The 142,972-nt window shown below is 36.3% G+C and overlaps 2 protein-coding genes across 15 annotated transcripts; one reads left to right on the forward strand and one right to left on the reverse strand.

The window, feature by feature from the left end:
• Positions 1–6,043: 6,043 nt before the first annotated feature.
• Positions 6,044–24,359, reverse strand: Idh1 (isocitrate dehydrogenase (NADP(+)) 1). 2 transcript variants are annotated; one of them, XM_046463070.2, is made up of 10 exons: positions 24,191–24,359; positions 23,064–23,133; positions 20,533–20,670; positions 17,722–18,013; positions 15,270–15,375; positions 13,547–13,724; positions 12,227–12,378; positions 9,528–9,668; positions 8,551–8,713; positions 6,044–6,971 (listed from the first exon to the last, which is right to left on the reverse strand). In XM_046463070.2, the coding sequence occupies exons 3-10, from the start codon at positions 20,652–20,654 to the stop codon at positions 6,881–6,883; spliced, it is 1,245 nt and encodes a 414-aa protein (XP_046319026.1). In that variant the 5' UTR covers positions 20,655–20,670; positions 23,064–23,133; positions 24,191–24,359; the 3' UTR covers positions 6,044–6,880. The 2 variants fall into 2 exon arrangements, with proteins under 2 accessions (XP_046319026.1, XP_046319027.1); XM_046463071.2 differs by lacking the exon at positions 24,191–24,359 and adding an exon at positions 23,231–23,602.
• Positions 24,360–32,147: 7,788 nt separating this feature from the next.
• Pikfyve (phosphoinositide kinase, FYVE-type zinc finger containing) lies at positions 32,148–119,433 on the forward strand. 13 transcript variants are annotated; one of them, XM_058578139.1, is made up of 43 exons: positions 32,148–32,179; positions 35,559–35,739; positions 37,065–37,214; positions 37,469–37,504; positions 42,304–42,422; positions 43,357–43,528; positions 57,212–57,419; positions 59,297–59,386; positions 67,087–67,225; positions 68,698–68,855; positions 70,007–70,118; positions 71,247–71,394; positions 71,921–72,088; positions 77,831–77,890; positions 79,475–79,604; positions 80,026–80,206; positions 80,848–80,922; positions 82,856–82,963; positions 86,372–86,512; positions 87,132–87,258; positions 87,506–88,659; positions 90,152–90,252; positions 91,581–91,652; positions 92,813–92,984; positions 94,903–95,081; positions 96,973–97,086; positions 97,479–97,587; positions 97,711–97,865; positions 98,906–98,996; positions 102,187–102,247; positions 103,087–103,224; positions 104,109–104,229; positions 104,924–105,019; positions 106,855–106,938; positions 107,768–107,865; positions 109,568–109,732; positions 110,954–111,013; positions 111,669–111,845; positions 112,639–112,742; positions 113,488–113,616; positions 114,693–114,954; positions 115,663–115,737; positions 116,287–119,433. In XM_058578139.1, exons 2-43 carry the CDS (start codon positions 35,568–35,570, stop codon positions 116,400–116,402), a joined length of 6,327 nt encoding a protein of 2,108 aa, XP_058434122.1. In that variant the 5' UTR covers positions 32,148–32,179; positions 35,559–35,567; the 3' UTR covers positions 116,403–119,433. The 13 variants fall into 13 exon arrangements, with proteins under 13 accessions (XP_058434122.1, XP_058434120.1, XP_058434121.1 ...); XM_058578137.1 differs by having other exon boundaries at positions 32,173–32,267; XM_058578138.1 differs by lacking the exon at positions 32,148–32,179 and adding an exon at positions 32,287–32,419.
• The last annotated feature ends 23,539 nt before the right edge of the window (positions 119,434–142,972 follow it).

Consider the following 142,972-nt stretch of genomic DNA (forward strand, 5'->3'; position numbering starts at 1 on the left):
ACATTTTCTTAGAGAGCAACTTTCTGACTTATGTTTGAAAAGATTGAGGATGATGTGACTGAAATTGTGTCATTTTCTCGATAGCAAAGTAAGGGTTGTCAGGAAGGTAAGCCAGCGCTGGGGCGAAGGTTCTGGGCTTTGTTCCAGGAGAACATGGTCGTATGCCAGTCAAAGGGATTCAGAATAGGTTTCCTGGTACATTTTAAAAAACTTTTCATGTTCAAAAGAAAGAGATACAGTAAACCACACAAAATAAAGGTAAGCTTAGTAAATTACTACAAGGCACTCCAGGAATCATGACCCTTGTCAAGAAATAGAACACTGCCAGCTGCCCTGAAGCCCTCCAGGGCCCGTCCCAATCCTACTTTGCCCTGCTCCATGGATTATTACCTAATCATGTAGCCCACAGATGTTAGTTTCTTCTTCTTCTTCTTCTTCTTCTTCTTCTTCTTCTTCTTCTTCTTCTTCTTCTTCTTCTTCTTCTTCTTCCTCCTCCTCCTCCTCCTCCTCCTCCTCCTCCTCCTCCTCCTCTTCTTCTTCTTCTTCTTCTTCTTCTTCTTCTTCTTCTTCTTCTTCTTCTTCCTCATCCTCTTCTTTTAAAATATTTTTAGTTGTCAATTGACCTTTATTTTATTTATTTATCTGCAGTGCTGAGAATCAAACCCAGTGCCTCACACATGGTAGGCAAGCACTCTGCCACTGAGCCACAACTCTAGCTCCTCTAATTCATTCTTAAAAATAGAACTTTAAAAGTGGATTTCAAGCCTGGCATGGTGGTGCACACTTGTAATACCAGGGGCTTGGGAAGCTGAGGCAGGAGAATCACGCCACCCTCAGCAACTTAGCAAAGCACTTGGCAACTCAATGAGACCCTGTCTCTAAATAAAATATAAAAAGGGCTGGAGATATAACTCAGTGGTTAAGCACTCCTGGGTTCAATTCTCAGTACCAACATCAACAACAAAAAGTAGATTCCACATCTCTCCAAAGGGTCAGGAACTGGTGGTCCCAGCACCCTAGTATCCTCTTATGTTTCTAATCCAGACCTGACTTTTAATGCTACCTTTAAGTTTTTAAATAAGTCTGTAGTCTGGAGATCCCATCTTGAAAATGGCAATCTCCCAACAACAATTTTTGCTGAGCCACTGGGGTAGGGCTGGTGGGAGGTCAGATCTAGAAGGAAGGCAAGAACAAAGACATTTTACTGGTAGAAAAAGAAGATTGTGTGTGATAGCTCCTTTCAGAAGAAGTGTCAATTAAGAAAGTGGGTGATGATGTTAGGTGCCCTAATATATACAGAAAGTATTTTTCTCTTGTCAAATTAACTGCTTACAAAAAACTTAATGTTACAGTGCTGACAGGACCCTACTTGATGGAATTCACACCTGGCCAACTCTGAGCCAATTGAAACATCAAAATATATAATGATGGTGATGGATTACAGTTCATGGAATAAAATAAGAATCTGTGAGTACACACTAATGTCAATGAAGGAATAAATGGATAAATAGAGAAAGAAAAATCTGTTCATTACAGTGGAATATAAACACTGATTATAATTATATCATATGTAAACTATGAGTGAAGTTTGATGATGCATGCATGGCATCTCTGCCTACTATGTATGTTTACAAAGGGGAAAACAGTCCCCTTTGAGCAAAGATAACTTTACCAGTATTGGTGCAAACCAACACCATGCACCCTTCCCCCTTTCTCCCCACTATACACATTGGGGGTGCAATATTGCTTTGGTGCACTCTGAAAGTTCCTTTATCTACCTCATCTGATCATCCAAAAGAAGAGCACAATAATTATCTTTAGTCCTTCTACAGAAATATCATTAACCAGAGAAAACTAAACACATATGGTGGGTGTAAAGATTAAAGTCTGACAACACACTTGGGCAGACTTTTGTCATACTCCATTGTCCTCTACTTTGGATCCATGGAGAATAATTTACAACCCATTGTCTGTTCTGCAGGGTCAAGGGACTAGATCCCAGGTTATTGCATGTTCTCTAAGCCCATGGATTTTTTTTCCCTAAAGATGTTTCACTATCAACCATTCTTCACCTCCATCACCTTATATACCAGAAAAAGGGGAGTATATAAGTTTCTGAATAATGGAAAGTTTCTGAATAATGGACGAGTTGTTTATCTCATTCCTGTGATTTTTCTCCTTTTGTACGTTAAAAAGTTTGCATGCCTTTTCTCCTATTTAATCTGTCTTTTTCTGTTTATTTCAGTGAAATTTCAAAGAGCAGACAGGAAATTTTCCTTCACCTTACACTAGCCTATATTATTAAAACGATGTCAAGGTTTAGGAAGACAAAGAAAGGCTGAGGACCTATTTAAGACAAGTGGAGTATGAAAATAAAAAGGAAAATCAGGTGAAAGCAACACCAGAAGAGTTTTTGAAAATGGAGTGGAGGGAGGGCTGGGGTTGTAGCTTAGTAGTAGAGCTTGCCTAGCATGGGAAGTCCAGGGTTCAATCCCCAGTACTGCAAAACACACGCGTGCGCACACACCATTAAGGAAGTAGCACTCATATGCATCTCCAGATTATGCCTGAGAACCTGGGAATGTGAATTTTGGCCACCTCCACTCTTTGAGTGCAGGCATCTGAAATGACCAGATAATTATATCATGTTCAGAGACTCAAGATGTGTGTCAAGAGGTTATTGAGCTCTAGTTTCACAGATAGTTTTACTAAGCACATATATTCTTTTCTCTATCTTCTACCCATCTAACAGCACCCGTTCTTTCCCAGTATTCAATAGAAGTCTCCTGTGTAAAATTTTTTGCCATTTTGTCATAATTAGAACTGCTTGCCCAGGAAAGCTCCTTGCTTCCCTTACTTCTTTGAAACCATGATTTAGAACTGTCTGAGCTGTTTTCCAAATTGCAGTTCCTAAGATCCAAAATAAAGTATTCTTTAGTTTCTGGTTTTGAATTGATAGACTAGAAGCATGACAACTACATGCAACATATGATCCTGAAGGTGAACAGGGAAAGCCAGAAAGATCACTGGGGCAGTTGTTGAGATTTTAATAGAGACTGTATTGCATTGTATTAATGTTAGATTTCCCAATTTGGATAATTTCACTGTGTTTGTATAAAAGAATATCCTTGTTTTTTCAAGAAAATACACACTGAAGTATTTAGGAGCAAAGAATTAAAATATCTTCAAAATACTCTAAAGTAGCTCAGGGAGTGTGGGGGAGGAGGGGGAGAGTATGCGTGCATGCATGGGGCAGTGGAGAGAATATGATATATCAAATGGTGGAATAGTAAAAATTTCCTCATACTATTCTTGGAATTTTTCTGTAAGTTTGGAACAGCATCAAAACTAAAAGTTATAAACAATGCTACAATGCCTACAAATTTCTACTCCTGCAGAGCCTGAGATATCATGGAAATTCAAAGTTGTTTCTTTTTCCAGAGCAATTAGCAATTCAGAAGTTATTTTCCTTAACATTAAAAAATAGGGACTATGGAATAAAATCTCCAATATGAGAGAAGTGATAGGACTACAGCAATTTTACTGAGTGTTGATATAATATCAAGATTTCATTATTATTTTTAGATTAGCTTTAAACCTCTCTCTTTAACCAAGCTCTTAATTTCAGGGAAATTTTTATTATATAAAAATGTTGAAGTGGGAGATAGGAAGACACGAGTTGGTGTCTTAGAAAAAAATTCATGTAGCAGACAAGAACACAGGGGATAGCTGTGATTCTAATTGTTAAGATTAACACTTAAATATTTTCAGTTAAAAATTCCTCCCAAGGAACAGTATCTGCAACATTTAGAGAATTTCAAAGTCTGGAACTCTCTTCCTTTCTGTCCCTGGATCTTCCTACCATTAATGTTTTGCTAAAGAGCACATTTTCCAGGTCAACAATTTGGACCCTCTAGTTGCTTCAGAATCAACCAGTACCCTGTGGATGTATTGGTCAGCATCTGCTCGTCTGATTATTTTAGAACATTAAGTGGTTTTTGGAAGATGCTGATCCTGGTGGCCAGTGGAGCAGCACTCATCAACTCCCAGGATCTGTGGGTGATAGAGGGACTTAAAGATTATCCAATCCCATGCCATCATTTGTTGGCAAAAGAAAACATGAGATGTGTTCTCCTTTCAACCAAACCTGAAACAAGCAGATGGTGGAAAGAGCCCGATCTGTTATAGATTCCTAAGCACTAGTCCAAAATGGCTATCAATGTATTTTGCAATCTTGATCAAAGGCCCCATTTACCTTCCCCATGTAACGCTGAACAAACATGGGCTGCTATGTAGAGCAAAGGGATAATAGGGGATCAAACCCTCGTGCAAGCTAGGCAACCTCTGTACCATTAAGTTGCATCCCCAGTCCTGCTTTTTAAATTAATTCAAATCATATCAATGGAAGGGGAACTGGGTCCTCTAATATTTATGGTGGCTTAGATGAGAAGGAGAGTGCAAATATATTTTATTTGTCAATTTTTTAGATGTAAACTTTAAATGTTGAAGTAATTTGCAAGGCCAAAGGTTCAATAATATGAAGGAACTTAAGTTTCACCAGTTTGTTGGACATTAAGGGGCTTTAAGGGAATATCAGCTCCAACTCTAAGTTAATCAGTCTAATTTTCTGGTTTCTAATTAAAAATCAGTTGTACAATCTCTTAAGACTTCAGTGAGAATTAAATGCAAGTAGAGAATTATGTAAAAGAACTGATGTTCCTTGTCCTTCTAATCCAAATTTATACTATTAAACAAAAAAGATTTAGAAACATTAATGTTAAAATTGATTTGTTGGTATATCTTTATATTGGAACAAATACTAGCCAAAAAATAACTTACCAGTTTACAATGCCCTCAAAGCCAAACAAAATATCATGGCATGTTAATTCTAAATTTTGTAGAATCTTATTCATAACTATAGTTATAAAAACTTTTTTAAAAAATCTGTATGGGAGATGAAAACATTTATTGCCTATTTTTTGAATAGTTTTATCTGGATGCAATGCTTTTTTTCCTATTGCCTGAGTGACATGGTTGATTGTATGAGAAGAATGGATATCCCATTCCCTCATCCCTCAGGAGAGCTCATGTGTCTTGCCTTCTAACTTCAGTTTGACTGGAGATAAATTGCCCAAGACATAGGGCCTTACCTGCTTAATGATATTCTTCTGTGTGGGGCTGTTCAAGGCTCTTGAGCTTAGATTGGGGTGTACCTCAAGGGTAGCACTGAGGAAACTTGGTCAAATGTACATCTTGAGTTAGCTCTACCCCACAGGAGTCTGAAAAACTCCATGTGTTATTGGTCCTACAAGGGGGTATGCTAAGGAAGTGTCTGTGGCCTGACTCCAAGCTCGCCAGGAAATAGCCAAGAGATATCCACCCCAGCTTACTGAATTCTGAGGCATGAGAGTGCAAAACCTCACAGGGCTTCCCTCTCAAAGATGCTAGGATATGGACAGCCTTTCTCTAAGTATGGTACCAGCTAGGGAAGCCTCCTCGACTTGTTTTTCTCCCTCAGCCCCCATGTGCCCTGCCAGTACCCATTCATTCAACTTATCTCAGGGATTCATCCAGTTCTCAGTGCCACTGCTCCAGCTGGGTCTTAACTGTTTCCCACCTGCAGTAATCCAACAGCTTCCTAGAAGGTTTTCCTCTCTCCATGTGCCCACCATTCTACCCCTCATCACCCATTCTTTTTAAAGAGCTGCCTCAAGTGCTACTTTTAAAAATGAAAATATAATCATGTATCTTCCTTCTTAAAAGGCTTCATTGGCTCCCTACTAACCTTTAAGATAATGCCTGAACTCCTCAGCGGTACATGGAAAGAATCTATTGTCTAATTACTCCTTTAGTAATGACCTGTGGCCATTCTCATTCCTCTCCCTGTAGGATCCACCTCTGTTTATTTATCCATTCCCCCCCCCCGCCCCCAGTTAATTCTTGAGAGCAGAGATTTCCCCCGCCCCCCAACCCCAGATCAAATCCCTATGGCAAGGAGGCAGAATGTACTGGGCATAAGCATAAATAAAAACCCAGAAAAGAGTCATTAGCACTTGATTTTAATTAAAATTAACAGTTCAGATGAAGACTGGACTAGAATAGTGTTTAATATCAACCTCTGAGAAATCACATCTATATAAAACAAATGAAACAGGCCAGGAGAAGTCCAAAAAATGTACAGCTTACATTATTGCACGTGGATGAAATGCTATTTAGGGTAGCAAAATCCTCAGGCCAGAGGAGGAGGAAGAAAAGACAAATACAGAGGACAAACCTCTAGGAAGTATTTATTTTGCATTCTGAACTCTCCAGTGTCCTCAAAAGTATTTAGCACTTTGGACACATTCACTATGCTCTTGAAAAAAAATGACTGCAGTGACTTCAACATGTTTTAGTTACACTTACATTCTTTGTTCTAGTCATGTGCAAGTTCAATGTGTAGCTACCTCACATACTGGGACATCTGTAACACCAAAATTCCCAGTGCCCACAGTCATGGACAACAGGGAAAGGGAGTAAAGTACTATATTATACAGATTTTAGGGAACAATACTGTGGCTATTGTTAACCCTTTTGAGCACTCTTGATTTTGGTCATTTATATTGGAACATGTGAAGCAATAACATTGAATATGAAAGTAACTCCTAGGCTGCTTCTAGAAAATAAAACACAATTTAAAAACAGTTCCCTGCCACGTTCAGGAAGGTGGCAATTACTGTACATATAAGAAAAAGGGTGTAAACTTATAGAAAAGATCAACTCCAGCTTACAAACAAATTATAAAATTGATTTTGTTTTAACCTGTGAGTGTAATACAAAAAATGTAAACTTGTGGACCTAGTTACCAAGACCACTTATCCTCCTAAGCTCAGACATGAAATTAAAGTTTGGCTTGAGCTAGTTTTATCTTCAAGTTTTCTCCAAGTTTGTCCATGAACTCAAAGGTATTCAAGTAGTCAGAACGCTGTACGCTAAAAGGAGAGAAAAAAGAAAAGATGGAAATTTAGTTTGTTTCTAATATAGTAGGAGGTAGAGAAAAAATCCTAAAAACACTACTTAACATAGTATTTTATCTATTTCTAGAAGTCAACCGATTAATGTTACCAAGCTACAAGAATACAGACAATGACTATGTTCCCAGTTCATAGGGCTGACCCAGTCTTGGGCATCGTGCAGTAGAGGCTCAAGCACAAACATTCACAGTAGGTTCCACGCCATGTAGCTCTGAGGTTGAAACTATCAAGAGTTTCAGTTTAGACTAATCCAATGAGAGCAGACTCATCCTACTCCTTAATTCTTAGAAATAACAAAACATGTTGAGAGTATAGCCAAGCCTTTACCTACATTCCCATTCACTGTTACATGTTCTTAAAAAAGCTTAAATGCTCTTGTTTTCATCAGTGTTTTATTTAAGAAAAACAAAAAAGAATGGACTAACTGACATAATCCTGCTGGTACACGCCCATCAAATAGGCTGCAAAGATCTATAGATACTACATATACTGCACAGATTAGAACATTTCAAACATTGTATTCTCGATGGAAGTTCAAGTTAAGAAATTTGCAGTGACTGAGTATATGCACTTTATTGGGGTGTACTGAAATCTCTGAGGATATACCAGTTGGGACTTGGTATTAGTGTTAATTTTTTCTAAAATTTCTTAAGATGAGTCCTGGTAACTAACTCTGACTTTGAGAGAGTTATCTGATTAGCAGCTAATGCAATGGAATACTGGTTACCATGTCCTCAGAAAAGCCCAAGGCAATCAATGCACAATAAGTTCCACTGTACTGAAGGTTAGTGGAACTTAAGGAAGCGATAGTAATCAATGGACATCTTATACTTGTGCTACTTATTTTTCTTATTTGTAAATTAAAGAAAATAATGGGATGGAATTAGCTAGACTAGTTCCCTTTTTTTCTAATTGACTATCATTTTCTTAAAATTAAATAAGTTGTTCATTCAATTATTGTTAACTAGATCAGCAAATTATAGCCCAGCCCATAGAACAAATTTAGCCTGTAGTCTGGTTTTGTACACAAAAGTATAATTGGCAAATTGCTGTATCTATGCATCTCTGTATTATCTATGACCACCTTCCTGCCACAACAGCAGATGCCAAGTTTAGTATTTGCATAGTTCCCAAAAGACTGTATGTCCCACAAACTAAAATGTAGCTGGGCTTGGTGGCATATGCTTGTAAGCCCAGCTACCAGAAGATTGAGGCAGGAGGATCACAAATTCAAGGACAGCCTGGGCAACTTAGTAAGACCCTGCCCCAAAAAAACAAAAACAAAAACAAAAACAAAACAGCCTAAAGGTATAGCTCAATGATAGAGCATTCTTGAGTTCAATCACCAGAACCACCCTCACACATACACATACTCAATCTGAAATGTTCACTGTCTGACACTACATAGATAATGTCTACTGACCCCTAAAAAGGATGATGAATATCAATTTACATAATTATAAAAAACACTGGTGTTTTGAGGCTGGTGAGGATAAATGGCAATCTGACCACAGAGTTCAGGGCATCTTATACTTACTTGGGTAGACCTTTAATGCAAGCAGCCAAGTCCTTGGTCATAAAGCCAGCCTCAATGGTCTCAATGCAGACTTCTTCCAAAGCCTTTGCAAAGATGCCAAGGTCATTATTGTTATCCAGCTTTGCCCTGTGGGCTAACCCTCTGGTCCAGGCAAAAATGGAAGCTAAAAAAGAGAAACAGTCATCCCAGGTCTAAGAATTCCCAAATCTTTCACAGTTCCCCCAAACAGAATATTTTTAAAAATTTAGGTTGTGGGCTTTATTAGATGATATCCATATAGGGCAGAAGTTTTAGGAAAGCTGGAAATACTTTCCCAAATAGAAAACTACCCCCCCAGCACCCCAAAACCCCAGAGGAAAGGGACCAGGGGGTGGTGGGAGGAGAGAGGGGGAATGTGCTATGAAGTGATATTGGCCAAATTTTGTTGTTATATTTTGTGCATGTACAATATGTAACAACAAATCCCACCATTATGCAACTATAATGCACTAATAAAAAGTGTGGGAAAAAACACCTACATTTTAATGGTATGGTACTAGTGCTTGATGTTTAAGGCATTTACTGTCTTAGAAAAGGTCTCTATATCTTTTGTCTACATGTCTACATTGGTCTCCTCTTTCTAGGCTGCTATCTCTTTTTAAAGTGCTGTCCTTGACACCTTGTTGAAGGGATCTATCCATGTGACTTTTAGATGTGTAGCTTCCAGTGACATTTTACTGCTCCAGGGACAGTTGATACACTTGTTGATAATTTCTTTTCTGTAATGTATACTCTTCTACAAAATAGAAAAGCACATTTTCAGAACATTATTAAGCATGTTAAAATAGCTCCTATTAGTAGAATGCATTAGCTACTTGCTGATGACTTTTCACACAAAACACTGAGTAGCCTAAGGAATGTGCCTGAGTTCCTTTGGAGATCTCCTTTGGAGAACACTCTCTTGTCAGAAATCGATGTGGAAATAGACACCATCTTACCAATAGGATTGGTGGACGTCTCCTGTCCTTTCTGGTACATGCGGTAGTGACGTGTTACTGTCCCATGGGCAGCCTCTGCTTCTACTGTCTTGCCATCTGGACAAATCAGCACACTAGTCATCATGCCAAGGGAGCCATAACCTGTAGGTGGCAGAGCATTAAGTACTGGTCCATCTGCAAGAAGAGTGGTCTCTCAGCACTGAGAGCAAAAGACTCAGTCTTGTCAGGTCTTGGTAAGCATGAGCACATGGAGTCATTGGTAGCTCCTCTGCCTTTCAGAAAATGAGGTATCCAGATCTCAGAGTCAAAGGATCTGGAGAAGCTGAGCTGTTTCTCACTTATCTCTGGTACCTGCTTCATGATGGAGGGTTTGGGGTCTGACTGCCTGTATTTCACCCTATTCTGTGGCTTCATATCTGCTGTGACTCAGTTTTCCTACCTATAAAATGAGAATAATAAAAGGACCTACTTTACTGTGTTGTTGTGGGATTAGATGAATGTACATATAATTTGTGAATATATATTCATATTTCTTAGAAAAATATCTGCCACAGTAAGAGCTCAATATCTTGTTATTGTATGCAGATACTCTGCTATTCTGGGGAAATAAAGATTAGAGTTGTCTCCTGCCTTCAATTTACTATAAACTCATGGGGATGGGAAAAAGGCTCATAAATATAGGATGGGTTAGATCCAAGAACATTCTAATTGCTCTTCCTTGTTTTCTGTAATACCCTCAACAAAACAATTCTCTTCCATGGTTTCCTATTCAGAGAACCATATTCCAACAGTTAAGTTAATTCACTTAATTTTTTTTTATGTACACTTTTTCGCTTGAATTCAAGGGACCCTTTCTCCATTTGTGCCACCACCTATGAGTTCTCATTAAGTTAATAATGTAAACTTCCAATAAATAAACAAATGGCTACTTTTGTGTGGGCAGAGATGAAGTGGATCTCCTCTAATTTCATTTTAGTTTTTGGTCATCTTTAAGCCCAGTTAAGAAATTTCTGTGTGGAATTAATAGTTCCTTCCATATCACTGTATTTCTTTGAGGCTTCATAGATACTCAAATTAAATTGATTAGAGAATTCAGGACCATACCATGGTGAATTTGTCTATTTATTAATATTAGAATATAAGCTTATGCCATTGTCAAAACTGAGGACATAAATGAAATGGCCTGAGTCTGAAGTAGTTTGTATCTCTAGAGAAGAATGAACAAAAAGATAGCTGGGCTGGTTTTCATCTATTTAGCTGAGATCACCTGATCTATCAGACTCTGATCTTTTTTTTTTTTTGAATGCATTCTTTTTTTATTGGTTGCTCAAAACATTACAATGCTCTTGACATATCATATTTCATACATTTGATTCAAATGTATGAAATATGATATGTCAAGAGCATTGTAAAAAAAAAAAAAAAAAAAAAGAATGCATTCATTACAACAGACACTAGTATGGCAGACTCTGATCTTAAGTAGGTCTCTTATCAGGGCCCATGGTACTTCAGATCTCTTGCTTCATAGTCCTTTAAACTTTTATAACTGGACATTTACATCTGAAATATTTCTTTTGATACTCTCTTCTTATTGCCATGAGAACCTTTAAACATGGAATAACTTTGGGTCCCTCTCCCGGAACTTCAATGATAAGGAATAGCTCTCCTCATCTTCTGTGGAGTCACCACAAAGCAGTGCCCCTTTCTGTATGTACTTAGTACCAACCACCAAGGATCTGGAGACAGAGGGGGTGGGGTGGTGGTGGTAAAGAGTTGTGTAATTCAGTTATCTGATATAAAAGTAATCTTTGGGCTGGTCTACTGATTTTCAAACTGATTAGAGATGTTTAACTTTCAAAGAGAAAAAGTAGTACTTCCTGGGAGAAAATAAACATAATTAAAGCCTATGCAAACATTCATCTGGGGAAAGTCAAGTTCCTGCAGCTACCAAGAGTAACTGAAACTGAGCAGCAACTTGGTGCTGAGGAAAACAGGGAAAGGAGAATTTCTGTTGATTTGGCCAATTCTCCTGGCATGAAGTACCTGGTTCCTGGAATTTCTGTGAATGGCCCTGGACTTCTTTGCTTAATATTTCTTTGTACAATCCCCTTTGTTAAAAGCTAAGCAGTAAACTTAAATTAAAACACACACACACACACACACACACACACAGTAACAAAGCAGCCTGATTCAAGGCTGGCAGTAGGAGCATGATCAGGACCTGTTGCCAGGTGAATGAGCTCCTGGAGATACTGCTCACAGTTGCCCGACAACCCAGGCCACTCACTTTATTGCTCCTCCTTGCCTGAGTACACTTGGTTTCCATAATATCACCAAAGGGAAAATAAATACAGGAAAAGGGGGTGACTTTTGGACTAGGTAGTTGGCTACCTGTTGGAGGTTTTAAAACTTCAAGTGGGAACAAAGGATGAGGTGAGTTTAACCTAAGGCTGGAGCAAGCAATGTCAAACCCCCGCTTATTTCCTCTGTGACCTTGAATAATTCACTTCCCCATCTGAACTTAATTTCTTTATGTGTCAGAAAATGAATGATGGATCTGGGTGCTTTGTAGCACTAGCATTTCATGGTTTTACAACTAAGGACTACAAAATCCCTCTTCCCAAACTATAGATTTACCATGGAATGACCTCAGGGCTAGCAGGCTCCATCCACCTCCACCTGCTGCTCTGGCTCCTTACCTTGGGCCACGGAGTCTGACTGCACATCACCATCATAGTTTTTACAGGCCCAGATGAAGCCTCCCTCTGATTTCATAGCTTGAGCCACCATGTCGTCGATGAGCCTATGCTCATACCAGATCTTTTGGGCTTCAAATTGGGATTTGTACTGCCTAAGAAACAAGAGAAAAATTAGAACAATTAAAAAAGAAGTTGGCTTTTCAGGGCTGTCATCTGCTTCTCCCAAAGGCTTGGAAGGGGACAAGGAGCAGCCTTTTCAGTAGACGGAGCACAAATGTGGGACTCTAACACAGGCTAAATCTCTGCTCAAGCATTCTCTGGCTATGAAACCCCAATTTGGCCACCTGTCACACCTTGCAGGAAAGGTGTGATACAGTAGGCTATCCCAACTATTGCTTTGATTTCTAATTTTCAATATAGTACTGATCATATTCTTGAGACTCAGGTTCTTTTAAGAATGTAGCAAAGGAAGCTGAGTATATTGGTCTATTCCTGTAATTTCAGCAACCCAGGAGGCTTAGGCAGGAGGATTGCAACTTCTTGACAATTTAGCAAGACCCTCAGCAACTTAGCAAGACCTTGTCTCAAAATAAAAAATAAAAAGGGCTGGGGATATAGGTTATTAGTAAAGCACCCTTGGGTTCAATCCTGGTGCTGAAAAGAAAAAATAATATAACAAAGGGAAAAAAAGATATTCCAATGACATGATATCATTCAGGAAACTAGATGTACTATGGGACAGTTTTTAGGCTTAGTACAGATGGATAGTTGGAAGAGGGAATCAAAATGCCTTTGGAAAGATTTTTTTTTAATCCAGAAAAATCTGCATCTGAATAACACAGGAAGTGATGCTGTCTGAAGAGTTAACACAGGCTCACCTCACAGGTTGCTGGGCCAGAGGTTGTTATAAATTTATACTTAAGTTCAAAAGACCATGTAAGGTAGAGTTTCAATCATTACAATCAATGATTTTTAGAAAGAAGAAAATGGGCCTGACTCATAAACTGACATATTTGACAAATCAGAACTTTCTATCACTAACAGGGTACTTAAGTCAAATACTAAACAATCCTGGCTCTGTGGAAAAATTAAGGATGGGCCCTTTTTAAAAAACATGTTTATTTTCCAAAAGCAATTTAGAGTGGTTTTATTTTACTCCTGCTAAATCTTAGTTTTGCTCTTATCTAATTTAAGGATTATTGAAGATTTTCACTTGATTTGTCACAGAATCAAAGGGATAAGGAAATGCAAATTCTATACCATAAATGCCAGCTTACTTGGAAACAAAAGAAAGAAAAAGGAATAAAGAATGGCAGTTACTTGTCATATATCTCCTGAAAGATGTCTTTAAAGCGTCCATCATATTTCTTCAGAATAGTGTTTTTGGTGCTCAGATACAAAGGCCAACCCTTAGACAGAGCCATTTGGAAGGAACTGTGTGCAAAATCTTCAATTGACTTGTCTTCATTGTACATTCCCATGGCAACTCCACCACCCGCTGCAGGGAGTAATGAGAGAAAAAAAGAAAGTAAACGTGGGATAGCTGGAGCGAGGTTAAAGGAATCTCCACAACCAAAATACCAATTGTTGGCTCCCCTGGCTGAGCCTAGACTTCAAGTCCCTGGCAGCCTTCCAAACTGAACAGTTCAGGAGTTTTTGAGGGACAGGATAGGATGAAAATCAGTTCTAGATAAGAATAGTCTAACTTGTTTTAGAAGGGCCATGGAAATAAGAAAAACATATGGTCTTCAGGATCCCAAAGATACTAAAATACCAAAAACTACTAATATGGGGGCTGTGGCTGTGGCTCAGTGGTAGCACACTTGCCTGGCATGTGTGAGGCACTGGGTTCGATTCTCAGCACTGCATATAAAAATAAATATAATAAAAGTCTATCAACAACTAAAAAAATATTTTAAAAAACCTGCTAATGTGACAGAAAATATACTCACAAATGGGCAAATAATTTTGAATTTGTTTTTTATGTACTTTAACAATTTCCAACATGTATTTTGAACTTAAGGGTGTACTCAGCCCATAATTATTGAGAGAGATCTGCATTTTAAATACTAAATGAAAATTCTTGTAATTTCCAGAAGGACACTGAGCATGTCTACTGCAATTGGTGGAAGTAATTACGCTACATGTAATCATTCGTGTTTCACAACTTTTATTAGTTGAACTCTGTTATTACTGAAACTTGAACCCATGCCAACTCCCAGGGTGCTGAAACTCACAGAAGTAGATTCTATTCGGATGACATTATTTAAAGGAGGTAAGAAAAAAAAAAGATATATAGGTGTTATCTTTTTTTAAAATTTGTTTGTTTAAATTTTTTTAAAAATTTTTTAATATTTATTTTTTAGTTTTCGGCGGACACAACATCACTGTTTGTATGTGGTGCTGAGGATCGAACCCGGGCAGCACGCATGCCAGGCGAGTGCTCTACCGCTTGAGCCACATCCCCAGCCCTAAATTTTTTAAAATTTTTAAATTTGTTTGTTTAAATGAGTACTTTAAAGAACTTTTGGGTAGGATTTGCCCTAATGAAACTTTGAAGCTGCAGGGGAAGAAAAGTCAAAAAAACAAATATTTCACTTTCACAGGATAAATTCCCAGAAGGGCAAGGAGAAAATCTTAGCAAATAATGCAACCATTTCTAAATACAAACCCCACCAGAGCAAAGGGCAGGATTGCATGACAGATGATTTGGGGCTATTAATGTTTAATTTATACCATTTGTGCATAAGGTATTCCTGCCAATCTTCCCTCCATATTTTAAGACAAATGCATAAATGTCTCCTTGTCATTGCCTATATGCATTTCCAGTTAAGTGACTAACCCCTTCATGCCTTATTCATGCCAAGGGAGGGCATGGAACCAACTACTTTTTATGTTAGATTTTTGGTTCTGTAGAAGTGTAGAATTAGGTTATATTTTTAGGCAGTCACATAACTAATTTTGAAAAAAAAACAGTAATAATGTTTCTAAATCATTTGTTTTTAAAAAAAGAAGACGTAGCTTATGATGGACTCATACATACCTTCAAAGTTATGTACCAGGTATGTCACCTTCTGGGTTCCATCACTTGGTGTGTAGGTTATCTCTACTTTTCCAGGCCCAGGAACAACAAAATCAGTTGCTCTATACTATATAAGTAGGAAAAAGGTATTAAGAAAAGAAAAATACCCCAATAGGAATTATAAGGAAATATATATATCTGAGAGAGAGAGAGAGACAGAGAAACATACATGAGCACAAGAGGACACCAAGATAAACAAGAGAATATAGCTTGTCCTTTTTTTTTTTTTTTTTGTTATTAGGGATTGAATTCAAGGGTGCATAACCACTGAACTACATTCCCAGTCTTTTTTATTTAATTACTCTGAGACAGGGTCTCCCAAGTTGCTGAGGCTGGCCTTGAACTTGGGATCCTCCTGCCTTAGCCTCCTGAGTTGCTGGGATTACAGGCCACCACATCTGGCAGATATTTAAAGAGATAGAAATGAAGATAGTCCAGAGTTCCTCTAGTTAGTGGTAGTGCACATTAAAAAGTCAGTCAGTATTTATTACTAGGCTACCATGTATGTGACAGTTTTATGGGCACCGATACAGAGAACACAGAGAATAACACAAGATACTTTTTTTAGGAAGCTTACCAACCTAATCAAGACAATACTAAGTGAGAAGTGACAGAGAGTTTTCAAATGTCAGAAGGAGTCATAAACCAATAAATCAATAAAAATGCTGCAGGGTGATGAAGAGGTTCGACCTGGCCTGGCCTACGGGCTGAGGAAGCTGTCCTGCAGGGAGGATTATAATCCTACTTGTGCTGAAAATGATGATAGAGCTGATGCTTTGTCCTTACTATGTATCAAATAAGATGATCTCATTTGATTCTCATATCAATCTTACAAAGATGTCAGTGTGATATAATGGAAATAATGCATCCTGAGTCCAGAGACTTGGGATCCTTACTTAGACTTTCAGGGCTCCAGTTATCACTGTCCACATGAAAAAAATCATCTGGAAGCTGCTGTGACAGTTGATGAACCCCCCAAAATCCTGTTCACCTCCCTCATGAGCATAAGCCATTCCAGTGGAGAAATGTGCCTGGTATACATGAGGTATTCACAAGTAATTCGTGCACTGAACCTTACTCAAAGATTTGGGTTAATTGGGAGACTTGGAGTTAGGAATTAACAAGAACCAGCCACACCTATAGGTTTATAGTAATACTAACAGTAGGTAAAAGAGCATTCAGATAACAAAAAAGATTAAATATCTACTCTACAAAGAACACTTATGACATATAAAGTCATTCACTATGGGTTGCTGATTTGTTTCCATTTCTCAAAAGGAAGAACTGAGACCTCAAGGCACTGTAAATGCTTTGCATAGGGTTTATGCACATTTACACAGCAAATCAACCTGGCATTTGAAAATTTTAATCTTGACTTTAAACAACAGATTGTCCATTATTACAAATGACTGATGCTATAATTAAAAAAAAAAAAAAAGACAGACTGAATTGGTAAGAACTGCCACCTATGCATCCTTGCTTGGGACTCTGGTATCTGTGAGGGGCCTGGCCAGGATGAAGGGACAGTATGAGCCACAGGGTAGAACAAAGTTAACCAACTCCTTGGGGACTGAGCTGGCAACTCTGTCCCCAGAAACATCTTCCCTGGCCACACTGTTTACAGGGATGACTACATAGAAGTGCGGATTTTGGATTTTAGCATTAGGGAATTCCTGTTTTTAAGGTTCTTGTAAGACATAAGCTTCTTTCTATGAAAATCTGAAACCTGTCTCAACACAATTTGGAATTTGTTTAATTGGCAGCTTTTCTGCTTAACTTGGCAATGAGTCTATTTGTATAGAAATACAGAATCCATTTTTGTTTTTCAAGTAGGAAAGAATGTTCTAACTTGATTGCTTTTGAATACTAAGCCAGTTATCATGTTTAATATCATATTTGGTGGTTCTCAACCCTATCTGTACATTAGAATCACTTATGGAACTGATTCAAAAGCCTGAATTCAGATTTCATCTGGTGGAGATGGGACTCAGATATTAGACAAAAACCAAAAAGGTAAAGCTAAACCAAATCAAACCAATGAATCATTCATAAGTGGATCTTATTATGCAGCCAGCATTGAAAACCACTGATCTGGTTGGAACATATGATACTACTAAAAAATAAAAAAATTAAAAAATAATTGCCATTTGTGTGATATAACTAACAAAAGGATAAAGATAGAAAAAAACATGTTTGGCAAAAATCATGTGTTGAGATGGGTATCTACAGTAAGTTTATCTGTATTTACCTCTATCTAAATGTGGGTAAATATACAGCTATACATACTAGAATTTCTAAATTTTGCAACTTTGCTTAATGGGTGTAGACACCAAAAGATAAGGATAAAACCCATATAAATCAGAATTGCTGGGTCATGTAAAAATATATGGGAAATTATGCCCAAATGACTTACTTGGTCCCCATAAGCATGACGGCCTATGATGATGGGTTTTATCCAACCACTCACAAGTCGTGGGATATTTTTGCAGATAATTGCTTCCCTGAAGACAGTGCCACCCAGAATATTTCGGATAGTGCCATTTGGTGATTTCCACATTTGCTTCAACTTGAACTCCTCAACCCTCTTCTCGTCAGGGGTGATAGTAGCACATTTGATACCAACATTATACTTCTTTATAGCTTCTGCAGCATCCTTGGTGACCTGGTCATTGGTGGCATCACGATTCTCTATGCCTAAGTCATAGCTAGAAAGGGAAAAAACTATCAATACTTCAGGAAAATGAATAAAAGTAATAGCTAGAAAGGGAAAAAAGTATCAATACTTCAGGAAAATGAATAAAAGTCATAGCTAGAAAGGGAAAAAAGTATCAATATTTCAGGAAAATGAATAAGTTATAATCCATGACCCCACTGGTGACAGGCAGAGGTTGCTATGCAGAAGATAAAGGCCTCAAAGACACCTAAATCTGTCAAGTTTTAGCACTGATGTCCCCTAAACATAGAAGATGACTGACAATTCAAGAAGGAAGTAAAGAGTCAAGAGGACTAGGCTAGTGGGCAGCTGTCTCTCCGGAAATTGAATGGAAAACAACGAACTCTGCCAAATTGCCCCCTATTTTTCACCATCTTGAGGCAATAACAACACATGAACAACCCTTTGGCATGGCTTCCCTCCATATAATTAGCATACAAGTTAAACCTAAGCACCACCTAATTTTCCCTTAGTAAATATTGTGCTTGAAAAATAAAGGGGTGGAAGGCTTAAAGGATGTTTTGTATTCTGACATTAAAGTGGTGAAGGGTATAGAGATTACTGTTGTGCAAAAAATGCTAATGACTGCTTCATTTATGCCAGTTAGTCATAAGGTGAACCTTCCCCTAATTCTTGGGCAAGTCTCTATGTTCTGGAAACAAGCCTGCAGTTTATTGGATAAGTAGTAGAACCCATCAACAGTTTCATATGCACCAGAAAGTTTTAGCTCAACGTACACCAACACCCATACTGCGGGTCATTCAGAGCTGAATGCATGTTAGCTGTTCATGGAACACAAAAACATGATTTTATGGAAAGTAGTAAAAACAAAATAATAGAACAACTTATTTTGTTCTCTAAGAATTTAAAGTTTTTCAGCTCTCAAAAATTGCTAAACCAAATAGTCTCTAGATTTCTATTCTTAGTTTTCACATCTTCTTTCCTTAGATATCCCAACTGCTGATGCAAACACAGAAATAGCAATCTTGATTGATTCGCAAATAAAAAAATGTCTAATGCTTCAACTTTAGATAATTCACATAAATCTAACAAAGCCATATACTTTCTTATCTTCCTGCGTAGGAAATGCTGAATATAGACAATGTCTAATCCCAACTCCACAAGAAGGATGGCCACAGTTTTCATGTTCCTAGGTATGATTCTCATCAGAAGAATCTACCAGAAAATTAGTGGATTTTCTGCTTCCCTTAACATTTCTAAAAGAAAAGAGAAATAAATAGCCAGGACCACTACTGAGTCTCCATAAAAACAACAACAACAAAAACAAAATAAAAAATAAAAAACAATCAATCACTATACTTCTTTCAAAAAGAAGCAGAAATAACAGCAATTCTGGAACAACTTAAAACTTATTTGAACTTGCAAGAATTCTTTAGTTTGTAGCCACTGACTCTTTTTTTTCTGCCTAGGCATAAAGACACCCCTTTAAAAGGCCTTATGAGTCTATACTAAAGAGGCTAGCATTATTATTCTAGACCCTGTAAACCCCTGCAAGTTCACATAATGTCATGCAAAGTTCTGAAACAGGAGAGAGTTTGTGAAATGCTTCTTCAACCCACTTTGAAACTGTTTTTATGCTCTGTTCCCTGTATGTTTGATGGACTCCTACAAGCACAGTCTTTACACCACATGGTGGCTGCAATACAGACATTATCAGCAGCTTAATTTTAGAACAATTAAAAAGGGCGTCTAATGACAGCATGAGAACTGAAAGTCTAAACCAAAGCAAGTTAACGGGTCCTCAGGACACATTCTGAATACTTCTGGATGGAGGCAGACACTTAATAGTTGCCAACAATTTGTCTGAAATGTGTTGCTCTATATTGTACTATACCAGGCTTTAGCCACTTCACCTTTTTAAACATTCTGCCTCTATCTAGTTTGAATGTTCAAAAACAAAAGCCACTTATAAAAAACACAAGGAAAAAATGAGAGAATTACGAACATACTTTCACATCTGCCCCCAAACACTGTAAAGACAGGGCAAAGAGACAAAGATGACCTAAGGGAACTGGGGCTTGAGGTGGGTGTCTCAGAGAACCACGAGGGTTCTTTCAGTGCAGCAGCTGTATGAAAGGGCGAAAGGTCAAGAATGAAAAGGAAACATCCACGGACTGATTAAGAGAATGACAGAAAATTGAGATTGAATGGATAAAATTTAGTTTACTGTTTCTTACATCCTCTCGTTTTTTCCTCTTCCACAAATAATACATTGTGCTACTCTTGAGCACTGATTTATTACAAATAAAACCATCACTGGAATCAAGGTAAGCAAGCCCTCAAAATTTGTTCCCCTTATGATTCTTCAGTTCTAGATAATGATAAATCCAGTTTTTCTACTAGAATGTTAAATTAGAAGGTTCATTAGGTATATTTAAGCCTTGTTCACAAAACATGACTACATCTATTTTTTAAAGCCAATTGCACCCTGAAATAACTTAGATTAAACTTTCTGAATCGACTAGCTTCATGGAGGAATAATTCATTTACCTATGCAGATCCAATTCCACATAAGGAAAAATGAGTTTTTCTTTAATCAGTTCCCAAATGATTCGTGTCATTTCATCTCCTTGCATCTCTACCACAGAACCGCCATGGATTTTTTGGGACATTTTTACTTCAGTAAATCTAAAAAGAAGAACAGATTGGATATATGCCTTGTCATTATTTCATTATAAAGTGGAAATGAAATATAAACAATCTGGTGACTACTAAAAGAACAGTTCATAATAGTGGTTACATGCAAAGCAAATAACAATTATATTTACCATCAGAATCGAGAATTTTCTCTGTATAAAGCATTGTGTTGTGTTCTTTATATATGGTTTGTGTCAGCCCTATTAGTCAGCCCTATAAGATGGAAATTGTTTAACCATTTTACCTTTAGAGAAAACTAGCTTTGCCCAAGGCCACCTTGCTAAAGGGTAGGGGTGTCTGACCTTGTACATGTCCTTAATAATGCAATCACTATTCTCAACTATTGGTTTGTCTTATGAAATGAGATTATTTTCACAATATCATCCTATTTGAACATTTCTATCCAATTCAATTCCTCATTTTATTGGGCCCATAAGATAAGCAGAACGGCAAGTGCTAGTATTTCTCCTAAAAGGCTGTTTTGGTGAAAATAACTACCATGGAGGAGATTCAACTGGTTCTTATGACCCATATTCCAGATAACTTCAGAAGTGCAAGACAAAGAATTCCTGGTGGAACTGTGCAAGATAAAGAATTCCTGGTAGAACTCTGCTTTCCTAGAGACAACACAGGCTTCAGAGATGTGAAGCTAAATACAAAAGTGACTTCTCAATTAGAGAAATCTGAATAGGAAAGGTCCCCTGCCCAGGACCCAAGCATGTCCCTGTCTTGTTCTTCAGTATCCTAACTCCTCCATGGTTCCTCTGGCCCTTCACAGGTGAGGATAAGCTGCTAGTGGGTGGGATAGGGGAAACAGCATTGTTTTAGGGAGGCATGGCCCTTTAAAAAATGGCATGTGGGGGTACAAAATACCAATTAATCTAATCCCATAAAGGACAAAGCTGGATCCTTTGGAAGAAATGAAACTGTGAGCCTTCAAAGAAGACCACGGTTTATGCTTGTTCCCGAAGAGACAGAGGCCTTGAGTCTGATAAAAGAATCTGTTCCTTCTCATGACACTTTAATAGAAACTTTGCCCAGCAACACAACTGCAAATTACTTTTAACCCCTTAAGTTAGAGTGAGGACTGAAAAGTCAGGAGAAATCAATTGAAAAAAAAAATACAAAAATAAATAAGAAGATTAGATCAGAAGCTGAAAAACAGTCTCTCTTGAACAGTTGAGCTAAAGCATTATGGCCTTTAAATAAAAAATTATAATACTTAGTAAGCTGTAAACCTTAGTTTCTTGTGATAAATGAGGATATAATCCCAACCCCAGGCGCACTTTCACTTCTCAAATTTGTAGTTCTAGATTCCTGCTTATTAGTATTCAGGAGGCTCCCTATATCTTACCAGGGAACTTAGAATTCAACTAGAATAAAAGAAATGAGCAAACTTGTGGATGAGTTAATTACTTCTATCAGTTATTTCAAGAACATTTTATAGTATAGCTTTAAGTGTATGAATCTGTCATGCTTAATCCTACTACCTGTCTTTGCTTTAAAACATGACAAATAAAAGCAGCAGCAAGCTTATCTTGGTTTTGATAGTACATTTTCATGGCTATGTTCTTACACAGTATTATGCAATAGTTATGACTGGGCTATTTTTCCTTGATGGCAAATACAGTTAATAGATCAGACTCTGTACTTAAAATGTCAAAACTAAAGAACAGTTTTTTTTTTTTTTTAGTTTCCTTCTCAGTGAATGCAAACATACTCTCTGCAATAATTTTTCTATGTGTTATAATGCATTACTGAACATTTTAAGTTTTCCCTGCATTAATTATGTATTAAATTTTTACCATCTTTCAACAACAACAACAACAAAGCATTATTGTTACTACAATGTAAGGCATTAGTGTGTTTCTTCTGGATTGGATTTTAATGCCCTGGGCTTTAGATCTCACTGGATTCACTGAATTCTTGTACCTCTCTGATTTTCTGTCTCCATCCAACCCCAACTTCTGAAAGAAGGGCTGTTTCAAGCCCAATAAATGAACAGCCACCAGTTCATTTATTTAATCTGAAGGTAGTTGAATTCCAATCTCCTGACATACTAGTGTAATTCCAGAAAACAAACTTGGAATAATAATACAGGGTAGTTCAAATAAAAAGAGCCACTTGCTCTATTTTATTTTTATTAACCTCAAATTTTTAGCCAATTTTTAAAGGCTATGTTTAAGAACTACAATAATTGCTGGCCAAATATAGTCTCTTGCAGATCAGAGAAGACGCTAGGCTAAAAGAAATAAAGCGGTTTCAATTTATCATTGGAAATATTCTTGACTCATTCCATTGCAGTACCTTAGCTTGCCCTCAAGACTAATTAAAGGCAGGATGGCCACATCAAAGAAAGTACAGAAGAAATTATGAATTCTCACCTTTACAGTGAACGGACTTCTAGTCACACCAACTCCTCTCAATCTTGTGGACTCAACTGCAGTTTATCTCCTAAAACACAACAAAACCGGGAATAGAAAGTCTTAAAACACACACACATACACACACACACACACACACGTCAGGAGGATTTAGCTGTTTTTAATACCAGTCAGGCTGCCTGATTTATCTGGTTTAAAGTACAGTGCTGAGTATCCAGAGGAGCAAAGGGCAGCTTTGGGTCCACGTCCACCTTCCAAATAAAGATTGAGGGTGTACAAATCTTTCTGTGTGCACACATCTGAGGGTGCGTCCGAGGGTGTGTCCCTGGTCTGTAGTCTGTTAGCTGGCCTAGGGGTTTGTACGTCCTCGGTGACGCTGTGAGCTTGCAGATGTTCCTGTGGACGTTGTGCAAGAGGGCTCCAACGGAATCTGGACGGGTTCCTCTTTCCAGATTTCCACTCCTGATGTTCCCTATCGGGTGCCGGGACCTTTAACACCCAGACACTTGGAGCTGGCAGAGTAACGCCTTCCTAGAACTTGAAATCCCGTCTCAAGGGAGGAATGCTTTCCCGACCCCTACCGCGCCCCGGGGTGTCCTAGGGAACAGTCTTCGGATCCAAACCAGAGCCCCGCCCCCTCGCGCCCCCAGGCGGACGCAGCCTATGTGCCACTGCCAGTCCCTCGCAGCCTGAGTGCGCTGTCTACGCCCAAGTCCTCAGCTTACACCCTTCTTTGCACCCATTTCCCCACAGTCGCATGTTTTCTTCCTATTATATCCAAGACGGTCTTCTATGCATCTTTGAAACCTCCTACAGCAAGATTTTACTTTCCGTATGCAGATCTGGTCTTCCACTTGTCACTGCATCCAACTTCCTCAGCGCCCAATTTCTTCCTCCCATGCCCAAGAGCAGGTTTCCCTACCTCCAGCACCCTCTTCTTCCCTTTTTTCCCGTTCCCATGCTGAATACCTGGATTTGTCCCTACTTGAACTTAGGCCTTGCCGCTAAGTTCCTCCCTTCATAACCAAGACCTGAGCTTTCTTTCTTTTCCACATTCCAGCCTTTTATGAATTAAAGCCTCCCACAGCAGCCAGGGACCTGGGCCGCCCCTCGAAGCCTGAGGTTACCTGCAGGGGAAGGTACGTTGGCGAGCAGCCGGAGGCGCCACAGTTATTCACACGCTCAAACTCACACGCACACACAGGCAATCCTAACTGGGCCCAGCTGTTTCAGCCTGTGACACACCACCTCTGTACAGATCCAGGGACCAGTGGGCGGGTCAGGGCTTTTCCTCTTCCCGGCTTTTGTCCCCTCCCAAGCCCCACCTCCTCAGCCCACCTCCCGGGGCCCCGCCCCTGTCTCCAATCGCCGCGTGCCGACTCCTCGGGTTGGGCGGGGCCAGGGCCTAGGGGCGGGCCCAGAGAAGCTGGGGCTCCGTACTTGGGGCGACCTCCGTGTCCTCCAGGTGGGGGAAGGGGCTTCCTTGCAGCTGGGATTCCTCTCCAAGCCCAGCTGCCGAGGAACGTGAATGCCACCTGCAGGCCGGGGAGCTGGCCGCACTGAGGCTGCGGCACCCCGGCCATGTAACAATCTTGAGCACTGTGAAGCGTGTTTTCAGGTCCGCAGTAAAGGCAAACAGGGTACCGAGCACCCAGACCAGCACTTCGGCGGGTCCCCTACCCGCTGCTGCCGGATGGTCTGTAGATTGGAATGTGCTTTGGAAGGAGAGTGTTCCAGCCAACATGGGGTTGCTTTGGGGCTGCCAGAATGCAAAGGATGCAACAGATATACAAGCAACCCTGACTGCCTCAGTAAATAATTTCCACCACAACCAATAACGAGATCTTCAGGGTTTTATGCACCTATAATTCCAGTTATTACCATATACTATAAATAAGCCCCAATTACAATTTGCATTAAAACATAATGAAAAAGATGATTATCCGGGTTCCAAGGTAGCTGCACTAAAGATGTGAAGCCTTAGAAAACAGTGGATTTTTTAAAATTCCATTTCCTCCAGAAATTCATTTTTGTATGTGTATTTCTTAGTCTAGAAAACATGGGGAAAACAGTATTTTATGTTGCTATTTGTAGGATAATAGCATGATCAAGAGTCAATGTTTGAAATTTTATTTTTAAAAATAATCTTTCATTGGATTATAATGACAAGCAGGGCAAAATGCTCAAGGTGCATTTTGGACGCTAGAGGGCACTAGCATTTTTCCCACGAGAAAAAGGAGAAGAAAGCAAAAACCCAGCCAATTTATTAGTTTTTAATATGGATTAACAGATATTAGCATCCACGTCTACTTATTCCTGAAAAAATGGTTATAGAAGAGTGTAAGGGTGTATCTGCATCTCAAATCTCAGGTCTTTGGTCACCTGAGATTGTAAATTTTACTCCATGTCACATCTGGTTCACATGGTTTATTATCCCTTGCTGATTATTAAAATTAAGCATTCATACCCATTCTTATTCAGGGCATCCTTCAAGTTACCTAAAATATAGTTTCATAAAAAATGTTGGTAATGGGCTGGGGTTGTGGCTCAGTGGTAGAGTGCTTGCCTCTGGCGCATGAAGCCCTGGGTTCCATCCTCAGCACCACATAAAAAAAAAATAAAATGTTGTGTCCACCGAAAACTGAAAAATAAATATTAAAAAATCCTCTTTCTCTATTTAAAATAAATAAATAAAAATAAAGGTATCTAAAAAATGTTGGTAATATATGAGGAAAATGAGGTAAAAATAAAATAAATATAGGATATTATACAGAACCAAGGTGAGTTTAATCATAAAAATATTCCATTAAATCATAAACATTTGCTAGAGAAGGGCTGCAAATTTGTCTCAAAGTCAATGTGATAGGAAAGATGACATGGGAATCTCATAAAACTGTTTCTTAGGCCACTAATATAGGAATGAATAGATTTCAGGTTGACTTTAAATATTATTTTCTTGTAGATTTCAGGTTGACTTACATTAAAATATTATTAAATATATATTGAAAAAATTAAATGTAATGCACCATATGCTGATAATTCTTACACAACTTTAAAATAATAAATCTTTAGACAAAATGGTTAGAAATAAAACTATGAAACAATAAATTACCATTAATAAAATCAATTAAATTTAACAATGGATGTTTGACTAAAATTAGATTGCTGCTAGAAATGTGAATATGAAGCTCCCTGCTTACATGCAGGCTCTTTTGAATTGAGCTGGCCTATTCTATTGGATGCCACATTATGATTAATTTAACCCACCACTTTCCCCAATTTGGTTAATATTGCATACCTTGACATCATTTGCCTTTCATTTGTCAATAAAAGAATCTAAATATTTTAATAATATCTAACCCCAAATACTGTCATAAATACAAACTGAAATCTGGGTCATGAAATCTCTGTTAGGATTTGGTTATGAGACTATCACCAAGATAATGAGATTCTTGTAAATATTCGAAAGCTGTTATATTTTCATTTTGCTGATCTTAGAGAATCTGAATATGAGTAGGGCTTGATCACTGCTTATTCATGAAGATTAAGGGAGAGACAACAGTGAAGGTGACTTCCTGATTTAGAGTTTGGGTGACAGGATACCCCCTTCAACAAGGAAGAAATAAAGATAGAGTTACAGATTTGATGACCAATATAATGAGTTAAGTTTAAAGTTTGTTGAATTTGAAATGCCTGTGGGACAGCAAGATGTTGATGTCTAGGAGGCAGTCATCTGTATCTGGAGTTCAGGAGGGATGTCTGAGCTGAAGAGGGAAGGAAATCTGGTAATCTTTAGCACATACTGATAATAGTTGAAAACAGCATATGAGATCATTCAGGAGTACAGAATCAGAAGAAAGCCTATCTCAGTGAGAACTGTGAGGAATACTCACATTTTTAAGGCCCATATAGAAGGAGTTCCCAAAGTAAATGGGAAGAAAAATCTGGGGGGCAGTAAGAGAATCAGCAGAGTTTTCATGTCATGCAATGTTTTCAAAAAGCAGGAAATACCACAAAGAGATAAGAAAAGACAGTCTGAGAATAATTTTGGCAAGCAGAAGGACCTCATGAATGCACATTTAGTAGAATGATTCTAAGAGAGTGATTTTGATAGAAATCATAATAAAAGAGATTAAAGTATGAATGGGAGGTATAAAAAAGGAGACACAAAAAACTTTTCAAGGAAGTTGATTATGCCACTTCTATTCAAAATGCTTTATAAAGTTTTAGTAAACATAATTTTCTGTTACCTGTATTACTTACATATCATTTGTCTTGGTTAGAACAGATTAGATCATATTAATTTCTTGTCATTTATGTTAGTGTGTTGTTTCCTTTTATTTCTTCATTTTATTGTTTAAATAACTATGACAGATATCTTTAACTTACCTTTTTAAAAACAGTTGAATCATTTCTTTAGGCTACATTGCTAGAATTGGAATGAATGGATAAAGGAATTTTTAAGGCTTGTTAGATCCACCAAATCATTCTATAGAAGGGATATAACAATTTATATAGTTATATAAAGGGTAAAAGGGAGCTAATTTTATTGTATCCTAGCCAGAACTGAATTTCATAATTTTAAAAAACATCTTTGCAGCTAGGTGCCATGGTGCATGCCTGTGATCCCAGTGACTTGGGAGGCTGAGGAAAGAGGATCCCAAGTTTGAGATCAGACTCTGCAATTTATGGAGACCCTGTCTCAAAATTTAAAAAAATAAAAAGAGACAGGGTCCCATTGAATTGCTTAGTGCCTTGCTTTTTGCTGAGGCTGGCTTTGAACTTGCAATTCTCCTTTCTCAGCCCTCCCCAAAACAAACAAACAAACAAACAAATAAATATTATAAATAGAGCTGGGGATGCAGCTCAGTGATTGCACTTCCCTGGCATGCACAAGGCTCCAGGTTCAACCCCTAGTACTGCAAAAAACAAACAAAAACATCTATGTGTTACCTGTTGAAGTGAGTTAGAGCTCTCTGTACAGAACTGACTGACTCCAGGCCACTGGACAGGGAAGTTCAAGATAAGCCTGCTGAGTCAAAAATTAGGAAGTGCTTTCAATGACAAATAACAGCTGACATCATACTCAATGGCGGAAAGTTCAAAGCTTTTCTTCTAAGATCAGGCAAGAATGCCTACTCTTGCCACTTCTATTCAACATAATATGGAGCAATTAGGCAAGAAAAAGGAATAAAAGGCACCCAAATTGGAAATGAAGACTTAAATTATCCTTCTTTGCGGATGACTTGATTTTACATATAGAAAACCCTAAAGATGACACAAAAAAACTGTTAAGGAATTATAAACAAATTTGACAATATTATAGGACACATCGACATACAATGATCATTAGCATTTCTATTCATTAACAACAAACCCTCCTGAAAATAAAATCTAAATAGTCTCATTTATGACAGCTACAGAATGAATTTACTTAAAAAGATGAAGGACCTGCACACTGAAAACTACAAAACACTGATGAAAGAAATTAAAGAAGACACAAATAAATGGAAAGACATTCCATGTTCATGGATTGGAAGATTTTAATATTGTTAAAATGTGCATATTACTCAAAGTGATCTACAGAGTCAATCTATATCAGTCAAAATTTTGATGACTTTTTTTAAAAAACAAAAATAGAAAAACAAAGCAATCCTAAAATTTGTATGGAACATGGAACTGTAAAGGCTTTGAATAGCCAGTCATCTTGAGCAAAAAGAAAAAAACTGGAAGCTTCACACTACCTGACTTCAAAATACACTACAGAGTTGCAGTAACAAAACAGCATAATACTGGCAAAGGAGCAGACACAAGACCAATGGAACAGAATAGGTAGACCAGAAATATATGACTTTGGATGTTTAGTATTATTTATGGTAAATGGGTTATTCAGAAAGTTGCCAAGAACACACTATGGGAAAAGGGCAGTGTCTTCAATAAATGGTATTGGGAAAACTGGAGGTCCATATGCACAAGAGTGAAAGTAGGCCAAGTGAATTAAATATCCAAATATAAGATCTGAAAATGTAAAACTACTAGCAGTAAATGTATGGGAAAAGGTCCATGTCATTGGCCTGGGCAATAAGTTTTTTTGGTTATGACCCCAAAATTTAGGCAACAAAAGCAACATAGACAAATGAGCAACATATTAAACCAAAATGCTTCTGCAAAACTAGGCAAACAATCAACAGAACAAAAAGACAACCTATGGAATGAGAGGATATTTGCAACCTTGCATCCGATAAGGTGCTATTATCCAAAATATACAAGGAACTTAAACAACTTAATAATAAAAAAATGAAAAACACAATTATAAAATGGGGAATGAATGTGAATAGAATTTTCCTAAGATAGTATACAAATGGCCCATAGATATGAAAAATGCTCAATATCGGGGCTAGGGATGTGGCTCAGTGGTAGAGCACTTGCGTAGCAAGTGAGGCACTAGGTTGGATTCTCAGCACCACATAAAAATAAATAAAGGGCCACCAACAACTAATAAAATATCTTTTAAAAAATGCTCAATATAACTAGCTATCAGAAAAAATACAAATTATAACCACAGTGAGAGATACCACCTCGCACCTGTTAGAATGACTATTATCAAAAGATAAGAAGCATTGCAGAGTATGAGTAAAAAAGGGAAGCTTGCATATTACTAATGTGAATGTAAATTAGTACACTCATTATGGAAAACAGTATGGAAGTACCTCAAAAAATTTAACATAGAACTACCATATGATTCAGCAACCCCACTTTTGGGTATATGAAATCAGTACATCAAAGATATATCTGCACTCCTATGTTAAGTGTAGCATGATTTACAATGACCCAAATTGAAATCAATCTGAGTGTTCATCAGGGAGGGATGGATAAAGAAAAAATGTGGTACATATGCATAATGGAATATCAGTGAGTCTTAAAAAAAAATCTTTGTGATAATAAAGATGAACCTGGAGGACATTAAGTGGAATGAGTCAGGCACAGAAAATTGATTAGCATCCATATTGATAGGAATCAATATAAAGAAAAAGCTATTTTCAGCAAAATGCAACTAAAATATGGGGAGAAATATAAATATAGTACTATAACAATAATCAATTTATTAAGAATTATAAATGGAGGCTCAGATGAGTTTTCTGGGAGGATATTTACACAAATCATCTCTCTACAGATAAAATTCATCTGGAATGACTTTGGATGTTTAGCATGAGGTCAGCATCTAAACTGATTTCTCTCCCCACCACCAAATGGTAACCAATTTTTCATCTTTTTGTCCCTACAGATTAAACTGTAAGTGAATACAGATATTGGACTGCAAAACTTATTGAGGACATGGACTATAATCATGTTCATAGTTTGATCCCTAGTGTAGTGCCTACTTAACAACACACATTGTTGGTGACTTGAAAATGTTTGTTACAGGGTGTGGTGGCACATGCCTAGAATTCTAGGTATTTGGGAGGCTGAGGTAGAAGGATGGAAAATGAGTCCAGCCTGGGCAACTTAGTGAGCTCCTATCTCAGAATAAAAAAAACATAAGGCTGGGGATATAGCTCAGCGGTAAAGCACCCCTGTGCTGGTGCTTTGTTGAATAGATGTTTTATTATTATTTTTTTAATCATACATGGAGTTTCTATATACATTAAGGTATTCTTGTTTAGAATGACTACTTTGTTCATATGCTCTCTGGGTCTATTTTGTACTTTATTTTAGGTTTACGAAATATTAATATATGGTGGACTGATTTAAGAAAGGGTTTTTTGTTTTTCTTCCTAGAAGGCAGAGACTTGAGCATGTTCATAGGCTGAGAACAAAGAGTCACTGGGAAAAGATTGGTTGAAGATACAGTGCAAGATACCAGGAACAGGAGAGTAGATTGGGTGCCAGGAGGATTGAACTGGGAAAGAGCAGACCTCTCTCTACCAGAGAGGAGGGATCCAGGTAGGCCAGGGTAGAAGTGGATATGTGGATGCAGAAAAAGCTGTGGCGGGGAGGTTAGGTTGTTAAGGATTGCACCCAAAGTAACCTTGGCTTTTTCACTTGGTTAGATAAGATTCTCTAGGGAATGCTAGTCAAGGTAATGTGTGTGTGTGTGTGTGTGTGTGTGTGTGTGTTTGGCACGGCAGTAACGAAGAATGAGAAGGGGAAGCTGAATATACTCTCTAGAATGATTGCTGAAGGGCCCAGTTGAGGGTAGTGACAAGGATTTGTACTAGTACAGATTTCTGTGGTACTCTCTAGCAGCTGAAAAGATCATCTCAAAGAAAGCTTGAATGAGGATTTGCCAAAACTCTTTGAGGAAAAGAATCCCCAGAATTGAATTAAAATAGAACCTCCCTTTATATTTCTTTCCCTTCTGTGCTCCTCTGCCAAGCCTCACAATTTCAGCCAGCAGGTTTTGGTATGTTTTCTACAGAGCCAAAGTGACGATCCAGCTAGCCTTAGCATCTGCAACTCAAAACCTGAATGAAAAGCTTAGAGCCAACATCGCTAACTCTGGGTGAGGCACTCTGCCAACCGCTTTTCATGAACTGTTTTACGTAATCTTAAAAAAAAAAATATGTGAGGTGGGTACTGCTATTATTAACTCCATTTTACACACCAGAGGTCTGACGCCTGAAGAAGTTAGCAATTTATCTACGGGAATACGAGAATACGCCTAGCTATGGTCGGAGTCCTGCAAGTCTGATACCGGCGTCTTCGTTCTCACCCACTGATCGGCGCTACATAAGTCAAAGTCCGGGTCACGAGAACGCCGAGCACTGTAACCCATTAAGAGTGCTCACGGTGTAGAACACATACGGTAACCGCGGCCCAGCCAGCACCCGTCCGGTGCCCAGGACACCAAGCACGCATCCGGTGACCCACACGCGTGACGCTCACGCGCGCTATGATCCTGGCTTCCTCAAAAAAGGCGGAGGCGGCCTAGCTTTGGCCAAGTGGTCCAAGACGACACTCTCTGGGCTGGACTCTTTCTGCCTGAGCGTCTGATCCGAACGTCGTGCGGGCGGGGAGGAGGGGGCGGAGTCGGCCCCCAGGAAAGATTGCGGATTGGTGGGGAGGAGGAACGGGGGGCGGAGCTTTGGGGGGAAGGGAGACGCCGCATCTACAGTGTAAGCATCTTCGCTTCCTGCCGCAACAGCCGGCGACTGGAGTACCCCTTCGCTGCGCTCCGGGGCGGGCTCCCTGCACCTGAGCGGGGTGAAGCTGGGGTTGGGGTGGAGGGAGGCCGGCGGGGCCGGGGCGGGAGGCCCAGATAAAGGAGAGGCCTGGGGTGTGGCCAGCTGGAGCTGATAGTGGGAAGAAGGCCGGCTTGGGTGCTGTGCGGGCCAGAGCGGTGGGGGAAATCTGAGGTGAGGGCTAGAGATGGGGCTCCTTCGCTGGGCTGCGGCCGGGCAAGGAAAGGCCAAGAACCTGTCCCAAGCATTAGCTGGTCTTCCTAATTCCAGGCTTCCCTTTGTCTGGCGAGTGGGACGGGAGTCGCGTAGGGCACTTCTTGAAGAGGGTTCCTTGAAACATTTGAAGTTCCCTTGCACCTCTTTTAACTCTCATGCCCGAACTTATTTAGGAGGAGGAATGCCCACTCCTCTTCCCTTTGAGTGGACGAGCTCTGGTCCATGTGTCAGAGGTACATCATTAGGCTGGAAAAGAAAGTTCATAAGCTACAGAACTGGTAACAACCTTGGGCTTTCAAATATGCGTATATCTCCTTGAAAGCTTGTTTCTGCCATTAAAGGCGATTTTATTTCAACTCAAAGTGTTTTGGGGAGACTTGGTTTCCAAATTAGTACTTCCCTTTCTTAAAGAATGTTCTCAACAAAAGGATGAGAATGAAGTGGGTGGATTCTTTTAGGAATATGGGGTCTTCTGCCTAGTTTCGAGTTTGTTGTTATTAAGACATTCAAGAAATATGAAAAATGCTAGAATTCTGTATCAAGCAGAATTGGTTATTTCCGTGTATCTGATGTGTATAATACGTTAAATTATTAAGATGTTAATTCCGTGCATTCATTTAGTAAAAATTAGTACAATGACAATACAGATAGTATTTTGGCATATTTGCAGTATTTTATTTCGGATTTATTTGAATCTCGTTTTCTGCCTCTCCAAAAGTCCTACTCTGTCATTATTCTTACAAAAAATATTCTTAGTTTCTTTTTCTTGAGTTTGGGCAGGTTGACTCCTCTGAGAGGCAAGACTAATTTCCTGGGAACTGCCTCTTTCTTTCTGGCAAGAGTAATATGGATCAGTTTTGGTATTCCTTTAGTATTTTTGTTGGCAAAAATTGAACAACAACAACAACAACAACAACAAAACTCTTTGTTGGTGGAAGCCAACACTACTAGTATTAAACTGTCCTGCATTATTGGATAAAATTTGAGTATTTAAAAAAAAAAAACTACTTAGAGATGACTAGGCTGATACTTGGATATTCTAACTAAATTTTTGATATTGGCTGATAGAGCAACTTATTTCCTACGTTTAATACCCCATAGCCTACTGATTAGCTTTACTAACAAGGTAATATGCATATACTACACTAACCTTGAAATGGAAAGAGGTGGAGTGCTGGTGATACATCAGAGGTCTTTGAGTAAGTAGATAAATACTTCTAATTACCTGTCAGGAAGGAGTACTAGTTTTTATAATAAGCAGTTATTGAGTTGTCAAAAAATTAGAGTTGTAATGTAGTTTTTTCACGATCCCAATATCATGTAATTATTATTGATAACTCCATGTGATTGTATTTATGTTGTAGAGACAATACTTGCTATATGTTAATATTGTAATTTTTTATCTTCATATCTCCAAAACCTAATAAAAGTTTCATGTTTAGTTGATCTTTAGAAGTAATTCAAGGTAATTCTAAGGCTCTTTATGCAGGTTTTTAACTCTGCTTCTGATATTACTTTTGTGAAAGTAGAATATAGGTTGTTTTCTGAGGCCTGAGGTTGCTGTTGTCATCATGTCCTTCATCTCTAGTACTCTTTTAAAAAATACAGAACAAAAATTTGAGTTTGTACTTAATCAGTCACCATCTTATTTTCTAAGTCTTGAAGCTGGAATATGGAGTGTCATGATACTTTGGAAGGATTATTAACTACTTTCCCCAATAGAAGATGATATTAAAGACTTTTCCCTTTTTCCTTCCTCCTCCTCCTCTTTCACTTTTCCCCCTTACTCTTTTTCTTTTCCTTCCTGCCCCAGCTTCTAATAAACATTTATTGCCAAAATTCTGTTTAAGTTAGTGGTTTCATTTGTGCTTTAATTAAAAGTCAATTAAATTATTAATAAAGCAAAGTCTTGCGTAGCTAGAAAATAGCTTATAGGCTAGACTTGGAGGTCTGTGAAAAGCTACAAAAATAATTTCAATCTAAAGAATTTTGTGGTGAGATTAGATACAGGTTCCCAAACTATCTTTGTGACCTCCCCGCGAGAAAAGTTATTTTAGGTTCAGAGTACCTTGGTTGCCTTGAAGATAAAAATGTAATGAGGACTGCTTTATGTACCTTCCAGGATTGTAAAAATAAAATGAGATGGTGCATATGATTTCAGAGAAGCAAAGCATTTACAAGAGTGTAATGTCCTCTTTTTAAAAGTGTAAATTATATTAGAAACTAAAGCATTTTAATGACTAACTAGAGGTATGCATGGTTCTTCTGGTTGAAATATAACTCCGAATAGCAAAATATAAATTGGTGCTTTTTTGGTAAACTCTGATGTGGTTAGATTTACTGCTTTGGCTGAATTATGATTTTTGGTAATGTAGGGGAAAAAGCCCTTTAGGAAGATCTTTATCTTAATATTTATATAGAGTTAAATTAGTATTTACTAATATTAATATTAATATATTTATCTTAATATTTATATAGGGTTAAAGGGGAAAATAGCAAGTTCATGTTCCTGGAAGAAAACATGATGGAGCATAGCTTGTTGATTTGAATAGTTGTCAATATTCAAATAAGGTGTAACTTGAGCTAATTGTTGAGTTTATATAGAAATGTCATTAAAGGATGACTATTTTATTTCCTTTCTTTAGGTAGATAATTTTTTGTTATACTTTTAGAGGGAAAAGCTGAAATAAGTAAGATGGAGGAATTTATATGTTGGCATAAAACCAGTTTCCCTGTATAACTTTAAAAAACTATTAAATACCTTTTTTTTCCCAAAATTTTTACAGATATGAAAATATTTTTCTTCTTTGCCTGCTCACATTTATGCCTTACCTGCAAATTTTTTAATTTAAAAATTTTAAAATGATTTTAATAGTAATGTTTGAAATTAGGTTGACCAACAGTTTTAGGTGTTGAGATTTGATTTAGATAGCAGTGTTTTTAAACCTTCACTTGAGTATGCTAAACTAAATTCACTGACTCTTTGGTTTTCATAGGTAAAAACTCTCACAGAATAGGATCTTCCAGATATATGCATATTGTTTGAAATTAACTTTTGGCTTCTGAAACAGTAGCATTTTTTTTTTTTCTTTTGCAGACTCATGAAATGGCCACAGATGATAAGACTTCCCCAACACTGGACTCTGCTAATGATTTGCCTCGACCTCCTACCAGTCCTTCTCATCTTACACACTTTAAACCTTTGACTCCTGACCAGGATGAACCTTCTTTTAAATCAGCATATAGTTCTTTTGTAAATCTTTTTCGATTTAACAAAGGTAGGACTTACTCTTAAGCATCAGAAAACTTACAGTTTTGATTCTTTATAGTTCCCTTATTCAACTTTCATGTTGTATCTTTGTGAGAAAGTGAAATATTAACAAGGTGCTTTATTCATATATCACCAGATTTTTCTGCTTAAGAAGAAAAAGCTAGATTTCTTTTTTTTTTTTTTTTTGGGTACTGTTGAACCCAGGGGTGCTTAATCACTGAACACATCCCCAGCCCTTTTTTATATTTTATTTAAAGACAGGGCAAGAGCTTGTCTTGCTGAGTTGCTTACAGTGTCACTAATTTCCTGAGGCTGGCTTTGAACTTGTGATCTTCCTGTGTCAGCCTCCTGAGCTGCTGGGATCAAAAATGTGTGCCATTGAGCCCAGCCTAGGTAGAATTTTTTCTTTAAATATTGTTTTTAGCTGTAGGTGGATACAACACCTTTATTTTGTTTAACTTGTTTTTATGTGGTGCTGAGGATCGAACCCAGTGCCTCACACGTGCGAGGCAAACACTTTATCACTGAGCCACAACCCCAGCCCCTCAGTAGAAATTTTAATAGTTCTAATTAAGTTTATTAATGGTTAGGTTTAAAGTACTGTAAAAACTTATTACATTTTTAAGATGATACTTTTTAAAAAATAAGCTTTAATTTTTAAAAAAGTTTTATTAGATTTATAGAAAAATTGGAAAGATAATGCAGAGCATTTATGTTTACCCCTACATTCAGTTTCTGCTCTTATTAACATCTTAGGTTAGTATTACTGAACTAATGTAAAGATTTTACAATTTTCACTAACTACTGTATGTATTTTATTCAGAGTTTTTAAATTTTTACATAATGTCCTTTATAAGATTCCATCTAAGATATTATATTATGTAGACTCTTTATAAGATAATACTCTATTTATTTAGTAAACGTTTTTTGAGCAGCTACTATATTGGGTGCTGTTTCAATAGTACAAGGAATCTCTTCCATAAACACAGCAAAAATTTTGGGCCTTTGTGTAAAAAGCTTGCATTCTGTTTCCTCAAAGTTCAAATGAAAAGTAAAACAGAAAATCACGTATACCAAGGGTGTGATTATTGGCTTATAATTTTGCTCTAGTCTTTGGATTTCTTTCTTTTAAAAAAATCCAAAAGCCTAATTTTAAATTATGCATGTAATACATACATACATATATATAAGTATATATATATATGTGTGTGTGTGTGTGTGTGTGTGTATATATATAACTATATATTTGTCTGGAAAATTTCATGTTTTCTCTTTGCTGAATTCTTGTGTCTCAATTTTTCAAATAATGTCAACCTTTCTTTTGCTCTACAGAGAGAGGAGAAGGAAGCCAAGGAGAGCACCCTTCTCCCAGTGGAAGTTGGTCCAGCCCTCAGCTCCCTTCAAGGACACAATCAGTGAGGTCACCTGTTCCTTATAAAAAACAGCTTAATGAGGAACTTCATCGACGCTCTTCAGTGTTAGGTAAAACAGTGTTCTTATTTCATTCTTCTAAGATTTTTCCACGGTCATTGTGTTTCCCAAGTTATTTATTGACTTAACTTTCTTGTTGTTTGGAATAGTCAGGTACTCTCCAGAATAAATAAAACTATTACTTAGTTAGTGAAAGAATTTGTTGATATCTGAATAAAAGCTCTTAAACATGTCATTAAACTTTGATTTAGGCAAACAACAGACCTCTTGGCTGCTTTTTGATTAATTACTTGCTTGAGTTTCAGCAGAGAACAATTTGCAGCATCCCCAGGAGAACACAGGTTAGTTTCAGTCTTGTGAATGAATTCTGCGTCTGTATTTGGGTGCTAGTGAAATGTGATGTGCATGCCTCTGGCTGCAGAATTCTTCAACTTCATTGCTGGGCTGCCACTTGCTCTTGGCCTGTGTCCTTTGTGGGGTGCAAACTGTCAGTGTGGCTGTATAAGCTGAGCTCTTCTTGCCTGTTTATTCTCCATCCTGGTTTATTACACAGTCATCTCCTTCATTTTCATGCTCTTCTAATAAGTGCGTGCTAGGGATCAGTGAAGTGAAGAAACTAGAGAGAGTAAATATTTTATGCTTTATTTCTGTTAGCTTGCTAAACTCAGTAGAATGGTTTGCCCAACCATCTATCAAGGTGATAGAAGAAGGCAGTGGGAAGTGGTGTAATAGAGGCAAAGGGATACAGCGTTGAGAAATCAAGTGTCCCTGAATACCAGATCCTGTCGGCCCTGGCCAGTCTTCCCCATGAGAATGAAAAATAGGTGAAAGCAATGGTGTTTGGCAGAAGGATATTTTATTGCTAGTTGAGATTTGGTTTAGTGGAAGAGGCAAGAGAAATCAAGTCAGAAGAAGTACTGCTTGAAGAACTGGACCAGAGCTGGCTGTGTCATCTTTATAGGACTTCTAAGGCAGTGAGCTTTAACCCCTGGTTAAGAATTGGAAGGTGGGCAAAGGAAGAGAAAGAAAGGAGCTCTCCTTTTATTTTAAAACATCTCCACTTTAACCTCAATAAGTTCTCCTTAGCTCTTATACCTGGCCCATGGCCAACAGCCTGTTTTTGTTGAGGGAGCCCTTCTGACTAAATAATATTGAATGAAGACATTATTGTCTGAAAATTTTAGCTACCACCTTTTCTTTGTAGAATTATTGAGTCTTAGTTTTTCAAAATACCATGCTTTCCTTAGCTACAGAAAGAAGAAAAGGAGACCAAGGAGAGCAGCAGTCTCCATTTTAAGCATAGGATTTCCTCACTTGTTCAGTTGAGGAGTTGGAGTAGAAACTCATCTTTTAGTAGTGACAGACTGCCTAACTTTGCCTGTGGTGTTATGATACAATTGAATTTAAATATTTTTAGATGGAGCTTCTAATGTCTCATTTGTTGCAGTTCCTATATTAAAAAAAATTTTTTTTAAATATCTTTATTTTACTAATTTAGTTTTTTTATGTGGTGCTAAAGATCGAACCCAGTGTCCCACATGTGCCAGGCAAGCGCTGTACCACTGGGCTACAACCCCAGCCCCTCTACCTTTTCTTATTGTCTTTATTCTTGGATTCTACCTTAGATGCATTTGAACTTCAAAAGCCTGGGACTGTTTGGCCAAATAAGTTCCTTTCTTCACTAAAGGACTGTAATTATTATTATTTTTTTTTTCAAGCAGCAAAGAGGTGTTTATTGCAAGCTAGCTCGGTCCTCCGCACGCACACACAGCAACTGGTGACGCTGAGAGGCCCCGAGCCCAGGGTTTGCAGCATTTTTATACGTTTTTTGGAGAGGGCAGGGACTTCACATACATTATAGCATCCCTTAGCAAATCATCACACACCGCGGGAAAATCAAATAACAACTCTAAAACATGATTAGCATATTCACTGGCGGGAACAAGTTAGGTAGGGGTGATTGGTCAGTACAAAAGGGGTATTCGTTTGAACTGATTGGTTTGAGCCAAGAGGGGTGTACGTGCTGAACTACATGGTTTCCCAACTTGTTATCAACCACCATAAACCACTGGGAGGGTCATCTGGCATCCCAGGTATTTCCCTGTCTCATGCTGATTGGTGGCTGCTAGGGGGCTGCTATGGATCCCCACCTAGCCTGACTGAGTCAGGGACACCTGGCGCAGCAGATCTCTCCTGTTATTTGTAGATAAACAACTTAGCAGGGTGGGAATGTGCTTAGGAGTGCTCTGTGGGTGTTTCCGAGGACTAAGGTCATGTCCCTTCCTTGGACAGGCTTTGTTCTGAGGTAGAGGTTGGTTTTTCATTCCCCCTAAAGGACTGTAATTATGTACTGGCTTTATGACCTTAGGAAAGTAATTTAATTTTCTGGTATCTGTTTTATAAGAGAAGCAGCTAAGATTATTTGCCTAAGAGCAAAGAGCTAGACCAGATTTTCTCAGTGTCTGTTCATCTTAATTCAAGGGCACTAGTGCTCATTCGTGGTTCCAGGAAGAGCCTCACTCATCCTTTTCCAGTGGATGATGTTATTAATACTATCTTGTATTTCTAAGTAGCTAAATGCAAGGGGCTTCACAGTTTGTTATTGCCGGTATGCGGAGCATTGCCATTGTAATTCTCACAGCTTTGTCTCCTTTTTCAACTTATAATTCATGGATAGTTGCTTTATATTTTGAGACTCATGAATAATTTGGTCGTTCTAATACTTACATTTTAGTACCACCTCTGAGGTATTACTAATGCTAAAATTAAGATAAAAAGTTTTCAAAGTGTTTAAAAATAAGTACAGTTTAGATACAGTGATTATTTCGTTAAATTGTTTTAGGTAATTCTTTGTAAATTTGGATTTAGATATCAACCTCTCATTTCTTTGTAATCTTTTATTTCCCACCCAACTAAAACAAAGCACACCTAATATAAATCTGGCAAATAGTGAGTTTGAGGCAGATTTTCCATTTTATTTTATTTTATTTTTTAATGATTATTATTATTTTGTTGTTGTTGTTGTTGATGGACCTTTATTTTATTTATCTGTTTGTGGTGCTCAGAATCGAGCTCAGTGCCTCATGCATGCTAGGCAAGTGCTTTACCACTGAGCTAGAACCCCAGCCCCAGATTTTCCATTTTATAGTAGTTCCCATTATCTGCAGGGATATACTCTAAACCTCCCTTCTTTTCTGTACCAGTAGAGGCTTGAAACCACAGATAGTACCAGACCCTATGTTTTTTATCCCCATATGTACACATCTGTGATAAAGTTTAACTTGTAAATTAGGCATAGAAAGAGAGTAACAAAAATAACTATGACAATAAATATATTAAAAATTATGTGATTGTTGTCTCTTTCTCTTGAAAGAATGAAGACAAATGTTAAAATTTTTAGACTGCAGTTGCCTTTGGTTACTTGAAACCTTGGAAAGTAACTGCAATCTGTTTAGGTTAGTGGGAGCTCCATGGGTTATTAGACTAGAGTGTTTAAGCTAATTGGATGTTCATCTTTTTTGTCAAATCACCTCCTATTCACCCTTAGATTTTGAAACAGCTGGAGTGTCTTAACTTTTTGTCACTATGACCAAAATATGATAGGAACAACTTTTAAGAAAAGTTTATTTTGGGTTCATGGTTTCAGAGGTTTCACTCCGTAGTCAGCCAACTCCATTACACTGGGCCTGAGGCAAGGCACAATGTTAGAATAGAAGGAATGGTAGAGGAAAGCTGCTCAGCTCTTGGCAGTTAGGAAGTAGAGAGAGTGAGTAGCCAGGAACAAAATATAAGTCCTAAGGATATACCCCTACTGGCCTACTTCTTCCAGTCATGCCCCAGCTGCCTATAATTACCACCCAGTAATCCAGTCAGATTATTAATCCATTAAATGGATTGATTCACTGATAAGATTATAGTGTCCATAGCCTAAACATTTCATCTCTGAATATTCGTGCATTAACTAATGTGAGTTTTTCAGGAACACCTCATATCAAAACCATAACACTGAGCCAGGAATAGAAACTGCAGTAGTTTTGGTCCACAAGAAAAGTACAGTTACCTACTGGTGGCACTTTTGGTGGGCATCTACCATTCTGGTTACAAAGCTAGAATCTGGGCTTGTTTTATTATAGATAGATTTGTGTTTAGTATTGCCATTTCAGTGAAACAGCTGGAGTGTCTTAACTTTTTGTCACTATGACCAAAATACCTGACCCTTTCAGTTTGGAACTACAGCGTTGGGTTGGGTGCAATAGAGAAGGATAGGACTAGAGTTTTAGCAATTCTCTGGCAGTTATAATATGCTTGGACATTTGTCAGATTTTATCATGGTCAAATCTACCCTCCTGGATTTTTTGAATTCTATCAGAATCTTTTTTTAAAAAATATATTTATTTTTTAGTTGTAGCTGGACACAATACCTTTATTTTATTTATTTTTGTGTGGTGCTGAGGGTCAAACCCAGGGTCTCGCACATGCTCGCACATGCTCGCACATGCTCTACCGCTGAGCCACAACCCCAGCCCTTTATCAGAATCTTTAGGGGTGAATTATGTCTTTCTGATGATTAGCCCCAGAAGTGAACCATTTGATCCTATTGCTTACCTATATGACTATAGAGACTAAGCTAAACTAACCACATTTTTTTAACCTAAATTCTTAACTTTAATGTGGTTTATTTTATCAGTTTTTTTTTTTTTTTTTTTTTTTTTTGCTCCTTTTATGGCTAGTGTTTAACCCTCTGGAGTTGCTTTTTCTTCTGTTAAATGTCCAGCAGGTATTTATTATAGGTTGGGACCAAAGAGCAAAAGAAATCATTATTGAATTCTAATCATGTAGATGATGCTGCTGTTTTAGGCCTCCAAACCATCAGCTCAGATAGTTCTTGTCTTAGATAGCTCTTACTTGCTTGTGAAATAGTATTTTACATGGCAATAAGAAATACTTTCAACAGTCTGTTACCCTTATAAAGACCACCCTTAACTCTCAACCTATGTCACTGGTTGGGAGAATACAAGTAATAAAAGCACTTCACATCACATAGATGCAGTGTTTTATATAGACACAAGGAACCTTTAACAAGATTGCCTTTGTTCTTCTCTCTCTCTCTTTTTTTTTTTTTTTTTTTAATATGACTCAGATACAAGAAGGAAAGCAGAACCTACCTTTGGAGGTCATGATCCTCGTACAGCTGTTCAGCTTCGAAGCCTCAGCACAGTATTAAAACGTCTCAAAGAAATCATGGAGGGAAAAAGCCAGGTAATATTTAGATGCTTTGGAAGATTTCTTCTTACATACTTTTTGGGATCATACCATTCCCACTGAAAAATGACATAATATGATTTGAAAGAAAATGTATTTGTTAAGCTGGGTGTGGTGGTGCAGACCTGTAATACCAGAGGCTTGGGAGGCTGAGGCAGGAGAATCTTGAGTTCAAAGCCCGCCTCAGCAACTTAGTGAGACTCTGTCTCTAAATGAAATATAAGAAAGGGCTGGGGATGTGGTTCAGAGGTTGAGTGCCCCTGGGTTCAATCCCTGGTACCAAAAATAAAGAATAAAACGATAGTATATTTATTACTTATTTCAGTTGTGAAAACCACAATTTTTTTAACCTAAGTTCTTAACTTTAATGTAGTTTATTGTATCAGTTTTTGTTTTTTTTTTTTCTCCTTTTAAGGCTAGTGTTTTTTAAATAATTCTGTTTTAGTTTCAGGCCAGGATCTGTAGATATACCCCTATGATTCTTTTTAAGAAGCTTTATTATTTGTGTGAATAAATAGGGTCAAGTTTCCTTTTATTTTCATGTCTATTTGGTTATAATGGACATGAGGATAGCACCATAGTTTTTGAAAGACCATCTGTCATTGATTGTGCTATAAATCTTATCACAAAAATCATGTACACATTAGTGTATGCTAAGCTACTTTTTTCTGTTCCATATCTCCATTTTTTTTTGTCCTTGCACTAGTGCTATTTAAAATTATATAGCTTTTGAATAAGTCTTGATGGATGGTAATGTAAATCCTGTTTTATTCTTCAGGATTGTTCTTAGTCATTTTGGTCTTTTGCATTTCTTATGAATTTTAGAATTAACTTCTCATTTCTGTAAAAAAAATCTTCAAGGATTTTATTTGCCATTACAATATAAAAATCAGTATTTTCAAGAAGTCTTCACACATTTTTATTGTTATAGGATAGTGATCTGAAGCAATACTGGATGCCAGATAGCCAATGTAAAGAGTGCTATGACTGTAGTGAAAAATTCACAACCTTTAGGCGCAGACACCATTGCCGACTATGTGGGCAGATTTTCTGCAGTCGTTGCTGTAATCAAGAAATCCCTGGAAAATTTATGGGCTATACAGGTAAATGCATTTTATTGACAGTATTACAATTTTTAAAGGTCATAAGTATAAAATAATTATAATACAGGACCAACAATAAGCCAATTTTTATTTTGGGCCTTGTGTGTAAGGCGTGGGGATGCAATAGTGAGGGCGACAGTGCTTCACAGTCAAGTGATAAAGTAGATGGAAAGTTAAAAAATAACTAGAATAAAAGACAGTGTATCATAGATACGAGCAGAAAGCTCTAGGGATGTTAAAAGTTATCAGACAAGATGGTTAGAGTAGATTTCTAATTTATATTATTATGAGAGTTCTTATTTTTAAAGTTTTTTCTTGACTTATATGACACTGTGTTTTGGCAAATTGTATCTTACTCTTATTCTTCCATAAGGAACATAGTCAAATTTTAGCAATACTGAAAATTCAAGTTATTTGTTGAAACAGAAGAAAGCTGACAATGGTGTATAGATTTACGCAGTGATTTGGAGTGGAAGGTGGACTGAAATTACTCAAGAAAATGCTCTTGACTTCTCTTGTTATTTTTGTTATTGTATAGATTTCCTTTTGCTTTCATTCACTTGAAAAAAAAAAGAAACTAAAATTGCTACAGAGTTCATTATCTTTCATCCAGATTGACTAGAGCTTTTAAGAGATTTTCTTACCCCTAGTTTTCCCCTATCTTGAATTCATTTTTCATATTCAAGTCAGTATTTGTAGAATGCCAATTGATCATGTCAGGTTATTTCCCTGCTTAGTACTCTTAGGATAAATACCTTTTCAGAGTTACCATTACCCTTAGGATAAAATCTGTCTCATACGGTTAGGATTGATTTCTTTCCTTTTTATTGAGGCACTTAACCACTGAGCTGGATCCCTGGTCTTTTTTAATTTTGAAAGAGGGACTTGCTGAATTGCTGAGGCTGGCCTTGAACTTGTGATCATCCTGCCTCAGCCTCCTGTGTCACTGGGATTTTAGGTGTGTGTTCCATGCCTGGCTGGCATTTTACTCTCTTAGGACTACCATAACAAAGTACAGGCTGAGTGGCTTAGAACAATAGAAATTTATTGTCTTACAGTTCTGGAGGCCAGAAGCACCATAATAGAGGTTAAGGAATCAATGTATGGATTTTACCAGTTGCTGAATATGTCTATATCAATTATATATTCTAGAACTGATGAAATAACCACAGAATGGGCTTTGGGGACCCACTAAACTCACTGTCAGATGTACCTGAGCTAAAACTCCCATCAGTTGCCATGCCTCCCTAAGCCTCTGCTGTGACTGGTGAACAACAGTTATGTTTGAGTCCTTGGAATTAGTTTCAGTTTAGAGTTAGTGCTGGTAACCCCTGAAAAAGTTGACTGTTTCCTTGCTTTAATTGTATAGTCACAGGCCATAAATCCCTTTGGCCCCGATACCTGAGGATCCAGTTATCCCAATTGCATTTGGTTTTCCTGGTTCAGTGGTAGCAGTAATTTCTTATCTAAATAGAAAAGCAATAGCAGCCAGAGCTCTTCAGGGATTCTGAGTCTCCCCTCACAAATTTATGTTTCATGGTTGTGCTGAAAGGTATATCTTTCAGGGATAAGGGAGCAGGTCTTATATGGCAAATCCACTCTATTTTATGTGTGTGACCAAGTATGATTTATTATGGACAAATCATAGAAAAAGGTTACTAATATCCATAGATAAATTCCTTAAGTCATATGTAAAGAGAGACTATTATTAAAAGTTTACTTTAGTTTTCTGTCAAATCAAACACTACTATCACTTACAACTAGATTTTTTTTATGCTTTCCAAGTGTTAGCACAATTAGCATTACTTTATAAATAATCAAATCATAACTAGGTCCCAGTGGTTGTGTCCACATCCAGATTATTCAGGTTATCAGGAAGAAAGTCTTTTATTTGCTTTAGCTTTTAGTTCCTGATGATAGCTTCAAATACAACAGGTATGAGAAGCTTCTGCTTCCATAATTACGAGTGAGTATCTTGACCAAATAAACCCAGTAGCTGTTGAACAATGAATTGAGCTGTACTGAGTTCCTCTGCAGGTTTGGCTGTGTTAGCCAAACCAGTACACACCAATCCCTGTTTCATAATTGGCGTCAGGAAAAAAACCCCCAAAACCTGTTTTGGTTGATTGTAGAGGTACAAGGTCTAGGGTACTCCTCTGGTGATGTCTTTCTTGCTAGCAGAGCCCAAAGGTCATGCAGAGCATCACATAATAAGAGAGAGGGAGTGTGGTTATGTATGTGCAAAATTGACTCATTCATGTTTCCTAAGCTTATGTATTCCTTGCTCTGTAGTATATCAGGGAAGTTCAGGCATTTTATCTTCATTTTTAATATAAGCCACCTTTTAAAGATTCATATTTTAGCCAGTCAACTAAATAGACTTAAGAGCTTTTTTTAACTTCTCAAGCTGCAAGATTAAATCTGGAATCTCTACTTAGTGGACCCATATCAGTAAATTCAACTTGGCAAATTTTCTATCCACTCTTATCCTATACCCTCAATAGCCATCTCACACATTCCTTGGGTTTTTGTCTATATTAATTGGAAAAGTCATGTGGTTCTTCGGGTATACCGCATATATCCTCATTGGTCATACTTTGTACCTTACCTTTAAGACCTGGCAGGACTTGACTATGGGATGGAGGTACTAGGAATAGATCTTGAGGGGAATTAGTAGTGTCTTGCAAGGCACCTAACTCGAGGGAGGCATTACAAATTCCTGAAGCAAAGCAGAGTTAATTTCAGATGACTTGGAAAGGCTACTTCCGACAGGAGGTTCAGATTTGGGGGTTCAATATCCTTAGCTTCTTTTGGCTTTTCCCATATATCTTCATTCTAATTTTCAGGATCCCATTTCTTCCTAATCAGTGTCCTCACTTCATTAGCAGACATACTGCAAGATTGGTAATTTAAGTTATGTGTTTGATATTTTTTTTTTTTTAAACAACTGAAATTTGTTCTCCCATTTCTGCATTTCTGGGGGCCAAAAGCTTGGAGTCAAAGTGTTGGCAGTCTTGCTTCCTTCTGGAGGCTCCAAGGGAAAATTCATCCAGGCTTCTCTCCTATTTTCCGGTGGTTGCTGGCAGTTCTTCATGTTCTTTGGCTTGTGAACAGATCCATCACTCCTGTCTCTGTCTTTGTTGTTATGTGTATTAATTCAGCCACTTGTATTTTGAGAATTGGTTATATATTCAGCAATCTTAGCACTGAGGCCATAGGAGATAAGGGATTCTTTCAGGGACGACAGAAACTTTTAATTAGTTCAGTTCTTGAACTGGGAATTTGAATCCTGAGGTTATTCTTTTATTTCTCTACTTTGTGTAGTGCAATTAGGAACAATAAGTTTATCTTAATATACTTATTAGTTTGACAAAAATGTTCAAAGATATTAAATACATAGTAACTCATAATCTTTTTTTTTTTTTTAAGTTCAACAGACTTTATTCAATCTCCTCGGTTAACAGTTGTTGATGCAATAAAAAACATCATTTTTTTCAGTTTTGTTTTTATATGTTGTTTGAGCTTTTATTTTCTTTTTTTTATTTTTTATTGTTGGTTGTTCAGAACATTACATAGTTCTTGATATATCATCTTTCACACTTTGCTTCAAGTGGGTTATGAACTCCCATTTTTAGCCCGTATACAGATTGCAGAATCACATCAGTTACACATCCATTGATTTACATATTGCCATACTAGTGACTGTCGTGTTCTGCTACCTTTCCTATCCTCTACTATCCCCCCTCCCCTCCCCTCCCCTCTTCTCTCTCTACCCCCTCTACTGTCCTTCATTTCTCCCCCTTGTATTATTTTTCCCTTTCCCCTCATTTCCTCTTGTATGTTCTTTTGTATAACCCTGAGGGTCTCCTTCCATTTCCATGCAATTTCCCTTTTCTCTCCCTTTCCCTCCCACCTCTCATCTCTGTTTAATGTTAATCTTCTTCTCATGCTCTTCGTCCCTACTCTGTTCTTAGTTACTCTCCTTATATCAAAGAAGACATTTGGCATTTGTTTTTTAGGGATTGGCTAGCTTCACTTAGCATAATCTGCTCTAGTGCCATCCATTTCCCTGCAAATTCTATGATTTTGTCATTTTTTAATGCAGAGTAATACTCCATTGTGTATAAATGCCACATTTTTTTAACCCATTCGTCTATTGAAGGGCATCTGGGTTGGTTCCACAGTCTTGCTATTGTGAATTGAGCTGCTATGAACATCTATGTAGCAGTGTCCCTGTAGCATGCTCTTTTTAGGTCTTTAGGGAATAGACCAAGAAGGGGAATAGCTGGGTCAAATGGTGGCTGCATTCCCAGCTTTCCAAGAAATCTCCATACTGCTTTCCAAATTGGCTGCACCAATTTGCAGTCCCACCAGCAATGTACAAGTGTACCCTTTTCCCCACATCCTCACCAGCACTTGTTGTTGTTTGACTTCATAATGGCTGCCAATCTTACTGGAGTGAGATGGTATCTTAGGGTGGTTTTGATTTGCATTTCTCTGACTGCTAGAGATGGTGAGCATTTTTTCATGTACTTGTTGATTGATTGTATGTCCTCCTCTGAGAAGTGTCTGTTCAGGTCCTTGGCCATTTGTTGATTGGGTTGTTTGTTCTCTTATTGTCTAATTTTTTGAGTTCTTTGTATACTCTGGATATTAGGGCTCTATCTGAAGTGTGAGGAGTAAAGATTTGTTCCCAGGATGTAGGCTCTCTGATGATGTTAGTTCTGCCTATCCATGAACAGGGTATATTTTTCCATCTTCTAAGATCTTCTTCTATTTCTCTCTTTAGGGTTCTGTAGTTTTCATTGTATAAGTCTTTCACCTCTTTTGTTAGGTTGATTCCCAAGTATTTTATTTTTTTTTGAAGATATTGTGAATGGAGTGGTTGTCCTCATTTCCATTTCAGAGGATTTGTCGCTGATATACAGGAATGCCTTTGATTTATGCGTGTTGATTTTATATCCTGCCACTTTGCTGAATTCATTTATTAGCTCTAATAGTTTCTTTGTAGAGCCTTTTGGGTCTGCTAGGTATAGAATCATATCATCTGCAAATAGTGATAATTTAAGTTCTTCTTTTCCTATTTTTATGCCTTTAATTTCTTTCGTCTGTCTAATTGCTCTGGCCAGCGTTTCGAGAACTATGTTGAACAGAAGTGGTGAAAGAGGGCATCCCTGTCTTGTTCCAGATTTTAGAGGGAATGCCTTCAGTTTTTCTCCATTCAGAATGATGCTAGCCTGAGGCTTAGCAGAGATTGCTTTTACAATATTGAGGTATGTTCCTGTTATCCCTAGTTTTTCTAGAGTTTTGAACATAAAGGGATGCTGTACTTTGTCGAATGCTTTTTCCGCATCTATCGAGATGATCATATGGTTCTTATTTTTAAGTCTATTGATGTGGTGAATAACATTTATTGATTTCCGTATATTGAACCAGCCTTGCATCCCAGGGATGAATCCTACTTGATCATGGTGCACAATTTTTTTGATAAGTTTTTGTATCCGATTCGCCAGAATTTTATTGAGGATTTTTGCATCTAGGTTCATTAGAGATATTGGTCTGTAGTTTTCTTTCTTTGAAGTGTCTTTGTCTGGTTTAGGTATCAGGGTGATGTTGGCCTCGTAGAATGAATTTGGAAGTTCTCCCTCTTTTTCTATTTCCTGAAGTAGCTTGAAAAGTATTGGTATTAGTTCCTCTTTAAAGGTTTTGTAAAATTCTGCTGTATACCCATCCGGTCCTGGGCTTTTCTTAGTTGGTAGTCTTTTGATGGTTTCTTCTATTTCCTCGATTGATATTGGTCTGTTTAGGTTGTCTATATCCTCCTGACTCAATCTGGGCAGATCGTATGCCTTAAGAAATTTATCTATGCCTTCACTATCTTCTAATTTATTGGAGTATAAGGATTCAAAATAATTTTTGATTATCTTCTGTATTTCTGAAGTGTCGGTTGTGATATTGCCTTTTTCATCCCGTATGCTAGTAATTTGAGTTCTCTCTCTTCTTCTCTTCGCTAGCATGGCTAAGGGTCTGTCGATTTTGTTTATTTTTTCAAAGAACCAACTTTTAGTTTTGTCAATTTTTTCAATTGTTTCTTTTGTTTCAATTTCATTAATTTCAGCTCTGATTTTGATTATTTCTTGCCTTCTACTTCTTTTGCTGTTGTTTTGCTCTTCTTTTTCTAGGATTTTGAGATGAAGTATGAGATCATTTATTTGTTGGTTTTTTTCTTTTTTTAAGGAATGAACTCCAAGCAATGAATTTTCCTCTTAGAACTGCTTTCAATGTGTCCCATAGATTCCGATATGATGTGTCTGTGTTTTCATTAATCTCTAAAAATTTTTTAATTTCCTCCTTGATGTCTTCTATAACCCATTGATCATTCAGTAACCTATTGTTCATTCTCCAAGTGATGTATGCTTTTTCCTTCCTTCTTTTATCGTTGATTTTCAGTTTCATTCCATTATGATCAGATAGGATGCATGGTATTATCTCTACTCCTTTATATTGTCTAAGAGTTGCCCTGTGACATAATATATGATCTATTTTTGAGAAGGATCCATGTGCTGCTGAGAAAAAAGTGTAACTGCTTGATGTTGGGTGGTATATTCTATATATGTCAATTAAGTCTAGGTTATTAATTGTGTTATTGAGTTCTATAGTTTCCTTATTCAACTTTTGTTTGGAAGATCTGTCCAGTGGCGAGAGAGGTGTGTTGAAGTCTCCCATGATTATTGTATGGTGGTCTATTAGACTCTTGAACTTGAGAAGAGTTTGTTTGATGAACATAGCTGCACCATTGTTTGGGGCATATATATTTATGATTGTTATGTCTTGTTGGTGTATGGTTCTCTTGAGCAGTATGTAGTGTCCCTCTTTATCCCTTTTGATTAACTTTGGCTTGAAATCTATTTTATTTGATATGAGTATGGACACTCCTGCTTGTTTCCGAAGTCCATATGAGTGATATGATTTTTCCCAACCTTTCACCTTCAGCCTATGTATGTCTTTTCCTATCAAATGCGTCTCCTGTAGGCAGCATATTGTTGGGTCTTGTTTTGTGATCCATTCTACTAGCCTGTGTCTCTTAATTGGTGAGTTTAAGCCATTAACGTTTAGGGTTATTATTGAGATATGGGTTGTTCTTCCAGCCATATTTGTTTATTTATGTTACTAAACATGGTTTGTTTTCCTCTTTGATTATTCCCCCCCCCCTTTACTGTCCTACCTCCCACTGTTGGTTTTCATTGTTATTTTCCATTTCCTCTTCCTGTAATGTTTTGCCGAGGATGTTTTGAAGAAATGGTTTTCTAGCTGCATATTCTTTTAACTTTTGTTTGTTGTGGAAGGTTTTAATTTCATCTTCCATCCTGAACCTTAATTTTGCTGGATACACAATTCTTGGTTGGAACCCATTTTCTTTCAGTGTTTGAAATATGTTATTCCAGGATCTTCTAGCTTTCAGAGTCTGTGTTGAAAGATCAGCTGTTATCCTGATTGGCTTACCCCTAAATGTAATCTGCTTCCTTTCTCTTGTAGCTTTTAAAATTCTCTCCTTATTCTGTATGTTGGGCATCTTCATTATAATGTGTCTAGGTGTGGATCTCTTATAATTTTGCACATTTGGCGTCCTGTAGGCTTCTAGAATTTGGGATTCTGTCTCATTCTTCAAGTCTGGGAAGTTTTCTCGTATTATTTCATTGAATAAATTGCTCATTCCTTTGGTATGGAGTTCTATACCTTCCTGTATCCCAATGACTCTTAAGTTTGGTCTCTTAATGTTATCCCATATTTCTTGGATGTTCTGCTCATGGTTTCTTAACAGTCTTGCTGAGCTATCTATGTTCTTTTCAAGTTGAAATACTTTGTCTTCATTGTCTGATGTTCTATCTTCTAAGTGTTCTACTCTTCTGGTAGTATTCTCAATTGAGTTTTTAAGTTGGTTTATTGCTTCCTGCATTTCTAGGATTTCTGTTTGTTTGTTTTTTATAACCTCTATCTCCTTGATCCTTTGCTTCCTGGATTTGTTTGTGTAATTCCTTGTCGAAGTGATCTTTCATTGTCTGATTTTGCTGTCTAATGTCTTCCTTGATACTCCAGATCATCTGAAGCATATATATCCTGAATTCTTTATCTGACATTCCATCTGCTGCAGCTGTTACCTCTTCTAAAGTTGAGTTGACCTTCATTGCTTGTGGTCCTTTCTTTCCTTGTCTTTTCATACTGCTTGCGTTTCTTTCTTCTTGGTGAAACTGTTGTGTTTTTGAAATTTTTCCCCCCCTATATATTTATATTGCTCTTGTATAGTTGAAAAGTCTCCCTTGCGGGCGTGGCCGGGGGCTCTGCTCTGCCCCTCCTCCAATTGGTGTGAGGTGTCTACCACGCCCGCGGACCCCTGTGCCTGATCCGCCATTCTGTCGCAGGTCTGCCTACCTTGCAGGTGGGGGCGAAGGCTCTGCCCTGCCCCTCCTACCACGCCCGCGAACTGCCGGGCCTGATTTGCAGGTTAGTCGCCGGTCTGCCCACCTTGCGGGCACGGGTTGCAGTTCCGCTCCGCCCCCACTCCAATTGGGGTCACGTGACCACCACACAGGCGGGCCACTGGGCCTGATCTGGGCGCCGGCGAAGGTTCTGCTCTGCCCCTACTCCATTTGGGGTGAAGTGTGTACCACGCTGGCAGGCCGCTGGGCCTGATCCGCCGGTCTGTCACAGGTCTGCTTACCTTGCCGGCGCGGGCGGCGGCTCTGCCCTGCCCCTCCTACCACGCCCGCAGTCCGCTGGGCCTGATCTGCAGGTTGGTCGCAGGTCTGCCTACCTTGCGGGCGTGGGTGGCGGCCCCGTTCCTCCCCTCTGGCTCCCCGACAAAGCGAGAGAGACTCGGGTATCTGTGACTCACCCTCCCTACCAGTTGACCAACTGTTTCCGTCACCGCTGGCACCGATGAAGTTCTCTCCTCGGCCGCTCTCCGATGACATCAGATCTGTGCCATGCTGGCATCCCCTGTTCTATGGCTGAATCCCATTTTCTTCTCTTCCAATAGGTGGAGCTGTGCCCTCCGAGCCGAGCTTCTGCCCTCTATGTGCTGACAGAAATCCCTGTAAGGTCGCTCCTGGGAGTCTCTCAATCCTGTTAGTCCAGAGCCCTTTCACTTATCCGGCCCCTCCCCCTGTTCCTCCTGCCAGCCAGCCAGCCAGGTCCTGTTCACCGGAGGCGGTTCCCCAAGGATCTGATTACACTTGCAGCCCCACCGCGTGTCCTATATCCCGAACGATGAACACCCTCTCTGTCATTCATCTAAGCCCCAGTGCTGTGGTGGGGTGATCTGGGAACCAACAGTTTAATTTTTCCGGACCCCTTTGGTGGGCACGCCCCCAGAAACTGGCGGCTAGGATCTTGGGTGTCGCCGCTGGTGTTAAGGGGAGGTGGGGATCTGGAATCCCCTCTGCTTCCCTACAGACACGCCCCCGGAGAGATTCCCGAGGTTTCCTGGCTGCTTGTATCTGGAGGGGGTGGGAGTCACACACCTGCTAACGTGGATTCCGCTGGGAAGGAATTCCGTCGTAGAACTCTGGTGATGTCACCTGTCTGCTATGGCGGGCCCCAGGCTCCTTGCCGGAGTGTCCGAATGGAGGGGTGGGACTGGTCTGTCTCTGGTTGGTTTCAGCTCCCGGTTCGCTATTTCATGAAGGCTTGGCGAGAGACCTCTTCCTAGAGTCTCTGCACCACTCCTGCTGCGCTGCGCCGCGGAGGCTATCCTCCCAGACGCGGGGGGCTGCGTGCCGGGCAGCCGACAGTCGCTGAGTTGCGCGGGCAGCAGCTGGCGGGTCTGGACCTCTGCGCTGCGTGGCGGAGATTCACTCGTCTAGGGCAAACTGTCACCTCCAAAGATCCTACCAATTCCCGGCCGGTCTCTCTTTAGTGGAATTTTGCTAGGAGTTTCTCAGCAGGTCGAATCTAAGCGTATCCATGCGTCTCTCTGACCCCGTTGTTTCGGAGGTACTGAAAGCGCTGCCTCCCCACTCTCCGCCATGTTGGATCCCGTAACTCATAATCTTGCGTCTTATAAGTATTTGATTAGGAGTATCCATACATAGGTGATATTTTGCATGTTTGTATTGCTAAGCACACCATAGATTATCAATATTCTCTTTGCTGTTAGAAATAAAATCATTAGTGCCTTTCAGTCCAATCAGAGAACCAGTTCTAGAAACATAGAAGCCCATTCAGGAACCTTATCCTTAAAATTCTTTTCCTTTGGAACCATTCTTTTTACCAGTTCTAGTTATCTTTGTGTGTCTGGTGACCAAAATACCTGACAAAAACAATATAGAGGAGGGAAAGTTTATTTTGGCTCCTGGTTCCAGAAGTTTAATCCATGGTCAATTGAGTCCACTGCTCTGGGCCTGAGATGAGATGGAGCTTCATGGCAGAAGGGAGTGGTGGAGGAAAGCTGCTTAGTTCATGGTGGGGTCAGGAAGCAGAGAGGAAAGACATGAACCTAATGACCCACCTCCTTCAGCCACGTACAAGTTACCTACAGTTACCAGGTGGTCCATTTAAACTAGGCTAGACTGATCAGGTTACAGCTCTCACAATCCAGTCATTTCACCTCATTACTACATTACTACAGGAGCTTCTGAGGGACATCTCATATTCAAACATAACAGTACCAAAATCTACATTAGTGAGAATTCTTTAAAGAAACAGAATGAATGGAGTTATACACACACACTGAGCAAATGAGTGAGAGAAGTTTATCTGTATTTTAAGGAATTGGCTCAAGTGATTTAATGATTGTGAAGGGCTGGCAAGTCTGAAATTCTCAAGGAGGCTAGCAGGCTGAAAACTCCTATAGGATTTCTGCCTTGCAGTATTTCCTTTTTATTCTGGAAACTTTAGTCTTACCTCCTCAGACCTTTAACTGATTGAATGAGACTCACTGCCTTATGGAGAATAATTTGCTTTACTTCAGTATTTGTAAATATTAATCATACTCCCTGCACCCCTCAACCCCAGATAACTGTTTAGATTATTTGACCAAACCCCTTGTCTAGCCAAGTTGACCTAAGCTTAACCATCACAAATGGGAATAATATATTTAGTGCACAATTGCACATTGAGACCCTGAATAAATGTAGAATACCTGGAGCAATGTCTGGCACATATCAAAGGATCCATGAATATTAAGCAATTATTATGGTAATAGTAAAAGTAATATCTATGCATTCATCATGCAGCATTTTAAAATTATATATGTCCATCATCTCCAGTAAAGTGTGAGTTCTCTGGTGGCAGGACTGTGTCTCATCAGCCTTTATGTTTCCATCATATAATACACTTATATGTGTAGTGGCCTTTGCTGATGAATGTTCTAATGAAATGAAACTTTCCTGGTCAGGCTTGACTGTCTTTATTGGTTTGATAATTTTAGTTTTGAGAGCTGACTGGTTCAGGGAGATTTCCTTTAATAGTGTAAGAAACAAACCCGCTTTTGTAATGGTAAACTGTAGGTCTTTTAGGAAGGAAGTAATTTCACATCCTCACTGTAATTCTGCCTTGGTCAGTTAATGGTAGTTATCCTAGTGCTTTGATTATCCTAGACTGGTGTTCACTTTGTTACTGTTTTCTGGGGTCCTGATTGAAGTGGATGCAGATCTATTTTTCTTAATAGTTTTAATCAATTTTATCTTTTAAATTGTGGTGACAGAAATTAGTATGTCAACAACTGACATTTTATTTTGATTAAGATACATGTGTTGCCCTACAACATTATGATGGCTACAACATCACCAGGTGATAAGAATTTTTCAAGGGCCAAAGCTACAGATAAGTGGTAGTATTCTTGCCTCAGAAGTGTGAGGCCCTGGGTTTGATCCGCAGCACTGCAGTTTAATAAAATTAAGTATTATATAATAGTAGTTTTAAAATAAAACAGAGGTATTATTATAGTTGGTGAAATTATGGCAAAAGCAATACAGTGAACGTTTAGAAATCTTTTCTGTCACTTCAGATTTTTAGTAGTAATGGTAATAAATAATTAAGGTAGAATTGTTAAATTATATGTAAAGTTAAATATAGTCTTGTGTTGCTTAATGATGGGTAAGTTCTGAGAAGTGCATCACTTAGGTGAGTTTGTCTTTGTGTGAACATTATGGAATATACTTAAACCAACCTGGATGGTGCTGGTTAATAGATCCCTATGGCCCTTTTTTTTGGTAGGGTGGATTGGGTTTTTGGGGTCTTGCAGTTGCCCAGGCTGGTTTTGAACTTCTGGCCTCAGGTGTTCCTTCTATCTGAGCCTTCTGAGTATCAACATAGCTCCTTGAACAATTGAGAGACTGCTACTGATCCAACATGGTATACTGTTTTATGGTAAATTTTTTTATAAGTAAAAGGTTGTTCATTCTAAAATAATGATAAAGTGTAGAATCATAACGACATAAGTCAGTGACATAGTCATTTATCATCATTATCAACTTTTATGTACTATATGTAATTGTATGTGCTATGCTTTTATAAGATCTACAGAGTAGTAGATTTATTTATAACAGCTTCAGAAACATTAGAAATGTGTTGCCCTACAACATTATGATGGCTACAACATCACCAGGTGATAAGAATTTTTCAAGGGCCAAAGCTACAGATAAGTGGTAGTATTCTTGCCTCAGAAGTGTGAGGCCCTGGGTTTGATCTGCAGCACTGCAGATGGGGAGAACAAAATGGAGTTTTTCGGCTCCATTATGTGACTATTATTGTATTATGTGATCTCGTTAACCAAAACATTATGTGGCATATGACTATTTCACCTCCATATTTAATACACCAAATTGTTACGGAATCACACAAAACATTGTTTTAGAAAAACAAGGTAGAAAATAATATTTTGGGCAGGACTACATCCTAAAAAAAAATAATTTAGAAGTATTAAGTAATCTTGTTTGTTCTCCCAAGTACATTTCATTTCTATTTTAACTTTTCGTTATAAGAATTTCAGCAAAGTTTATTTCAATATATCATATTGTGTTTAGGCCATTTTCTTAGTTTGTTTCAAAATTGTGTACCCTTCTAGAGGCCACTCTTCAGGGCTTCATAATAGAAACTTTAATTTCCTCACTTGTTGCCTAGGGAAATTGTGTTGTTTACATTTACATGGTTTATTTACTGTATTGAAATTTTTTTCTGCTTGAAATTCCTACCTTTGATAGATCCCTTATTTCATTTTTACAATTTTGAAAAGATATCTTACAAACACAGTTTTCCAGTATTATTGGGTCAGATTTTCTTACCTTGTTATAAATATTTGAAGTAATTTGGACACTTGGATAAATTTATTATAGTGATGATTCTTAAAATATTTAACAGAGTCAGCTGAAGTATTTTACTTCTTTAAAAAAATTTGGGAGGCTGGGATTGTGGCTCAGCGGTAGAGGGCTTGGCTCGCACGGGCAGGACCCGGGTTTGATCCTCAGCACCACATAAAAAATAAAGGCATTGTGTTGTATCCATCTACACCTAAAAAATAAATATTTAAAAAAAATTTTTTTGAGGGGTAGTCTTTTAAGACTTAAAGACATTTCCCTGTTATTAGATTATTTGTTAACCCAAGGATTTAAAATATTTTAAATAATATAGTATTGCTACTTTTTACTCATTTTCCTTTTCTCTCTCTCTTTTTTTTCCTCCCAGGAGACCTCCGGGCTTGCACGTATTGTAGAAAAATAGCCTTAAGTTACGCTCATTCCACAGACAGTAATTCCATTGGGGAAGATTTGAATGCTCTTTCAGATTCTGCTTGCTCTGTGTCTGTACTTGATCCCAGTGAACCCCGAACACCTGTTGGGAGTAGAAAAGCCAGCCGTAACATATTCTTAGAGGATGATTTGGCCTGGCAAAGGTACTGTCACTTGAATATAATTTTATTTAAACTTGAGAAATACTAAGTTTCTTGACTTATAAGTGCTTTTGGTTGACTTTTATTCTTTGAATTGTTTCAAATTCACCATTTTCTCCTTTCTCCTTGGTTCACTTCCAGCAGGATCATAGATGTTTATGGGTAGTGAGGTTATTGACCAATTAGAGTATAATCTCCTTAAGATGAGAGACTATATCTTTATTGTTCACTCACTGTTTTACTGTTGGCACCAAGAATAGCACATGGCATGTATATAAACTTCATGATATTTGATGAATAGGCAACAGAAGTCACTGAGATTAATAATTCCTAATGAAATCTTTTTATGGATAATATTCATGAGATTTGTATTCATATTTCTAAATGAAATTAGATTTTTTTCCTTCCAAAGGTACATTTCCTGTCTTTCTGCAGGTCTAAATGGACTGGTAGTAGGGGAAGTGACTTGGAAGTTACTTAGAATTGTTTGAATTAGTGTCCTAGGTTCATCAGTTTCTGATTGCTTTCTCTAGCAACATAATTTTCTTAAGCATAATACCAAATCTGACCATATCAAAGAGCTTGGAGTTTTAATCAACATTTTTCTGATGAGATATTTTCTCAGTTACATCTTAAGGAAGTGAGGAATTTTACTGTACATTATATTTAAACAAATAAAAAAATGAACCACTTACCACTATAGTTGAACATGTGTGAATCTTAGGGACATAATATAAAATGGAAAAGATGTGTCATATAATCGTACATCCACAAACCTTTCATTTATATAAACTTCAGAAGTATACAAAATAAATTATGGTGGGACCATAGGTACTTTGGAATCAGTGATAGTGTTCTTTTTTCTTAAATTACTTGATGAATCTTTTGATGTTTGTAGTATCATGATTTTTTATATCTTACATACCTATTATAAATTTAAAAAATTGATTCTATATTTAATAATATAGTACAAAGTATAGAAAGTCTTCAATTCTTGCTTATTTTAATTACTAATATCTTTTAATTGTGTATGATCTGGCTATAAATTTTATAAAACAAACCAGGTATGATAGCTTCCTGAGATGTGTTTGATAGATATCAAAGGTAGAATAATAGTTTTAGACTTTGTGCTAATTATTTAATATTCATTCTCTTTTATTCATTATACCTCTTTGGTAGGCACTATTTTTTCCTTTTGACAGATGCAGATGCTGAAGTTCAGAAAGATTAAATAATGAATTTGGTCACACAGCTAGTAAGAGGTGGAACCTGCTCTTAGACCTAGGTTTGCTTCTTATTTTGCTATTCTAGTGGGCTGTGGGGACAGAGTAAAGTTTTGGAACTCATATTTCCCAAATCATTTCCATCTTATATATATGTGATTTGGGAAGTTATCATGTAAGTCACTGATCCAATTAATTTCATTATTTTATTGTTATTTTGGGGGGGTGTACTTGGGATTGAACTCAGGGGCACATGGCCACTGAATCACATCCCCAGCCCTATTTTTTTATTTTATTTAGAGGCAGGGTTGCACTGAATTGCTTAGCTTCTCGCTATTGCTGAGGCTGGCTTTGAACTCACAGTCCTCCTGTCTCAGCCTCCTGAGTTGCTGGGATTACCGGTATGCACCACCGTGTTTGGCTATTGGTGTTCTTAATGTTTGGTATACTTAAAAAACTTTATCATTCTTTTGACATTTGATATGATAATCACACACAGTTTTCACCTTAATCCAAGCAAGTGCAAAAGTGACCCATAATCCCCCAATTTCAGGGGAAAAGATTTAATTTGCTTTTAAATGTTAAAGCATCTCCTTGGAATTGGGTTTGCCTTTTACTGTTCCAAGCGATCTCAATATTTTCCTATTTTCTTTATAGTTTGATTCATCCAGACTCCTCCAACACTGCTCTTTCAACAAGACTTGTATCTGTTCAGGAGGATGCTGGGAAATCCCCCGCTCGAAATAGGTAAATGCTAAATGGAAACACTGTATTCTGTGTCTGTTTTTTATTTCCTGTCATTGTAATAAAAACAAGCATTAAAAAAGGTGATTGCTTGTTATAATCCCAGCTCTAAAAGCTGAATTAAACTATCATTTTCTTTTTGTTGGTCAGCTCTTGCTTTCATTCTTTGAGTAGCTCTTTCCAGTATTCATCAGTGACTTAAGATATTGGGACCTACACCATCCTCTGTCTTCTAGTTTAGTAAAAAGACCTGAAGGATGTGAGAGAATGATGGGAGAGAACGAAACCTTGTGGACCTTTTGTGTAAGAGTGTACCAAAAAAACAAGAATGACAAGTTCCCAGCAACTAATAAGAAACAATCCTGTGAGTCTGAAGTAGATCAGTTTTATAGTTAATTGTCAGGACTTTTACTCTGAATGAGATGGGGAGAATGTTTTTTTCTTGAATTTTTAATTGTTTTAAAAAACTTTCAAACTTGCAGAAGATTTGCAAGAATAAGAAAATAAGTATCCATATATTCATTAAGATTTACTTATTTGTTTTTGCCTATTCTGTCATTTTACACATGCACATACATTTTTTTCCTGAACCATTTGAGAGTATGTTTCACACATTGTTATCTTTTATTTCTTTAGTTCATCAGATTTATTTTACATGGTAGTTTTAGGCTGATAACAAAATTGAGGAGAAAGTACAGAGGCCCTTTTCCATTGTTCTCCATATGCTCAACCCTTCACTACTGTGAATATCTGGGACCATGGTGGTATATTTATTATAGAACCTACACTGACACATTATCATCCAAAGTCTGTAGTTTCCATTAGGTCTACTCTTGGTATTGTAGGTTGTATGGATTTGGACAAATGCAAAATGACATGTATCTACCATTGTAGTATACAGAGTAGTAGTTTCACTGCCTTAAAAATTTGCTGTGTTTTGTCAGTTCATCCCTCCCTCTAACCCATGATAATCATTGATTTTTTTAATTGTCTCCATAGTTTTCCTTTTTGCCAGAATTATATACACAGAATGTATGTAGATTTTTAAGATTGGCTTCTTTCACTTGGTAATGGGCATTAAAGTTTTCACTATATCTTTTATGACTTGATATTTTTAGTGCAGAATAATGTTCTAATGTTCCATTGTCCAGTTGTACAGTATCTGTTTACCTACTGAAGGGCATCTTGATTGCTTCCAAGTTTTAGCAATTGAAAGAGTAAGATTACTATAAATACCTGTGTATAAGTAATTTTTACTTTATTCAGATAAATACCAAGGAGCTTGATTGCTTGATCATTTGGTAAGAACATGATTAATTTTTGTACGATATTTTCGAACTGTTCTCTAAAGTGTCTATATCATTTTTCATTCCTACCAGGAATGAAATGAGAGTTTCTCTTGCTCCACATGATACCAGCATTGGTGTTTCCAGTGTTTTGGATTTGGGCCAGTGTTATAGATGTATATTGGTATCTCATTATTGTTTTAATTTGCCATTTCTTAATGACATACGATGTTGAACATCTTTTTTATCTGCCTTCTTGTGGTTTGTATATCTTCTTTGGTGAGATGTCAAAATCTTTTGCCCATCCGTAATCAGTTTGTTTATTTTCTCATTGTTGAGTTTTAAAAAATTTTGTTTTATTTTATTTTTTTTAAATACAGCAAAAAACTTTATTGTTTTTAAATTCTCATTGTTAATTAAAAATTTTTTTTTTTTTTTGGCATTACTCACATTGAACATTGACTCCTGAGGTGCCTTCCTGCTGAGTTACATCATCAGCCCCCATGCCCACTGTTTTTCCATTTTTTATTTTGAGACAGTCTCACTAACGTGTGATCCTCCTGCCTCAGCCTCCTGTGTTGGTGGAATTAGAGGCATGTACTACCACACCTAGCATATTGTTGTGTTTTAGATAATAGTCCTTTATCAGATGTGTCTTTTGCAAATATTCTCTCCCAGCGTATGGCTTGTCTTTTCATTTTCTTGACATTGTCTTTTGCAGAGCAGAAGAATTTAATGAAGTCCAGATGATCAATTATTTCTTTCATGCACTGTGACTTGAGTGTCATATTTTTAAACTCATTACCATATCCAGGATCATATAGATTTTCTCTTATGTTATTTTCTAGGAGTTTTGCCTTTTACAATTATGTCTATGATCCATTTTGAGTTAATTTGTGAAGGGTATCAGTTCTTTTCTAGATTTATTTTTTTTTAATATGTGGATGGACAGTTGAGTTTTCAGATTGAAAACTTATTTGAAAAGATTAATTGCTCCTTTGTATTACTTTTATTCCTTTGTCAAAGGTCAGTTGACAATTTATGTGAGTCTATTCCTGGGCTCTTTTATGTTTTGTTCACCTATTTGGCTATTCTTTTACCAATACCATTGTCTTGATTATTGTGACTTTATAGTAAATCTTAAAGTCAGGTTGTATCAGTTCCCCAACTTTTTCTCCTTTTATAGTGTGTTGACTATTTGGGGTGTTTTGCCGCCTCTTATATTCTTTAGAGTTACTTTTTTGATGTCTACAAAGTGACTTGCTGGTTTTTGATTGGTATTGCAATGAATCAGATCAAGTTTGGAGAAACTAACATCTTGACAATATTGAGTTTTCCTATTCATGAAATATCTGTTTATTCTTTAATTTATTTTATTCATGTGTTGTAGTTTTCCTCATTTAGATTTCATACAAGTTTTGTTAAACATTCTTGCACTGATAATTCCAACATTTGTGCCGTACCCAATTTTTTCTCATATTTGTTCTATATCTCCAAACTGGGTTTTTTTTTGCCTTTTAGTATGCCTTCTGGGTTGATAACTAGACATGATGTAGTAGGTGAAAGAAACTGCAGTAAATAGGCCTTTCTTTAGTCATGTAATGATAAGGCATGGATGAGGGGAAGTATCTTCAGACTCCTTTGGTTAAGTCTCAGTTTTTTGGTGAGCCTGTGCCATGGGACTATAAACTTTTTAAGTACTTCCCTATCCCTCTGTCCTTGTCCCCCCTCCTTTGCCCTCCTTAGGTGGGACAGGATGGTTGGAAGAGGCTAGAGTTGTGTATTTCTCTTCCCCCATGTGGATGGTTTAGAGGGGGCTGGTATTGGGTATTTCTCTTCCCCTGGGGAGGGGGGAGTGTTTAGGTCTGCTATTTTACTAGGTTAGGCTCTAATAAAATAGTTTCTTCTCGGGGAAGGCCTTATTAAAAAGATCTGTCATATTCAAAATTGTATTTTTTTTCTCCCTGCTGGTGGGGAGCTGGAGGGCCTTTTTCTTTGACATTCACCGCGAGGACTTGGTAGCACTCCTGAAAATGAAACTCACAAATACATGCCCCACTCCCCAATACTTGGCCCACCTAGAGTTTTCAGGCTTATTTACACTGAGCTGTCTGTAATTTGTCAATTATAGTTCAGGTTTTTCTACCTAAAATGAGTTGTTTTTCAGGGAGGTTTCTACTTGTGAGTTTCTGCTCCAGTAAATTGTTATTCTCTGTACGCACCTGTCTCATTCTTATGATTGGAGTAGCAGTTTGTCCTGTGATCTCATTTGTCTGACAGATCTATGAAGAATTGCTGACTTTTCAGTTTTTTTAGCTTTTTTGGTTGTTGGGACAGAGTAAAAATTTCTAAGATTTTTACATGTCAGGCCAGAAACAGGAAGTCTTATTTTTTACTTATTAATATTTAAGTGTGTTCCCTTAGAACAAAAAATTAAGGTCCCTTACATAATCATGTATAAATTCTGGAAATTATAATGGTAAGAAATTTCTGTCATCTGATGTGTTGTATGTATTCTGTTTTTACCAATGTTCCTAATAATGATCTTTGTATACATTTTGAGTATAGACATAATGACATTTGCTAGTCAATTGAATGTAGGCCACAACAGGAAGAGAATTCAAAGATGACTCAGGTTTTTGACTTGAGCAATTGCAATCGCCATTAATTGAGATGGAGGAAGACAGGGATTAACAGTTTGATTTTATTTATTTATTTTGGTACTGGGGATTGAACCCAGGGGGTGCTTTACCACTGAGCAACATTCCTAGCCCTTTTTATTTTGAGACATGCTCTCACTAAATTGCTGAGGCTGACCTTGGACTTGTGATCTTTCTGCCTTAGCCTCTGGAGTTGCTGGAATTATAGGCATGTGCCACAATGCCTGACTAACAGTTCTGACTAACAGGTGTCAAGCTGAATTAGACACCTTCTAGAGATCCAAGAAAGATGTCAAATAGACAGTTGGATATATGAGTCCAGAATTTAGGGAAGAGGTACAGGCTGGAAATATAAACTTGAGTGTCATTATTATGTGAATGGTATTTAAGGTTATAAACCTGGATGGGGATCTTCAGCAGAGTGAGTGTGAAAAGAGGAGATAGGACCAAGGACTGAGATTGGGGAAGTGAAGAGGACCCAATAAAGAAGGAGATGGAGAGGCCAGTGAGGCGAGAGGAACACCAGACCAGGTGTGTTTGCCTTACTAGAAAAGTGAAGAAAGGTTTTCAAGGAGTTAAAATGCTGAAATGTTAAGTAAGATGAGTTAAAGTATACTAGGTAATTTCAGTGGGTTGGTTGGGGTTTAAAATAGGATGGAGGAATAATTGGAAATGGGAGTTTTGCTATAAAGAGAAGGAAGGAAATACAGCAGAGGGATGTGGAAAGTTTTAAAAAAATAAGATAAATTGTAGTATTCCTGTGGGCATGTACTCAAAGAGATAGCTGTGTTTACAATATATCTTCATGTGTTTTGAAGTAATTCTAAGTTTGATGAAGGTCTTTAGGAGAGATGTAATTTATTCAATGAGTGGCAGCCCTTATGCTTATAATTTTCATCAGCATTCTTGCCACTAGCATATTCATTAGCGCTTTTGACAACAAAATTAACTAATTTGCTTTTTTCTTACTGCCACTGTAATAGCATACATGCAGGATGGTTAGAACATAGACAAAGCAGAATGCATGAACTAATGCTCCAACTGGAAGAGATATTTTAATTGAGTAAGACATAGTGGCAATCTTTGAACTAAAAGAATATGCCAAGAAATGAATAGCTGATTATTTTTAAAAATATTGCTTAAAGGTTATTTGATATGTTAATCATTAATAGTGACTTTCTGCTAAATCTCTGAATAATTTCTTAAATTATTTAAAAATATTTTAAAATCTTTATATTGGAAAGAAGATGGTTTTCATTTGAGACCTAGTTTCTTTTTTTGGTGGGGGGGGTACCAGGGATTGAACTCAGGGGCACTCAACCACTAAGTCACATTCCCAGCCCTATTTTTTGTATTTTATTTGGAGACTGGGTCTACACTGAGTTGTTTAGCACCTCACTTTTTGCTGAGGCTGGCTTTGAACTCACGATCCTCCTGTCTCAGCCTCCTGAGCTGCTGGGATTACAGGAGTGTGCCACTGTACCCGGCTGAAACCTAATTTTGAATGGCAGCCCTCATTCTTATTAGCTGAGTTGCCCTAAAATTAACTAAAGCTCTGATTCTGGCTTTCATTATCTATAACAAGGAACTATAAATACCTACTCTACAGAATACAGTGAGGATTAAATAAGGGGTGTGTGTGTGTGTTGCCCTAATGAATGGGTTACATAGTATCTAACACAGAGATGCTTCTGCCTTTTATCCTTTGTTTGGAAGCTAAAATTTTGTTTCATTTTTCCTAGGTAGAAGCAAAGTAAATTTTTAGCTACATAATTTTTTTTTTAAATAGCTTGCTTGATGCTGTTGATAATACACTTATAAATCATTTAAGGGTATGTATAAGTACTTTTGTCATTAGAAGAAGCAAATATTCACTAGTTTTTTTAACTGATGAAATGAAAATTTAATAATAACTGGGGACAATATTTTAAATGTAGGTCTGCTAATGAGAAAAGAGGAATTCTTTTTTTGAACATAACATTTCACTTAGTTGGGGTTCAGAATTGGTGTTCCCTGAGCTGTAGAAAAACAGGATGGATTTGACCTCTGAACCATAGTTTTTTCTTCCTGATTTGTAATATTATTTCTACATTTAGTTACCATTTTTTATATTTCTCTATAAAACCCCCTAATTTTTAATATTTTTAACAAGTGTTTATATCTACTTCCTTTGAAATATTACTGATATATAACTATATAATTATTTTTCTGTAATATTTCCATAATTACTTTCTACTTTCTTTTAAACTTCTAAATGATTTTAGACTCACATAGAAATTGCACAGATAGTACAATTTCTGAGTATCCTTCACCTAGTTTTTCCCAATAATGACATTGTACATAATCATCATAACTACTTTTAAAAGTGCCTTTGAGAGCTTGTTTGGAGGTTCTAGGAGGGCAATGCAGCTACTAATATACCCTTGACTGAAGAACAGTCCTCCATTATTGGAGAAGGTCATCCTCTTCAATTGAGCACACAGTGGGGAGGACACACAAGAAGTGGTGAGCGAGTAAGGGGGCACCCACGTAGGCAGCCAAATCAGCTGAATCAGCTCTGGCAATCAATGGGCTAAAAGATGTCACAGCTAGATTGTCCTCACACCCATAAATGAGATGGCATCAAACTAAAAAGCTTCTTCACAGCAAATGAAACAATCAAGAGCATGAAGAGAGAGCGTATAGAATGGGAGAAAATCTTTGTCACCTGCACCTCAGATAGGGTGTTAATTTCCAGGATATACAAAGAATTAAAAAAAACTTAATACCAAAAAATCAAATAACCCAATTAATAAATGGGCAAAAAACTGAATAGACATTTCACAGAAGAAGAAATATGAATGGTCAACAAATATATGAAAAAAATGTTTAACATCTCTAGCACATTAAAAGGACACTGAGATTTTATCTCACTCCAGGAAGAATGGCAGTTATCAAGAATTCAAGTAACAATGAATGTTGACAAGGGTGTGGGAAAAGGATATACTCACACATTGATGGTGGGACTGCAAATTGGTGCACACACTCTGGAAAGCAGTGTGAAGATTCCTCAGAAATGGAACCATCATTTGACCCAGTTATTCCACTCCTTGGTTTATACCCAAAGGACTTAAAATCAGCATACTATAGTGACACAGCTACATTAATGTTTATAGAAGCACAGTTCACAATAGCTGTTATGGAGCCGACCTATGTGCCCTTCAACAGATGAAGGGATAAAGAAAATATGATACATGTACATAATGGAATATTACTCAGCCATAAAGAAGAATGACTTTATGACATTTGCCAGTAAATGGATTCATCTGGTCACTATCATGCTAATTGAAATAACCCATTCCCCCAAACCAAAGGTCTTTGATATGTGAACACTAAGCCACAACAGGGGGAGAGTAGGGGGAGAATAGAATTTCATTGGATTAGACAAAGGGGAATGAAGGATAGGAAAAAGAAAGACAGTGGAATGAATCTGACATAACTTTATTGTATACATATATGACCATACCACAGTGAATCTCACATCATGTACATCCATAAGAATGGGGTCCTAATTAGAACAAGATATATTCCATGCTTGTATAATTATATCAATATAAATTCTACTGTCTTATATACATAACTAAAAATCAATAAAAAAATAAAATTGCCCTTAACATTGGCAAGTAAGCATTTATTTAAATATGAATGTTTACTGTATTCTATTTATAGATGAATTTAGAAGTGCTATTTTACTTTTTGTTTGTTTGTTTGTTTCCAGATCAGCCAGCATTACTAACCTGTCATTGGATCGATCTGGTTCTCCTATGGTACCTTCATATGAGACATCTGTCAGTCCCCAGGCTAACCGAACATATGTTAGGACAGAGACCACTGAGGATGAACGCAAAATTCTTCTGGTACTAGTACACTGTCTTTGACCCATTGCTAGTTTTGATCATAAGGATGTCTATTTCATTGATTTTTTTTTTTTTAAAGAAACATAAATGAAATAGCATATCAGTTAAACAGAAATGATTAGCTTAACTTTTTACTCAGATCACCTGAGAAACTGGTCAGTATTCTTTCTCTACTTATTGCATTAATATTTTTTTTACCCCTTTCTTCTGGCAAGATCAGAATTCAGTTTCCTACATAATATAAGAGAGCTTAACTCTCGGGTTCCAGCTTGCTGTTTAAAATTTGAAGAATGTTTTTTTTTTTGTTTTTTAATAGAGAGAATTTTTTTAATATTTATTTTTCAGTTTTCAGTGGCACAGCATCTTTTATTTTATTTTTATGTGGTGCTGAGGATTGAACCCAGTGCCCTGCACATGCCAGGCGAGCACGTTACTGCTTGAGCCACATCCCCAGCCCCCTGAAACAAGTTTCTTATACACATGGAGAAGTCTTTGAGACAGTTTATTCAGTTTATGTGAGATAATATTTAGTTTCTTCCATTTGCTTATATATAAAATCATGTGTTAAATCCACAGAGTGATTCAAAGAAATGAAAGATATGGCTTCTATCCTCAACTTTTAATTCAGGAAGTAGAAATCAAATCAATAGAAAGGTTTTTAATGGTAAAATAAATACATATATGTCTTAATACTAAAAAAAGAGTGTCAAGAATGATATAAAATTTAAAAAATTGATCATTAATTAGGGTGTCAGAAAAGGTATTGAGCTTTATGTTTTGAAGGACGGAATGGATTTGGATAAGTAGTAAAGTGAATCTTATATATAGATGTAAGGAAAGGTATAGAGAGAAGAATAAGCATGGAATTTCCAAGGAATAAAGTAGGATTTATTAATTGGGAGAAAATTTAAGTTGGAGTGTGGGCATTGAGAATGGAGTTATTTGGGACTACCCAGTGAAAGGCAATGAATTTGGTCACTCAAGTTTAGATTTGAACCTGTAGTTGCTGAGCAATGGATAAAGTTTTTTTTTTTTTTTTTTTTTTTTAAGATTTATCTAGCAGTTGGGTGGTGCTGAAAAGGGTGGAATGAATATGGTGGAATGAAGGCTACCAGGAACAGTTACCTTAGATTATTGTGATTTGTCTGTTGTCACCATCTTCTACCATTCTCCAGTTTCCAAAAAAGAAGAATATATTTTGTACTTAACTAGGAGATGGATAATATGTGCCATTGATCCAAAAATATAGTACTTGGGATCATTGATTTTTAAGAGAAAAGTCATGCTTGGAATTAGATGAACTGAGTTAAAGTTGTTCCTCATGTATGCGTCATTTATATTAAATCATATAAATTAGTTGCTCTAAAGAAATGCAAATCAAAGTTCCTTTTATGAATGTGAAAATCACAGGAAAGCATCTGTACAGATAAATAGCATTCTTATGAGTAACACTTGCTCTCAATGTATTGCAGGACAGTGTTCAGTTAAAGGACCTGTGGAAAAAAATCTGCCATCACAGTAGTGGAATGGAGTTTCAGGATCACCGGTACTGGCTGAGAACCCATCCCAATTGCATTGTAGGAAAGGAACTGGTTAACTGGCTAATCCGAAATGGACATATTGCTACCAGGTATTCTGATCTTAAGAAAGAGGTTTTGATATTATTTGTTAATTTATTTTAAATGAGGACACATATTTGAAGATATAGGGATAACATTTCTTTGTAGATTCCCTTTTTTTAATGTATTTGATGGTTTGGGGGAACTAATTAGTCAACTTTCCTTCCATCTGGTTTTCACCAGTAGAGAATCGTTGGAAGGAGCCAAATATGGGGGGGGGGGGGTCAAAGTTTATCTTATTAAAAGTAGAAGCATATGGTAATTCCTCAAACTTAGAACTCTTTAGTAAAGCAAGATTGGAGAACGTAGCTAGATTCTAAGGTTAAAAGATTCTTCTGTTACTGTTCTCCAATCTAGACATTACAACCTGTGTTGAGAATTGGATTTATAAGCCATGTCTGGAGGATCACAAATCAAAAGAATAACAGAAAGGGCCTAAAACCTTTCAAACTAACAAACACATTCCCGTAGGTTTTACAACTTGCTCAGATGAGCTGCTTCTCCTCTTATGAGAAGAAACAAATGTTTAAATAAGAGAGAAATAACTTTAAACAGGGAAGAACTGGATTCCAATTTTTTGCTATATCTCTTTAGTTTTGTGACTTTAGTAAAATTATTCAATCTTTTTGTGACTTGGGCCCTTTAGTTCCAACATGGGAGAAATATTTTGGTCCTGTGAATAAACTTTGGGAAAGAAATAAATGTTGACTAAGTGCTTTATAAACTGAAATGCCACATAATAAAATGTGTTGAGTATGTTTCTTTCATACACAGATACACACATACATCATTTTATATCTATATCTGTAATATTTACTGTTTTTTCATCAAGACTGTAAGTTCTTTGTAGGAGGCATGCTATTTTTAGCATGTTTTTACTCTTCCATTAAGGAGAGGAGTATGTGCATGCATTGAGTATTTCCTGTAATTAAAATAAGGTTTTTAGGACTGCCTTACCATAGGTTCTCATCCTTTACTATGGTATCTAGAGGAATTTTTTAATTTGCATCCAGTCTCCCCACGCTCTTGTTTTATTCCTTATCTGACCAAGGATAATTTGAAATTTGAACTCTGAACTGGAAAAAAAAAAGATTATGTCTTATACTATAAAATTATTCTGACTGACTTTTAAAATATTTCATGTTTCTTGCTCTTAATTTAGGGCACAAGCTATAGCAATTGGACAAGCAATGGTTGATGGACGTTGGCTGGATTGTGTTAGTCATCATGACCAGCTTTTCAGGGATGAGTATGCACTCTACAGACCACTGCAGGTAATCTTCATTTTTTACTCCTAATGAGAATGTAACAAGCTTGTTTTGAAGTCTTTCTTCATCAGTGAGAATAAAAAGTAATTGAATTAACCAAAGAAACTTTTTTTTCTAATAGATTTTCCTTGCTGTTTAAGGAAAGTTACAATTTTTTTTTTTGTACTGCGCTATACCACTAGTCCCAATGCTGTTTTTTCCTTTTTAAATATCTTTTTTTTTTTTTTTTAAAGTAAGGTAGTAATGATGAAAACCTGCTATTAGGATTAAATACTTTATTTGGTGTGGTTTTGCTTAAACTTGGCTTAGTTTTATACTTATAGTTTATTTGTCATTTAATAGCTTTCAGTTTTACTGTTTGTTTTTAGAACTAAAAGTTGCATGTATAACAAAATGATTGAAAAATGGAAAGTAAATAGAAACAGATTTTGACTCTTTAGTACTATTAAACTGTGCACTGATGATAAAATAATATCTTTTTCTAACTCAAGGGAAATGAAAATTACTTAAAGATAGAAAATTTAAAAAATATTTATATAACCATATATGTATATTTATATATAAAGTACATACACACACTAAATATATATATAGTGTGTGTATGTTTACTATATAACTTTTTAAAAAATTTTTTTGAGGTATTATTGATTAAATGCATGTCCTGACCCCTGCCAGGCAAGTGTTCTACCATTGAGGCACATCCCTAGCACCTAAAATGAGAAACTCAGTAGTTAGAAATGACCCTGAAGACTGGTGTATATTTGTTAAAATATAACAGTTATTTTTTCAGGATGTGACCTAGAGTTTGTTCAGGATTAGACTAGATGCTGTGTAGTCTTTTCTGATAACTAAAGGATGACATAAAACCCTGTAAAATCTATATCAAAGAAATATTTTGTTTGTAACATGCTAACCTAAGACTTCTAGTTAATTAAAATTACAGTTTTAACAATGGAATTGCCTGTTTTATAATATTTTATAGCTTAGTTCTTGTTAATTTGTTTATTTTTCTAAATAAATTTACTCAGTTGTTATGTTTATAAAAATATTGGGTACAATTTATTTGTTGTGTGATACCCCCAACATCGTTGACATTGAGGGTCAGTTGCTTGGATCCTGTCTTGATACTTTCAGAGTACAGAATTTTCTGAGACACCTTCTCCGGACAGTGACTCCGTGAACTCTGTGGAAGGACACTCTGAGCCATCCTGGTTTAAAGACATAAAGTTTGATGACAGCGACACAGAACAGATAGCTGAAGAAGGTGACGATAATTTGGCTAGTGAGTTTTACTTTCTAACATTTTAGTTTTTAATGGATCATTATGTGTGTATGATAAAATGAGTGCCTTATTTATTTCGTTGAAAAAAAATTTGCTTTAAAATTTATGGCTTCAACCGTATGTAAACATCTAGTAGCAATCCTTGTCTTAGATACAGTATTTTCTTGAGATACTAACTTGTTAGGCAACTGATGTTTTCAGATTTTACCGTAGTCTATAGTTTGCAGCAGCTTAAAAATAACTCTGAGCAGATAACTTTCTCACCTCTTCCCTATGATATCAGACTTTCTTTCTGCAGAACCTCCAATATACTTATTCATTTTAAAAATTGATTTTATATTTAATTTTGTTCAAATTTTATTAAGTCTACACAGAAGTACATGAAAATACTGTATCCATTTTGGTATTGCACATTGGGCTTGTATATTAAAAAAAACATTTTTCTCCTTTCCTCCAATACCCTGATAAAACCCATTTTTACTCCCCTCCTCTCCCTATATTTCTTTCCCCTCCCCAACACTAAAAGATTCTGCCAGTCCTAGCAAGCGCACCTCAGTCAGCAGTTTCCAGTCCACAGTGGACAGTGACTCAGCTGCGTCTATCAGCCTGAACGTGGAGCTGGACAACGTGAACTTCCATATCAAGAAGCCCTCCAAGTACCCACATGTGCCCCCTCACCCTGCTGACCAAAAAGGTAGGAGGTAGTCACCATCTGGAATCCAAATAGGCTGGAGAGCTGGGCTCTCATGCCAGCTTGTTCTTCTGGCTTCCTCTGTTCCAGTATGGCTGAGGGGATTTGATGTGGGTTTTGTTTCACCCTTTCTCATTTTCCCCACACCTCCTCCCTACACCGTTTTGGTTGGTTCTTTTTGTTTCTTGTTTTCTCCCTCAGTATCACCATGCCCACTTTAAAGCTTGTAGTCTTTTAAAAGGACCTACATCTGACTGCTCTTCCCATAATGTGCAACTTCCAAGGTGGCATTTCTTTGCATTTATAACATGGATGTTCTGCTCTATTCTTTTCTCTGTCTTTGTTTAACATTTTAAAGCCTATTCACCTATGCTATTTTATAATAACATATTTCTTTAAACCTGTTCAGATGATTGAATTGGATTGGGGGAAATTATTCACACATTTAAAACATCTTTCTACTGGAGTTTAAAAGGCCTATTATACATATAGTATATTTACTAAAAAATTCTCTAATAAAAAGTGAATTAATTTGTTATTTTTAGTTATGTTGATATTAGTCTACTTATTTAATAATAATAATAATGGCCATATCCAAATTGCATTTGGTGTAAAAGGAAAAATTAGATAAATCATTTCTAAAATCTAAGATAGCAGTACATAAAAAATAAAATGCCTTTAAAAAAAATGGATGGTGAGATTTACATTATTGGATATAATTAAAACCAATTTAAATTATAGCCCTAACATGGCATTATGTAAAAGTACATAAATGAAAAAAAAAATGAATGAGTAAATGAATAATTATGGGAGTTTATTATGTCATAATAACTGAAAAGTCATTATTATAAAGTATTTTATTGTATGATTTTACCTGAAGTTTGAATTTTAAACATTTAGTTTTCTCAGGTCAGATTGTCTCTGAACTTAGATCTGGACTGCTTTCCTAATTCTTTGTTCCTCTCTGTTTTGAGCTTAAAAAAAAAAAAAAAGTAACAAATGGGAAGATTTTGAACTTAAATATCTATATTAAAATAATTTGAAAGAAATTTACATTTCTAAACCAAATTTTTCTTAATTGTCAATGTAAGTTATTATCAAGATGTGGTATTTTATATAAAAATAAGAAATTTAGAGAGTGTGGTATAGGAGAAGATTTGACTAGCAAGGAGCATAAGTAAGGTATACATCTTTATGGAAACCCTCAAAACAGAAATTGGATGAATGATGGAGAAAATTTGGGTGTGTATGAAAGGACAGTGAAGCAGACATGACACTTGTGTGAGAATTAACTGTCACCTGGAGGATATTATGATGCTTTTGAGTATTAATTTACAGATGTGGATCAGAGGCAGAATATACCATGACAGAGGACATCTGTTCTGACATATGTATTGGCAGTTTCATTTCACTAAAAGCAGAATATAAAATACATTTGTGACTTGCTGATGCTTTTACCTCTTGGAAAGTTAAGAAAGTTTTGAAAATCTTGAAGAAAGTGATCTATCATCATAGAATTCATAATAGCAAGGGGCACACTACTGAGCACAGTCACACGTGTATTTTAGGAAACCTAACTTTAGAGTGTTGAGAGGGGAATGGATCAGGAGGTTCCAATAATGCCTTTTTTTACAGCACAACCTCACATTTTTCAGGGAGAATAAAAAGGGAAGCACCTGAAGTTGAAAAAGCCATCATACTCCTCTGAAACTTCTTTGATCTCAAACCTTTAAAAAAGTTGTGAGTGGCAATGTTCTTATGATAATGAATCTAAAAGAGGGACCAGCACTCTTAAGGAAAATGACAGGATAGCGGGAGTCTAGATGGCACTAAAGATTGAGATGTCACTAAAGGTTGGAGAAAAGGCCAAGGATATCTGAGAAAAGATATATTGCCATAGCAAGAAAGAAAAATTAGACAAGTTATTTAGGGAAGTCAGTATAATATTGAAAGAAACTTTTCTTTTTCTCTGTCAAGATTTATCTTGTCAGGAAAGAACACATGGTTAAGGGGAAAGCAAAGCCCAAGAGAGAGAAGAGATAGAAAATGTCCTGCTATTTTCAGTGAGTCTGTTGCCAGGTTTAGGCAGACCACATGCCAGATTGTTGAAAGAATTTGGGTCTGAGGTCATGGAGCCAGAGATGATTATTTTGTAAGAATTGTGTAAGGTAAATACAGAATCTAGATGACTATTGATAGATGAGTTACATTTTTTAAGGTGGTTTCTTGATGTGGTATTGGGAGTTGGAAAAATTGTAGGAAAATTTAGTGAATTGGATGTACTGTAATATTTAGAAAAGGATTGTGGTAAAGGGCAGCTGCATTGGTTTACTAAAATAAGTCATTTTGAAAACAACCCCATTTTCATCTTATGTTAATATGAGGTCATTAGATAAAGAGAATATCATAGATACGATTTTATATGATGTTAGGCATTTGATGGTTCTCAAAAACATTTTAGACAACAATGAATTTTGCACTAGAAATGTATTAAAGAGGTAGTTGAAGGCGGTGATCATATTTATTATTTAAAGTACCGGTTTTGGAGCTTTTCAAAAATTGTAAATTGACAAATTATAATTGTATGTGTTTATGGGGAGCAGAGAGATGTTAATAACATGTATACAATGTAAGTCAAGTTAATTAACATATTCATCAACTCATTTACTTATCATTTTTTGTGGTGTAAACTTTTGAAATTTACTATCTTCTCAAGTTTGAAATGTTCAATACACTGTTATTATATTATAGTTATTATAGTCATCATTCTGTGTAATAGATCTCAAAAAACTATTCCCCTGGCTAACTGAAACTTTATATTCTTTGACCACTATCTTCTTTACACCCTAGAATTTCACATTCGCCATTGTACTATGGAATTTTTGTATGAGAAACACACAAATAGCATGATGTGTTTGGGAATGTAGGAGCTCAGCAGAGCCACAATTAATATTAGCATATTAATTTATAGCTTATTTTAATGGTCGGACAAAATGTTAAAAGGGCAATTAATAATTTGATAGCAGCAGGAAAGGGATGATCCTAAATTATACTATAGGGCTTTGTCAATTTGTATTTACTGTTGTACAGTACTTATTTTAAGTTTACACTATGATGGGATTGCAGAAATGTGCCTCTGTGCCCTTCTTTTCTTACTATTTTTTAAAATACTAAGAATTATTCTTTTTCCATTTACTTTATGAAGTTGAAATGTGATAAAAATATTTTGTTCTTTGTTGTTAAAATGATCCTATCAGAAAGTAAAGATTCCTAAAGTGAGCTGGTAATGGTAGTGCATACTTGTAACCTCACCTACTGGGAAGGCTGACACAGGAAAATCTCAAGTTTGAGGCCAGCCTGGGCAACTTAGTGAGACTCTGTATTAAAACAAAATAAAAAGAGGTAGAGATATATATCTCAGTGGTAGGTGTATATATATATATATATATATATATATATAATCTTAGACTTACCTAGCATGTGCAAGGCCCTGGGTTCAGGACCCAGTATGGAAAAAAAAAAAAAAAAAAAAAAAGAGTATGTGAAAGATTAGAGTTCTTCTGCCTGTTTTCATTCCCTTTAAATAAATACAAGTGGGATTAACTATGTTTGATTTTTTTCATTGGAATTAAAGGCAATGCTTATTAAATCTTTACCAATTATTCTCTATCTTTTATGACTGAGGAAATTTGGGTTTATAAAATATGTTGAGGCCTGGAGTTGTAGCTCAGTGGTAAAGCACTTACCTCGCATGTGTGAGGCCCTGGGTTCAGTCCCCAGCACCACATAAAAATAAACAAATAAAAATAAATGTATTGTGTCCATCTACAAAAAAACCGAAAAAACAAAAAACAAAAAACTTTGAAATATCTGCACTTAAAATATGACATTTGATTTGATTAATTTTTCACTATTGGTCTTAGAGAATTGTACAATTGAAATGTGTTTTATTATATGTTGCAAGAAGAATTCTGAGCCATTCTTGGAAAGTTATCACAAGTATGACCTAGAAAGAAAGAGAAAATAATGGCTTCCTTGAGCCTCCAGATATAATTTCCCATATACAGGAAAACATGGGGGAGAGATGCAGATTAAACATACCATGAAGGAATAGTTGCTCAGATCCAGATGTGGGATATTGCACAAAGACATATGGCCTTGGTTGCTTAAAAGTTCTTTATCATGGAAAAGAATAAAGGTAGGAGATCTGTTTTAGATTAAAAGAGAATGAGCAAGCATAGGGCCAAATATTATGTATGAACTTTTTTGGTTATATGTTTGAGGATATTTTGGGAACAGTTGGATAAATTTCAATATGGACCAGTTCTATGATATTAAGGTATTGTCAGGGGCTGGGGATATAGCTCAGTGGCAGAGCCTAACTTGCATGAGGCCCTGGGTTTGATCCTTAGTACCAGAAAAATGAAAAACACATATTGTCAGTTTTCTTAGTCTGTAAATGGTGGTGTGGCTATAAAGAAGCGTGCCCTTATTTTAAAAAGATGCATGTTGAAGTACTGGTAAAATGTGATGTGTGTAATTTTAAATGGGCAAGGGAAAAAGCATATGTATATGTGAAGAGAAAGATATGGCAAGTCCTTAGCAATTGTTGAATGTAGGTGGGGGGTATACAATATTTTCTGTATGCTTGAAATTTTTTCATAATAAATGTTTGGGAAAATCCATAATTTCTGGAGTCTCCTTTGTATTTAAGCTTTAGAGTGAAAAGTAAAACTTGTAAAAGACTTGTAATACATTAGTTGAACTAACAGGATTTAGCATTATTCATTTCTGCAAGGGAAATATAGAAATAAAGCATAACATTGTCTTTATTGTATTTGGCATGGTGCACTTGAATTTTCTAAATAAAACATTTTCTCTGCTTCCTGATTGGGAAGATGATCATAGTGGCTCATAAACATAGTTCCTTTTAAAGCCCATTTGTTTATAAATGAACTTAGAAAAAAATTTGTGGAGAACTTTCACCTTAAAAGAGTTAAATTGTGTTGTGGCTTGCTTTGCATAGTAGACAGAACCCCACTTGAGCTATGCTTGGTCACTCTCCTAGAGGAAAGTTCAAAGGGGAAGTAAAGAGTAAGTTTCACTTTAATATTTTTAAAAGCATTCAGAACCTGTTCAGGAGTTACCTCCTGGCAAATGGCAATGTTGGGTTAGAATTTTTGAAAAACAAAATCTAATTCAAAACTAATTAAAAATCTGATGAGTTATATCTTTATTTTTTTGCCAATGTCACTTTCATATGAATTTGTTTTATAGTTTATATTCTGCAATTTTAAAAAACCTTACATTGTTTTCTCAGATGGCTTCTCTGGGAACTACCTTGTATATAGACAAAGTCATTATGTATTAAAATACAGTTATATATGAGAAAAGCAATGTAATATTTTAGGTTTATGCAAATTACTAAAGATTTCAGTTTTCATAAACTATTTCAGTTTTGGTATCTGAATATTTACTATTTGGAAAAATGATGTTAAAAATGATCTGACATTTGAACTGAGGTGAACTGTTTCATGGTTCTGTTGAGTTATTAAGTTTATTAAGTTTAGTATGAAGTGCAAGTATAAAAAAATTTTAGTCTGAAGCTTTCTTGAGTTCGCAAAGCATTGATGGGTTTTATATGAGTAATACATTGTTGTGTGTGGGTGTGCTCTCTGTATAATTATGCCGGCCCATTATAGTCATATGTCTTTCCTTCCTCTCTGTTCTGTCCTTCGTATGCAGAATATTTGATTTCTGACACTGGAGGACAACAGCTCTCAATAAGTGACGCCTTCATCAAAGGTAATTTTATCCACAACTGTCCATGTGATGGTGTTTCTTTTGCTCAGGAGGGTATCCTTAGGGCTTAACACATTGACTGACAGAGAAGTACTGAAAATATGTTTGATTAGTACTACTAACACAATTTTAATGTTTTATAATGGCTTTGAGAATGTTGAAAGACAAGAATATAAATTTAGATTTGGTTTGAGAGAAGGATCTGAAAAGTAATTGTTTAAAAACTTTTAAAAAGAATTTGATTTTATTCTTTTAAAGGCATGGATAGTGTCCTACATCATGAATACAGTATTAAATATTAATATACGTATCATCAGGGATTGTTAGCTTTATCAAAAAGCTTATAGGCAGATTTCATCCATTTAAGGATGCTGCTTTCCCATGAAGAGTTGGGAAAAGAAATAGACAAAAGAGGCGAAAGAACTAACTTTGCTGATCAGTTTCTTGGGGAGAACAGGAATATAGAAGAATATAAGCCTATTATTACCCATTCCTTATTTAGCTTACTGTAGAGTAAGAACATACCCAGTTAGTTCACAACACTTCTTAGTTTAGGTCTTGAATATGGGAGATGTTCCCTTCCCAGTGTCTTTTTGGCTTCTGGAGTTTTGGATAAAAGAGAAGGTAGGGCAAGTTAGTGCAAGGGAACTGATCTTATCACTTGGCAATCCTTCTAAATAAGCATCTGGTTCAACTGGAAGTTTATAGACTGGCAGTTTATATGATTGAAATGTGCAGGTCTTGTACCTCCCACATCATGCACACATACTTTATGTAATGACTGTTGGACTGTTTAGTGGAAGTTTTTTGCTAGATTGGTATGCTTTAAAAGGGAAAAGGATTAGAGGATTTTTCTAAGCATTACCTATCTCCTTTCTTTCCATTTATTTAGTCACTTCAGTTATTTAGAGTAAGCATCTTTTCTGCAAAACATTTATTATCTGTTGAATTTGTCTTGATTCATTTTTACCCTTTAAAATATTTTAATGATTTTATAAAACTTTGTATAAATTGCTATGTATCATGTTTTAATATTTCTTTGTAGTTTATTTTCAGGTCTATCTTGTTAAAAAGTTTCTTTAAAAGTCTCTGCTAATATTGAAAAAGAAACACCATGAAGGATTGTCTATATAGATTTCTACGTTTTCACCTTCTGTTTTGGGATATCTGAGTTGAGCTTCTTTCTTGAAAGTTCAGTACCCCCACTATTCAGATTTCAGTTGAATGCAGTCAGTTTGTAATTTTATAGGGGAAATTAGCATACATAACTCTCTCTCTCTCTTTTGTGGTGCTGGGAATCAAACCCAGGGTCTTGCACCTGCTAGACAAGTGCTCTACCACTGAGCTATACACTGTCAATCTCTGCTTCTATATTTTTAATGTATTTATATATGTACATATGTTTATTATTATATATATTTTATATAATTTATGTATTTGTTTTACATCTTTGCCCTTTCATACCTGTATTTTATATTGGCTAACTTAAAAAAATTTCAAAAGAAGAGTTGGTAATTTCTAAATATGTGAGTAGATGGCATAAAACATGACAATAAAATACTGACTTCATATTTTATATTTACTTAGAATCCTTATTTAATCGTCGGGTGGAGGAAAAATCCAAAGAGTTGCCTTTCACACCTTTGGGCTGGCATCATAACAACCTGGAGCTCCTAAGGGAGGAGAATGGGGAAAAACAAGCTATGGAGAGATTGCTGTAAGGCAGAGAGCTTTTAAATTTTAAATGTCCATTTTTATGTTCAATGACTTAGCATATGTATAGTTCCTCTTCCTTATAAAGCAAAAAATACAAAGATTACTTAGAAAATAAAGCCGATTCTGATTTCTGATGAAATATCTTATTAAAAAGGGGCTTGTCTGTTCATATTTGAATTTATGTAGTGAAATTTCATTTCAGCAAATTAATGGGGAATATTAGTTGGATTTATTCACAGATTTTATTTATGTACAAAATCATTAAGATACAGATACACCGAGAAAATAAAAATTGACCTAGAAGATTCATCTGTGAGGTGTAATTGAAATGCTTATTTCATTGTAGACTGCTTGTGTATCTTTAGAATTATGTGTTTGGTTATATTAACTATGCACACTTCTTTCTTCTGACATTTTCATAGTTCAGCTAATCATAACCACATGATGGCACTACTCCAGCAGTTGCTCCATAGTGACTCATTGTCACCATCTTGGAGGGACATCATCGTGTCACTGGTCTGCCAGGTTGTTCAGACAGTTAGACCTGATGTCAAGAACCAGGATGATGATATGGATATTCGTCAATTTGTACACGTTAAAAAGGTAAGCTCTGCTAATACTCTGCCTATGCTAGGAATCAGTGAGGCAGGCCTGATAGCATTTTTGTCTTAATGGAAATGTAAAAAGAGTCATTACCCTGAGGATTGCTGAGTGTGGGAAGTTTGGTGTCTGCTCTGTTAGCAGTGCATTTAGGGGTCATGAGGGCCACTCAGAGGAAGTAAGAGGTGGACAGAAGGTGTGAGTTGGGTGGATAATCCCCCAAAATAGTTTCTCCTTTCTTGCTTCCTCTTCTTAAGAAAGAAATCAGTTATGAGAAAATCTTGTTTCAGATTACTGTCACCATTCTGAGGAAAAGCAGTGGGTAATTAATTTAATTAGATAGTAATGGAATACTTTGTATTTTTTACTATGATATTTAAAATAATAGTTTTAATTGCCAAAGCAACTAATTTATTCGATCAGTGAGTATGTTAGAGTACCAGCACTATATAAGAAAATTGGGAGTAGGATGATAATCATGCTGAGATGTCATTAATCATTGGTTGATAGGAAGATTTATATCCTAGAATTTCTTGTCTTTATTTGGATGTGTAGTAGAAAATGTTAGCACCATCTGGCTGGATACTAAGGATTTATCACTTAATTTTATTGTTTTTTTTTTTAAATTTTAATTATTCCATCAGATCCCAGGTGGAAAGAAATTTGATTCTGTGGTTGTCAATGGCTTTGTTTGTACCAAGAACATTGCACATAAAAAGGTAATGTGATTTAGTTCAACAGTGAAATTCAATGAACTGTGGCTCTGTGCTCTGTTAACTAGTCTTCCTGAAACATGGAAAAAAAGGAGAATAAGACATTGAGGGGCAACTAGTAATGTTTGTCACAGGGGTGAAAGTTTGGAGGTTTCTTGGAAGGTCCCTGTTTTAGTCAGCTTTTTCGCTGCTCTGACTAAAGGACCCAACCAGAACAACTGTAGAGGAGGAAAGGTTTATTTTAGGGCTCTCAGTTTCAGAGGTCTTAGTCCATACAAGACTGCTCCATTCCTGGGAGGGGGCGTCTCCAAGTGAGGCAGGACATCATGGCATAAGAGTGTGGCATAGGGAAACAGCTCATGATTTGATCAGGAAGCAGAGAGAGAATCCATTTGCAATATACAAATATATAACCCATAGTCACACCCCCAGTGTGACTCCAATTCCTCCAGCCATATCCCACCTGCCTCTAGCCACCATTCAGTTAATCCCATCAGGGATTAATTCACTGATTAGTTTAATGTTATGACCCAATCATATCTCCTCCAAACCTTCTTGCATTGTCTCACATGTGAGGTTTTGGGGGACACCTCATATCCAAACCATAACAGTCCCCCAGAGCTGATGATGAATGAACTGGAATTTGGATAATAGGCATTCACCAGATGGAAGAAGGAGGCTCAGGCTTCCATATAGGAAGGTTTCAGGTTTCCCTAGGGATACTAAAATCTGAGGGTGCTCAAACCTCTCATATAAAATGGTGTAGTATTTGCATACTTTGAATTATCTCTGTATTACTTATAATAACTAGTACAATGTAAACACTAGATTAATAGTTGCTGTACTGTATATTTAGGGAATAGTGACAAGAAAAAAATCTGCATATTTAGTTAAGTACAGTCCTCCTGCCCATGAATATTTTCTGTCTATGATTGGTTGAATCCATGGATGTGGACCTCGTAGATACAAAGGGCTTCAACTGTAAGGCATTTTACCTCTAGAGGATTGTTAGTGATCAAAGATAAGTAAAAGTTGCCTGAATTCAGTATTATTTTTCAGCAGTGGTCCAAAGTTAGTATTTACATATAGACACTTATTAAAGCGGCACATTACCTTTTAAAGTAGTGCTTTAAATCAGATTAAGTGGGGTTTTTTTGGTGGTTGTTATTGAATTAAGAGGTCAGTGTGTCATGCTGTTTTCAGGAACTGAAGAAAACCATGTGTAACTGTGGTAGAAATGTATGCATGAGTGACCAACTTGTCCTACTGACCATATTTAGAGAATCTTTAATTTGCTAAAAGAACCTTGAATATAGTTCCCCTGCTAGTGAGTCACTGTTCTCAGTACTGTTTGTCAGTTTGGGGTCTCTAAGATGGGTCAGTCTGAAATCTTGATTAGAGAACTCAGTCCCTTTTGCCTGTGACTTTAGTTGCAAGGTTGGCCAGACTCTGTTTTTGGACATGCTTGAAGACTTTCTCTATGAACTTCATGTTACCCAGTTCAGTTTGCCAACTTGTGATTGTTTAGAAATTTATTCCATTTTAAATGTTCAGGAGGCATTTTAATTCTTTTCTTCCTTTTCTATCTTGAATTAAATATGCTTCAAATTTGCTGATCTCTTTGAGTTTTTAAGATAGCCTATCTGTAAGATCCATTCCTACCTCTTCTTACAACATTAGGGGGAAAAGAGTTAAATTATAGAGGAATGGATTCAATTAGTGTTACAAAAGAGTAAATTTTTTAAGAATTTTTCATTGATCAGAAAAGATTACTTGTTTTTTAAAAAATGAAAGAATAACCCAGAAGAATTAAATTAATACTGATATAATGAGATATTTTAAATTAGCAGGAATTAGGAACCATGTGAACTTAATTATTAAAGAAGGTCTGTAAAGTGCAAACCTTTAACAGCTTTAACAGTCTGTTCTTTTTTTCTAGATGAATTCTTGTATTAAAAACCCCAAGATTCTTCTGTTAAAGTGTTCCATTGAGTATCTCTACAGAGAAGAAACTAAGTTTACTTGCATTGATCCTATTGTGCTTCAGGTAAGCACTCACTACTGAAAGTGGTAATTTCAAGGAATGGCTATGTACAATGTTGCTTATCTCAATTATTTTGAAAGGAAACTTGTTGCTCTTGTTTTATTTAAAATTTAGTTATAGAAGACACTTCTATGAATTAAACTTTACAAATAGCTTACTAAAATCTCTGTCATTATTTTTAAAGCTTCAGAGTGTTAAAGGGAAATGTACATGACTGGGAATTTATGGAAGAAAAAAATGAAAATCCAAATATTGTTTTCCCTGGACCATTGATTTACTGAGAGAGTGTCACCAACTTTTCAGATCTCTAAAAGACTTTCCAGTTTGTAATACAGTCATTTTTACTAAAACACATTTCTAGAACATAGCTTGTACGTAGTTAGAAACTTGGGGAATAGTGTCAGATGGAAGCTGCTGGTTCTGGGGCTGTTCCTAAGTATGGGGTTCCAGAATAGCTGAGTAAGATTATAGCCCTCATTTTGGCTGCCACATAAGCAAGAAGTCTCTCAGCTCTATTTTAAGAAATTGAAAGTGAGCATCTGTTGGCAGGACTCTCTCCCCAGAGAGGTGCACCTTCCAGCTCTGGGTGGCTTCTTGGTAGCTCTGCTGCTCTGAGCTCCATTTCCATTTGTACTGCTGTAGTTTTGTGCATTTAAAATTTCTCTTGAGGCAGCCTCCAGCCATGCTGAACTATGTACCTGGTCTGTCCAAGTTCTCTGTTAAGGTTCCAATTAGTGGTTTTGTTATTGCTGTTGCATAGGTTTTAAGTCTTCTGCCTCAACTCTTTTCTCCCATAAATACTATTGTAGTTTGTGGTCATTCAAAATGGAAAGTTTTCACCAATGTAAATATAATACTACAGGGAAACATTTATATTCAATTCAAGAAATATAGGAAAAGCATTTCTTAAAAATTCATGGATAATCACATTTTTCCAAGAGTCATAGGAACAATCACTTTTGTTCTAAATTCATAGGTATCACAGAAAAAGTGAGGAAGTAAGTTGTGCTCAAAGACACAGTGCTTTTATTTATTTATTTATTTTTATGGAGATTGATTAAATATAAGGCACTTAACCACTGAGCCACATCCCCAGCCCTTTTATACATTTTATTTAGAGACAGGGTCTCACTGAGTTACAGCCTCCCTAGGTTGCTAACGCTGGCTGTGAACTTGTGATCCTCCTGCCTCAGCCTCCCAAGCTGCTGGGAGGTGTGTGCCACCACACCCAGCACACAGTGCTTTGGAAACTCTGCTCTTTTACTTAATGAAGTGCGTTACCTGGAACTCTGTCATCTTTGGAATTCAGCTATGTTTTCAGTAAAATGGAGGGGTTTTGATTAGATTTATACCGGTCTTTCTAGCTCTGATTTACTGTGACTTTTTGAGATTTCAAAGAAAAAAAAATATTATTGTTCATGTAATCCAAGATGCTTTGATGTTGGGTTTTGGCTTCAGAGGATTAAACTCCAGGCCTTGCATTTGCTTATCACACCCTCTACCACCAGGCTAAAGCCCCAGATACTGCGCCGGAGGCTTTTTGGTCTCACAGAAGATGTCAGATGACTTTCACAGGATAATAATCACAATTTTATTGATTATAGGGATGTATCCTGATTGTAGACGTATTCAGATGTCTAGAATTGTATGACTTGGATCAACGAACTAGTGTAATTGAAACCAACAGATATTGTTTATAAAAATTTTATACTTCATCTGTTTTGTTAGTACTCCATTCTTTCAGTCCTATTAACAAACTAAAGTCTTTTCATATTAGAGAGGTAAGCTCTGGACAAATATGTAGTTAAGAATCATGGGTTGATTCAGATAACAGAAAGTGTCTTATCTTTTCATCAAAGCTTTTAAACATAGTTTAATGATACCGCTAACATTTTAGTTTGGAATTGATGGAAAGAAAGTACCAGCTGATATGATTTTTTTCCCCTCCTTCCTCCCTCCCAATTCCAGTAATGAAATTAGTAATCAGAGAAGCCTAAAGGTAGATAGTCAGAAAAAGGAACATACAAGGGCAAGAAGATAATTAGGCTGTGATATTATATTGTCTTTACAAGGCCAAACACACTAGGTCTGATGGTTTGCCATGTTCCCCTTTGTGTCTACCTCTTCTTACTCTTTTCTAGCTGAGCTTGGACCAGACCCCTTTTTAAATGCTGTTTCATGTACACTTACAGTAGTTGATTGGAATTGGGTGAATAGGAAATTTATTTGTCATTCCTATAGGAGAGGCAAAATATTTTTAAAAAATCAACTTATTTTAATTATGCTTTATTGGAGCTTCATAAATAACTTTAAATGCTATTAAATTATAAATTAATAAGCAGAATAGAAAATTAATACATTTCACAAAAGACATTCCATTTTGTTAATGATGGGAGAATTTGAAAATATATACAATAATGGAATTTCTCCTGAAATTCTCTTAAGCATAATTGATGGTTCAGAATGATGAATGAAATTCTTGATTGGGTGTGAATTAATTTGGTTACTGATTTATTGTGATAAAAACCATTTAGGTGAGATTCATATTAATAGTCAAGTTGTCCTGATATTTTAATATATCCTGATCTTAAATTGTATGAGGTATAAGGCTAAAAGGACCATACCTCCTAACAGGCAGGTTCATTAAAGGGAATAAACAATAAGCTCTTGCATTTTTGGTGGCTGTGAACATTATTATAGTCTTGCTCAGAAAATACTTTGGGCATATGGAATAGGAGTGGCAAGCTTGCTCAGTTTCAGTTGTCTGCCATCTGGAGCCCAGAAGTTTTATGAAGTAGTTAATGAATTGTTTTGTCTTAATTCTGGTTGTTGTTTTCAATGTTCATTTGCTTTGAAATCAAACATTTGTTATTAAATCATATTAAGCATTAGTTTTAGATCTCTGTAGCTATTCAGGGTGGAATCTGATCAGTTGGGAGATTGGAATTAGGAAAGTAGCTGAAATAGCGTCTGTTTGAGAGTCATTTATTCTGATATCTAGAAAAAGGGTGACTTTTGTTGGTTTCAAAAAAGAGGATTATAACCGTATTAAAAAAACTCAGTAAGTGGGAGCTGTGAGGTTAGAGTTTGGTTGGTCTTGCTGTAGTTTTTTTAAACTCTGAGAGCTAATTAAATGTATTAGTACTTATGGATAATGAAGGACTAAAAATCTTTCAAAGTAAAATTAGTTGGAGATTGCAGTTTCTCCTAATTTTTTTCAGCACAAGTAATATAGTTCAGAATGATTAATGAAATTCTTGGTTGTGTTTGAATTAATTTGGTTATAGATTTATTTGTGGAATAAAAATGTTTAGGTTGAAAGCAATTTTAATTGTCAAGTTATCCTGATATTTTAATATGTCCAGATCTTGAATTGTAACAGGCATAATATTTCTGATTTATCTTACTTAGGAAAGGGAATTCTTGAAGAATTATGTCCAGCGAATAGTTGATGTTCGACCTACATTAGTTCTGGTTGAGAAAACTGTGTCTCGGATCGCCCAGGACATGTTACTGGAACATGGCATTACTTTGGTCATTAACGTAAAGTCAGTGAGTTCTTATTTTTTTTATTTTTATGTCACTTAAATCCATAGCTTTTCACTTTATATTTGTGCATGGTAGGTCTACAGTTATCTTTATTTCTTTGCTGCACCGTAGAAGACATGGTAGGTATTTCATTATTAAGACTGAAGAATCTCAGATTAGAAGAAAATCTGCTTGATTATATGACATTTACTAAAAGTTTAATTAGCAAGTATTTGTTGGTCTTTTATTTTGTTTGGGGAATTGTACAGCAGTAAAAATGTTCTCTCCTTTGAAAAGATTACCCTCTGCAGAATAGAGGCCAATTCTAGGGAGTTTTTCTTTCTTTTCCTCCACAGTAGCTTGTGATAATGCATGATACTCAAATGCATTTTGATAATATTATTAGTATGGGTATTGTATTTTAGTGGGCATGTTTTAATTACTTAGCAACCCAGTGTAGACTTAACTCTGATTATTGTTTATAATGTTCGTTTGCTTTGAATTCTAGAATAAAAAACTGATTTTAATTATTAAAATTAAGGAAATTCACTATGAGGTTCACATCCCCATTACTTTTCCAGGTTAAATTCACTAAGGTTTTTATTTTTTTCTAATTTTGTAATACAGTGTTTTTCTCTTGTAGCAAGTTTTAGAACGAATCAGTCGGATGACTCAAGGTGATTTAGTGATGTCAATGGACCAGCTACTCACAAAACCACACTTGGGCACTTGTCACAAATTTTATATGCAGATATTTCAGTTACCTAATGGTGAGTGATCTTTGGCATAGATTCACTTGAGATTGGGGATTTCAGAGATTGAATGAACTCCTTAGTATTGCAACATTTAGTTAGTAGGAAATATCAAGCAGCAGTGGTTAAGTGAGTGTAGGCAACTGTAGTCTTATTCTTGGAAGGGTGGTTTTTGTTTTTAAGATGTTAAGGTAGTGAATTAATTCTGTTGGGACTACTAGATTATCACCTAAACCTTCTTAACTTTTTGTTTGTTTATTTGTAGAACAAACCAAAACACTGATGTTTTTTGAAGGCTGCCCGCAGCACCTAGGCTGTACAATCAAGCTCAGAGGAGGCTCTGATTATGAGCTGGCTCGAGTCAAGGAGATCCTAATATTTATGATCTGTGTAGCCTATCATTCTCAACTAGAAATCTCCTTCCTCATGGATGAATTTGCTATGCCTCCCACATTAATGCAAAGTCCTTCATTCCATTCTCTGATTGAGGGACAGGAGGAAGATGGGGCTGTGCAGGAGCAGTATAGCAGAACCTCCCTTCCCCGGGATCCTGACTACCCTCCTGAGTTTCTGCCCTCTGATGATAACACTTTGCTGGAATCCAGGATTATGTTTGAGAAGGGTGAGCAGGAAAATAAAAGTATTCCACAGACTGTTGCCTCTTTGAAGCATCAAGAGTATGCCACCTCTGCTTGCCCAGCTGGTGTCCCCTGTGCTCTTTTCCATTTGGTACCAGAATCATTGTTGCCACTTCATGTGGACGAACAGGATGCTGTCAGCAATCAACAGCCAGAGATTTTGCAGCAAATAGATGAGCAAGATCCCAAAAGCCAGATGAGAACCTTTAGAGACCCTCTACAGGATGACACTGGATTATATGTTACTGAGGAAGTTACCCCCTCTGAAGATAAACGAAAGACTTATTCTTTGGCCTTTAAACAGGAGTTAAAAGATGTGATCCTTTGTATCTCCCCAGTAATCACATTCCGGGAACCTTTCCTTTTAACTGAGAAGGGCATGAGATGCTCTACTCGAGATTATTTTCCAGAGCAGATTTACTGGTCTCCTCTTCTCAATAAAGAATTCAAAGAAATGGAGAGCAGGAGGAAGAAACAGCTGCTCAGGGATCTCTCTGGGTTTCAGGGCATAAATGGAAGTATTCAGGCCAAGTCGATTCAAGTCTTGCCCTCGCATGAGCTAGTGAGCACTAGGATTGCTGAGCATCTAGGTGATAGCCAGAGCTTGGGTAGAATGCTGGCTGATTATCGAGCCAGAGGAGGAAGAATTCAGTCAAAACATTCAGACCCTTTTGCTCACTCAAAGGATGCATTTGGTACTGCCAGTGGCAAATCAGGAAGCAAAACTGAGAGTGATGAAGAGAGAGGGCTAATTCCAGGTGATGCATTGTGGTCCACAAAGGTAAGCCACGGCACTGGCTTTACACTTTGCATTGTTATCTAGCTATGAAAGTGATCTTTTTCTTTTGTTTTCTAGAAAGAAAGATTTGTTTATGGTCACATTACTAATAATGGTAGTAATTAATGAAGAAATTTACTTTAAGATGAGAAAATGCAATTGCTTAATAAAAAAAGACATTCAGATTCATTCCTTATCAAGGAAATGCTAAATAGTAGTGGTGTTAAACAATTTTTTATTTGTGAGACTGGCAAAAAGATCCACAATTAATGAGGGTATGGAAAAAACAACTTGCATAAATTTCTATACACTTCTATAAATTTCTTGAAAGTGATAGGGAGGTATCTTAATGTATGGGTACATTTATATGCCTTTGACCCAGTCTTCCTACTCTTTATAATCTATTGTTGAAGAACCAATTAAATCTGTTTGTATAAGGATACTTGCATTTGGTAAGAATATATGTACTAGGATATTTATTGAAGCAATGTGTTTAGTTGTTTGTAGTGAAAACAATGATTTGGATTGCATTTAATGACATGGATAGAATTGGTGATACATTTTTGGTTTTTTTGGTGTGTGTGTTTGTGGTAATGGTGATTGTACCTAGAGATGTTCTATCACCAAGCTAATCCTCAGCCCCCCACCTTTAATTTTTTTTTTTTTTTTTGCAACATAGTCTAGCTAAATTGTTGAGACTGACTTTGAATTTGACAATTTTCCTGACTCAGCTTCTTGAGTTGCCAAGACTATAGGCAGACACTACGACATCTGGCTTTGTGATATATTGTTGTGTGTTAACAAGGAAGTTGTGTTTTAATATATGTAGCCCCATTTTATAATTTTTATAAAACAAAATTTTGTTTTATAAAAATTATAAAAAGTTCATACTTATGAGGGTATTTGTGTGTGTGGATGTTTTAGAGAGCTAGAGGATGGACATATGTTTTTAAACTACAAACCACTGAGCTTGGGAGGTGGGGTGGAAGGCTTCTCCTCAGATGCGCAGAGGCTTCGTGTATTTTAAGAACTTCTTTTTGGATTTCTGTAGCATAAATTTGAATTTCAACAGATAGAAGTTGCTACCTCATAGAGATCAAAAACAGGCATAAAATACAGGTGAGGAAATACCTTAGAATTTAGAATTCTGGGCATCTCTGATTAATGTTTTATTCAGTTATCAGGTCAGACTTTCATATGGACATTTTAGTTTCATTTTTCTCCCCAAATAATACAGTTTTGAAAGAGTATTTAAGAAAACAAACTATTTAGTATCTTTTTATATTTTAATTTAGACTTTTTAGATTGTCTTTCTTCAAATAGCAACTGTTCTTCTTCCTTAAATATAGTTTCTTGTAGTATTAAATCCTCAGCAGAACTCCTGCAGTGATGACAGGAGACTTTACCAATAGAGTGGAACATATTGTGTGTTAGAAGCAGGTGGAGTTGCGATGTATTTTGACTTCCAGTGGCTCATGTGTTCCTTCTCCTTCAGGTGGACTGTCTGAATCCTGCTAACCATCAAAGACTGTGTGTGCTTTTTAGCAGCTCATCCGCCCAGTCCAGCAATGCTCCCAGTGCCTGTGTCAGTCCTTGGTAGGATTCTTCTCCCTGTAAACTATTGCACTTAAGAACAGAATTCTAGCAACTGAAAAAAATGTAGACATTCATACTTGTTTTTAGGTAGATGACACATTGCTGGTAATAGCTAAGTTGACAAAACTCTGAAATTTGTAAATATGTAATTTGTTTATGGGTAGAAATAATTGAGAATAACCTGAGAGTGAAAAAAATGTGAGGGATAGAAGAGAAATTTGTACTTACAGAAAGAAAGTTGACACACGCAAGTTGAATTTTGATAATAACTGTTAGGCAAGTTTTTCTTCAGATACTATTTTTATAAAAGCAATCAGCCTTTTGCTTTATTGTTTTTATTTTTGGTGCTGGGGATTGAACCCAAGGGCTTTGCACATATTAAACATGTGCTCTACCATTGAGCTATACCCACAGCCCAGCCTTTTGCCTTATTAATGGGTTTTATTCTAAAGCTTAATTCTCTGTTGATTGACAGAAACACATTTTATAACGTTATAAATTATTGTTTCAAATCATAGGCACATGAACCTCACATAGACTATATAGTTTTACATGACATAGCTTACCTTTAGTTTAACATGTACCTTGTAGCTCAGTGGTAGAGTGTGTGTTTATTGTATGTGAGTCTCTGGGTTCCATCCCCAGTACCACACACAAAACAAGACAAAGTACTATAAGAATGTAATTGTACTTTCTGCAGTATTGTTTCCATGACAAAACACTTACTTCCAGAAGTGATATTCTGGAAGTGGGATAGCAGTGGTATAGGTCCAGTAGGCAGATTGGGGTTGGGGAAGCCCACAGGGATTTTCTCTGTAAGAAAAGGGACTCCTTAGGTCAAAATTTGAATAAGAAGTGGGGTTTTAAAGGCATATAACCTAACTCTCTCGTTTGTGAGCATTTGTAGATTAGATAAAAAGTTAGCAGTTGGATGCTTAGTAAGAAGAGCTGCTGTTCTCCATGCTCAGTAAAGGTGTGGACTAGAGAGCAGAAGACAGAGTCCTTTTTATGTTTAGGAGGCGTAAGGTTTTGTAAAGGAAACTTTTACCTCTTTCTAACTCAGATCAGTTTTACTTAATTAATATTATAGTTTAGCATCCTCATTAAATAATATCATAAGGTACTAATGGACTGGGAGTGGAAAAGATGGTATGGTGTTGCTAGTCCGAACTTGTTTTACAAGATGATGTAAAACCTGTTCTATAACGACAAATATTACCTCCTTTAATACTTCATTATAAGCCCATTTTATAATCAGAATGTGTGGTCTCATGAAGTGTATTTGCTGCGTGGTCCTTGTGTTTCTAAGAAGTGATCTCTTCTTTTAGGATTGTAACAATGGAATTTTATGGGAAGAATGATCTTACATTAGGAATATTTTTAGAGAGATATTGTTTCAGGTAAGAGCTAATTTCCTTGTGTTCCATTATGGCTTTTTGAAGACCAGAATTTCAACCTAAAACATAAGTATGAGTTTGGTGTCAAGTGTTATATGGTCCTCACTTTAACACCACATTAAACCATGCCATGCAAAGAAGTAATCTACTTCATATTCAAATTGGGATGTCTTATACGGCACTTTTCTCATATATTTATCAATCTAATAACCTTGCCATCCCTAGGGCTTTTTCAAATGTCTTGTCCATACAGTGATTCAAATGATAGGCAAGGGAAGTGTTGGAGTCAGCTAGCTAGACCTCATTTTAAATCTTAGAAAAACAAATGCCAAATGTCTTCTTTGATATAATGAGAGCAACTAAGAACAGAGCAGGGAGGAAGAGCATGAGGAAAAGATTAACATTAAACAGAGACGAGAGGTGGGAGGGAAAGGGAGAGAGAAGGGAAATTGCATGGAAATGGAAGGAGACCCTCATTGTTATACAAAATTACATATAAGAGGTTGTGAGGGGAAAGGGAAAAAAAAAAAAACAAGGGAGAGAATTAAATTACAGCAAATGGGGTAGAGAGAGAAGATGGGAGGGGAGAGGAGGGGGGATAGTAGAGGATAGGAAAGGTAGCAGAATACATCAGTTACTAATATGGCATTATGTAAAAACGTGGATGTGTAACCGATGTGATTCTGCAGTCTGTATTTGGGGTAAAAATGGGAGTTCATAACACACTTGAATCTAATGTATGAAATATGATATGTCAAGAGCTTTGTAATGTTTTGAACAACCAATAAAAAAAAAATCTTAGTGCTATCATTCCTCACTTATATGACAAAAGGCAAGTGATTTAATCTCTACCATTCCCCCTTTAAAGGGAATACCAGTCCCCCAAAATGTCTAGGTTTTAATGGATAAAATGAATCATCTTGAAATTGTTGGACAAATAGAAATGACTTAACAAGTGGAACCTGTCATCACACAGTAGTTGATGACAGGGGTTCAGCTGCAGCTCAGAGCAGCAGGAGTGCTGTACACTTTGCTCACTGATCATCAATACTCTAGCAAGAATGCTGCTCTTTATTGACAGTGGTTCTGAGTAACCAGTATTCATTATTCTTGGCTTCTATGTTTTATGCTTAATATGAGAAGGGCTCTTTTGTTTGTCAAAGGCCTTCTTATCAGTGCCCTAGCATGTTCTGCGATACTCCTATGGTGCATCACATTCGGCGCTTTGTCCATGGGCAAGGCTGTGTGCAGATAATCCTTAAGGAGTTGGATTCTCCAGTACCTGGATATCAACATACAATTCTCACATATTCCTGGTGCAGAATCTGCAAACAGGTAAATATACCTTGGTACTATAATATATGACATTTTTTTCTTTATTTGTATAGTTTTTTGGGGAGGGTGGTAATCTATATTATTTTGAAACTGGTTGTAATTGGGCTTTTATTTATTTTATCTTCCTTTGCTGTACGTTCAAAATAATGTTTATTTTTTGACAATTTCACTACTGGAATATATCAGTCATTAAGTAAAATTCAGGTGCTTTGTTCAGTAAATATATTGAGACTGTATCTTGACAGTTATTAATTATTTTATTTATTCGTTCAGCAACCACTCATTTTGCACCATCTGTGTGTCAGGAGGTACTGTGCTAGGTCCTAGGAATGAAAAAAGAATAGAGACTTTTCATCTAGGGGATAAGACAGATTTGTAAAGTAATTATTGCAGTATATCAGGATGTTTGCACAATAAATCTGAGCCTATATCAGTATTTCTCTCTGAAGAGGTATGAATGAGACAGTGTTGAAAGTGAACCCTAGTGATTTTCATGTACAATCTTGAAAAAGATATGAGTTTTATTTCTTTCATATGCCTTTCTTTACTTTTCTAACTCTGGGGCAAATATTTGGCAGCATGATCATGTTTTTAATACATATTTTTTTTATCCAAATTACAGTGAGTATATACCCAGTTTAACTTCATTGTTACCATGGCTTTTTTTGGAGTTTATTTTTGGAAGGAATATATGACAATTAGAAAATAATAGTATGACTTACGTTAATATCTGCTGTTAGGCTGGTATATTTGCTAATGCAGTTCCTTCTGCATTAGCAAATATACCAGCCTAAAATCATTCTACCGTTTATCAGTCTTACTTTCATATTTATCTTATAGGCCTTTAGTTCTCATTAGATAGTTGGTAATATTTTTTGTGAACTCTGTAGATTGATCATTGCATTAAAGGAATAACTTGAATTTGAACTTTATATCTTGCATACTTCAGTATATGCACTTTATTTTAAAGACAAAACTTTCTGCTTTGGGGATTCTGATAGAAAAGAGTTTTGTTATACAAAAATGAAGAACTTCTAGTATAAGAAAAGTTACAACTTAAAAAACCAAACATAAATATACTTAATATTAAATATATTAAATTTCTAGAAACCATGGTTATAGAAACAATAGGCAAAGAGCATAACATAGCAATTTAATACAAATGGACAGTAAATGTGCAAACAAATTTCACATTAGTAATCAAAGCAATGAAACCGAGTAGAAATTAAATAAAATGACTTTTTTTTAAAGAAATGGCATTTCAAATATTTATAATTCCTAGGATTGGTAAGAAAGTAGAGATTGGTATTCTGAAATACTGTTGGTACTGGAGGTTTTATAAACTAGTATACCTGTTTTGGAAGAAAGTGTGTCAAAAAGTATGAAAGACCATAAGAATGTTCATGCCCTTTGATATTTTATTATTTCAAGGATGTAACTATGAATATTTTTATGTGTGTACAAGGATGTTCAACACAGCATCATCCAAATAAGGTGAAAATTATAATGTCTTACATGCACATAAGTAGGGATTGGGTTTAATATTCTCATATAGTAGGATAATCCTACAGCCATTTAAAAAGTTGTAAAGATTATTTTATGTATAAAAATATTCATGATTTCTTGCTCAGTAAAGAATAAAAGCTTATAAAATTGTAGGAAAAGAGTTTGTACAAGTAACATTGACTGTGTAAATATATATTCATATATAGAAAGTAAACATACAGGTGTATTGCTGTTGGTGATGTGATTATCAGTGATATTGCTCTCCCTCACAACCCTCAGCTCCACCCACCTATAAACTTTTTTCTCCCTGTTTTCTGCATTCAGAATATATTGTTTGTATTAGAAAAGACATTTTAAAAAATGAAGTTCTCATCATTATTAGATAACTTAAATTATTTTTGTCAAATTCCAGGTAACACCAGTTGTTGCTCTTTCCAATGAATCCTGGTCTATGTCATTTGCAAAGTACCTTGAACTTAGATTTTATGGGCACCAGTACACACGGAGAGCCAATGCTGAGCCATGTGGTCACTCTATTCATCATGATTATCACCAGTATTTTTCTTATAACCAGATGGTGGCATCTTTCAGGTAAGGAGTCAAAGGGATCTTGTACATTGTCATATTTCCTGAAGGTTTTGCAACATTTCTACTATTACTGGATTGAATTAAATTGTACGTGTCATCTCCCACCTCCACCCTTGCAAATGCACAGAACCAGACACTGCTAAGAGCTATCTGTGTTAACTTAATCTACCTAAAAAAATGTATTATTATCCTTACTTATAGACTTTATAGACCTTACAAGTGAGGATAATAATATTGTATGTTCATTTATAGAGCTAACAAGTTTTGGGGTCTTGATTTGAACCCTGGTTGAACTATCGGTTTCACTCTTTTTTTAAAAAACTTTTTTGTAGTTATAGATGGACAGAATGCCTTTATTTTATTTGTTTATGTGGTGCTAAGAATTGAACCCAGTGCCTCACCTATGCTAGACAAGCACTCTGCCACTGAGCTACAGCCCCAGCCCCTTGGTTTTACTCTTTGTTTTGGCATTCAAGAAACTCTATCAGAATTTTTTCTAAGGTATTAACTACCATAAAGATAATCAAATACTTGTAATAAAGCTAAAATTTCAAGTTTAATAAGTAAATAATCAATACTGTGGTATTAAATAATTTGAGGAAGGGTTCAGGCTCTGGCTTCAGAATGTATCCAGGATCTGAACACTTTTCACTACCCTCAAAATTTAGTAGTCTCAGACAGTTTCCTTTTGGCCTTGTCCCACAGCCTGTGCTCAGTATGATCTTATTAAAGGAAAAATCAACCAAGGTCATTTCTCTACTCTAGATGCTGCACAGAGTCCCTGTTTCACCCTGAGTGAAGGCCAGAGTCCAATTTACTGGCCTATAAGTCCTTACAAGCTCTGTCTGTCTGCCTAGGGCCTATCACTGTCCCCTCACACACGTGCTAGCCCCTTGGCTCAGCCTCACCTGTGTTAGGTAGGTTCCTGCCTGGGAGCCTTGTGCTGGTTCTTCTTTCTCTAAGCTCTTCATTCACAGGTATCTGCCTGCTGTTTACTTACTTTGCATGAGTGTCTGTTCCAGTTTTCCCTACTCTGATCCCCCTCTCATGACTAGTATTCCCTTGCTTCTCTTTCTTGTTTTGTATTTCTCTGACACTTAGCACTTGTTGTATGTGTTTTAAATATTTATTTGTTTTTTTTTTAAAGAGAGAGAGAGAATTTTTAAAAATATTTATTTATCTTTTTTAGTTTTCGGTGGACACAACATCTTTATTTTATTTTTATGTGGTGGTGAGGATTGAATCCAGCGCCTCCCACATGCCAGGCGAGCACGCTACCGCTTGAGCCACATCCCCAGCCCCAATTTATTTGTTTTATTTTAAATATTTACTTGTTTTTCCTGAATCATGAGGAAATATCTTCAGTATCTAAAATAGCATCTGGGACATTTTAGACTCTCAGGGAACATTTGCTAAAACTTATTGCTTTTCTTAAGCAAGAGCTTTAACCGTGAAAGTACTGTGTAGGTGGGGCATATCATTGACTAGGCAGTACCTCAGGTGGAAAAGAAATATTCTCATGAAGATTTCTCAGAAGTGGAAAGGTAAAGAATATCTATACCTATACCTATTATAGGAAGGAGTCTCTTCCTTACTCATAGAGAAGGTTTATATCAAAATCAGTTTTGTTTTTATAACAAATGAGGATAACTTCAAAAGGATACATGATTGCATAACAGTGCAGTGATGAAACAAAACAAAATCTAAAATTGGGGAAAATATTTATGATTGAAATTTGTCTTCAGTAACTTTGATTTTTTTAAAATACAATTTTCTAGAAACTTTATTTTCTTTTATACCTTATCAGGATTTAATTGACCATCTAGATATATCTTTGCTCAAGGTATTAAAATATTTTTCATTTTTCTGCTGTTACTTGTATTTCTTCTCTCAGTTATTCTCCCATTCGGCTCCTTGAAGTATGTGTTCCACTCCCTAAAATATTCATTAAGCGCCAGGCCCCATTAAAGGTGTCCCTTCTTCAGGACCTTAAGGACTTCTTTCAGAAGTAAGTTTCAGTTTCTTTGGTGATCCTCTTTTTTTTAAAAAAGTCTGTGATGTACAGGTATCACGTATCAAGTATCAAGATTTGTTCATTTAACTGTCTTTGAAAATGTCGATAACTTTTTTGAATTGTATGTTATATGTGCTTTGTGGAAAAAAAATGTAGACAATACAGGAAAGCATTTTTTAAAACGTTGAACTCTGACAATGCAAACAACTGTTAAAATTTTGAAGTATATCCTTCAGGTCTTTTTTTGCACAATTATATGATTTTTAATTAAATAGGACTTTTTTCAGTTATGGTTTTGTGTCTAGTGTCTGCTTTTTTTCCTGTTTATGTGGAGTGGAAAATTTGATCCCACCTTCTTTAAAGTATGTAATGTTCTCTGGTTTTAGAGTTTCACAGGTATATCTAGCTGTTGACGAAAGACTTGCATCTTTGAAAACTGATACATTTAGCAAAACAAGAGAGGATAAAATGGAAGATATCTTTGCACAAAAAGAGGTAGTTCATTTCTTTAATAGAAAATCAAAAAGTCAATTGTTTACTTACTAGAAATTGTTTTTTGTGGGGAAGGGTTATCTATATATTGCCTATTTACTGAAATTTAATCTTGTTACCTGCTAGATGGAAGAAGGTGAGTTCAAGAACTGGATTGAAAAGATGCAAGCAAGGCTCATGTCTTCCTCTGTAGACACTCCTCAGCAACTGCAGTCAGTCTTTGAGTCACTTATTGCCAAGAAACAAAGTCTTTGTGAAGTTCTGCAAGCTTGGAATAACAGGTATGATTTTGCAATTTAATTAATATTATTGCCAAATTGGCTGTGCTGTGACATTTGAAAAATTTAAAGAATTTATTATAGACATTTCATCATATTTTTAAGTTATAAAGAAACTTCACCCACCCTCTCCTTTCCCTTTTTTAAAATCCTTTAAAATGTATGGTCTAACCTTTAGATTGCTTGTGAAGATATAAAAACTAAAGAAGGGAACAACCTTCAATATTGTTTCAAATGTGTATGCTGCTGAATGGAATTTGACAGAATTAGTGTGCAATGAGTAATAATTGGAATAATTAGTGTGCAATGAGTAATAATTGATATGGGGGTGTTTTAGTTAGCTTTTTTGCTGCTGTGACCAAAAGACGGACAAGAACAATTAGAGAAGGAAAAGTTTATTTTTGGCTCATGTTTTCAGAGGTTCTCAGCCATGGATGGCTGACTCTATTGCTCTGGGCTGGAGGTAGAACATCATGGCAAAAGAGTATGGCAGAGGGAAGCACCTCAGGAAGTAGATCCAGAAAGCATAGACAGAGACTTCTCTTACCAAGTACAAAATATATACCCCAAAGGCATACCCTCAGCGACCCACTTCCTCCAGCCACACCCTACCTGTCTATATGCCACCCAATTAATCCCTATCAGAGAATTAATGCTCTTATTAGGTTAAGGCTCTTATAATTCAATCATTTTCCTGAACTTTCTTGCATTGTCTAATACATGAGCTTTTGGGAGATACCCCATATATAAACCATAACCGGGTGAGAATTCCAAATATATTACTGTATTTATCTTATGTCATTATTTAAATATTTATTTTTAGAAATATTTTTCTTTATACTAATTTGCTATTTTATAATTGTAGTCATATCAACAAGAGCTCTTGATTTGTTGGTTAGATATGATAAGAATTTAGTCCTAGATAGGTACAACTTTAAAGTCTGTTGCAATCCAAATAGGAAACGATTGTAATTTCAGAGTGTAAAAAGAAAATTTATAAATATTCAAAGTGCTAAAAAACAAACCATATTCTTTGACTGCAGGTTGCAGGACCTTTTTCAGCAGGAAAAAGGTAGAAAGAGACCTTCAGTTCCTCCAAGTCCTGGAAGACTGAGACAAGGAGAAGAAAGCAAGGTAGGAAAATAAACTTTTGTCTTTGGTCCTTCACTATAATTGATTCCATTCATAACACTTAGAAGTGGTAGTTTAATACATAATTGATTAATATCTAATAGATTTTTCCATCTTGAAGTTGTGAGGTTTCAAGGAGATATAGGACTTGGAATACTTTTATGTACTAGCCTGAAATAAATGATCTGTTCTGTTTCATTTATTTGAAATATTTATCATAAATCTGTTCTCCACTGGAGTCACTGAGATACTCTCATGGTGATAGCAAGTGCTACAAAGGAAAAGATGTGGGTACTCAGAGGTATAATACAGTCCTCGTTTGTTTTACTATGAGTATTTATCTCTGTGCTTAAAATGAGAAGTTCTTAAGGTGTCTGAACTGGGTAAGTTCTACATCTTAATTTAACTGAATTAGTTTTATTTTGCTGGGGAACAAATTGCTATAGATTAGTGTCTAAAAAATATAAATCTATAATTTCATAGTTTCTGTGGGCCAGAGATCTGGCAAGCATAGCTAGGTTCTCTGCATAGAATTTCACATAACTGAAATGAAGATTTTGGCCAGTGCTTCTGTCTTACTTGAGGCTTAGGGTCTTCTTCCGAGCTCATTCAGATTACTGGCAGAATTCATTTTCTGGTGGTGATAAGAAGCAGATTATGCTAAGTGAAGTTAGCCAGTCCCTAAAAAACATAGGCTGAATGTCTTGTCTAATATAAGGTGGGTGACTCAAAATGGGGTAGGGAGGAAGAGCATGAGAAGAAGATTACCACTAAATAGGGAAGAGAGGTGGGAGGGAAAAGGAGGGAGAAGGAGAATTGCACGGAAGATGGATGGAGACCCTCATCATTATACAGAATACATGTATGATGATATGAGAAAAAAAAAAAAAGAAGTGTGTCACATCAGATTGGGTAGAGAGAAGTGATGGGAGGGGAGGGGAGGGGAAGGGAAGGGGAGTTAGGAAGCACAGCAGAATAAAATAGACATTATTATTGCTGTATGTATATATGTGACTGTATGACCAATGTGATTCTGCAACCTGTACACTCAGAAAAATGAGAAATTATATCCCTTCTGATTCAAATATATGATATGTCAAGATCATTGTACTGTCATGTGTAACTAATTAAACAAATAAAAAAAAAAGATTATGTCAGGCTGTGGAAATTCCCCATTAAAAAAAAAAAAAAAAAAAGAATGAGCTTCCCTTCTGTCGGTGGCTATTGACTTGGAGGCCATTCCTAACTCCTCGAGGCTGTCTGCATTCCTTGACCTGTTCAAAGCCTGCAACAATAGTCAAATCCCTCTTTGTGTTTCAGATCACTTACTTCCTCTGTCTCTGATTTATAGACTCTGTTTTAATGACTCATGAGATTACATCAGGCCCACCTGGAATTTGAGGTTTGAGGTCAACTGACTTGGGACTTTAATTACAGCTGCAAAATTCCTTCATAGCAGTACCTAAGTCAGTGTTTGAGTAGTTGGAAGAAGGTATATACACATCAGGGGCTGGTGACCATCTTAGAATTCTCATCATGCTGCCCAAATTTCACATCAGTTGGTATCAGTATTTTTCAGGGCCTCATGCTTTGATATCACAACAGCTTTGAGCAAGTGTTTTCTTTTTATGTAGTGTTTAGTATTTGTAAAGGAATATTTTCGTGCACTGATGGATCCAGGAAACTTTTGCTTTTTAGTAATATATAATGATTTTTCCTTTTGTCTCTTAAACAAATGTGTAGGAATCCTGTTCCCTTAAAGTTTAGGTGAGAGTAAGAAAAAGATTACTAACGATCATTTAAATTTTAGTATTTTCCAACTAGTTCAGGGCTATTAATAAGCACAAACCCCTGGTGACCTTTCCATTTGCCCACTGAACGCGCTGCAAAGGTAATGGTGTAAGATGTTGATACAGAATTGAAAAGATACCATCATTCAACAGAAAGTTATCTTTTTGAAAGATTAAAGATTGATTTGAAATTCTGTTGCACTGCCTTTATATTTAATTATTTGATAAATAGTTCTCAAGTGCTTATGATGTGCTGGGAACTTTTCTAGGTTATAGTGGATGCAATTAGGAATAAAGGTCATATAGTTACTGTCCTCATGAAATATTTTTCTAGTGAGTAAGAGACTGATAGTACACATGTGAACCTATAATTATAAAAAGGCTCTGAAGGAAGAAATAAGGAAGATAGTTTTGCTGAAAGAGTAGGTAGTGGTGGTGGGTTATTTTATGTAGGGTGCCCAAGGAGGTCTCTCTGATGTGATGATATTTAATCAGTGAACTTAGAAATGACTTTATTGAAATCATGTGGCACTGATAGTCATTCTAAATATATTTTATCCACAGATAATTAGGACTTGAGAAGGTTCAGTGGATAATAAAAGTTTACTAGTTTAATGATAATCTTATGTATTTCTAGATGCCTTAATGCCAAGAAGTAAGCTTCTGTTTAGAACAATATTCTCAAAGTGTGGTTCAAGAACTGTTGAGGGTTTATGACCTTTTCAGAGCTTCTGTAAGTTTCTCTTTATTAACCACATATCTGTATGGAGCCAGAACTTTAATCATAACAGTGTATTCATCAGATTAAATGCAGAAGCCAAATAGGAATCTAGCTAGCTAGACACTAAAGATAATTGAAAAAATGCAAAACAGTGCCACTTTTTCACCAATTGTTTTTAATTTTGGAAAATAAGTATTTTTTATTTACTCAATGTTTTTATACTTGTGCTAATATTATAATGGACTTATTATTATATTATTATTTTAGGGTACTGAAGATTGAATCCAGGAGTGCTTAACCACTGAGCCACATCCCCAGCCCTTTTACTTTTTTATTTTGAGACAGGGTCTTACTAAGTTGCTTACGGCCTCTCTAAGTTGCTGAGGCTGGCCTAGAATTTGCGATCCTCCTGTTTCAACCTTCTGAGCCTCTGGGATTATAGGCATGTGCCACCAAGCCCATCTTGGGCTTATTATTTTTAAATGAATAAATGAATATTATAAAATGTTCTCAGGTTTAATTTCTAATAAGGTAAAAGCTACATTAAATTATAAAGGTGGTTCTTCGTTATTTTTAGTATAACAGGTCTTGACATGAAAAAGTTCAAGATTCATTTGGTTAGACAGTTTTAAAAATGTGATTTTAATATTCCCTTAAGAATACAGTATTTATTTCTTTACAGATAAATACAATGGATGCGTCTCCACGGAATATTTCTCCAGGACTTCAAAATGGGGAGAAAGGTTGGTCCTTGAGTCTAGTGACCACTTGCCATTGGAAAGTTTGCATAAGTTGTTGTTTTATAACTGAATTAATTGTTTTTAACTGCCAGTTTTAGCATTTTTTTCCCAATACAATTATTCAGAAACTTTTAACCCCCTACTTATAGATCATTTGTAACTCTATCATCTTAAACTTATCATATGTTTTAAGAAGATAAGTTAGGAGACAAAAACACATGAAATATAGAGAGGACTGCTATTGAAGGAAGAAGGAATAGAGAACAGGAAATTGAATTTCTATTTTGCTCATTCCTGAATCCCCAGGTTTCACTACAAAAATCTTGTAACATTTAATTTATATTTTTAATGTCACTAAAATATTTCCTAGGCTTAAAATATCTTTTCTAGTATCTTATTAGATAATTTGGTGTTATTGTAGAAACCTTGTGGGAGAATTTACATAGACTATTTTTGTTGGGCAAGAGCTCAACTCAATTTTCTTGGTATTTTTCTATAATAATTATGATCTAGTATCTTTTCTCCCCCAGAATGAGCATCTGATTTTTTTCCATAGTGTCCTAAGACATTGTGTTATAGTGGAAAGAGTATTGTGTTAAATAGGAGTCAGATTTGATTGATAGTTATAGTCTCCTGAGATTTGATTGTGGTCAAGTCATATATGGAATTTTGTTTCCATTTCTGTGACATGAGCTACCTGACCTTGATAATTTTTAAAAAGCTAAAATTCTGTGTTTTAGCAATTAAAAATATGAATTGGCATTTAAAAACATTAATATTAAGTTGAAATAGTTAATATTTTTAAATGACTCTTAGGATTGTATTTTTTTTTTTTTTTTTAGAGGATCGTTTCTTGACAACACTGTCCAGCCAAAGTTCTACCGGTTCTACCCATCTCCAGTTGCCTACTTCACCTGAAGTCATGACTGAGCAGTCAGTGGGAGGCCCACCTGAACTAGATACAGCCAGTGGTTCCGAAGGTACAGTTTAAGTCACTTTTTCTATATTTCATTGACTCTAAGGCTGTTAGTTGTCTCTTTGGCTTATATGGGTCTCTGAGAAAGAAAAAAAACACTGCTAATTCTTTGACATAATGCTTTCTTAACCCTTAGAATATTTATTTTATACTTACCAAAAGTGCTTTTTAAGATAGAGCTTTTCATTCTATCACTTCTTTATTTAGTTGCACTACTTGACATGTAAGTATTACAATAACAAAATGTGATTCAGCTTTATCTACCTTCTGGGGCTTTTACTTTCGTAAGTTCCATGAAGTATAGGGTTGCTGCTTTGTAAAATAAAGAAATAAATAAATAAAAATAACAGAAATCACTGCCATTTCTCCCAACAAAAATATTTGCTTCCTAACAGTAAATTAGTGCCTTGTCCTTTCTTTCCTTGCTTTCTGTTTAAGTAATAAATTGCTCAATATAAAATTTGGAATTACTTTACAATTGCTACTAATCTCAGGTGTAATAGCCACAGTGTCCATTACTGAGTTGAACCTGAACTTCATCACATGAACAGTTGTAATGAAGTTCATGCATATTTGGGCAGTTATACCCTATGGCTACTCACTGTCTCCTGCAGCAGAAACCATTGATGATAGAATAATCTCATTTTCAGAGGTGCTAAAATGTAAAGAAGAAAACCTGTCTCTAGAGTCAATGATATATATGTTTCACTGTGCTTTCTCTTTCATTCCATAAGAGTCATTTTTCCTAGATTAGAAATTTTGAATCACATCTGATAATTATGATATTGATATATCTGTCAGTATTCCCCAAGGGGAAATAAAGTTGACACTTTAATTTTTTTATTCTTCCTGAATATTAGTATACAAGCGGAATATTTTTTATTCTAGATGTGTTTGATGGACATTTGCTGGGATCCACAGACAGCCAGGTGAAAGAGAAGTCAACCATGAAAGCCATCTTTGCAAATTTGCTTCCAGGAAATAGCTATAATCCTATTCCATTTCCTTTGTGAGTATTATACAAACTTTGTGTTTTTATTCCAGTCCAAACTCTACCATGTCTGTTTTTTCACCATTATTAATTTCTCACTTATGTAAAATGTTTTGTTTTCCTTAATGTCGTAACCTTGCCCATTAGGGGCTGAGTAAATAGCACCTAAATAAAATGAATGAATGTACCTTAACAGTACCTAGAAGAGTTAGAGTGGAAGTCAGGGGAGCAAAATTTACATTGAGAGGGAGTCACCATTGAGTTTTCATGTAATAACAGTAGAGTGGCTGGTTTATTCTTGTTGGACTACTAGTATGTCTTCTTCACAGTTTCTAGAAGACTTTTCTCTCAAGCTTATACTGGAACAAAGTATTTTAGACTTCTCTGGTTCTTTGGAAATTCTTTTTGAGATTAATATGGCCAAAATTTTGGTGTTATAGAAAGTTTTTTGGAGTCACTATTCTATAGTCCTGTGATTTGAAACCTAATTCTGATAATTTTCTGGTTGCCTTCAAATTTTTTTCTTGATCGTTTTTTTTCTTTTGATTCAAGTTCTCATAATTTGCATACATTTTTGCTTAATTAATTATAATTGTGTAGTATTTAGGTAAAATTGTCCTGAAATTTACTTACAGAGTGTTAATGGATTTTGTATTTGATTTTCTGCTAATTTTATTTTTATTTATTTAATGCATTTTAAAAATTTAAACAGTGATCCAGATAAACACTACTTAATGTATGAACATGAACGGGTGCCCATTGCAGTCTGTGAGAAAGAACCCAGCTCCATCATTGCTTTTGCTCTCAGGTATTGCTCTTGGGACTTTTTCTCCTATGGTTATATCTATGTATTTTATGTATGTCTATAATCCTATTTGGGAGATTGTTCACATAAAGCATAACAAAATGATTAATAAAAATACTTTTTGTTTCAGCATGGTAGTCTGTTCTCTTTGAACCTGAAAACCTTCTCTTTATTCAAATAATGGGGTATAGCATGAGTCTTAAGCAAGTTCCTAATAACTGAACTGACTAGAGAGTTTATTTACTGCCCCTTGAATCCTGTAATTGTTTAATTTGTACCCCTGTATCCCTTACTTTGATTTACTTATTAACATAATACGTGGGACATATTTTCCTAATAACAGGTGAATATCTTGTTTTTGTATTCTGCTCTCATTTCCTTTCTGCTTCCTATACACACTCAGTAAATTTTCCTACCTTGAGAATGCTATTTCTATTCCTTAAGTCATAGGTACATTTGACTTTCTGACATAGTTATCATGTGTCTTAAAGAAGCGACCCACTGGGCTGAGGTCGTGGCTCAGAGGTAGAGCGCTTACCTACCACCTGTGAGGAACTGGGTTTGATCCTCAGCACCACATAAAAATAAAACAAAGATATTATCTCTACCTATAACTAAAAAATAAATATTAAAAATAGAAGCAACCCACTTTAAAAATATTGATATGTCTAAAAAACCTCAACTTTTTAATCATAAAAGTATCTTGACAGTGGTTCAACCGTTTAAATAGAATCTAAGGTGTTGAATCAAAAATTTTTTTCTATTGTAAGGTGTTAAATTTTTCCTTTTGGATATTTGTTACAAGGTGTATATTTATTCAACAAATATTTGGCATTGTATATACAGGGGTAAACAAACTATTTTTTTTTTTTTTTGTATCAGGGATTGAACCCAGGAGTCCTTAACTGTTGTGCCACTCCCCAGGCCTTTCTTTTTTATTTAGATACAGGGTCTTGCTAAGTTGCTTAGGCCCTTGCTAAGTTGCTGAGACTGGCTTTGAACTTGCAGTCCTCCTGCCTTACCCTCCTGAGCCACTGAGATTACCACAACACCTGGGAAGATTTACATGCCTCTGTTTTTATGATATTTAGAGTTTACTGTTGGGATAATAAGAGTTTTTTCTTTATAAGATTTTATATGATAATTTTTAAGATCTTTGCCTTTTTATCCTTTGTGAAGATAGCATTTTATTCTAATTTACTGATTAATAATAGTATATCAATAGATTAGAAAGGTGCCAAAATGAAATATATATTTTGTACTATTAGGAAGAAAGTATTCTAGTTGAAGACATTTTCTTTCAATGTCTTAAAAGAATAATATACCCAACATGCCTCTTTGTTCTATGACATTTGGTTTATCTAAAGCATGACTCCCAGATTACTAGTCTAGGAGTCAAATGTTTTGGGCTAATAGAACATTAAAAAAAAAGGTTTTTTTCTTCAAATTTAGTACCTTTAAATAGAAAATCACTCTTAAGTTCCTTTATTCTATATTAATCAAATCCTGAGGATTTATTCTTTTAGATTACCTGTTCAGCACCCGGATTAATTTGATTTAAATTTTAGTAACTAGGTTCTTTTGATCATTGCTAAGGTTATTGGTACTGGTTGGGAGTCAGTGGGTCCTTATTTGTATCATTCTTTACAAATACATAGACCTTCCTTATGAAGCTTCTAATTGATCACTTTCATTAATTAACTGAAGTGCATTTGTTTAATCATAGACATTTAATAATGGTTGTGTTTCTATACTGCAAAATTTATTCTAAAGCTTATGATTTGTTTTTAAAGAAAGCTTAATGTTTAACATTTTTTTTAACCTATTTCTACCTTAAGTTGTAAAGAATACCGAAATGCCTTAGAAGAATTGTCTAAAGCAACTCTGTGGAACAGTGCTGAAGAAGGGCTTCCAACAAATAGGTGATTCATGATTGAGTAAACTGTATTTTAATTTAGTTATGTTGTCATTTTCTGTATCCTTGTGTTTCAGTTCTATCATAGCATATTATCAGTATTAAAATTTTTAGGATCCAGATAATGGCATTCAATTCAGCCAGTAATTGAGACAGCAAAATTAAAGTACAGCAAAAGACCTTAAATAGTCCCTTAGCATGTAGTTTTCTGTCAATTGCCATATAGTTCAGTGTATGTTCTAAACTTCCCAACATTTTCGGGGGGGAAAAAAAAAGATACTGTTTTTATTTTAAAAATGGTAACTTGTAAAAAGTACACCACTGCTTGGCTTTGTAATTTTAAGTGTTTGTGAATTTTATATACCTAACATTTAAAAAAAAAAAAAAAGCCCCAAACCAGGTTGTTCACTATTTTAGACATTTAAATAGAAATTGTCATAGTCTCATTATTAATGAAATAGGTTTTCCAATTTTACTAGTCTAGTTAAATTTGCTTGAATTATCACTATGAATAGAATGAGAAAAATGAAATTGTTATTTTCTGTAATTGTTTGGTGACAGATACAAATCTAACTCTAATTGACTTAGGGGAAAATTTTATAAAAGTCTGTGGCTTTTGTACATTTCCATACATTTTTATAGTTAAAGCATTTTACTTTCTTCAGTAGATATTCCAAAACTTTTTATTTAATGTTCTAACCTGTGTTTATGTAAATTATTAATCAGATTTCTGATTTTGTGGGTTGGCTTAGGTGTTAGTAGTTTAGTGTAGGAATCAGAATACTCTCTATGTTCTGAATAGTTTAAATTAATTTTTCGTTTGTCTTTCTTCTTAGTATTTTAGACAGCAGGCCAAAGAGTAGCAGTCCTATTAGATTACCTGAAATTAGTGGAGGACAGACCAGCCGCACAGCAGAAGCAGAATCACAACCAAGTATGATTTCAAATGGAGAAGTATTTATAATTGTTTTATTTGTGAATATGATTTGAAGAAGAAAACACAGAAATACCATTTGGAAAAGATTTACTATTTCTCGTCTTTGAGATATAGTATGGATTTAAACATTTTTTTTGAATATGCTTTTTAAAAATTTTTTTTCTTTTAGTTGTAGATGCACACAATGCCTTTGTTTTATTTTTATTTGTTTTATATGGTGCTGAGTATCGAACCCAGTGCCTTATACATGCCAGGCTAGCGCTCTACCACTTAACTACAGTTTCATCTCTGAATATCCTCTTTTATAGATGTGATTTTTAAATATAAATTCAAGTTATTGACCTTCAAATTCTTAGAAACTCCTTTTTCTATACAAAAAGAAAGAGTATCATCTTCCTTCTTTGAGCTTTCAATTTAAAATGTACATTCTAAAATAAAACATGAACTTATATATTTTTTTGAGTTCATAGTGTTAGTTGGCACCATGAAAATTTTACATTGTTTCTTTTAATCTCCACAATAAGCCCATAAGGATTATTTGACTTCCCTATTTTCAGAAAGGAAGTTAAGGTTTAGATTAAGTAGCTTGCTTGAGTTTTAGACAGTGGTGGAGATGGGATTTGGTCTTGGGTTTTATTGACTTTATCAGTTAGGAATGCATTTAGCTACATTGAACAAAAAATTCACTTGTCTATAAGGGCTTAAACATATATGACAGTCTACTTTTCTAAAATAGGTCAGCCTGGAGGTGGGCAGTTGCTGGCATTGGTCAAGTTGCTCAGCACTGTTATGACAACTGAGGGATACTTTCTCTTGAATACTCTTAAATTTTTCTCATATTAAATAATATTCCATTTTGTTTGCTTTTGAGGCAGAAGAAGGGCAGTAGAACCTGCAGCTATTCTCTTACTGAGGAAGCAGAGATACCCACTTTGGTCCCATTGGTTAGAACTGAGTCTTAGGGCCCCCTCTAACTGCTAAAAAAATAGGGGGAGCATTGTCCTGAGACTGCATACATAGCTGTCCCCCTAAATTTAAGTTCTCTTAGCAAGGAACTGGGTAGTAGTGGATATTAAGGAAGCAATAATAGTGTTTACCACTTTAAGTAAGTATTTTTATGACTGATATTTTCTGTTGATTATGTAAATGGTCATTTATTTTGGTAAACGATTAATTTATAGTATTAGAATCACAATATGCATGATTTAATGAAGGAAGCTCAAAACTAGGAATAAAAGAACAAGATAGTAAATTCTTGGCTATCCTATAGTATTTATTTTTTGCAAGATGCTGAAAAAGATCTCATTTTCCCATTTTAAGATTTCGCAACACAAAAGATGAAAAGACGTAAACTTTAACTCTGAATTCTTTTAGCTGTGGAATTATTGTTTTAGTTGAATTGACTGTATTGTAATAAGAACTTAGCTATAATTTAATCTTTTGGCTGAAGATGTGACTGTTTTTTGGAAGACAGTTTTGAAAGACCTTCTAGAGAATTTCTCACATTTTGACAGGTCAGCTAGCTGAGCATTGCTTTCCTTCTGTGTTTCTGATAGCATAAGTGCTTGACTACTCAAAAAACAAAAACAATAACATGTGGAATAATAATCTTTGCTAACACAGGAATAAGTTGAAAATTTTTATTTTCCACTTGCAGTGACCTATAATTGAAATTAATGTGTTACTTTTTATTTTTTAGCCAAAAAGGCTTCTGGAATGTTGTCCTTCTTCAGAGGGACAGCAGGCAAAAGCCCTGATCTCTCTTCCCAGAAGAGAGAGACCTTACGTGGAGCAGATAGTGCTTACTACCAGGTTGGGCAGACGGGAAAGGAGGGGACGGAGAATCAAGGCATTGAGCCTCAAGGTGTGTTAAGTAGACCATATGTGCTGGTTCCAGGCTCTAGTTTATTTATTTTGGTTTTTAAAGTTTTCTTATAGTACTACATAGGTAATTCTTAACTACTGAAACCAGGGCATGTGCACTGTTCTCACTCCTCAGCATGATAGTAGAAAAAGCATGGCATTTGAGGAGTCCAGCTGGTTTCAGATTTTGTTGCTATCATTTACTGTGTGATACAATCAGAAATCCTTAGTTGCCATACCTGTAAAGTGGCTAAAACAGTATATTCCAAGGTTTACTGATGACTTAGTGACATTACACACTAAAGCATGGGACAGAGGTTCCACTATGTAACTCAAATCCTCACGTTTTCATTCCTCTGCCCCATCCCCAAGATATTCTCTTCCTTTTCTAATTCCTGTAAAATTGTGGCTATTTATGCCCATCTATATTTTGATATTTTAAAACCATGCCTATCTGATTGTGTTTGTATATGGGTTTAGAACAGTATTTGGCAGATCCATTCGTTTATTTTTGTCTGCTTGATTTTACATTGAGTAGTTGCAACTGAGTAAATTAATTATTATCTGTCCCTTTAGAGAAATTGTTGAGTGACTCCTAGGTTATATCATGAATTAGTAGTTAAAATATAATAATTACCATAACAAATTTTGATTAGCAACTGAGAGATTTGTTTAGTGTTCTGGAGGTTGCAGTTGGCCCGCAGGTGTTTATAATGTGATCCTTGGAGAGTCTTGATTCTTTGGAAAATGATTTTGAAATGTGAAAACTTAGGGGACAATTTGTTCTTTTTGATACTAATATGTATTTCAAGTATACAGTAAACAGTGAATCTTGTAGGTTTGTCAGAAACATCAGTCAAATTAAAAAAAACAAACCTGAATTAGATTTTAATATTTGGGGAAGTATTATTCTATACATATCTGGAAAACTAGTCACTAATTGATAAAGAAGCCATGGAAGTTCTTGGTGTCAGAGTTGAGTTTGCTATAATAGGAGTTAAGTAAAATTATTCAAACCAAATTCTCTATTTCTTTAATCTAAATATTGAAACTTTTAAAATAACACATTTTATTGTAATTGTTTACAGAGTTTAATAGTGATTTTACTAGGTTATTTTTATTGTTGATTTACTAATTTTTGTTGTTATATCAGGGACAAAAGATAAAATGAACTGATAATTATTTAAAATTTTGCCTTTACTAATGATATTAAACCTTTTAGATGAGGTAGATGGAGGAGATCCACAAAAGAAACAATTCACAAATCCTCACGTTGAACTGCGTAAGTATAAAATAATGTGTTGTCTGCCTAGGGACAGGGACCATAATTAAGCAAACTGTTACTTGGGAATTGTAGCTTTATACTAGTTAAATATCCTGTTTCTTGAGATGAATATTAAAATCTGCCAACATGAGGTTTATTTATGTATAATTTAGTTTCTAAAAATGTATTGTTGAATTTATAAAGAAATTTAATTAAAGTTACAATTCATAAATTTATAAATTGTACTTTAATTTCTAATATTTAAATCTTTTCCTGTTGTATAATGGATATACACAGAGCTCGACAAGCATTTAGAATTGTATATGGGTACTAGAAACTTATTGTTTAGAATAGTATCATATACTATAAATTTTGTGATGTTTATAAAGAAGTTGTATAATAGTACAATGATTAAAGTACAATAACCAGTGTAAAGGTAGAACTGGGTTCTATTTAAAAAACATTTTTTTTAAAGTGTGTAGCAGTGATCATATGATTATTTTCTAATCTCCCCTGTGGATCATGTTGACAGCATGGTAATAAACAGGCATTTCAACTTAACATGAAAGATGCTTTCCTGGAGGAACCTACATGGTTGCATTTAGTGGTGGGAAAGGGAAGGAAAAGGTATTTTTTTGATTCATAAGAGATTTTTTAAAAAACTCTTTTGTAGAATTTTCTGATGCTAATGCCAAATTTTATTGTCGACTGTACTACGCTGGAGAGTTTCATAAGATGCGTGAAGTGATTCTGGGCAGCAGTGAGGAAGATTTCATTCGTTCCCTTTCCCACTCATCACCCTGGCAGGCCCGAGGAGGCAAATCAGGAGCTGCTTTCTATGCAACTGAAGGCAAGACTTTTTAATCATTTTTCTGGTTGAGTGGTCTTCATCTTTTCCCCTGAAATGATTTATGATACTTGAACTGAGGTAGTAGGGTATTGGCTAATGGCAAATGATGTTTTCTGACTTCCATTTTATTTTAAGAGGATTTAATAAAATATTTAAAATAATATACCTCTATGTGTTTGTAATGAGATTCAGGCATTGATCAAGTCCTTACCTTAGTAAACTCTAGTTCTGAGCTCTCCAAAGGTAAAGAGAAAGAATACTTCTAGAAAGCTCAAAAGGGTATGTCAGAACTGATGAAAAATGAATATAGAAATATTTTTAGCCTGAAAGTAGAAAGACCAAGTTCTTAACCTAAAAAGTTTGCAGAATATGTGACCATTGTGTTTCAGATTCAATTTGCTCTAACCACTGAAAGCAAAATTATTTAAGAGAATACAGCTGGAAATTTGTTGTTTGATAAATATTTTCATAACAGTGACTTAGTGGATTATTAACAATGGAATTTATATAACTTTATTTGATAGTTCTAAAAATTAGGTCACCTAGCAATGAATTTTGTGGTACAGAGATTTTGTGATACAGAGTAGAAGACTAGTGACTACATAAATCCTCAGGATCTCTTCTAGCCCTTCCATTACTTGAGAATTATGTTCTGATCAAAATTTTCATGGTAACATCAGAAAATATCCATTAAAAACATAAAATAAGGATGATTTGGGATCTCTGGAATGATTTATTATAGAAGATAGTAGATATTATGATTGAATAAATACTTGAAATTTCTGCTTTTTAGATGATAGATTCATTTTGAAGCAGATGCCTCGTCTGGAAGTCCAGTCTTTCCTTGACTTTGCGCCACACTACTTCAATTATATTACAAATGCCGTTCAACAAAAGGTAGAAATCCAAATCTTGAATCTTGGTCAACAATCAGAGTTTTACTGGGCTTTCTTTCATCCTGAGGGTTAGTACTAATGATAGTTCTCCCTGAACGGGACATGACTGGATCTCAGGATGCAATTGAGGTCTGGTGGAATGCAGATTTTGCACTGTAGTTTTCTTATCTTTGCCAGTAAGGAGTCAAGTGATCTTGAGCAAAGTGTTTTTAATTAGTATGTATATGAAAGTCAATTTAAATTTAAGACTAACAATGTTAACTGCAAATATTGTAATTTGTAATTTTGTTGAGACAGAAATTTGGAACATGTTGAGAAATCAGGATATGCCTCCTTTAGCTAGAAAAGCAGGAAGTCATTGGCCCAGGATGCCTACTTTTCATCGAGCAATGACCACCCTCCTTCCCCCACCTCCATAAAATTATGAATAGAATTTTGGGTGCTTTTTATTGTGAGTTATTAGAGGAAACTAGATATCATAATAAAGTGCTTGAATTTGAACAACTGTGAAGGATTGACCCTTTGGAGAATGGTAAGGGTCTAATATTTTCATTGGCTTCATTACTGCATGCACTTCTGAGATTCAAGGGTTTGAGTTACTTTTCCAGGACCTTTGGCTGGTTATATCAGCAATAAATCATGAAATAATTTTTACAACATGTGAATAACCCACATAATATAAAAAATAGTATTGGATCACAAATAATCCCTTTATTAATAGTTTGCTTTGATCTTTTCTTGATTAGAGGCCCACTGCCTTAGCCAAAATTCTTGGAGTTTATAGAATTGGTTATAAGAACTCTCAGAACAACACAGAAAAGAAGTTAGATCTTCTTGTCATGGAAAATCTTTTCTATGGGAGAAAGATGGCACAGGTAAGGGCACTGGACTTTGCGAAGCATTTAGCTATTGGAACTCTTTGTACTTTTGGTACTTGAATATAATGAATTCAAATAACTTCTTATTTTATAGTAAATATTTAACTTTGGTTACTAGATGAAATTGGACTTTTGACTTGGAAAAAAGAATAAAGAAAAATTATTGTTATGGACTTGTCCTAAAATGTAACATATCAATATTCTAGAATCATAGAATTGGTAGAATAAGAAAGCAGATTCCACCACCTGAATTTTAAAAATAAATTTATTGAAGCCCATAGAAATTGAGTAACTTAGTTATTTTTAGATCTCAAGTTGGTCTAGATTCTAGAAAAGTGCTCTTCAAAGTTCTGGTTCTTAAATTATTTCCAGTCTTCAATGAGTTAAGGAGCTTATGCCAAACTGTGATCCAGTGTACTTCTTCATGGAGAAAGTCTTCATCTGAGAAATAATGTTAGCTGAACTAAACTGTGTGCTTAATAGTCTAATGATTTATTTATATTCTGTCACTGGCTCCTTAACATCATCAAAAGCCAGGAGCAATTGACCAGCAATTGTCTATAAACTACACTCAAATCATACTGGTTCTCGCATTCAGGTTCTCTGTCCTTTGAGTGCACCGCTTTTCCTGCTACCCAATTATTCCTAAAATTATGCAGTTTTTTCTCCATTGCCATAGTAATTGTACAATTTTGATATCAAGACTAAGTTTCTTAAGAAAGTTAATTTGAATCCTTTTTTAATAATCCAATCATATATTTTTGGAATTACTTGTTAATGTACCATAAAGTTTATTAAATTGATCAGCGAATTTCTGAAATGTTTTAGTAATGAGTACCTAGGTATTAGTTTCATATGATATACTTATATCACCATGTATTTTATGCATTGTACAATTATTTCACTATAAATTTAATGACTATTTTAAAAGTTATGATTGAGTTTTTAAACTAAATTTAAAAGTATATAATTGTAACCACTACAAAAAGTCTGTCTGCCTTTTTAATTTAATTTCATTAATTAACCATTGTGGCAACTCATTCATAAATAACAAAGAATTTTCTTTCTGCTAGGTGTTCGATTTGAAGGGTTCACTTAGGAATCGAAATGTAAAAACTGACACTGGAAAAGAGAGTTGTGATGTGGTCCTGCTGGATGAAAACCTCTTGAAGATGGTTCGAGACAACCCTTTGTATATTCGTTCTCATTCCAAAGCTGTTCTGAGAACTTCCATCCATAGTGACTCCCACTTCCTTTCTAGCCACCTCATTATAGATTATTCTTTGCTGGTTGGGCGAGATGATACTAGCAATGAGCTGGTAGTTGGAATTATAGGTAAGTTAATAGATATATCCTACTTATAGCTCATGATTGAAAGAGAAAAAAATTGTAAAATTCTTTTGAGTCTTGTTAGGTTTATTGAGTACTTTAACAAACTTTCATTTGAAATTTTAAAAATAATAGTTTTTCATCCTAGTTCCTTCTATTCAATTTTCTCATCTCCATTTTCATTATTTTTGTCAAAAATACATAATTTCAGGCTGAGTTTGGTGGTACCTGCTTGTAATCACAGTGACTTTAGTGGTTGAGGCAGGAAGATTGCAAGTTTGAGGCTAGCCCCAGCAACTTAGCAAGATCTTGTCTGAAGATAAAAAATATAAAAAGGGCTGGGGATGTAGCTCAATGGTAGAGTGCTCTGGAGATAGATGTGTATCTACACATATATACACACGTACACACAAACACACACACACAAACTATATATTAAAAAATGATTTGCAGATTAGGCCTTGTGTCATTGTTTTAAGGATTAAGCAAATTAATTTGGAGAAAACCTTTAAAGTGATTTGCAGATTAGGCCTGTGTCATTGTTTTAAGGATTAAGCAAATTAATATGGAGAAAACTTTTAGAAAAGCCCTAGCATATTGAAGCACTCAATAAATGCGAAGTATTTTAGAAATAGTAGTAATAGTTATTGTCATTTGCTTATATTTATTAACATAACTTGATTGCTAATTGCACCTGCCTTTTTCAACTCTCAGATTATATTCGAACATTTACATGGGACAAAAAGCTTGAGATGGTGGTGAAATCAACAGGAATTTTAGGAGGACAAGGTGAGTAAAATTTTTGTTCTATTTGTTCTTTAAATTCTCATATATTTCTTATTATTTAAAATTTAAGAGCTATTAAAATTGTAAAAAATGTAGGGTTATTTCTGATTTCATTTCCAGAATGGCCAGATATTAAGGGGAATTGTGTAGGTAGCAAATGTTGGGTTTAAATTTGTGTTAAAATGCCAAAAGTTCTCAAAATAAGAGTTAAAAAGGAAGAAAAAGCTAGAGTTCTGAATAAGAGATTGTCTCTACTAAACATTTGATATTTTCTAAGTTCTTTGAGCACTCTAGCCTCATTTGTGCCTCTAGCCATCTCTCATCTCTAAGAAAGAACTTATCTTTTAGAATGAAAGCTTCCACCAGGAAGAACCCTGTCACATGGCAGGTGGCATAGTGGCTAACCCTACCTCCTCACTTAGACTGCTCTGCTTTATGTGTCTTTATGGCAGTTTATATGAAACAACATAAATGGTTGAAATCTGATACCCAATCAAATATATGTATGTATATGGCAGCTTTTTTCCCCCCTTTTCTGTTTCATAATTTTAGGTAAAATGCCAACTGTGGTCTCTCCAGAGTTGTATAGGACTAGATTTTGTGAAGCAATGGACAAATATTTCCTGATGGTGCCAGACCACTGGACAGGATTGGACCTGAACTGTTGAAATCAAGCACTTTTCTTGAAGTAGCCTGTGAAAGAAAACAGTCAGGAACAAGAGACCAAAAATAAGTGACATGTTTTATTTCTTCATCCCATTCACCTGTGTTCAGAAGTCCTTTTAGTTCTTTGGCTCTTTAGATCGTCCATGTCTGAAGGGTAAAAATTTCCTTCGATTTGCACTTTGGATTTTGATACCTGTGAATTAGTAGTCTGGAAGTTGCGTGAACATTTCCTCACTTAAGCTGGAATACAGATCATTTCAAAGAGCTAAGATTAGAGATGAGTCAATGGTGTGAGAAACTGAGTTGTATTTGTTAACTTAATTGGAGAAGAAAAACCATGTCTTATAGATTGTGACTATCTTGGCCCTACAGTTGACACATTCTTTCCTTAAAAGGCATTTGTAGTACTGCTGAATTTAATGTTACCTATTGTCAGGATTTCTGAAAACTTTAAGAAAAATTTTCATTTATTCCTCTAGTGGCCAGGTAAGCAGGTTTGCATTTTTTGAAGAATTTAACTTAAATCACGAATCCTGTCTGAATATTCTGTGTCTTCCCAATTTACCTTGTTTTCAAGTGTTCAATTTTATAATTCTGCCTTCTCTATTGGTGACAAGAGGATGCAGCCATTAACTTAAAGTCCTTTTTAGAGTACTTCTTAAGCTTGTTTACAACTTTTGACTAATCATTATGTTAATCTCCACTCATCTTTGTATGTTCATATTTTAGGTCTTGCCACCCCCCCCTTATTTTAGGGAAATAGTCATCATTAGTAAATTGGTCTGGAATAATTGAATTTCTAAAGGAAGAATTATTAACACAGGAATTTTATGAGTATAAAAAATAAATTAGATCCAATCCAAGAAATTGGGTGAGAAGGAAACACTTGGTTGCTTTATATAGGGGTGAAGTATCTTTCAGTATAACCAGCAAGTTCAATGGCATTTATTTCCAGGACATTCCCATTTTCCAGTTTTCTACACACTGTTTAGTTCTGCTCCTGAGACATACTAAGAGATAAAGTTATCTTACTAAGGAGCTTCTTTTTTAATGGCCAGTTATTTTGTTTGTTTTAAAAAGTGATTCGGAGTATTCAACTTTGAGGAAATTCTGATCCCAGAATGTTTCTTTTTTTGGCTTCTTTCTGTCATGAGAACAATTTAGGGATTTGTAAAATTTTTAGAATTTCATTCTTTTTCAGACTTCCTATAATAATAGTACATTAATTTTCACATAAAAAAAAGAAAGCAAGATGCATTCAGTTACAGTATGGTAAGTACATGAATGGGAACATTTTGGAAAGCTTGCTTTAAAGAATGAAAGCATTGGTTTGTATTTGGTGCTTATTAAAAATATAGTTAATTTTGAACTAGAAGCAAGTTGGCCAAGGACTTGAGACTTATCTGATGCTAAGCTTCCTCTCCCACTTAAATATGTATATGTGCCTTTTGAAGTTACACAAAACACTGATGATTTTAGTTTTGATACAGAAGACTAGTAAAGGAGTTGTGTAGACATGGAAGATGTGTGGAAGATGATTAAATTTTTATGTGTTTAGGGAAAAGAGATTTTGTGTCTGATTTGAAATACCAGTACGGTTTTGTCTTTGTTTATTTTTCCTATCAGGACACATAGGGTTATTTATCCTGTCAATTTCCCGTAGAAGTGAAAGATGTCCCCCACTAACCATTCTTTTAGTTTCAATACCATGTACACAACTGGAACGCTCCATGGGAATAGCTCCTGACAATAATGTGGCATACTGATTTTTCTTTACCTTGCTCATGACTTTAAAAATCATTTTTTAAAGTACTCCTGCCTAATGGGTAATTTGGTGGTTAAACATTCTGAAGCAAGAGTTGCTGCTTTGTAAGGACACTTTGTCCTTATAAAATTAATGTCTGAGCTGTATTCATGAAGGGAAAATGCACAGTTTAACTGTTTGGTTCCTTCCTGTTCCTCTTTATGCCACTATTAGATATATAAGGTGTTTCAAATTACTATGCCGGTCAATTTCAGCATTGAGTGACTATTTTCCTTTCTTGAATTCCCTTTCTATATTAATGCTGAAAAGTTAGAAATTAGGAAGAAATCTTAGTATTTCCTTCCTGAGAATACAGTATGAATCCTAAAAATAATTGGTAGTAGCATGAGAGAACTATGTCAACATGTTGCTTTGTATAAAAATCTCATTTATAAATGTGAAGCTTTTTGATTCCATCAAAATATATTTGAAAAATAGAAAGGATTTCTTAGCCTAAGAAAAATAAGGGAAATAAGCTAAGTCCTTTTGTAGTCTGTTGAATACCTTAAATTTATAGATAATCAAAATTTCCTACAGAATGTCTTATAATTTTTTTCTTGATTTAGTAGTGAGTGGTTTTCTAGCTTGGCTTTTATTGAGTATTGTAAATAGTAGGGTCATATTGGCATCTTTTGTGATGGCTTTGTGGTCATCAGATCTTGACATTTTGCCCATTACCAGTGGACTTGAATGAAACTTCCAAGGAGAATATATCTTCCTAAAGAAAGTTGGCTCAGTTTAAAGAGTAAAAATCAGTGTGATCAATGAGCCTGGTGGAAAATCAGATCAGGCCATTCATTATCCTGCAAGTGTTAACACTGACTTATGCAGTATTCATACCATCTAGTGCAATGGCTTTCTTTTCTTTTCTTTGGTAACACAGGTGCAGTGTATTATAGAAAAAATAGAAATTACAAATCATGAACAGTTTTATTAATACTACTGTGTCTGTTTTGTAAAATACAAGTGTATATTATGTCTTTTGACAGGTTGAATTTTAAACTAGAGAAATAATGTTGTAAATCATAATAGCTACTTTTAATTTAATATGAAAAACTCATTTAACAATATTGAAAGTTCTTAATGTATTATAATGTATATATTTCTCTACTTTGGTTCCAGCTGTTTTATATGATTGACATGTTATTTAAAAGATGACTGCCTTGACCTTTTAGAGACTTGTACTGTAAATAAAGAAGACTTATAATAAACTGCAATCTGCTTACTCAGTTTTGAATCTGCTTACTCAGTCTTTTTTTTTTTTTTTTTAAAGAGAGAGTGTGAGAGAGAGAGGGAGAATTTTTCAATATTTATTTTCTAGTTTTCAGCGGACACAACATCTTTGTTTGTATGTGGTGCTGAGGATCGAACACGCATGCCAGGCGAGCGCGCTAACGCTTGAGCCACATCCCCAACCCCTGCTTACTCAGTCTTGAATCCACTTGAGGAAATTACAAAAGTAAAAGGTGTTGAATGTGCACCTGGCCTGCTGGTGTTGCCTTCTGTTCACTCCTTTCCTCTTACTTTTCCAATGGAAGAATTTAATTCTTTCGTTGAAACCTGCGGTTCATTCTGGCCAGTAAGGGACAGGGCTGTATTGGCTTTCACATTCTTCTTGTGTTTTAGTTTTCCTGATAGGGCACTCAAGGAAGTCAAGCTCTTTACTATGTGGGATTGGCCAAATTTGCAGGTGGGCGGGGCTTTCTCAACCACAATTTCTTCCATGGCTTGGAGGCAAATCCCATGCTACCTGAACTGCATCAGTCTTTTGAGCCTAAAGCTACAAGGCCCACCTCTTACCTGGATTCACTGGGGCAACGGTGAGAGTGGCTGCTTCTGAGTATGCCCAGAAGTTGCTGGGCTGTGCAGGAAAATAGGTGCCTGGCACAGAGTGGCAAGGGTGGTATCTCTGGCTCATTTACCTCTTTGCTTTTCTCTTGTAGGGTGGAAGAAGTGGATGGTAGGGAAGAGGCAGAGTGAATTCTCTAGTCCCTATTAGCCTATAAATATCTTGTGTTGGAAATTAATTATTTTATAAAATTCCTGAATTAATAAAAGTAAGGTTTTTTAATGAGATTTTATTGTGATTTTAAAAATGTATAACAAGTTTTATTACCTTAACAGTTTTTAAGTGTATAATTCAGTTGTATTAATTATATTCACATTGTCTTATATAAGATATTCAGAATATTTTTATCTCACAGAACACCTGCTATCCCTTCAAGTCCCAGGTAACCGCCATTCTGTTTGTCTTTATTAATTTCACTATTTAAGATAGTTCATCATATCCTAGGGTGTTGTAATTTTGTGACTATCTTTTTCACTTAGCATAATTCTTTGAAGTTCACCTTTGTTGTGGCATGTGACAGAATTTCTTTTTAAAGACTGAATGATATTCCACTGTATTTATATACCATATTTTGTGTATCCATGAATCCTTCCACAAATGCTTAATTTTATGTGTCAACTTGACTGAACTAAGGGATGGCCAGATACCTGGTCAGACATTATTTCTTGGTGTATTAGGAAGGGTTTTTCTGGAAGAGGTTAGCATCTATTTTTCAATTTCAAATTTTCTTTTTAAAATCTTTTATTTGTTCTTTTTAGGTACATGACAGTAGAGCATATTTTGATATATTATTCAGATATGGAATATAACTTATTCTAACTAGGATCCCATTCTTGTGGTTGTACGTGATGTGGAGTTACACTGGTCATGTATTCATATATGAACATAGGAAAGTTATGTCCAATTCATTCTACTGTCTTTCCTGTTTCTATCCCCCTTTCCTTCTCTTCATCTCCCTTTGTCTAATCCATTGAACTTCTGTTCTTCTCCTCCCAAACTTTATTGTGTGTTAACATCCACATATCAGAACATTTGGCCTTTAGTTTTTTGAGATTGACTTATTTCCTAATACTTAGTATAATAAGTCTCCAGATCCATTCATTTGCTGGCAAATGTCATAAAGTAATTCTTCTTTATGGCTGAGTAATACTCCATTGTGCATATATGCCACATTTTAAAAAATATTTTTTAATTATTGACAGACTTTTTTATTTTATTTATTTGTATGTGGTGCTGAGAATCGAACCCAGTTCCTCACACATGGGAGGCAACCGCTCTAAAACTGAGCCCCAGTCCCAGCCCCCACATTTTCTTTATCCATTCATCTGTTGAAGAGCACCTAGATTGGTTTCATAGCTTGGCTATTGTGAATTGAGCTGCTATAAATATTGATGTGGTTGTGTCACTACAGTATGCTGATTTTAAGTCCTTTGTTTATAAACCGAGGAGTGGGATAACTGGGTCAAACGGTGGTTCCATTCCAAGTTTTCTGAGGAGTCTCCAGACTGCTTTCCAGAGTGGGTGCATAAATTTGCAATCCTACCAGCAATGTATAAGTGTACCTTTTCCCCCACATCCTTGCCAGCATTTAATGTTGTTTGTATTCTTGATAATTGCCATTCTGACTGGAATGCAATGGAATCTCGGTATAGTTTTAATTTGCATTTTTCTAATTGCTAGAGTCGAACATTTTTTTAATAAATTTGTTGCCCAATCATATTTCCTCTTCTGTGAAGTACCTGTTCAGTTCCTTTGTCCATTTACTGACTGGGTTATTTGTGGATTTTTTTTTTTTTAAGAGTTAAGTTTTTTGAGTTGTTTATATATCCTGGAGATTAATCCTGTGTGATACAGGTGGCAAAGATTTTCTTCCATTCTGTAGGCTCACTCTTCATGTTTTTTTTTTTGGGGGGGGGGGCAGGTACAAGATTGAACTCAAAGGCACTCAACTGCTGAGCCATATCCCAAGCTCTATTATGTATTTTATTTAGAGACAAGGTCTCACTGAGTTGCTTAGTGCCTCGTTTTTGCTGAGGCTTGCTTTGAACTCACGATCCTCTTGCCTCAGCCTCTGAAGCCACTGAGATTATAGGCATGCGCCACTGTGCCCTCCTGTCTTCATGTTCTTGATTGGATATTAACATTTGAATTGGTAGACTGAGTAGGAAGACCTGCCTTTACCAGTGTGGATGGACTAGAGTAGAATAAAAAGGTAGTCAAAGGGCAAATATTCTCTCTCCTTGAACTGGAACATGTATCTTCTGCCCTTGAACATCACAGCTCTAAGATTGTGGGCCTTTGGATTCTAGGAGTGGTACCAGTGGCCTCCATGGTTCTCAGGCCTTCAGATCCAAACTGGAAGTTACACCTCAGACCTTCAGAGTTGGAGTGAATTACATAACCAGCTTTCCTGGTTCTCCACTTGCAGACAGCGTATGGTGGGACTTCTTATGTAAGCATGTGAGTCAGTTCCCATAATACATCTTCTCTTTCTTTGGAGGACCCTGACTGATCGGGACTGCTTCCATTACTTGGTTATTGTGAATAATACATCTGTGAATATGGATATGCAATACCTATTCAACACCTCACTTTCAGTTCTTTTAGGTAAATATCCATAATTTGGATTTCTGGGTCATATAGTAGAACTAGTTTTAGGGTTTTTTTTAAAGTTTTTTTTTCACAATATCTATATTTTATTTTTATGTGGTGCTGAGGATCGAACCCAGTGCCTCACGCATGCGAGGCAAGCTTGCTACTACATGAGCCATATCCCCAGCCCCTAGTTTTATTTTTTTTAAGGAGCCTCCATATTGTTTTCCATAGTGGTTGTACCATTTTATAATCCCACACACAACAGTGCCCAAGAATTTGAATTTTTCTACATGCTCATTAACACTTGTTATTTTATTTAGTTTTGTTTTTTTTTTCCCCTTGATACTTGGGATTGAACTCAGGGCACTCAAACACTGAGCCACATCCCCAGCCATATTTTGTATTTTATTTAGTGACAGGGTCTCACTGAATTGCTTAGCGCCTCGATCTTGGTGAGACTGGCTTTGAACTTGTGATCCTCCTAGCTCAGCCTCCTGAGGGATTATAGGTGTGTGTAACTGTGCCTGGCTTTAGTTTGTTTTTGATAATAGCTTTTCTAATGGATGTGAGGTAATACCTCACTGTGGTTTTCATTTGTGTGTCTTTAATTATCGGTGATGTTGATCATCTCATGTGCTTGATAGTCATTTGAGTAAATGTCAGTTCAAGTCCTTTGCCCATTTTTAAATCAGGTTATTGATTTGAAAATATTCTCTCCCATTCTGTTTTTTTTTTTTTGAGTACTGGGGTTTGAACCGAGGAGTGCTGAACAACTAAGCTAAGTCCCCAGCCCTTTTTTATAGACAATGTCTTACTGAGTTGCTTAGGGCCTTTGCTAAGCTGCTAAGTCTGGCCTCAAACTTTCGATCCTCCTGACTCAGCCTCCTGAGTTACTGGGATTAAAAGTATGCATCACTGCATCCGGCATTCTTGTGTTCTTTGATGCACAGAAGTTTTTGTTTGATGTAGTTCTGTTTGTTTAATTTTGTTATTATTGCCTGTGATTTTGGTGCCACACCCAATACATTATTAACAATTCCAAAGCTGTAAAGCTTTTTTTTTTTTTCTATTTTCTTTTTGGAGACCAGTTGATCATATGTGCAAGGGTTTATTTCCGATATCTCTGTTCTATTGGTTTATATGTCTGTCTTTATGTTAATACCATGCTATTCTGATTTCTATAGCTTTGTGATGTTTTGAAGTTAGGAAATATGAGTCTTTTAATTTTATTCCTCCCTTTTGAAATTGTTTGACTCTTCAAGATCTCTTGAAATTCCCTTTGGATTATAGGATGAATTTTTCTACTTTATATCAAAGGCCCATAGGTTTTTGATAGGGATTATAGGGAATCTGTAGATCACTTTGAGTAGTATTGACATCCTAACAATAGTTAATCTTCCAGACTATGAATATGGGATATGTTTCTACTTATTTATGTATTCTTCAATTTCATTCAATAATTTTATGTAGTTTTTATCTCCTTAGGTAATTACTATTTATGTTTAATGCTGCTGTAAATAGAATTGATTTCTTAATTTATTTTTCAAATTGTTTATTATTAGTACATAGAATACAATTGATTGGTGGGCTGGGACTGTAGCTCAGTGGTAGAGTGCTTGCCTCGAAGGTATGAGGCCCTTGGCTTGATCCTCAGCACCACATGGAAAGGAAAGGGAAGGAGATGGGAAGAGGAAGGGGAGGGGAGGGGGAAAGTGAAGGGGAAGGGGATCCATCTATAACTAAAAAATTTTAACAAAGAAATACAATTGATTGGTGTGTTCATCTTACATCTGATAATTTACTAACTTCATTGATTAATTATAGTTAGGTTTCTTTAAAATTTTTTTGTGTGGAATCTTTTTATTAATTTTTTAGAAAATAGAAAAAAAAAGCTTTACAGCATTGGAATTGTTAATAATGTATTGGGTGTGGCACCAAAATCACAGGCAATAATAACAAAATTAAACAAACAGAAATACATCAAACAAAAACTTCTGTGCATCAAAGAACAAATTTCTAAAAAATTTGTTATGTATGACAACAGGATACGTTACAATTTATATTACACATATAGAGCACAACTTTTCATATCTCTGGTTGTACACAAAGTAGAGTTACATCCTTTGTGGTCTTCATACATTTACTTAGGAGTAATGATGAGCATCACATTCCACTGTCTTTCCTACCCCTATGCCCTCCTCTCTTCCCTCCCTGTTTTCCCTTTGCCCTAACTAGAGTTCATTTAATCCCCCCCTCCTGCCCCTGCAGCATATTATGAATCAGCATCCTTAAATCAGAGAAAATAAAATAATGGCATTTAGTTTTTTGGGATTGGCTAATTTAACTTAGCATTATATTCTCCAGCTCCATTCATTTACCTGCAAGTGCCATTATTTTATTCTCTTTTAATGTTTAATAATATTCCATTGTGTGTGTATACCACATTTTCTTTATTCATTCATCTGCTGAAGGGCATCTAGGTTGGTTCCATATAACTAGTGTGAATTGTGCTGCTATAAACATTGATATGGCTGTGTCCCTTTAGTATGCTGTTTTTAAGTCCTTTGGATATAGACTGAGGAGTGGGTAGCTGGGTCAAATGGTGGTTCCATCCCAATGGTACAGAATGGAGAACACAGAGACTAACCCACATAATTACAGCTATCTTATATTTGACAAAGGCACCAAAAACGTACGTTGGAGAAAAGATAGCCTCTTCAACAAATGGAGTGGGAAAATTGGAAATCCATATGCAACAAGATTAAATTAAACCCCTCCCTCTCACCATGCACAAAACTCAACTCAAAGTGGATCAAGACCTAGGAATTAAACCAGAGACACTATGTCTTTTAGAAGAAAAAATTGGCCCAAATCTCCATCATGTCAGATTAGGCCCCAGGTTCCTTAATAAGATTCCTATAGTACAAGAATTCATATCAAGAATCAATAAATGGGATGGATTCAAACTAAAAAGCTGCTTCTCAGCAAAAGAAACAATCAGCGAGGTGAACAGAGAGCCTACTAATTGGGAACAAATTCTTACCACACGCACATCAGAGAGAGAGCACTAATCTCTAGAATATATAAAGAACTCAAAAATCTTAACACCAAAAAACAAATAACCCAATCAATAAATGGGCCAAGGAACTGAACAGACACTTCTCAGAAGAAGATATACAATCAGTCAACAAATATATGAAAAAATGTTCAATATCTCTAGCAATTAGAGAAATGCAAATTAAAACTACTCTTAAGATTTCATCACACTCCAGTCAGAGTGGCAACTATTAAGAATACAACAATAAGTTGTTGGCAAGGGTGAGGGGGGAAAGGCACACTCATACATTGCTGATGGGACTGAAAATAGGTGCAGCCAATAAGGAAAGCAGTATGGAGACTCCTTGTGTGAAATCTTCTATATGTAAGATCAGGGTATCTGCAAACAGAGATAATTTTATTTTTTTTTTCTTTTCAATTTGCTTTTTATTTTTCTTTCCTAATTGCTCTGGGTAGTACTTCTGATACTATAGTGAATTACCTTGTTCCTAATCTCAGAGGAAAAAATTCAATCTTTTACCATTTGATTAGTTGTGGTATGTTGAGGTAATTTTCTCTTATTCCTTTTCTTCTTTTTAGTTGTTTTTTTTTTAATCATGAAAGTGTATTGGATCTTACTAAATGTTTTTTCCTGCATCAAGATGATTGAGTATTGTCCTTCATTCTGTTAATGTGTATATTACATTGATTTTTCTATGTTAAGTCACTCCAGGAATAAATCCCACTTGATCATGGTATCTTTTTAAGGCCCTTTAATATAGTGTTCTATTAATACGCTGTTTAATTTTGTAGCTATATTTTGCCGATGATTTTTATCAGTATTCATCAAAGAATATTGGTCTGTTATTTTCTTATAGTGTCTTCGTGTAGGTTTGGTATTAGGATAATAGTACCCTCAAAGAATGAATTTGAAAGGATTCCCTTCCTTTTCAATTTCTTGGAAGGGTGTTTTGAGGATTGTTATTAATTTTTCAAGTGTTTGGTAGAATGCTGTAGTGAAGTTTTCTAGTCCTAGGCTTTTCTTTGTTGAGATAGTTTCTCTTTTTTTATGATTCAGTCTTGGAGGGTATGTGTTTCTGGGAATTTATCCATTTCTTCTAGGTTATCCAGTGTGTTGGTATACAGCTAGCTGTTCATAGTATTTTCTTATAATCCTTCTCCTTTTGTAGGCCAGTACTTCCTCACTGGATAAGCAGAACAAAGAAGTGAACCTGTAACAAGTTATCTTTTGCAACAGAGTGTCCTTATCTTCTCCTCTTCACCTTGTAGCTCCCCTGTCTCACTGGTAAAGAAAAAAGGAACATTTGATTCAAGAGGGAATCAGATTTAATTTATGCAAGGTTTAGTTTCTATGAACTCCCTTGTGACTCCTCATCAGCCTGTATTTCTTCACCAAGTCACCATCCTTACCTCAATCCCTGCTGGCACAGGCTAGTTTATAATAGTTCATTTCTACTCAACTCTTTTCTTGATACCATAACAACCTGTTCCACAATTACTCTTCACATTCATATTTAAGGAGAAACAACTGACACAACCTTGAATATATCAAAGATATTGTGAGTCCCTCTATTTTTTTTTTTTTTTTGTGTGTGTGTGTGTATTGGGCATTGAACTCAGGGGCACTCTACCACTGAGCCCCGTCCCCAGCCCTATTTTGTATTTTATTTAGAGACAGGGTCTCACTGAATTGCTTAGCACCTTGCAGTTTCTGAGGGTGGCTTTGAACTTGAAATTCTCCTGTTTCAACTTCCCAAGCCAGTGGGATTACAGGCGTGTGACACTGCACCGGCCTCTCTGTTTTTCCAAGTTCTCAAAGCCAACTTATGTTGTATAGCATTTTCTCCAGATTCCATTCTTGCCTGTGTGTTGATGACCTTCTACTTTGTAAACTAACCCGAGTGCTCTTGTGGGTCTCTAGACTCCTGTAGGCACTGGTTGACTGAGGTCCAAACACCAGTAGGTACAGATAGTTGTTTCCTATTTAGGCCATGAAATATCTCAGTGTCTCAAATAAACCACACCAAAAAGCCTTGAGTCAATTTTTTCCATTGTTTTCTCAAAGACAAAGACACAGTATGTGAGTTTTTAAGAGCAGCTGACTGTTTCCACCAATGGATTCCCAGTTTTGCTGCCCTTGCCTAACTTTATATGCCCTTCTCTCAGATACAACCATGGAACACTTTGCTCTTTGAAGCATTGACTTCCTTGGAAGTATTGTCCTCATCCCCCATCTTTGAACTAACCAATATTGACAACCATTTTTATTTTTATGATCATAAAAACAGTGGGATTGCTGTGCATATTCTAGGAGTCTTTTTGTCACATAGCATATTTCTCATGTCCAGATAGGTCCCACGTCATATTTTCCACACCAGTTAGGCTCTGTATCATCCGGCATAATAAATACCTATGCATAGTAGCCTCAGCTACCTCCTAATTGACATGTTTAGTGCCCTTACATTATCCCCCTCTTCACCTGTGTTCCCCAAGCTAAGTCAGTTCTCTTATAAAAAGTGATAAAACACAATCTCTACTTGATAACAGACCATCGTCTATGAAGGGGCTCTATTAACCAAGTCCTCCATCAATTTGTACTGATGTAATATTCTAAACTTGGCTACTGTTTTTTCCCTGCTTGATGGTTATGGAGAATTGTGTTCCCTTGATTGCTTTACAAACAAGGAGGTGGTTTGTAAACCACGAGAAACCCTCTTGGACACTCCCTTGAGCAGTCCAAACTTACTCTTAATTTGTTGATAGCTCTTGTCAATGAAATTCTTAGGGAAAGGTAATAACCTCCTATCTTATTTCCCCACATAAAATATTTGAAATGTACTATTTGTCCACCAAAAAATTAGCCCATCACCAAACTCATAGCTCTTACTAGAGCTTTATACTTTGGCAGAAGGAAAAACCACTACTATTTACACAGACTCCTGATATGCTGTGGAGCCTGCCATGCTGTGATTCAGTTTGGAAGTTCCATGGATTCTTGACCTATGCAGATATAATTTCTATTGCAGGCTATTCATCTTCCAACTGAAGTTGAGGTTGTTCACTGCCTAGTATATACCAAGGTATATATAACAAGGAAGCTACTGTAGCTCCAGGAAATTGTAGGGCTGACCAAGCACTCAGTGGGTGGCTAAAAATAGATGTCCCATGCCTGCTACACTCAACTTGCAACCCAAGTCTTATTTCTGAATGACATTATTAACTCAGACAAATTTCTGCAATCTGAAAAAAAATTATCAAATGGATTGTATTTGGAATCAAATGGACTTTCTATATCTAAATACCATCCAACTAGGCATACTAATGCTACAAAAAATGGTAAAGAAACTAGCAACTGAGATTATTACTCATTTTTACTTTCCTTTGTAGATTATTTGGACCAAGAAACTAATTTTACAGAAGAAATAAGTTATTTGCTTTGTAGAGTGTCTGGGGCATTCATTAAAATTTCACACACCCTTTATCCCCAATCCTTACAGCAAATGGAATATAAAAATCTCAATATAAAGAGAACTGTAGGAAAAAATCAGTCAAAGAACTGGATTCAAATTTCCAGAAGCATTACTGCTGGCTCTCTTTTAAAGATCTGAATACTCAAATAAGAGAACATGGATTGACCACTTTTGAAATAATTATTGGCTGTTTTATGCCTATTGGCATCTCTAAGTCTTTATTCCTGTATTGCGCCAGCATCATGGGGACTTGAGGGAACAGTTCAATACTGTGAATAGGTATATCTAAGAACTAACATACTTGGACATATTTGTTACAGGTGAAAAAGGCATAGCCATCATGAGCAGACAAGCTCTGCCATACCTTTTACCAAGCAGTGAGCATACATCAATGTTTTTAGAAGAAAACACATACTGTCACCTTACTGGGAGATGTCCTAGGAAAGCACTTCCATCCACTTATGTATGCAGTCATCAAATTAAAGCCTACCTGAATTCACACAAGCTATATCTAGACCCAGATCATCACTATATAACAGAAGGTACAGCACCAACTTAAAGGTTTCAGAAACAGATGATACCATGAAGTAGAAAGCTTTACTCAAGGTCTCAGATGTAGAGTATAGTCTCCATCTATCTTTTCTCAAAGCTCTTCTCTCTTCCTTGACAATTTATTTTTATTTTTTTCCTATCATTTTAAAACAAAACTTGTCCCTTCTCATTTATAGAAAGAATGGCTAGAGATTACTTGTCTTAATGTATTTTATTCTTTCCCTTAACATATTTTATTCTCCTCCTTCCATGATAATATCCCTTTCAAAATGGGTTTTGCTTCAACTAATACACACTGGTTTTCCCACAATTATAGCAGGGAGATGACTGGGCTTAACATGGACTCAAATGAGACTGCAGTAGTGAACACTGGCCAGTAGAGGGCCCTAAAACTCTGGATTCTGTGATTTGCTGATTTGATCCTTAGAGCAAGCAAAGCTCTAGGGACCACTGGGAAGCCCAGTCCCAAAAATCTTTACCTGAGCCCTAAAAGTCATCCAGATTATTCTTTAACTATGTTTTGTTACATCTCAGAAATTTTAGTTTTAATTTAGAGACTTTAATAAATAATATTGTATTCAGAAATATATATTTTTTTCAAATGAAAATAACACTGAAAGCTTTATATTTAAAAGTACCACAGGTTTTATGTATACTTGATGTCCATGTGTCATTGAAATAGTAGATCCAAGGCTGTTTGTAAAACAGAATGACTGTACTTTTTATAGGAATAGCCCTAACTTAATGATGTTGATTTTAATGAAATTCAGTGGGAGTGGCTTTTTTGCCCTTCATTTTTACTATGCTATTGAAATACTCTCCCCCTACCCAGTTCAGAGAACCAACTGTTCTGAAAAACAGGCAGTGAAAAGAGGACATACAATCTGTGGAATCTGTGGGGGGATTATTTCCAGAAACACTCCCCTCACCCCACAGATACTAAAATCTGGAGATATAAATCTCCCCTATGTAAAATGGCAGTGCATTTGCATACCATCTATGTACATCATCATGTATCACCTCTAGCTTACTTATAATACAATGGAAATGCTGCATAAATAGTTGTTTAGGGAATAATGACAAGAAAAAAATCTGTACATATTCAACCCAAAATGTATTTTTGATCTGTGGTTGGTTGAGTCTGTTAAGTATGAACCCTGCAGGTACAGAGGGCCTATTGTGCTGCTGTTTCTGGTGGTTCTTTCCCTGGTTTTGGGTAGTTTTCTCACTTACGTGATCAGTATTCTGCTAGACACCTGAGTTGAGCCCTTGGCAAATCTTTGGGGTTCTCTTTCTCTGTGATTCTTACCAGGCTGGTACTCTCTCATATGAATTTGAGCTGCCTTGATTTCCCCAAATCTCAGTCCTGTCTTAGCCCAGGAAGTGGAACAAGTTTTTCTTAATTGCTCCCCTCTGTGCTTCACCTAGAACCTTCCCAGGTGTAATCTGGGACAAACAGGGCTCACCTTATTTCCCATCTCTAAAGGATTATTGTCCTTTCTAGGATGATATATAACTCCTTTTATTTATTTTGTTCGGTTTTCTTGGCTGTTTTTGGAGGGAGGTTAAACCTCCTGTTGCTTTGTCTTGCTCAGAAGTAGAGGCCTTCTTGGTAATAGAATTTTGGAAAGATTGGGTAAATGTTGTATTGAATATTTGATGTATTTGATACATTTTATCTGTTGGAGAGATAATTCTTTATTTGTAACTATTTTTAAAAAATCATTTAAAAATCCAGTCTCCTCTAATTGAAGTCCTTATTTTATGCAACAAATCAGAATTGACAATAACAAGAGAGGGATAATTTAGTCAATATACAAAAATATGCCTTAGGTACCATCAGATAGTCAGTACTGTAGACATGAATGCATGTCATTGCCTCAATAGAGCAAGCTCCTGGGAGTGGAGAACCTGGAATTGCTGCCAGCCTTGCATTTCACCTTCTTGTCTGGGAAGTACTGCTGAACTTCAGAGTTTTCAAGAATGTCCAGGTATAATTAGTTGGAGTTTAGCTTATTGGCAGCAGGTCTTTATCAGTACATCTAGATTTTTCCACATAGAATTTGATGAACATTTCTGCTGCAAACATGCTACTTTATCTGGGAAAAACTTCCTGGCAGTTTTAGCCACACAGGATCTGGCTTTCATCACACCTTTAGGAACATCACTTACACATAGCACTCCTGAGAAGGTGTGCGTAGAGTCTGCCTGGTGTTCTAAGTGATTCTTCTAAGCAACATTTGTTTGCCCGGCCACACCACTGCTCTTTAGGGGCCCTGGTTTATCTTTACTGTGCTCATTTCTAAATGCTCATAGGTGGAAATGTCGAGCATTAGCCTAATTTCAGAAGATTGCTCTTCTGTCTTTTGGAAGTGAATGCAAGTGTGACACTGAACAAACTGGATGAGACATCTTTGGGAAATCCTAGTTCTTTGGCTATGATGGGAGTTGATACTCGTTGTCTTAATGGTTAATTCAGGCATGGGAGCTTCTGGTGACACATTTCTGCCTGCCATAGGAGTAGGAATTTTGCCTTCTACTTGTCATTATGAAAGGATAAAAGAAACTGAAGTTAAAGACCAGGCATTGTAAAGCTTCTAAGCTGCAAAGCCTGAGTTAAAATGTAAAAGACCAGGTATTGTTAAGTTCCTATGCTACACTCAAAACCTGAAATTCCTGTAGCTGTTAGGACAATTCACGGGACTGCCCAGTAGATATTCCCCCTGACCATTTAGTTGTTAAATAACCTGGGCCCTGTGCAGTTTGGCACGTAGGCATTCTGGGCCCAAACCAATCAGTTTAAATGTGTACCCCGCTTTAGGACTAACCTATCACCCCCGCTCTACCCGTTCCCGCCAATGAATGTACTAATCATATTCGAGAGTTGTTGTTCGATTTTCCTGCGCCTCATGATGATTTGCTCTGATGTATGCAAAGCCCCCGCCCTCCCCAAAAAGTGTACTTAAGCACTGCTTAACCCCTGCTCAGGGCTCTTGGCCGCTCTCCCTTCTTGAGTGAGCACAGAGCCCCAGCATGCTGGATTTCAATAAACCCCCTTTTGCTGTTGCATGAGTCGGTCTCTTGGTGGTCTCTTCCTCCGTCATTCGCCGGTCCCTTACAATTAATGTGTGTGCTCTTCATAATGCTATTTCAGCAACACTTTTGTTGTATCCCCCTGGTGGATAGAAATTCCTTTAGAATAAATCCATCCATGGCTGTTTTGCTTCATATCATTTTAATACTAAGTTCTCTCCCCCCCCGCCCTTGCTTTCAGATTTTGCATTTTTTTTTCTAATTGCTGTGTGTGTGTGTGTGTGTGTGTGTGTACAGGGATATGTGATTCACTGGAAAAATTATCAGCATAGCCGGATAATTCTAAAATACTTTGTCTTTGTTCTGCTTCTAACCAAATTTACTTAACTAGGAAAACCTACATTGTGTATAATGGAAGCTATTTTTATGTTGATTCATGTAGTAATATAAATAAGTTGATGATTTTGAGATATTCATGCTTAAATTATCTCATAGATGAGATTTACAAGCTTTAATTTTGGTAATTATATTTGCTACAGCATTCACTGATTTTAAATATTGTAAACAAGAATCACAGTTCCTACCATTGTTCCATAAAAATATATACAAATGTACGAGTGAAGAATGTTTTTGTTTTCAGGGCAGCAATAAAATAGGTGAAATTTTTAATGTCTCCTCAGATTACTCAGAATATCAAGTAATACAAATAGTTTATTCACATTTGCATATATTTTAAATCACTGTGTGAACTGGATGTGTTTATTTTCACTTCATTTGTATTACTGGTAATTGCATCTTGAAGGAGGAAGAGTTCCTTCTGTCCAGGGTTCACAACTCCCCTCTTCAGCTTTTGATTCCTTACTCTCCTGTCTTATTGCCTCTTTTCCCAAAAGTGGCCCTTATTCTTCCCATGCTTTTTCATTTCTATGTCACTTTTCATTACAGAACTTTGAGAAGGCTCATGCCGCATTTACTGCTACCTTGTACCAACCCCCCCAACCCCCTACTCATTGCCTTCTACCCACTACTGATTTCTCCTTTGAAGATTATTTTTTATTTAACACACTTGTGAAATCTAATCGAAAAGACTTTTTTTTTTTTTTTTTAAGCAACTAAATCCAGGCAGTGCTTGCACTCATTCAGTCAACAAACTTGGCTACAAACTCTTGGCTAGATAGTAGTGCTGCAGAAATGAAAGATGCCACTACTTTCCTTAAGGAGCTTGCAGAACAGTTGTGGCAATAGCTGTAAAATAATCATGAGTGAGATAAAGACTGATAAAAGTCTGTTTTTTGTTTTTGTTTTTGTTTTGTTTTGGATGGCAGTAAACATTTTCAGAGAGTGTTGGTTCAGTTTTCAACATGACAAATTTGTTGACTTGAAGAAAGTTATCTGTAAATGAATTTAGAGATTTGTTTTCACATTTTAAATTTCAGACGATAATGTTATTCAAATCTTTGATTTTTTTAAATAGATGTAAACTTTACACAGCTACTTTTAAAGTGATATACCCCCTATTCCTCCTCCTGCCCCAAACTTCAAGGAGAAGAAGAAAATATATTTAACTTGAATACCTAATTTCAAGCATCTCTCACAGAACCTGATGTAAACTAAGGTAGAAGGATAATGCAAAACCCTTGTGAAGACAACCTACCTTAATCTTGCTGAAGACCTGCTGTGAGCAGCTCAAAACTATTTAATGAAGGCTAGTGCTGAGAGCCATAGCCAAGTAGGAATGACGCATGGCAATTTTTTTGTCAGCCTACCCAATGTTGCTTAGAGGGAGGACTCTCCATTGTGGAAATGGGCTTGCCTTGGACCCGGGTCATTTGCAGTGACATTGCATGAGTGTTTGAGAAAGGTGACCCTGCTCAAGGACCAGGGTGGATCCGGGTTTAGGGAGGATCCTGCTGGATTAGGGTGGGTCTAGGTTTAGGGTGTATCCTGCTGGGAATTGGGAGTATCCTGCTGCCTCAGGCGCCCACCTGCTCCTTGAGTTCCTGTTGAGTTCTCGCGGGATTCAGAGAGTATTTTGGGATGCAGAGCCTGGTGGAGGTGTGGATTTTCCCCAGAACATGCGTGTAGAGTGCCGGTGAGAGGTCGGGAATAAAGACTTGCTATTTGAATCTACAAGGCTGTGAGTGGCTCGTGATTTTGTGCCCAGCCAGACTGCGGCAGGCCAGGATCAACAAATACTTATTTTTTATTTTTTACAATTGTAGTTGAACTGTAGGCCAGTTGACTAGGCCACAGACCTTTAGGACTATCCATGGCAGTTTTCCTGTTAGAATAAAGAGACCATAAGCAATTTCTTTGTATAACTTAGACATTTTTTTTTGTCATGTTTCCTGATTACAGTGACCATTACTGGTTGATCCAACCCTTTCCTAAGCCCAAAGCAACTCTGCACACCGATATGCTGGAGACCGGCAGCCTGTGAGGCCATCCAGTTTGAGTTCTCTGTCCAATGAAAAGACTTTAAATTGGATGGTGCCTATGAATCTAATAAAATTCACTTTCATGGACTTTTTAATTTCCAGAGTGTAGAAGCAGTGTATATAAGCTGAGATGGTGGAGACAGAATCCGAGAGGGTTGAAAGTATAGTGGGCTCAGTAGAGAATAAGACAACTTTTAAAAGATGACTCGCTGCCCTGGCCCAGAAACTTCTGTGCGTTGCCCAGGTACCCTTCTCTTATGAATGGCACTGAACTTTCTAGTTCTTGACACAGCCCGATAGGTCCAGGGTTTCCTGTCTTCCTACATACAAACCATAAATGCCTGTCATATAATGAGGCACGGCTGCTCCTTACTGCCTGTAAGAATCTGCACTATATTTAGGCACCAATAATTCTAAAAGGAGTGAATGGCTGCTTCCCTGCCATTCCACACATCAGTGAATTGCAGGTCAGTTTGCCAGGCCATTAACAATTAGCCTTATGTTAGTTCACCGTTTTTTAGTAGCTAATGGCTGAGTTTGCTAAGATAATATAGTGTTAAATAGTATTGGCTGAGATCCTAGGCTTTTTAAATATGTAAACCAGTACTTTAAAAAAATATTACAAAGAAAACCAACCAGGTAAGCTTGAGAAAGAATTTTATTATCCACATTAGTTTAGAATAGTTCTAATATAAATTAAAGTGCCTACTGTTTTATTTTAATGTGTTTTACACATATAAATAAAATCTGGGCTAGCAAATATGTGATTTTTATCCATATGCTTTGTTTGAAGATTATTTTTGTAAAACGTTTTCTTTGCCGAGATTAAAATTTCATGTTACCATGTGAATCAATCAGTAGTTCATTTATAAAATGTAAATTAATTTTTAAGAGTACTAACATAGTTTAGCTATTATTTTTTTATTTGCTCTACAACCCACACAGGCAATTAAGTAATAAGTATGAAAAAAAGAAAGTCCTTGTCTGAATCATCTATTAAAATCTAGTTTCCACTCAATAGTAATATCATTTTATTTCATGTTCTCATAACAGTGAGCCTTGATCATACTCCTATCTATGTCCTCTCTTCTCTGCAGTACTTCAGTCCCTGCCTCTCAAAATGTGCTCCCTTGTACCCTCTTGAGTGGAAAAGGCCTCTTTCAAATAGCTCAGATAAGACTGATGTTTGCCCTCAGCAGTACCCACCCCACTCAATCCATATGTTGAAATCTTAACCCCAAATGTGATGGTGTTGGGAAACAGGGCCTTTGGAAGGTAATTAGGTCATGAAGGTCAAGCTCTTGTGAATGGGATTAATGCCATCATAAAAGGGACCCCAGAGAGCTCTCTTATCCTCTTTGGCCATGCAAAGATACTATGAGAAGACAAGCTATCTGTGAAGTAGGAAGCAAGGCCCTCAACGGACACCAAATCTGCTAGCAACTCGATCATGGGCTTCCCAGCCTCCAGAACTGTGAGGAATAACATTTTTGTTAAGTCATGCAGTCCTTGGCTGCCTGAATGGACAGTAGTGGGAAGGGAGACAGTTCTCCCAAGGAGCCTTAGTTTGCTTGAGGTGTGGAGCTGCCTTTCAAGGTGGTTGAGAGGATTAGAGAATGTGTGCATGCACTGGCCAGGACAGTGCCTGATGTCAGTACGTGGTGTATCTGGGGAGGTAGTTGGAGGCCAGAGTTAACCAGGGAAACATGTTCTATACATATCATATGGTTTCTTGGGCAACATCCAAATTCCCATTCTACAGTTTTACCACGCTTATTACCAAGTCGTTGACTTCACCGTATTTGAACCCAGTCTGGGTGCTAAGCTTTCTATTCACATGGCAAGAAAAATGTATATTAATAAAGTATAGAGATAATGTTCTTTGTTGAAATGTCTTTATTTTGGTACAAAAAGGAAAAGTCGGGTTAAATGTACACTTATACAGTTGGTGGCCAGAATCTTATAGTTATTTAGCTAATAATTCATAAAGGAAGACTTCTGGAGTAAGTGAATTAGTTAGTAACTAATTCAGCCATTGTTCTTCATAGGTAAACTTTAGTAACAGTTGCCTTCTGCTCATTGAAAAGATATTTGCTATGCTGAAAGTTGTCAAAGCAGCAAAGCAATGATGTTTAATACATTAGGAGTTTAATAATGGAAAACGGACCTTAAGTTCTACATAAAGAGACCTTTGGTAAGGAGTATTCTACACAAAATATTCTAGACCCAGTTTCTAGCATTGAAAAAATTCATCCCAAACCAGTTTCCCATTGGCATTTCCTGATACCATCAATGTGATTTGTATGAACATGTACAAGTTATTTGACCACAGAATTCTGTAATGTCTTATAGGACAGTAGTGAGGGTTCAGTGAACAGTGTGCATCAAGTTTCCCTGGCACAGAATAACTTTCCAGTCAATGTTATTTTCCTTAGCAAGTTCCTGTACATCATGAGAATTGATGTTAAATGTATGAAGAAACCTCAGGGAGGTACACAGCAGAGGAAACAACTGAAGATAATAAGACAAACTTTAAATTCACAAGATGCTTATATGTGAATTATGATAGTGCCTGACATAAATGATATTTATAAATTAGTCATCACTTTTTCTTCTCATCTTGAGCTTTATAAAAATCCTGTCTACAAGTTATACACATCAGGACTTTCATCTTCATGATTGAAAAATACTATGTATTTTATTGGAAATAAACAGTAGATTTTTATGTATTTAATTCAGCGTTTTGAGTTGCTATTGCATTGTTACTGCCCTTGCAACTTAAACAAAGACTTTTCCTAAATGCTCCTGGCCTTTTTCCCTGATTCTCTTAATGTCTTTGGAGATAAAAGTGAGTTACTGTGCTGGTAGGTGCAGCCACTGGTCAAATTTCACAAGTGTGGAACTTGTCTAATAAGAAAAAGCTCCACATGCAGGTAGGTCTCTCTGCTTTCTTCACCCAGGGCTTGTGAAGTGTGCCTGTTCCAGAGAATCCTCTTTCCCTTGTACAGAAGGACCCAAACCCTTTATTCATCAGGCAGGGATTGTTATCTGGTGGTCTTAAGTCACCTATCAACTCTTTATCAGTAGTAAAGGTGACAGTGGTCTCCATCTGCTAAACCCATGTGTACATGTTTTGATTGTGAGGAATAGAAAGCTGCTCCTTTTCTTCTTAAACCCCAGCACATCTCAAGAAAATCAAGGTTAAAAAAAAATTTGAGGGGCTGGGGTTGTGGCTCAGTGGTAGAGCCCTTGCCCAGAATGTGTGAGGCCCTGGGTTTGATCCTCAGCACCATATAAAAATAAATAAAATTAAAGTATAAAAACATTGAGAAAATGATCTGGGTTCACTTAGTAAACCAGACTCTTTGGACAAAGTCCTGTACACTTTGCAATATAGCACATGATCTATCTCATTTCCTTTTCGCATGTTATTTATTTTAAAACTGTTATATGTTGGGCCACCACTTATCTGCTCTGTGATATGGGGAGAGTTGTTTAGCCCCTCAGAACCTAATCTGTTAATACTGTTCATCTCACTGGGTTATTGTGAGAATTAATAAAAAATATATGAAGTGCCTATTTCAGTGTCTGAATTATTTCCATTTATTCCCCAAATATATTAAATCCAGTAACTCCACAGCATTTTTTTATTTCCTATTTTTAACACTTTCTTGAATTTGGCATAATTGATAGTAATAAAATACATAATTTATTTCATTAATTTTTATAATACAAAATAAATATTCTACATATTCTAAATATTCTTAAATTTTGAATAAATCACACTCATGAATTAACACGTGGAAGAGCAGTGTGTGGGAATGGAGGGCTTCATCGTTTTTGGAGGTAGAATTCTGCAGTGACTCCCAGTGGCCTAAGCCCTTGCACATGGCCTTGTACATCCCAGTGGCCTCCCCATTGAGTCACTTGCCCTAATCAGTTGACTTTGAGGTACTAAGAAGGGAGATTATCCTGGGTGGAACTAATTGAATCTGGACAAGAACACAGGGACTTCAGTCCTACAATCAGAATGTCACATGCATGGAATCTTCCCTGCACAGTGTGTCAGTTGATTGTCAGATCTAGGGCAGGAGCTTGAGTGTGAGTGGATGTGAAATGAAGGTGTACCCAGCATCTGTTCAGCTGCTAATGCACAACAAGGCAGAGATTTAGGGGAGTGGCACACACAGCCAAGGAGGAACAGTATGTAACCTTTTGAGTCTAATTTCTTCCAGTGATCATAGTGGGTTTGTTGTTGTTGGTACCAGGGATTGGACCCAGGGGTGCTTAACCATTGAACCACATCCCCAGACCTTTTTGTGGGGCGAATCAATGCTGCAGGTTGAGCTTTATGAACCAGGGCACACACAGCATTATGATTATTTTGAGACAGGGTCTTGCTGAGTTGCTTGGGGTCTCTTTGAATTTATCATCTTCCTGCCTCAGCTTCCCAAGTTGCTAGGATTATAGGCGTGCACCATGGCGCCCAACTGATCATAGTGCTTTTGAGGTTCATCCACATTGTTATATGTGTCAGTAGTTTTTTTTTAATATTTATTTTTTTAGTTCTCGGGGGACACAACATCTTTGTTTGTATGTGGTGCTGAGGATCGAACCTGGGCCGCACACATGCCAGGCAAGCGCGCTACCGCTTGAGCCACATCCCCAGCCCAGTAGTTTGTTTTTATTGCTGAGTAGTATTACATTGAAGGGATGTTCTTGTATTACTGTATGGACATTTTTGTGTTTATCCATACAGTTGTGGACATTTGGGCATTACCAGTTTTAGCTGTTCTGGATAAAATTTTTTTATAAAACATTCACTTAACATCTTTGTGTAGAAATAGATTTTCCTTTCTCTTGGGTAAATATACAGGAGTGGAATTGCTTTCCAAAATGGTTCTATCATACTCTGTCTTTAAATAGTTCTATAATACTCTATGGCTACAAAATAAGAGAATCTCATAATAGCTTCTCAGTCTGTCAGTGTAGGACTTGCCTACATAATACATGGAAGGTATGGATGGAGCAAGTACATATTGATGTGGCTTGGAGAGTTTTGCCTCAGCTTCCCCATCCCACCTCATTCCAGTCTCAGCTCTCCTACCTCTTGAAAGTAGGCTGTGGATTCTTCTTTTGCTGGGCCCTTTTCTTATATAGTGATGGAGCTATTCCAGGGAAGCTCTGCTATCACTCCATACTTATGGATCTCTGGATGGTAATACCCGTCACCCCAGATGCCAGTTCGATTGGGGTTTATTAGCCCCACATTGACTAGCACACTGCATTATTCTCCAAGGTTCACTTCATGCTGCTAGTGTGCCCTGGTTCATAAAACTTGACATGCTGCATTGATCCACCTCTTAGTTCTGAGCTCTGCCTTCCTATTGCTGCTCTGATGGAGATCTGACTTAACATTTTCATTATCATTCATCTGCTTTAAGTACTGTACCTGTGCACTAACCAGTTCAGTCTTTATATCTTACCCTCATGGGTGATCTAGGCCTGACCCAACTCCTCAATTTCTTTACCAATTCTTTTTATAGTAAAAACATAATGTCATCTATGAATTCATCAATGAGAAAACTAAGGTAATTAGTCAGAGGTTGTAAGGTGCTAAATATTTTTTAAGTCTAATTCGGATCTAAAGTAAGGTGATTTTCTTTTTATTATTGATATAGCATATACCAACTAATTCTCAAACCTTGGGGAGAAATTTGTTAAAGAGCATGGATGTAAGATCAGAGTGTATCTGACTTCTCAGTGTCTTACATGAAGCTACAAGGCATAAGTTTAGGGGGGTGGTGTAACACAGCCAAGCAGGACAAACATTATGAGGGATCTGGAGGTACATGAGCAGATGTAAGGAATTTGTTAAATTTTCTGGAAGAATTGTTGTAAAAGATACAAATGCATAACTGAGTTTCTCATGAAACTCTTGTAACATTCATTGACAACTCCAAAAATTCTCTAAAGTTTGGCTTATTCTGGTTGTTTTGTGCTGCAAAGAAAGACTTGGCTACTTTCAGTCTCTTTATCTAAATTTCTTTTGGCCTGGAAATGACCCCAGGAAATAGCCAAGAAACAATATTTCATTGAAGTAATGCATAAGGTGTACACCAATTACTGGTAGTTGAACTTAATGTCCTAGTGTGAGGGCTGGCATTGATGATCCACAGTGAACACAGTGTAACATCACTTCTCTGTCAAGACTCAGAGTATAATCCTGATGCACAGCAGGTGTCAGTGGGAATCTGCATGCTCTGGTTAAGACAGATCTCTATGCTAAGTGTCTGTTTGCCCTGATGAAGACAACATGGGAGTTGCAAGTGAGGGACTGGGAGGTGAGGGAAGGTCAGGCTTTTCCCTTTGGATACAACTTTCCATGTAGAAGCAGGGGTAAGGGATGAGTGTTTCCACCTAATATTTAATTTGGAAGAGAGGATATGCACTTGCAAAATAGTTCAAAACTCAAATGAGAGAACATGTGTCCAGGCAAAGGCATGTGTCCAGTGCAATAGCATTTAGCCAAGTGGGAGTTCAGGGGAGACTGGACTGGTTAGGACAGGTTTCTTAGTGAAAGTGGGGACTGACCAGGCCCTTAAGAATTGGATTGGCTGGAGAGAGGATGGACAAATATTTCATGTCAAAAAGAGGCTGTTCTAGTAGATTGGAGGAGATGTGAAAATTTGTGTCAGCAGGGTCAATAGGAGTGGGGCATGGTTGTATGGAGAAATGAGGGAGCTTACAGAAGATGATGATCTAGTGGGAAGAGTGTTACCTAGTGGCTCTGGAGATTTGGGGAGAGACAAAATGAGAGCTCTTTTTAGTCTAATTTTGGTATGCAGGCTGCGTAAACCTCAACCACTAACCAGTCTATGCCCTCTCCTGCAAGGAATGATGCCCTTGGTAACAACTAGATGTGAAAAATATTGTCAAGTTAGTGCTATAGCTAACTGCTAGTGTCTTTAGACACACATGTGTGCACACATTTTCTTTTGAGAATTTTTCTATCAGATAAATGATGAAAAATTTTATGGCCCCATAAAACAAACATTTAGGTGATAACTCCAAAGGGAGAAATGGCTGTTATGCATGTATAACTGACCAATGCTGTTTTCATGTTAGAATTGGAATGAAAAAGCAGAGACCAAAATAGCACAAACATTTGAAAAACATTCATCTCCGTTCCACCAGTCCTTTCCTGGAAACAAAGTGAAAGCCTTGTGCTTTTTAAAAGTGGAGGAATTTTATTTGTATTTGTTATTTCCAAGCATTCGCCACCTGATAGTGTTAATACCTTGTGTACTTGTGTACTGCCTTTGCTTCTTTAAAATATACTGGGAAACGGTCTGTTCCAAGAAATGGTGTCCTTTAACTTAATTGTAGGTTTGCTATGATTATTTCCAAAATGGCCTTTTGAATAAACAATATGAACAGGTCATTTAAGAAGCAAGCAATAAGTGGCTAATAAACACATTTTGAAAAGATTCCCTCAATGATATTCAAAGAAATGCAAATTAAAATAATGAGATACCTTTCTTGTCTCTCCAATTAATACTTTAAAAATTGTTATGTAAATCTTACAGATAAGACTGCAAATCAACACACCTTTCTTGGCAATTGATGTGCATACTATTAAGTCCAGAGGTGTCCTTGTGCTTTGACAGCACAAAGGGTCTAACAGACTTCGCTGCTTGAAGATGTGTGGTCACCCTGGAGAAGGCAGACCTATCTTGAGGTTTCAGAGCAACCAGTTAAGTCAGGGAGGTGC

Source organism: Marmota monax, unplaced genomic scaffold (genome assembly GCF_021218885.2).
Source record: "Marmota monax isolate L192 unplaced genomic scaffold, Marmota_monax_Labrador192_F-V1.1 WCK01_AAM20220418_F8-fsc00095, whole genome shotgun sequence".
Classification (NCBI taxonomy): Eukaryota; Metazoa; Chordata; class Mammalia; order Rodentia; family Sciuridae; genus Marmota; species Marmota monax.

Coding starts and splice junctions, on each gene's coding strand:
- Idh1 (XM_046463070.2), bottom strand. CDS start 20,654: ATGTCCCAAAAAATCCATGGCGGTTCTGTGGTAGAGATGCAAGGAGAT. Junction 9,669..12,226: donor GTCAGACTCCGTGGCCCAAG/GTAAGGAGCCAG, acceptor TGCCACCTACAG/GTTATGGCTCCCTTGGCATG. Junction 8,714..9,527: donor GACGTCCACCAATCCTATTG/GTAAGATGGTGT, acceptor TCTCTTTTTTAG/CTTCCATTTTTGCCTGGACC.
- Pikfyve (XM_058578139.1), top strand. CDS start 35,568: ATGGCCACAGATGATAAGACTTCCCCAACACTGGACTCTGCTAATGAT. Junction 42,423..43,356: donor TCATGGAGGGAAAAAGCCAG/GTAATATTTAGA, acceptor TTATTGTTATAG/GATAGTGATCTGAAGCAATA. Junction 87,259..87,505: donor GATATTTCAGTTACCTAATG/GTGAGTGATCTT, acceptor GTTTATTTGTAG/AACAAACCAAAACACTGATG.